Source organism: Nelumbo nucifera, chromosome 7 (genome assembly GCF_055504915.1).
Source record: "Nelumbo nucifera cultivar China Antique chromosome 7, China Antique-T2T, whole genome shotgun sequence".
NCBI lineage: Eukaryota > Viridiplantae > Streptophyta > Magnoliopsida > Proteales > Nelumbonaceae > Nelumbo > Nelumbo nucifera.
This window is the reverse complement of record NC_142655.1, coordinates 19,504,968-19,626,323: the sequence shown is the minus strand read 5'-3', so window position 1 is coordinate 19,626,323 and position 121,356 is coordinate 19,504,968. Positions and strand designations below refer to the sequence as shown.

The window sequence follows — 121,356 nt, the reverse complement described above, 5'->3', positions numbered from 1 at the left end:
GGCCAATTAACCGTTTAAACTGTTCGAACGGTTTTAATCATTTTTTAATTTTTTTGTCAGAACAGATCGAACAATCAAACTGTTCAAACCAGTAATCGGACCCCTGACCGGTTCGGTCACCGGTTCATTTTTAAAAACCATGGCTTTAAGGTTTCTTTTGGCATGCTCAAAGAAACAGGTAAGATAAGGACATGAGCAATATGAATGCATTGAAGGTAATGCTGGAACTGGACCCAAAAGACCCACTAAAAAAAAGGCTAATGCACACCACTTTGTTTGCAGTGCACATGGGGCCTGTTGCATATCCCATCCATGAGTCTGGATAGGCTACTAAGTTAAATGCAGCAGGCTATGGGACTTATCAAGAGGGAACATGTTCCATGCATACACACCTAAGGTATATACGAAACACTGAAGTGTTCATTCTTGATAAGTCCCATAGCCCATTGTACACAATTTTGTAGCTCATTCTCTCTCATGGGTGAATCTGGATGGACTGAATTATAAGACTTATCAAGAGTGAATAGGCCCCATGTATAAACATTGGGACGTCCATTTTTAATTGATTGGTTGATTGATAACTTATTTTACACGACTTATTTTTAATTGATAAATTATTTTACAAATTAATTGATTGACTGATTATGGATTGATTAGCCCATTAAAGGGACACCCATGGTACTCCTTGAGTGCCAACAAATTTGCAGTCATCATACTTAATTTGGAGTTTTGTGCAATCTTTAGAAAAATAAAAAATAAAAAAGTGTCACAGGCCTTATGATAACCAAGAGGAAATGCAGCTCAAGACATTTGTCCGCCTCCCATTGATTTGTTAGCCTAAATCTAAGTGTGACTATGACAACATTCTTCTCTAAATTCAAATGCAACCTTTGTAAATAATCTTCCCTAAAATCTAATTCCAGAGACATGGCGAATTTTCATGTAGGTTGTTTTAGTGCACCAGTATATCTAAGGCCCCAAATTGCAACTAATGGTCCTGTATCTCTCAGGAGCAGGATGTCCTTTAGGGTCATATGTGAATGTGGCAAGGGATTTTTCTTCAAACATGTGGCAAGCCTTCCACTAGAAAAAGAGATTCCGGATCTCCTGCCCACAAAAATTCTATTCATGTCTACTTATAACATGCTATTCCCATGTATTGGAAATATTTTCCTATATAGAATACTATGCAAAAGGATGAGATATTTTTCATGTGTGACTGTGACATTATATAAAGACATAGGCAGAATTCTTGTGGGCAAGAGATCTGGACTCAGAAAAAGGGTAATAATTTAGAATGGCATATGTCCCACTCTAGCCTGTTGGTAAAGACTTTGGCTGGTTGTGACGGAGACCTAGGATTGAGTCATACCTTCACTAGTGTTGCGGGAATTTTTCCACCCCACTGGTTGTGTAATATTTGGGTTGAATGGGATTGGATTACTTGATGCTTCAACTGGACCCAATCCAGCCCAAGTTTTAACCCAATTTGCATTACTTGGCTTTTGTCAAAATTTGAACGGGCCTGGAGTGAATCCAGAGCCCGATGCAGTGTGAATTCAGGCCCAAAACCCAGTCCATGAACAGGTCTAGCCAGTAGTAGGAAGAGGAAAGATGAAAACAAGAAAGCAAGATGTGTCCACAAGTATCATTCTCCACCTGTGAAAATACAACAAACGGGTTTTTGATAACCAACGTTTTGGCTTCCTTGAAGGAGCTTAACAGATATAATGTCGAATACTAAATAACATGAGAACTGTGGGTGAGTTGAGTAGCATGGCTTCCTTGAAGGAGCTTCCTCCGAGTTATGGTAGGGGAATGGATTTTGAATCCTCTCCAAAACTGAGCTCATTGACCCTATCAAATCCAAAACACAAGCAGGTTGCACCAGTCTCATCAAAACAGTCATTCAGCCTATACCAACATATACAATGACCACAACCATCCTTCATCATTGAGATCAAGAAGCAGAAAAGAGATTTATAGTGGTATGAAAGCGAGGACAAGACCACGATGTATACCTACCTGGTCAAAATTCTGTATTCCAGAAAGAAAGGAGGCTTGGACTTTAAAAATGGATTCCTAATTTAGAAGAGTATTACTATAAAAGTGGTGCATTGGATAAAAATAATGGAGATTTTCAATACACAGTGGAAAACATTATAAGAACTTGGGGAGCAATAGCAGTTTCTTCTTCAATGAACAGCCCAGTCCATGAAGAATGGAAACCCCTAATTAATAACAAGGTGAAGCTGAATTTTTTTGAAAGCTCTCAAGCTGAATTTTGATGAAACCCTGTTTTTGCACTCATCTTATTTGTTTGAAATGGTGTAAAGTGTGGGTCCATCATTAAATGCTCCAATTATCTTATGCTCCTATGCCTTAATTTTGGTCAAAAAGTTAATTATTAAATGAATACAAAATTATATATAAAAAAAATATAGTAATTCGCTCTTTTCAGAATACAAAAATGTCAGAAAATACATTTTTGATCTGATAATCATTACTTCTTTATATATCAAACAGATACTCGCAAACACAAAAAGGGGTACATAAAATACAACAGTTCGGCGTTTGTATCACAAACAAATGGAGCCTATTTGGAAGTGGGGTGCGATTAAGGAAGCAAAGGGTTTACTTATGGCTATAAATTATATTCTCAGGTCCTCTAGGGATTGGAGACGCTCCATTTGCAGAAATTATGGCATTATTTCATGGGATGAGAATGAGACTAAGTAAGCAATTAAAATGTCAGACTAGTGAAGGTAGAAAGGGAACTCAAAGCTGGTAATAAATATCTTGGTTGAAAAGGCAGAAATCAAGGAGTGTGGATGCCGATGCATAGACAAGTTTTTAAGGGAGATTAGAAGCATTGCCAGGGAAGTTGCAGCCACCTTTTTGCTTGAATTAAAAGATCTACAAATGGCTTGGTAGACTTTCCACTCAAGCAAGGGGTCTCCAGGGATAATTTGTTTTGGACTGCATTGTAATACATTTGGGGGTCTCGGGAAATACAGCCTGAGTGGTAATTATCCTATTATCCTAATTAATGAAATCTATTGATCAATAAAAGGCACTTAATGTTAAGCCCAAGAGAAGCTCTTCCATCTGGTGAAAATAATGAGAGGAAGTGGGTACGGCAAACCCAGAAAAATCGCTAGTACCATGCACCATAAGCTGCATTTGTTTCCATGTAAAATGGGTTTGATAAGAAAAGGTTAATATTTAAAAGGCAAAGATGTAACTGATCCATTTCGGGTTGAAAAATACTGTTTCTTCTATGGTGAAACAAATGGAGCAAAAGGAGAAAAAATATGTAATGCATCAAATGCTCAGCCTTTTTCTAGCAAAGGAACATTTATATCATTTCTTTGTAATTATGCCAAAAATAACTTTGTAACGATACACAAAGGGTATAACTTTTTAAGGATACAGTGGAACAAGAGATGGTAATTAAGCAAAACATTAAAAAAAAGAAAAAATTTACAACGAAATCGACCTTAGCTCTAAAAAATCTAAACAACGATTAGCTGATTAGGCATGTTTTAGTAAAAAAGATAACTCTCACGTCAACTGACTACAAACCCATTCACCATGATAAATTCCAAAATTGCACCCTGTGCTCTACCAGTTGAGACAGGAATCAGCCACTGCTGTTACATATATGCTTGCCAAGTAGTCAAGCAACGGCCAACATATCAAACGTCGAAGGGAAACAAGCTGTTGGGGTTACTGTTGACCTTGTTGTCTCTGTTGGAAATTAGGGTTTGCTGCTGCATTCTGAAGAGCTACCATATTAGGTTGCAGATTCTGAGCATTTGCTGGAATGTTTCCAAACCCACCTTGTACACCATGCTGCTGCTGCTGTTGCATTGGCATCATACTAGGATTGGTTGTACCCATGTTAAACACTGCAATGGATTATCACAAGTTGAGATTCAGACTCCGCTCTAATTGTAGACATTGAATCACCTAGATCAGGTGGCCCTCCCATTCGAAAGAACCAATAAATCATAAGAAAGGAAGTCTGTGCTATCTTTCACCATCTTTAGACTCATGAAAAACTTAAAAAATATAGGCTTAGAGAAAATTATAATTAATACATACTTGGATCACTCATCATTTGAGAAGCAGGATTCCGCTGATGGGCACCAGTTAAACCAAACTGAATGCAGAAAATATATTGTCAAATATAAATCAAGTTATAACAAAATAGTATCATTGTAATAATCTAAATCAAATCTATACTTAACATGCTATTGAAAAAGAATATATGCAGTATGCATATCTTAGTCAACCCATTAATGTCAAGATATGATGCCATAAAGAAAAAAATTTAAGACTTCAATCAACAGCAAGATGCAAGCCCTGATTGAAGCTTCATCCTGATTTCTCATTTTGTCAGACAATACAAGAGTCAGCTTTATCATAAATCAAAATGGGAAACACACCAATACCCATTATGGTGAACCCACATGGATAAAGCATGCATACTTGAGTCTTAATGAGATTTTCAAATTTCAACGACACCTAAAACATGATTATCAAGGCCTTGGCTGGGCACCCACCCAGGCAACAAAAATCACAAAGCACTACCTTATTGTAAATTATTCCAGACTAAATCTTATTAATATATGTGTTAATTTAAGAGGAAAAGAATTAAGAAAGATGTGGTTTTTTTAACACTCTCCCTCTTATGTTAACTAGAAAAAGGATTTCGCCCCTCATTCTTTTTCCCTTTCCATTACTCTCATTCTAAAACATTTCTATTAGTAAGTATAACCTTCTTCAGTTGCTAATGATAATTTTTAACTTGCAGTTGCTCTATTAAATACTTGCAATGACACAATGTTGTGTTTGAAATATTGAAATTAATTTATTTAAAATGTTAGTCTCTTTTTTTATAAATAAAATGATAGTCTTTTAAATCAATTATCATTTTATTTTGTTGAAAAATAAAATGATAATTGATTTAAAATTTATGAAAACATTGTGTATCTAAAATGTTAGTCTTTTAGATACACAATATTTTCATAAATTTTAATATACAGCTTAATATTATTAGAAAATATTATTTTTTCTCAATTTATATGCATGCTAATTGGCATGTAAAGTTAACGAACTAATCTAGAATTTAGTTTTATTTTTCTTTGTAAACTTCTATTGCCTAGGCAACACCTAGGTGACTAGGCAATCCACTGTCACCTAGAATTGCCTAGGTGCCTTGACAACTATGTCCTACAACATGGTCAACAATAATCAGGTCAAGTATTGCACCCTGGGACATAATTTGGCACCGTGGAAGGCCCAAATTCAGTTTTTTTTCCTGTTTGATAACATAAGACTATGTAACCTTATCTTGAAGCTTTTAGGTTAACTGGTTTTTTTTTTTTTTACTTTTTTTTTTTTTGCTCCAAGGGGCTACACAACGGGGGTAGCCCATCCCCCAAACCCATTAACCCCCACAACCCAGGTGCAGCTGGGATGCGAACCCAAGTCTCTGCTACAACCAGCAGGAGACCTAACCAACCAGCCAGTTGGCACCATGCAGGTTAACTGGTTTTCTTCCAAAGTTGGTGGAAGCTCTTAGTTGACAGTTAAAGTGTAGGCAGCAAAATGGAAGTAGTTTTAATATCTGTTACCATCACAACAATTTGGGCCACATGAACAGCTACATGGTCAATCTAAAGCTAAAGAATTAGAGAGCTTCCCTAAATGACCTCCTATATGTCTTCTAAGTATACAAATGTCAATTCAAAACACCAAGGTAGAGCATCCTATATTGGTAGCATTGGCATACTTTGGGCGAATGCAAAACCAAGCAGCTTACAAGGGACCTAGTAGTGGCATAGAACTGGATTTATAGAAAAATAAATGGTCTGGATGACTCGCTTGCTAGATGCCTAGACAAGGGATTAACAGGGAACAATTGTATTGGGGAGTTATTAACTGTATAATAGCTATCGGGGTTAGGTAGCAAAGCTAGTCTAACAAGTATACATACCTTATAGGGTTAAGATTCAAATTTTCACATAAGTTTAGAGAGGCTAATAGGGCTGCCAACTGGTTGGCAAAGAAGGCTAGAGTGGGTTCTTCTGTTGGTGGGATGGGTCCTCCCCCCCCTCCCCCCATCCCAATGCTTTGATGTTCCTGTCTTTCTGGGATTGATTGGGTCCTGTTGTTCCTCAGTTTGTGTAGTTTCTTTCCTTCTTACCAAAAAAAGTATACATACCTTATACTGTATCCAACATTCCTTTACTATAATCAATAAAGTTCATCATTACTTATCAAAACCACCACATCAGCCCTAATCACCTTGCATGGTAATTTTTCCAACTAATATTTGTCATTCAAAGTTTCTAATATTTAAAAAAAATAGCAATAAATGGGATTTTCCTTGAACTCATGATAAGGTATTTTATACAAAATTTGTTCCATCAAATATATGGTGGGGAGGGGAACAGCAGACATCCTTTAAACTTCTAGAACATACCAAACACTAACCTGCATACGTGGCAAATGTGACTGTGATGGCATTGCAGCTGACATGTTTGTCATATTTGAAAGCTGAAATAACATAAACCACCTGAAATTTAATGTAATGTAGATAATCTCCAAAATGGGAAAACTATTTACCAATATCAAAGAAGAATAATAAACTCCATGGAAATTAGAAAGGGTTTTCTCTAAATTACAGTGCATAATATATAACAACTCAAAGGTACTGTTCTCATTGACATACCCAAACCATGTTTAAATAGTTTACTCCAAGAAAAGAAACAAATCAAATGGGAAATAACCCAAACTTAGAAAGAAATCAAGAACATATCAACATATCCTACCAAAATGTCAAAAGTCGTCAAAACTAAGATTCTAATAACATATTTCCTAGCTATATTGCTACCTTTCCAAAGAAAGAACTCCCAAAAGTTCCATTTTAGTCATATCTCTTAACATGTCCTCTTCCTTATCCCAAAGAAGTGGGGCTAGCAGAATGTATTCTGCTCCTATTCCACTCTATCCAAGGGCATACCTTCTCAAAGGAACTATTTTTTTTTTCTCACAATTTCATGAGGCAAAATATGCTACCTACACTTCAAATGGTAACCATTTCTGAATACAAGAAACTATAAAAACAGCAAAAAGCTACCCCAGTACAGAACAATAATAAGCACCATGTATTTTCAGTATTTACATTCAAACTTTTATCTCCCTGGGTCCTCAAAAATGATTCTACTCCAAATACATTGAAAATATGTTGTCATACTCCAGTAAAGTAATCTTCTCTAAGAAATCAACAAATCATTCCTAACAACCTCATGAGCTGTAATATGTCACATTAATTGGAAGTATGCCACCACAATCCGGTACAGATTTTCATCTTGTACTTTTTGTGAATATATGATGCCTGTCATATTCAGTTAAGCTCAATCATATTCAGAAGTTTAAATTTCTACCACAGAGACCCACATTGACAAAATGATAAAAATTTAAGAATCTGTTAAGAACCTCTGATGATTTTGGAGCCCATTCTTAAGTAAGTGCCCTTGGAAACTTGCTCTGCACTCAAGAAAAAAAGGGTACATAGATCCCATTTCATGAAAATCAAATTTCCATTGGAGTCAAATGACAATATTTGACAGTACGATCTATAAAAAACGTAAACTTTACTTTTTTTATTCATAGTAATATAATTAATATCGTTCACTGAAATTTAGCTAGTTACAGCCCTAGGTGGTAAGGTTCTCTAAATAAATTTGAAAAATGACTGCAAAGCATTTAAACACTAAAGAAGTCACAAGAAACAACTCAACTATCCAAAATTTCTACCTAACATCCACTTATATTTTAGATCCCAAAAAAGGAAAGGAAGACATTGTCCAATATATTGAAATGTTGTCATATATCTAGAAAAGATATTTCTGAAGAGTTAAGACATTTGACCATTGTTAAGATTCATGATTTATGGAGAAAGTTCATCCTTGAGAAATTGTGCATAGGTTTATTCCTAAACCCATCTTGTAATGTAGGTTAAGATTCATGATTTATCAAAAAAAAGAAATGATGCTTTCATGCTAAATCCCCAAAATGGATGGAACTCTTCTTTGGTTCTCCATGGTTTTAGGATACCCTCCTAGATTTGTCTCTTGCCTATTGATGATTTGATGCTCTCTTGCAGCTCTAATCTTATTGTCATACCTAGAGAGAGTGTATTTTTTCCTTCTGATAGGTAAAAGTATAATTTGTATTCATATTAGTGTTAGAAAAGACAAAGAGGGAGAATCTTCCATACAAAAATAAAGAAAGACAATCCAGTCTTATACAAGTATGATACAACCTAGCATAAGAGAGACATATATTATACATTAAAAATGATAGAAAAGAAAACATAGTCAACCAGTAATATGTAAACAGGAAACTGAATCCCCTCAAAATAGAAGAGAATGAGAAAAGAGTAGCTATTAGCTAATACTGTCAGCTGCATCTCTCTTACACATAGGTCTTGTTACAACTAACTTCCATGTTTCTCTGTTTCCTTTTTTTTCTTTTATTGATTTCTCTCTTTACGAATTTTGTCCTTGGCTCAGAAGAACATCCAGGAGGCCACAACAAAGGAATTACCAAAAGAATGATTCTTTTTTTTTTGATGAATGAAAATAATTTATTAAATCAGAAATATGAGGCAATATAGGAGACCCAAGATGAGGCACGAGTTGTTACCTCATCTAACAAGTATTACATCAAATTAAAACAGAGTTGACCAGAATTAACCAGAACTAAAATTACAAAGCAGCCCAAAATAAATGTTCCCTTGAAGCCCCTTGCTTAGCTAACCCATCTGCTAAGGAATTTGCTAATCTTCCCACCCAAAGAAGGGTAACAGTCATGTTTCTTGTGATCTAGTTGACTTTTCTTAACATATCTCTATGTCGCCACATAGCTGAAGCTGGTTCTGTCAGCCATCCCACAACAATCTCAGAGTCCCCTTCAACTACCAAATTCTGAACTCATAATTGTTCTGCAATCTGAATACCTTGTACCACCGCTAACATCTCAGCTCTATTGGAGTCTCCTATTCCCACGGGGCCTGAAAACAATGCTAATATTTTGCTTTCATTATCTCTCAGCACCCCTCCTATCCCCAATGGGCCTGGATTTCCTTGGTTGCTTCCATCAAAATTCAGCTTTACCCATCCTTCAGGTGGAGGCATCCACACTACAGATTTCCTGTCCTTCCTTTTATGGCTGTTAGCCACCGCTATCCAGTTTCTCCAAAGATCATCAAAGGAAAATGTATGAAATAAGTTCATGGTTCTTAACCAATGAATGGCCCTAGTTAAGATACAGTCCTCAACAGCTTGAGTGCTTCTTTCCTCCTCCTTAAATACCCTTGCTTTCCTTTCTTCCCAGATTGTCCACAAGGCGGCTGTTCTAAGACATCTCCACATTATTTTTCCTTTTTTTGTAGGCCACACAAAAAAGGAAGGATCGAACAGTTGACTTAAATCTGTGGACAGCAGATTCCACCTGCACCCAAACAAAGAGAAAATCCAACTCCAAATAGCACTAGAAAAGGAACAAGATACAAGTGAGAGATATCCTCACCACTAGCCCTGTAAAGTATATACCAGTTAGGGAACAAACACAAAGAAGGCCTTTTCCTCTACAAACACACCGGCCTAGGCCATATCTCCTTGGTTGGAAAACCCCACTGTCCCTGGGAAGAGCAAAGGGATTTAAAAAAGGAAGCACAAGTGAAGTAGCCTTTTGGTGAGGGGACCATAATCTCACATCCAAACTAAGGGGGTCCAAAAAGACACAGCCAAGAAGGGACAACAGATCTGAAACACTGTTAAGTTCATCATCCCTCAAGCCTCTACGAAAGCCAAAGTCCCAACTTAAGGAGGGGGGTGAAATAGGAGATGGGAGAAAATGAGAGATAGCTTTTTCCTTGTAAAGGGAAATAGAATAGAGAGACGGGAATTGGTCCTTAAGGGCAACGTTACCCACCCAAATGTCTTCCCAAAATAAAACAGAGGTACTGGAATTGACATCATACCTGACAAGGTTGAGAAACTGGGGGAGGATACTCTGGATTGCTTTCCATGGGTAAGCCAACGTAGCTTGACGTGATACACCCGCATCCCATCCATTTTCCAGTCTACCATGTATATTAGCTATCACTTCGTGCCACAACCTCTCCCTTTCTCTAGGCCATCTCCACAACCACTTTCCTAAGAGAGCTTTATTCTTGAGAGTTAACCTTCCTAGTCCCAAGACACCTTCCTCTTTACTCCTACAAACTATTTCCCAGTTAACTAGGTGGTTTTTCTTTTCCTCCCCCGGCTCCCAAAGGAAATTTCTCATTAATCTCTCCAACTTCTTAGCTTCCCTATTAGGAATCTTGAAAGCGGAGAGAAAATAGACCGGTAGGTTACCTAGGGTAGCTCTCAATAAAGTCACTCTACCCCCTATAGAGATGTAGTTCTTTTTCCAAGAAGTTAATCTTTTCTCAAACTTTTCCAACACTGGGGTCCAAAAACTACTCTCTTATGAGTTAGCCCCTAGAGGGAGACCTAAGTACTGCAAAGGCCAAGTGGAGACAGAACAACCTAAACAATCTGCCACAGACTAAATAATCCCCTCATTCATATTAACACCTACCACACAACTCTTCTCCAGGTTTATTCTCAAATTTGATACCTCCTCAAAGTGTTGTATCAATGCTCTGAGATTCTTCACTTTTTGCCTGTCACCCCCTTTATTGAAGCACTCAAAAAAGGTAAGGGCATAAATATACTGGTTATAGCTTCCTAAAAGGTAAGGTGGGTCAGATAGAACTGAACTATTGGAATACTCTTCAGGTCATGTTCAACTACTGTTAGGGCCTTCAGTCAGCGACTAGTAATGCCAATTCCCTACAAGCCAAGGCAAGAGCCCTTCCAATGGGCACATGCGTAGAAAATTAACTCCATTCCTCCTTAGCCATGTAGGGAGATTAGGCTAATTCAATTAGATGAAGCCAAAGGGTGGGTAGTGGCCTTGCCCTCTTTTTAAATGAGATGACAGAAACAGTGATAAGTAGATAACTGCAGATATGATGGATCCCAAGGGATCTGAAATCTCTAGCAGATGGTCAAGCCAAACCTAGAGTCTGGAAGGTATTTTTGTATGGTGACAGCTCTTAACCAGATCTGGGTTGCTTGATCATATTACTTGGAATCTTTGTGCATCCTCTCATGTACAACCTTCGATTTTGTTATGTAATTTAATACATATTAGTTACCTTTTCACAAAAATAGAAAAAAAAAAAAAAGATCTTCTCTAGGTAAGTTGTCCAAATAAAGCAATGTAACCCTACTAGGGATATGGGGAAACCAAATTAAAGAAATGGAAAAGGGCTTCCCACATTGTTTTACATTTCTCCTGGAGAACACTTGTGTCTTGCTAGAGAGGGAAGCACTTATTTTTTAATGGTGTTCAGCAATCAAGATAAGAAGTGCTTCTAGCAAAGCTGGACTGCTGGAGTCACTTTCTTTCTTCAGATTCTGAAGGCCCAAAATTGGTACTCATGGCTTTTGACATCTACATGAAGTAGACAATTTAAACATGTGCTGAGATGTTAATAACTTAACATTAAGATTCCATGTCAATTTTCTAAACTACACCTACAATACTTCTAATAATTTAAGTGACTAATGCAGCTTATGTACAAAATCTGCTTCTGCGTAAAAAGAAACCACCAAAAAAACTATGGAGAATCCCTTCCATTTTATAGGTGCTTCCATAAAGTTCTTATCCAGAAAGGCATATGAAAACCAAGAGAAAGTTTAAAAACAACCTTAGTGTCCACGTGTTCTATTATACATGCAAACTGATGTTTTTACCACTTCAAAAACCAAATAAGAAGGTCCCTGCCTACCAGATAACAAACCAGTCAAAGGACTTCACTTTGCATGGCATCTTTACCTTGACAGTATTCTTACAATAAAGCACCTGAAAAGTAGGGGGTTTTGTTTGGCAAGACTGTGCATTATGTGTGGCAATCATGAAGACACATCCATTCAGAAATTGCAAAGTAGCAGACTTTATTTAGGGGTTCTTTGCTGAATTATTTGGTAGGACTAGACATTAACCTGATAATCCAAAAGAGATCTTTTCGAAATGACCAGATTTTTCTGGAAGAAGTCACAAATATATTGGAGTACAATTTTTGCATTCTGTTGAGGAACATGGAGAAAAAGAAAAAGAATTTATAAATGAAAATCTACAGACATTAGAAAAGTTGTGGCTGATATCAAGCCTCTCATTAAGGATTGGTTACTCACTCATCCTAATTTAGATATGCATCTTGATTTTCATTTGGAGCTGATTTATGATCAATACTGGAAATGGATGATGGTAGTTGTATTATTGTAAACTTATTGGTTTGTATTATTATGTATATTTTTTGAGAGCTTGGCTGAGATAGACCTCAGCATGGACCAGGTTGTAATCACTTTCATATTTTATTTTAATAAAAGTTTTTCTGTTTTCTTTACTTTAAAAAAAATAATAATAACTTCACCAAATGAAAACCATTAGGGTTCACCACCAACACTCATCTAGTTTTCATGTCATTTGAGGAAAAATCCTCCACCAAATGAGTCCACATCCCAATAGTTGAGACTTGAGATATCTCCAAAGGCTAGGAAAGAAATCAGCATTGTCTATCACCCATTTATTAAAATTCTTCGCCACCTCCTCTCTATACATGGTCAAGGATAAATATCATGGAGAGAGTGCACCAAACAACTCTATCCCAACCAAATGTCCTCCCAAAGTTGAATCTGATCTTCTCCAATTTCAAAAAAGATTAACCAATCAAACTCATCAAACATCCTTAATTCTCCACACACTAATTAGCTACCTTAAACTTCTTGACTCTCTCATCTTAATTGAGAGTTGCCATAATTACAATAAATGACTTCTATTCATAGGCAATCTAATCCTCTGTGTATCCACAAAACAACTTCCTAGAAAAGGCTTTACTGGATTGTAAACAATCCAATGCAAAATAACTTTAACAAAGCATTTCTAGTTTACTATCAGAAATACCACACACACACACACATACATATACAAAATAGACTTAAGAGTCTTAATAGGACTTTTTGGGTATCACACCCAAAACTATAAATCTCTCTTAGAGCAGTTGTGGCACACAATCAAGTATTGCAGCAGCAGCAGTAACTCTTAATCTATTCAACCTTACTTCAAAATTATAAAGATTAAAACTATTTATTGGTTATTAGAAGGGGGGTTGTGCAGCCAGCCTAATAAGGAAATTACAATTCTACTCCTGTATACAAAGTGCAAAAGAAATATTAATAAATCTTAGACTATAGATATGGTAGCAGGAAGCTATCAAAAATATTCTTGAGCCCAAAAAAAATTAAAGCAACAAAAGAAAGACATACTAGACCTTTGAACCCCCTTTGACTTCCTAAAACATCTTTCCCTTTTTCTTTTTTCTTTTTATTCTTGTTCTTTGAGAGAGGGAGAGGGGGGAGAGAGAGAAAGAGTGAATACTGATCATACTAAGAAATAAAACAAAAGATTTATACAGAAAGACCTACATTCTACAATGACATAATAATGAAAGGTATACAGTATACAGCCTGAAACCTATATCTTGCACTCACACACACACAAAGACCTTAAAGAAGACAGACATAGAGCTTCAACACCCAAAAGAAATGGAAAAAAAAAAAGAAAAAACAAAATACTATCTATGATCCATCCAGGATATTATGGTTTTAGAATCCCCTTACCAGTATATCAGTAAATCCAGAACAACTACCAATTTCAATCCTTGAATAACAGCTTCAAGATCTGCTTCAGTGGATTGCCAATTCCTATTAGCCCAGAGAATGCCATTTTGGCTTCCCCAATTAAATCTCTAAATGCATGTTATGGGCCCAAGCGTAGGATCGCGTCACGGGTCGTTCCACAGCAGGAACCTCTGATCTTCCCTTGCCCTTGGCCTTGCGCACAGACCCTATTTTGCCTATCTAGTGGGTGATTTGTCCAAGAGACCACCCGAACTCTCCCTTGGGGTGATTTGTCCAAGAGACCACCCAAACTCTCCTCACTCTTTTCTTGGCTGGAAAACTGAATAATGTTTTATTTCAATTCGTAGCTCCTTAAATAGGAGCTTACAGAAGGAAATTCCTAATTAAATTCAAACTCCAACTTGAACTCAAACTCCTAATTACCTACTCCTAATGGTAACTCACTCTTACTTAAGATAAGATAAGGATAAGATTAGATAAAGATAAGGGATAAGGGATAAGGTAAGCTGGTGGCGAGTTGGCATATTCAGATAAGGATGGGCCCACCCCTATGAGCTGTCGCGTGGGCCCCGCCCTGCTGCTGCTACCGGGTGCATGCGCGCGGCTCATGGTGCCCTGCCGCGCGTGTGGGCGTGCAGTGCTGCTGCAGCGCAGTGCGTGCGCGCGGCTCATGGTATCGCTGCCTTGCGGTGCCGGCGTGTGTGCGGTGCGTGCTGCCGTGCAGTGCGCGCTGCTGCCTGGCGGTGCGTGTCGCGCGCCATGGTGCTGCTGCCGTGTGGTGTCGGGCGTGTGCGTGCAGCGCCCTGTCGGGCGGTATGTGCCGCGTGCTGCCAGCCTGCTACGCGGCGCTGCCGGGCGGTGCGTGCCGCTAGGCGGCCCGCTGTGTGTGCTGCTGCCTATGGCTGTGCCGCCGTGCGTTGCCGGGTGGTGTGTTCATAACAATGCACCCCCTATGACTAAATCACCAGGATCCTCAAGAGCACAACCATCAAAGTTCATTTCTATCCTGTTCCACAGAGGAGGTGACCAAGGTATGCTAAGTGTAGCCCTTCCCAGTGAGGTTGATGCCACAATTGACCATCTTAGAAAATCATCCATAGCAAAGGAGCATTCTCTATTCCTATTAGTGCATCCAATGGTTGAGATTGATTCAACAAGACCCTAGCATTATATTAGTTACATTTTTAATGAATAAGGATATAATCATTGTTGATTAATCAGAAAAAATAGAGAAAGAAGAGGGAACAGAAGGAATGGAAGAGAAGTAGAAGAGGAATAAGAATAACAGTAGTGCAGTAAATCTATCTTAAATCATGCACCTATTTTATTTATTTATATAATGATGTATGAAAATTACAAGAAAGCTCCTAATGCTCCATGTAATTATGTAATTTGAAATAAAGTTTGCATGGCTAAAATACCCCTAGACTCTCAAGCTGAACATAGATATCATACATGCCTAGCTTGCTAGGATTTTTAACATGGACAGACATGCTTAGTCAAACAATCAGCTACTTGGTCTTTGGATCTCACCAAAGGTAGATATATTCTTCCATTTGCAACATGTCCTCTAATGAAGTGACTGCCCACTTTCATGTGTTTTGTTCTGTCATGTTAAACTGGATTTTGGGCCATGTTTATGGCAACTTGATTGTCACAATATAGATTCATGGGCTTTTCAAACTGAATGCCAATCTATGTCAAAAATGTTTCAACCATAGTAATTCAGAAACACCATGGGCCATGGTTATGTATACTAGAATGGGCCATTACAAACTATTTCTTACTTCTCCATGTAAAAATAAAGCATTTGCTGTATCCATCTATCTCTAATCCCTATCACTCTTAGTAACACATATCAGAAAAACTGAGGAACACTTTGTATGAGATACTAAATATAACATTGCACCATCTTAGCTTATCCAGTGCAAGAAAAACTAAATTTCCAAATGAAGATAATCCATCTCTCTAGCAAAGCATATGTAGTACATTTCTACCCCACTCTTACCTTTTCTGAACATCAGTATTAGATATTGACAAAAAAACTAATTTTCCAAATGATATCATGTACAAGAAAATTAAAAAGAAAAGAATACAAGTAGGAGAAAATATATCTGACCATCTGAGAATTCGGTGACGGCTGAGCAGCATTGAACAATGCACTATTAGCAGTTCCAGGAAACTGGCTCAAATGACTCCGAAGCTGATTTCCCTGGTTGAGCTGACTTTGCCCAATGCTATGCTGAACATGCCCAGGCAATTGCCGACTCTGGAATGATTGATGTGTCAATGGCTGAGAAAATTGCATCTGATGTTGCCCATGTACCTGGGGAAGATAGCAGTCTTAGAAAATGCTCTAAGCATTCATTAATGCTAGTGTTATCCACTAACAATGTAGCATTGATCAAAGGCCAAAGGAAGGTGAAAGAAAACTTGTAATCTTGGACTGTTGCCTTAACATCCAAGGGTTCCTAGAATAAGCAGAGCTAAGACGGTAATTTTTAATGCAACTCTAGTAACTGACAAAAGAAGGCTCTAATTGTAACAAGTTGATAGCAGAAGCCCCAAGTAAGAATTGCCACTATTTCATTCTACAATCTGTCAAAAAGAGATCAAAGAGGATTCCTTCACAAAAATAAGGCTATATGGCTGGAATGGAGCCTTCTAGATTATGTGACCATGATACAGTAGAATTAAGTCAAAATTTGGTCAGATGACAAATAAGAGCCATAATGTCTCATGGAGCAAACTGTCCAGCGACCGTGAACAATATGCAAATCGAATTAGAAAAGTTTAGCAAGAAAGGCATGCCTATAAATCAAAGCTTCATATTGTACCTGGAAAAAAAAACTATAAAGGCAGAATAAAAAATAATCACATTTAAAATAATCTGGAAGTGTACACAGGGAAATGTTGTGAGATGACAACAGGACCAACAATCTTTCGAGGAGAAATCTCCAGTTATCATGAAACAATAAGCACAAAGAATTAAAAAACATATGGATAGAATTAGCTTAGAGACAACCCCAAATAGATGGTTTTTTTCTTTATAATAGATGGGAATGAACTTAGCATCTTTGAATGGATCAAATAAAAAATAACCACAATGAGGAGAACCTCCAATAAGTGATATGCAACAAAGGGTATTAGTAGCACCAGTTAGGAGTTTCACCAAAGACTCCAAAAGAATGTTAGGCTAAAATATGCCAAGATCAAAGTAGTGAAAAAATTATTTAAAAACTTGTGATGAATGACAGTAAAACAGGATCAATATAGACAAATCCAGGCTACATCCAAATCCTTTACTAGACAAGAATTGGCTAATAGTAATACATGTGTATGAATGAAGTAACCTTGATTATTAAACAGAAACAGTCCATACAGAGGAGATAAGTGTGAGGTTACCGGCTGAAATTTCTGCTGTGTCTGACCTGGCAAATCATGCAGCTGTGGCAGCTGGGTCTACCAAAGATAAACAAGAGATATATTCAGTTTTTCTGTTTCAAATAGATGTAACATACAAATATTACACAAAAATAAGTCCACTCAAGTCAGTAATACAAAGAAAAAGAAGAGTACATCATAGTGCAATTTTCAATATTAACCAGAAGGACTACCAAAAAGGTTTTCCAGAAGAGCAGCTGATGCCGAAAATATTCCATGGATAACCCAGAAGCATTCTCTGAGCTTTCTGGAAGTCTCAGAACCTCACCAAAGCATTTCTTAAATATCAATGACCTCTCTTGACATATTGCCATTAGTACTGATTATATCCTCTCTGTTCACAACCCATTGTTTTTCTTTTATTTTTTATTTAGTAAGTAATATTATTTTAAGTGGAAATAGAAGCATAATTCTAGAAGTACTTCTATTTGGCTCTAACAAAATATTTAGCAAGTAATATCAATGACCTCTCTTGGACAAGATGTAGCACCCAAATCCCCTGGATCTATAGGCATTAGGGAGATTGAGAGCATTGCAAGGGAGTTGAACCTTTAAATGGGTGAGAAGAACAGAAAATGGGATGGCAGATACTCTAGCTAAACAAGAGGCTGTGAGACATTAAATGTTTTGGGCAAAGCTGTAAAGTTGTGATTGGGGGGAAGAACCTTCCCACCCTGTTGTAATCTTCTTATTTGGCTCTAATAAATAATTCTACCTTTTGATCAAAAAATAATTCTAGAAGTATTCTTAAGGACAATACTGCCTATAAATTGACACTGTCTAAGAAACAGCAAAGTTCTCCCTTTAATCATACTTCTCTCATAACAAAATTAACAAAGTGTTTTACTTAAGCAATCAACTAATCTAAGGAAGAATAGTTTTGAAAAAAAATGCCTATAAAATGACACCTATTGTTTTTTATCACTTAAGATTATTTTGATGTAACAAAATGTTATAAAATGTAAAGAGAGATCACTTGTACTTAAGAAAGGCTCATGGAGGTTTTAAAATTTTGCAAAACCTAGGATGGTTTCAGAAATTTATCCGAAGTTTTGGGTAGAGAAGTGCATTACTCTGAGAACTGAGGTTGAGAAATAAAAATCAAGGTCAGAACTGCGGGAATAAGGAATTCTAATCAAGATGCATGCTCCATAACATACAATAACTTTGATGAGGCACCACAAAAGCAAAGAAATAACTGGTATAGCACCATCTTGCAAGAAAGAGCATCAAGGTACCCAATATTCCAGGTGACACTTATAGTGTCACACATCAGGCAAAACAATCAGCATAAAGAATTAATACATCTAAAACATAGTTGAATCACGTTACATTGAGTGTATTATTGTCAGTTTGATATATGCATTGCAATCCAAATATTTTCCCTAATACTAAATAGTACCTGCCCTAAGCCTGATGCAGAAGATTGTCTAAACTGTTGTTGAGCGAGAAGCTGCTGCTGATGTGGGGATAGCTGTGAGATCAGCTTCTGCCTCTGTTGTTGCTGTTGTTGTTGTTGCTGTTGCTGTTGTTGTTGTTGCTGCTGCTGTGTTTGTTGTTGAGGAGAAGGTGTATTCATTATATTTGCTCCAGATCTTGGTGAATTGGCATATGACAGCGGTGATGCAGATGTAGCATCAAAGGAAGTGGCTCCAGCTGTACCAGATGGAGATGGAACTGACCTCCCTATAAGCTGTGCTCCAGTGCCCTGTTGAGAATTTTTGGCTATAAATAATTAAGGGAAAAGAGGAGCTAAAAGTATGGTGCATCTGTTATTCATAAAACTTCTTATAGAAACCACTAGCACCAAGGAGAAAAGAATTCCAATAGAACAAGTAAGGATCTGTTTGAAGCTACTTTTCCTTTAGGTCTTGCTTGTTTTCCAGGATTTATCAGGGATAGGTTGATCAAAGGGGTAAATTGACATCTTACCCACATTCATTTTCCGCTATACTGGGCCCCACGCTACCCAAGGGTATCAGTTACCCGATACCCTCCTTACCCACTTGCTGATTGAAGTTGGGAACAAGAAGATGCACATATTATGACCTGGTTTGGAATAGTATGGAACCTAAGATTTGTGTGAATTTTTATGTTCTTAGATACAGCCAAGAAGATTTTGGAAGAAGTTGCACTCTAGGCAAGACAATACTACTAGAGTGTATCAGCTTTATCAGGAGTACTTCAATCTGTAGCGGGGTAATCAAAGTCTTGAGGAATACTATGCTAGCATGAGGAATCTTCGTAATGAGTTGAATGTGTACCATCCCCTCACTTCTGATGTTAAGATTCAGCAACAACAGAGAGAGCAACTCAATGTAACCAGATTTTTAGTAGGGCTGAAACTTGAATATGAACCAGTGAGAGCATAGATACTAGGTAGGTCTGCTCTTCCCTCTCTAGAAGAGGTGTTTGCCCGTCTTCGAAGGATCTCTGTTGGACCTACAAAGAACTCTAATATCTCTTGATAGGTCTGCCTTTGCAGTGATGAGAGGGAGGAGGTCATGGAATCAGAGGTGGAGCTCGAGGAGTTCAGCCCGGTCGTGGTGGTAGTGGTGGACCCTTGTATAGTCATGGTGGTGGATCCGTGTATAGTCGTGGTGGTGGACATATTGGAGGCCGAGATTCAAGAGGAGCTCGTGGCAGAGGACATAGTAATGGCCCGAGGAGGTGTACACATTGTGGTTATGGAAAGACACTATCAATTTTTGTTATGATTTACATGGCCCACCTTCAATTTGGGCAAATCATGCAGTGGCTAGATATGATAGTTTAAGATAGGATATTCAGCAAACTGATTAGATGCCTTCTACATCTATGGATGCCTCTGGAAAGGAGATGATGAGTGTCCCACGTGATGAGTATGAGCGTTTATCTAGGCCACATCTCAACGGAATACAACTACCCTAGCACATTCAGGTATGGCTTGTCTAGCATCCAAACCCTCCCAATGGATTATCAACTCTGGAGTTTTCGATTATATGATTGGGACTCCAAGTGTGTTTTCCTCTCTTTCTCAGTGCTCCACATCATACTTTGTTACCCTTGCTAATGGTTCCACATCTTCCATATGTGGTGTTGATAATATTGACATAGATTCTTTATCCCCGTCCTCAGTTTTGTATGTTCCCAAATTTCCTTTTAATCTCATGTGTATTAGTAAGTTGACCAAGTCTCTTAATTGATCCATCACCTTTTACACTTATTCATGTGTTTTTTATCACAAGACGGGGATGAAGATTGGTGGAAGGCATGAAGCTAGTGGACTGTATTATCTTGATGGTGGTGGTGGTTCATCAACGGCTCTTCAAACATCTCTTTCTCCTTTTCAGTGGCATTGTAGACTTGGTCATCCATTGCTTAAAGCACTTAAGTTACTTGTTCCATCCTTGAGTTGTCTTTCTGTTTTGGATTGTGAGTCATGTCAGTTAGGGAAACATCATCATGTTCCCTTTAGTCCTAAGGTTGATAATTGTATATCGAGTCCTTTACTCATTTTTCTATAATTCAGTCAAACATTTGGGGTCCAAATAAAAATAGTGTCATACAATGGTTATAAATACTTAGCAATTTTTGTTGATGATTATTCAAGGATGATGGGCTTTATCTTATGAAGTAAAGGAGTGAATTGTTTTCCATTTTCAAAAAATTTTATGCTGAAACCCGCAATCAATTTGGTGTACACATTAAGATTCTTCGTTCTAAAAATGGTTCAAAATACTTTTATACACCATTTCAGGAGTATTTGGAACAACATGGCATTATCCATCAGACCTCATGTACCCACACCCCACAGCAAAATGGGGTGGCTGAGAGAAAGAACTACCATCTTTTGGAAACTACTTGGTCCCTTTTGCACCATATGAATGTACCAAAACGTTTTTGGAGTGATGTTGTGCTTACATCTTGCTTCCTTATTAACCAGATGCCCACACCCATCCTTGAAGGTCATTCTCCTTTCACCATTTTGTTTCCTACCTTGTCTCTGTATTCTCTTACTGCCTGGGTTTTTGGGTGTGTGCTTTGTCCATAATCTTGGGCCTAAAATGGACAAATTAGATACATGACCCACTAAGTGTATCTTCCTTGGCTATTCCCGGACCAAGAAAGGGTATAAGTGTTATAACCCCAATTCCAAACGTTCATTTGTGTGTCCTAATGTTACTTTCTTCGAGTATGTTCCATTTTTTTTTTCTGGGTCAGGTGATGTTTCTTCTTCTCAACCTCCTCTTCTAATTCCCGTTGAGGACCCCATTCTTCTTGTTCCAGTTGTGACTAAGTCTTCGCCTCCAATGCAGCTTCCTATTGAACGGTCACCCATCTACCAAGTGTATACACATCGACATGTACCAACTCCCTCCTCTAGCTTCTTCACCGTTGACAGATCCAGTAGTTCCAACGCCAGCCCCGCCCCCTGTTTCGAACCTTGATCTTCCTATTGCCTTGCAAAAAGGTAAATGCAGTTGCACACTTCATCCTATTTCAAATCATGTTTCTATATCTCACCTTTTCTACTTTCCATCGCCAGTTTGTTTCTATGTTGTCTTTTATTTCTACTCCTACGGATGTTTAGAAAGCCCTTGCCTCTCCAGGGTGGCGCCATGGAATGGAAGAAGAACTCTCAGCTTTGGCTCAACCATACGTGGGAGCTCACCACGTTCCCTCCTTCTAAGCATGTTGTAGGTTGTAAGTGGGTTTACACTGTTAAGTATTTACTTGATGGTAGTGTAGAGTGGTTGAAAGCTTGACCGGTTGCCAAAGGTTATTCCCAAATGTATGGTATTGACTACACCGAGACCTCTCTTGTTGCTAAAATTGGTTCAGTTCATGTCTTGATATCTCTAGCTGCTATGTATGATTGGCTCTATTTCAACTTGGCATCAAGAATACCTTTTTACATGGTGATCTCCTTGAGAAAGCCATTTATGAACTTAAATAGTCCCCTCATGCATGATTTGGTAGATTCAGTGAAGTGGTAAAGAAGTTTGGCAGGAAACCATGTTAAGTTGATCACTCAGTATTTAACTATGATTCAAGTGCTGGAAAGATTTTACCGATGGTATATGTAGATGACATTGTTATTACTGGTAGTGACAAGTTGGGGATTGATAGGCTAAAGACCTTTCTGCAGGATCACTTCTAAACAAAAGACCTTGGTAAATTGAAATATTTCTTGGGGATAGAAGTAGCAAGGTCTAAGCAAGGTATTAATCTATGTCAAAGGAAGTATGTCCTTGAATTATTGAAGGAGACAGGATTGTAAGGTGCCAAACCAGTTGAAACACCCATGGAACCAAATACCAAGTTGAGTAGTGGTGCAGGTTAGGTAAGTTAAACTACCTAACCATTACTCGGCCAGATATTTCATTGCATTTAGTGTGGTGAGTCAGTTTATGCAGAATCCTCGGGTTCCACATTGGGATGTAGTTCTAAGGATTGTACGGTATTTGAAGGGAGCTCTTGGTCGTGGGTCGTTATACAAGAGTGGAGGAAGTCTTGAAATAGAGGGATACATTGATGTTGATTGGGCCGATTCTGTATCTAACAGAAGGTCCTCTTATCCAATTACACCATTTATCCCTAAATCCACGTCTTCTTGACATCTCCAGCAGGAAACTCCAATCCACTAAGTCATAGGCTTTCTCCAAGTCCAGTTTGCAAACAAATCATTTCCTTCCCAATCTCCTTATCTCTTCCACACTCTCGTTTGCAATAAGGATCTGATCTGTAATTTGTCTATCCTGTATAAAGGCTCCTTGTGCTTGGCTAACGAGAGAGGGGAGAACTGCTTTGATCCTTCTAGAGAGCACTTTTGTCAGAATCTTATAGATGCTTGTCACTAAGCTAATTGGCCGAAAATTTTTGGGGTGTCTGGCATCATTCTTTTTGGAAATTAAGGCTATAAAGGTGGCATTGATTCCAAGACTCACAAAATGTTTATCCTCAAATTCTCTAAATACTCCAATTAAGTCTTCTTTGACTATGTCCCAACAGTCCTGATAAAATGCCATCGTAAATCCGTCAGGACCCGGTGCCTTAGCCCTATCCATAGAAAAAACAGCTTGTTTAATTTCCTCTTCCTCAATCATTCTTTCCAACCATCCCTTATCTGTTTGGTTCAAAGTTGGCCAATTCTCCTCCCCTACTATTAACTGATTCTCTAAGGGTCTTTGAAAGATGGATTTGAAGTGATCCACAATCCTACTGGCAATCTCCTCTTGAGAGGTTATCTCCACACCATCAACCTCAATCTTTAGTATCAAATTTTTCCTCCTTCTCCCATTAGCCAAAGCATGAAAGAATTTGGTATTCCCATCCCCTTCCTTGATCCACTTATGTCTGGATTTTTGTCTCCAAGAGATCTCCTCCCTCAACAAAGTCTCCTCTAACTCCTTTTTCAATTTCCTCCTCATTTCTCTGTCTTGCTCATCCATCATCCCTTGGGATTCTTTTGCATCTAACTCCTCAATCTGAACCAATAATCTAGTTTTTACCTCCTCCACTCTTCCAAATTGATCCTTATTCCATTCTTTTATTTTGCCTCTCAACCTTTTTAATTTTTTGTGGAATCTAACCCCATCCCATTTCACTTCTCTCATCTCTTCACTCCACCATTCCTTAGCCTTAGGCAAGAAGTCCGAGTGTGTCAGCCACATATTTTCAAACTTGAATGGTCTAGGTCCATTACCAAGAGGTTCTTGTCCTACTTCTATAGGGTAGTGATCAGAGGTTATCCTAGATAGAGCCTTAGCCACCAAACCTCTCTAGTGGCTCTCCCAACCCTCATTAAATAGGAATCTATCAAGCTTTGAGCAGGTTGGGTTTTCTTGGAAGTTGGACCAAGTGTAGGTAGCCTGTAGTAAAGGAAGCTCTCGTAGCTCACAGGAATTTATGAAGATCTGCATTAAGAGCCTCCTAATTCGATTAGGAGTGGTTATCCTTAAGGCTAAGAAAAAAGAGGAGATCGAAATCTGCTTCAGATCACTCTACTCTTGTTGCCCCAGAAACCCTAGTTCATTCTCCACCTTGTAGCTAATCTTGATCAGTCTTGATTTCTGATTTTTTGCAAGAAAACATCAGAAAATTTCATGCTCACCTCCCTTGTTCGATCCAAGGTGTTGGATCACAGTTTTGCTAAAACCTGTGTTGTTGAACCGGCTTCAATTCAAGTTGTGCCATCTTCAGTGGAAGCTGGTTTTGGTATTCTCTTTGGGCATGAACTACCACTTTGGGAGCTACACTTGTGGATTCCGTATCAGGTATTTCTCTCCCTTTCTGTTGGTTTCAAATCTGGTCCAATTTCGGTGCAAGAACAATCCTAGAAAAAGCAATTTTTCTAAAACTGGGAATACGATTCCCGGAAGGGTAAAAAGAAAATTTTTGAAATTTCGCCCAGCCATCTGGCATGGTTCGGCCATCCATATGATGGATTTCACCTTCCTTCAGTTATTAACCATGGTTGGTCCCCACCAACTCACAACTTCATTAAGCTGAACTTTGATGGAAGTAGTGCAAGCAACCCAAGTCCCTCAGGTATTGGTGGTTCTTCAGGAACAAGATGGGCAACATCATTGGTCTATTCTTAGGGCCAATTGATGTTGGGGATTCATTGAGGGATGAGATGTTGGGTTTGATGGAAGGAGTACAAAGAGCAAAGGAGATGAACATCAACAAGTTGATTATTGAAGGATATTCAAAATTGGTGGTGGGTTAGCTACAAAAGGAAGAAGCCGGATTATTGAGTTATAGTAATGAAAGGAAGAAAGTTAAATGGTTGATACGAAGCATGGATGTGAGATTTAATTGGGTCAAAAGAACAGCTAATGGCTTTGCCAATGTCTTGGCAAAACAAGGGGTGGGAAGAAATCAGTTATTTTGGGCTCAATTGTAACTTCTTCATTAAATTTGGGCAGAGTTAAGAGATTTTATCTCTCCCTCTTTGTATTCTATTTTCTGGTTTAATGAAATCTGTAGTTATTGATCAAAAAAATTACTTTTGCTATCAACACAGATTTTGGAAACTGGTAAAAAGTAAATAGGTAAGATAAGATGGATTTGATTAGGTTAATTCCGCATCTTAAACAGATAGTTCCTTCCCAAGTGGTAAGCTTCTTACTTTCTTAGTTACCCTTCCCACCACTGGATTTCAAAAGCACCATCATGATCTTTCATAAATGTGAAGAAAATCAGGGTACTCATGCTCATTTATTCCACAGTGAACACAATGAAGATAGCCCTAGATTTTAACATGAGAATCAAATAGGCAGTTAGACCCAATAAAATCGAAGGTAAAATCAACAAACAGAACCTTTTACATCAAAAGTCCACTCATAACTTCAAAATGGAAGCCAACTATGTTCACCATTGTGGAGTGTGGACTAATGAAAATGGACAATGACGTTCTTACTTTATATATAACTAGAGCAGGTTTCTGGAATGGAACACTTTTTGTAACATCAATTATGGATAACAAAAAAGTCAATATCAGAAAAAGGGAGGATAAAAAGAACTGACTGCTGAGAAAAATGCATCTGTATGGTAGGAACAGAAACATTAAAATCCACTTACACAGAAACCAGAAGCAGATGAGCTAAAAGAGGATTAGTAATTAAGTGTATAAACCATGGCATAGAACCAGTACATTGAATTTTTTTCATCTATGCTAAAACAACCACACACATTCCTATGCTAAAACAACCACACACATTAGATTCAAGTCATATCAACACTCTAACCTGTGGTACAGCTCCCTGAATGCCAACAGTGTTCGATGACAAGGGGGGCGTGTTCTTTTGATACATTCCTGCAAAAGAAATGCACACCACAAAAGCAACAAAGTTACACTAGAATTATAGAAAATATTCAGAAATTTGTAACAACAGGAAGATAGAAACTGCTTACCAGAAGCATCAGCGAAACCCTGTGTACCATCTCCAGCAGTAAGCACATCTACAAGATGTAAGGGAAGGGCAGAAGAAATGTGCCTCTGATCTCCAGGTATTCGTAATCCTGAATGTGTAAGATCCTTTAAGATTAGTAATACGGTTATCAATCAGAAAAAATATTACTATGCACTTTGCATTTTGTGACAATGTTTAGCCCTTCAAGCAGTAGAAGTGACTTCTATTGGAACTGAATTATTTGAACTCAGTTCCATTGCTTTCAAGGTTTGTAAAGTTGTTTAGAGGGAAATGGTTAAACCATAGGCCTCAATAAGTTGAGGTCTATACAAGGTTGAAAAGGGAGGTTTGGCTTTGATGGTGAAAAGTGGAGGCATTAAAGAAAGGGTGGTAAAGGAGGAGAGAACTCATAAAATGGTGAAAACTTTTCATTGAAGAGAACTAGGGCAGAAGCTGAGTAAGAAGGAAGAAATGATTGGTTGCAGGTGAGAGATAGCTGGAGTAGTTACATTCTTTGATCTTTTTGTTGCTTCTTCATCTTGTTAGTTTGCCTTAGGTTGTTTATTTCATTTTCTCTGGATGGGCTTGTATTATGCATACAAGAACATATAGGGACTATTTTGCAAATTGGCTTGTATAGTTGGTTGGATTTAGGTTTAGGTATAAATGTCTAATCACCCCATTAGTTCCACTCTCAGTGAGTCTCCTTGTATAGTTGGTTTGTCCATGGTTGTTTATTTCATTTTCTTTTGGAAGCGAAAGATTCTCATGCAGCTAGCTAGGACTGAATCTGGGACAAGGACAGCCTCCATAGCACAAAAAGTATGATCATATGATCTCTGCCACTCCACAATGACTGAATAAGTGCCACACATCTTTACATCTTTTTTACATGAAAAACAAACTTGCCATGTAAAAACATCTAAACTTTAGGAGATAAATTGTCAAAAAACTATCGAATTCCACTCTTTAGAGAGATTTCATTTCCTCATACTCCTTCGACTTGAAACTGCTCCACCCAAAAGGGCCATTACCGAACATTGTTCACAGCCATCCAGGGTCTTGGGAGGGGTGGACTAGATACAAACCAAACCTTGCATTTTTTTTTGTTTTTTTGCAAAAAGTGGCCACTCAAGACTAAAACCCCTTTTTAACTATAACTGAAACTTTCATTAATTAAAGTGATAAAGAAAGAGTACAATACAAATGGAGATAAAAACGGCTAATCTCCAAAATTGAAAATCTTTACAATTGATCTGAAAACAACTGATTTCTCCCAGCCCCTTGTTTTGCCAAGTAGCCAGCCATGCTGTTAGCTGCCCTTTGGACCGACTGGAATCTCACATCCATATCCCTAGAAAGTCTTTTAATTTTCTTTAGTTAATTATGATACTTCCAAGGCCATTCTGTTTACTTTGTAGCCAATTGATCACCAATTGAGAATCACCTTCTACAACTAGCCTGTGCAGACCCAATTCCTTTGCTTTGACTACCCCTTCCACAACTGCAATTAATTCTGCCCTCAAGGAATCCCCATCACCAACCAGACCCAAGAAAAGTGCCACCACATGACCAAGATCATTCCTACAGCATAGTTGTCAAGGCGACGCTTAGGAGACAAGGCACCCTTGGGGTCTCGCCTCACCTAATCGCCAAGCAGTTTTCTATAGTGTATTATAACAAACTTTTATAGTCCTACTTTTTTGAGGTTATAATTATAAAATAGACATTTTTAAACTAAAATACTCATTTTGTGTGTGTGTGTGTATATACTAATTTCTTTTTGTTATTTTCTAATTTGTTAAGGTTTAATCAACACTAACATTGCTAAATGCTGTATTGAACCCTCAAAGACTTCAAAACCTGAACTAATAAGTAAGAAAGAACATAAAATGTTGTCCAATCAACACATTTTCTTCTTTTTCTTTACTAATTTTGTGTTTTTATACTTCTTTTCCTATAACAGAAATAGGGGTTCAGCCCCTACATTTTTTTAATTTTCTTTTCTTTCTTCTTTTTCTTCCCATGAATATGTTGGAATATGTTGATTTTCTATACTTAAAAATGAAATTTATACTTTTCTTATGAAAATTATGGATATTTATTAAGAAAATATGATTATGGAACCTTGGGAAGTACCCCAGGATACACCCCCCCTGCTGCCATCAAAATTCAATTTTGTGAATCCCTCAGTCAGTGGTTTCCAGGACACACCACTTCTAGGTTTCACTGCTGAAGAGCTAGCCGCCCCCAACCACTTTCTAAGTAGGTCTTCCACCAAAAAGTCTGAGAACAACTCTAGAGGCTTCAGCCAGTGAATGACTCTGATGGTTATGACTTATGCATTCTATTAAGACATCCTTACTTCTCTCTTTCTCAAGAAATATTCTTGCATTTCTCTCCTCCCAAATAGTCCAAGTTACAGCAGCTCTAAGGCTTCTCTGTATGATTCTATGCCTCCTTTTCAAACAGACAAATGAATTGGAAGCAATGGACACTTGAAATGTTGGAACTTGGAAGGAAGAACCCACCTACTCAAACCCATTTTCAAACACTTGTCACCTAAGATTTTACCATTGCACCAAGCAACACCTTTGAAACTGCTCCACCTGATTTCTAATAATTACATCATAAAACAACTTTTAACAGTAAACCACCTATCTAGGCATTGATTCCACCATCTAGGACCCAATGAATAATGGATATTTGTTGGCTACAGCATACTAAGAAGATTAATGTATTCCTCCAATTCTATATCAAACAAAGGTATTCTAGAAATTGGACACCATACAACATGCTTACCTCATATTTCTAGACATTGACTAGCCATAATGGTCTTGTAGAACGGTGGGAATGAGTGGAGAGCATCCACAGAATTGGCAAAGTGCACTCAAGGAATGGAATCAAGGAGTATCCCGATGAAACCAGTGACTCCAATAATATGTGGGATGTTCCAAAATTTGAACCCTGGTCACCCAGGTTGCAATAGAGCAACCCAGTAGATAGATAGATAGATAGTTTTGCCATCAAGAGAGAAAGGACAACTGAATTCATAAACTCCAAGAATTGCAAAAAAAATCAATTTCATATAAACTTCATTCTTTCATTAATTTCAATAAAAGAACATAATCATTTATAGGGACAAGAAACCCTGATCTTACATGCCACTAAAGTTACCTAATAAAAATAAATAAATAGTAGAAAATATCTTCTAGCGTATTCTTATTCTTCTGGTACCTCTTCTGATACTAAGATTGGGCTCAAATAGACTAAATTAAGAGGCATATTGGCCTTAAATGAGGGAAATGGCTCCAAAAGTGAGAGCTTAGGGACCAAGAGAAATGGCTGGGTCTATTCATTTGGTTTGGGCTTGGAATGAAGAGATTGGGAAAGAAAGGTTGGGTTTGCAAACTTGGATTAGGAAAAGCATAATGTTGGGAGTTTTTGGATTGGATAAGAGTAATTTTGGTAAGAGATGGAGGTGGGTTAACAGTTGTGTGGGATCTGTGAACTATTCACTTTTAGTTAGTGCAACTCCAAAGGAGTTATTCCCCAATGTTGTAACAAGAATATGAATCTCAGGGAGGGTTAAGAGATTTTACCCCTCCCTCATTTCTATTGTACTTTCTGCTTTTTACTTTTAATAAAATTTCTGTTAATTATCCCAAAAGAAAAGATTTATTCCTACTAGGTGAGAAATTAGACAAGGTGACATACTTTCTCCTTTTCAATTTATCCTATTAGCAGATGTGCCAAGCCACCTCATATCCAAAGCAAATTCTAGGAGTCTCCTTAGAAGTTTTAGGGTGTGGAGAGAACAAGTTAGAGCTTCCCATCTACAGTTTGCTATTGACATTATTGTTCTTTGTGAAAACTCTAGTGATGGTGCAATGGGGAACCTCGAGAAATTGTAATATGGAGTGGAAAAAAACAACCCAAACATCCAACAAGTTTGGAAGAAGGGAACCAATACAATAGAAGAGCCAAAGGCTGACAAAACTTGTACTCTGTTATTCAAAACAGAGATACAGCTTCAATCCCATAACTGGCATCCCCCAAGCCAACTCCTCTCTATTCATCCAAGCCCTTTCTAAAGAATCAGCAAGGTTTTTGGTATAATACACAGCTTACTTGTATTTATTGTTTTTTTATCAACATACTTGTATTTATTCTTTCTCATTTTCTTTCTAGAAGTTTAAGAATTTTGATGTACTTCCGTTTTTCTCATAATGGAGTGCATCACATATGACTTCGCTTAGCTCCTAGAAGTCCATGCCATCTCAAGTGTTTCTCACTGTTAACTTCATGTACTAAAGTATAAATTTTGGGAATAATGGAAATCAAAGAACTGATAAAATCCTCCTCATGACAGCAGGTATAGCAACTCAATGATTAACAGCAGAATAAAACCAATTACTAAACAGCACACGACTTTGACCAGGCTCAGTTGTAAGTGTTATCTTGTTGTGTTGTGAGAGGCTGCATCTTGCACCTCTCCAAGGGATGCATGTGATGCTTGGTTATTCCAGATCTTAATAAAACCATTAACTAATCAAAAAATACAGCACATGATTTTGACTTGAATCTTCTTGTAATGACAAAGAAAACAAAACACTAAAGGCTGACTTGATATGAAGATGAAAATATTGATTGAGTAGGAACTAAATGAACGAACAGTGAGAGAAACACCTTCACCATAATTTACAGCAGCACGAAGTAAAGACTCTTGCTCTTGAATTTTTGCAGCTTGAACTTTGTCTAAAGTTGGAACAATTGTGGGCCCTTGACGAGTGCCCAGACCATAGGCTTTGCGAGTATCAGCAATGACCTTTTCAGCACTTTCACAGGCTGCTCCAATCATGTCAATTCTCTTCTGTAAAATAGAAGAAAGAACATGGCTGAGATAAACAAAGAAAAAGAAACTTGGGGTTTTAACATGACTTCAAAACACCTTTAGCGTTTCAATTTGTGTGGGTATTGGAAGGTTTTGCATCCCATGTAGTAATTGCTCTCTCTTGGAGTTGTCCTCTGCTTCCATCTCAGGCAATAGCTTTGATGACAACATCACGGGAAGAACTGTAACCAAAATATTCCATTATAAAAAACTTGTAAGAATCTGTATTTAATGAATGTATTTTTGTTACCTATAAAAAACTAGTAAGATGTTACTAAAAACACTACATGTAATTGACAAAAACAGAATTAGGAACTTCCTAGCAAACCTAAGAAAATCACTTTCACATGACAAAATAAACAATAAATGAGGAACTATAACATAGATGGTCTGAGCGATTTATAAAAAGAATCTGGGAAAGGTCAATCACACCCTCAGGCATTTGTACACAATAAAAAAAATGAATAAATAGTCCTAAATTATGTAGAAGAATGAGAATTTGTGTGTCAATGGAAGAATTGCACTCAACAACACCACAACCATAATTACAGTGTTCAAAGCCCCAACCTTGAGCTTAGAAATTAGTACAATTTGACAGTTTATTCATCTTTTTGTACTTCATTCTTATTTGTTTACTAATATCGGCATATATGTATTAATCCACACAAAACAAGTGAAAAAATAACAGAAAAAAAAAAACAAATCCTACATCAATGGGAGAGGAAATCAATCCGTGATTGGGAAACAAATCAGAAAAGGATACAACCCTTAAACATAGTTGTCAACGTGACGCCTAGCAAGAAGGCACCCATGGAGAGTTTATATACTAGTTTCTTTTTACTATTTTCCAATTTTTTTGGGTTCAATCAAGATACATGTTGGTTCATGCTGTCTTGAACCCTCAAAGACTTAAACCTGAACCAATAAGAAAGGAAGAACTTAAAAATTGGTCCAATCAAAATATTCTTCTTTCACCTTTTCTTTTCTTCTTTTCTATGACAAAAACTGGGGCTCAGCCCCTATATTTCTGGAGCTTCATTTCTTTCTTCTTTTTCTTCTCATGAATATCTTCATTTTCTAGTGAAATATGGTTGCTAGGAACCTACGCTAGGATTCATGGTTTGTGTTAAAAAAAGGCGTAGGTACCTCCTATCGCCTAGCCTCGCTTTGGCACCTAGAAAACCATGCCCTTGAAGCACTGGCCTCTCTCACTCTCTCTCAACCATAAATTCGACAGTGTTTTAAAAGCACAAGGAGTGATTTGCACCCAAGGTGCAAGGCGCAAGGTGAGGCGCACGCCTTTTTTGAAGCAAGGGGCAAAAACACAAAAACAAATGCCAAAAAATATTAAACATAATATTAATAAAAAATATAAACTTAAGTTTCAAAACAAATGTTTTGAAAAACCTATTATCTAAAATTAAAATACATAAACATAACATGTAAAGCATATTAGAATGAAAATTTAAAAATAAAATCAAACATATAACACATTTTCAAGCATTTATCCCACAATCTCTTTTTTTTCCTCAATTGCATTACTTCAAGAAGCTAATGTGATGTAAACCATATTGCTTTCCTAATTCTACAAGCCGCCTTTGTACCAAGCCCCTCAAGGCAAGCCCAAACAAGTCCATGTTAGGGCTTAAATAAGAAGACACAACCATCCCAAAATTACAAATAGACCACTTTTACTTTCATAAATACAGAAAAGTCCCCATATCTTTAACAATATTACAAAAACACCTCTATAACCCCCAATATCCTCCCTCAAAGAAAACTGAAGAATATAATCCTATCTTCCACACCCTCCCTCAAACTCAAGATGGGAAACCAATCTTGAATTTTCCAAGTTGAATGTTGAAGCAGACTCCTTGAAAGGAAGCATTTTGGAGGAAGATTGGGGGAGCGGTGCAGGATGTGGATGAAGGGTTGCTTAAGCTCAGTGCAGTACACAATCATGATTAATGGTGTGGCTAAAGATTACTTTCCAATGAAAAGAGGTTTGAACAAGGGGATCCCCTTTCTCCCTTCCTTTTCACTTTAATTGTTGATGTTCTAAGTAAGATGATCTTGGAGGCTGACTAGAGCAACCTATTTAGAGGATGGAGGATAGGAAGACCTGAGGTGACAGCCACACATTTGCGGATTGCAAATGGCATCATGTTATTCTATGAGGGAGGTAATCAAGAGAACATAAGAAGTCTGTGAGAGCTCATTAATTCCTTTGAATCGGTCTCCAAACTGAAGACAAATTGGGGAAAGAGTTGTATAGCAGGGATTAACACGGAAGATGAAAGTATGAGAGAGCTAGTTGAGATTCTGGGGTGTGAAGTTAAACAATGGCCATTGGAGCATTTAGGTCTACCATTGGGAGGGAATCCAAGGTCAGAAGTTTTTTGGAAGCCAATGGTGGAAAGGTTTATAAAGAAGTTGGCCCTGTGGAAGAGGAATTACTTATCTATAGGTGTGAGAATAACCCTGACTAGAGCAACCTTAGCAAAACCTACCAATCTACTTACTGTCCACCTTTAGAATTCTAGCTAGGGTGGAGATAAGGAACTCTAAAAACATACAGCTAATGAACTAAATGAGGGAGAAACCAGTATTATGGTGAAGGTGGAACATTGGGTGAAGTCACTGAATTTATTCTCAGACTTTACCCATGATGATATATAGGGAGTGGGGCACAGTTGCAGCCTCATCATTTCAAGAATCTGGGACCCACCTGAGAATGGCTTCCTTAAACTTAACTTTGATGGCAGCAGCTTTGGTAATTCAGGTCCTTCTGGAATAGGAGGGTTAATAAGGGATCAAAATGGGGTAATATTGGGCTTGTTTTCAGGGCTGCTTGAGGTAGGGGATTCAACAACAGGTCTTTCCTTTTAAGGAAATTTGGTTCAGGCCAATTCCCCCAAAGGTTATGGCCTTCTGCTGGGAAGTGTACTATGGGAAAGTAAACACTTCAGAAAGCCTGCAAAAGAGAAGACCCTTCCTTTGTATTTCTCCCAACTGGTGTTAGCCTCTATAGAGCTCACGGGAGGACTGTTACCATCTATTCATTTCCTGTCCACTCTCTACAGAATTGTGGGTTTGGCTTCTCTCTTTGTTTGGGTGTAGTTGGAGCTTGCTAGCAGAAGTACAGTTGATCTTTGAACAATCTACCTTCAGCTGGCCTACAAAAGGAGGAAGATCAATGTAGAGATGTGCTAGAACAGCCTTGATTTGGACAATATGCAAAGAAAGGAATGATAGAATATTTCAAGAGAAGGAAAGAAATAACCAGAAATTAAAAGGATGTGTATTGACCAAGGCAAAACAATGGTTGAAGACTTTGGACCTGTTCCATCAGTTCTCCTTTAATGACTTTTGGAGAACTGGTTGGCAATAGCGAGGTGATCTTCCATCAAGAACAGGGTAGTCCCAAGGTGGTGTCCTCCGGCTGAAGGCTTACTGAAACTGAAACTTCGATGGTAGCAGCTTGGGCAATCCAGGGCCATCTGGAATGGGGGGGTGAGGAACGAGCTTGGAGAGGTTGTTCTATTGTAGTCGGGTCCTTTAGGACTTGGTGACTCTGTTAGGGCAGAAAAGCTAGCTGCTGTACAAGGGGTGCAGTTTGCAAACCAAATGGGGGTACAGCAACTAATTATTGAGGGGGACTCAAAGGTGGCGGTGGGCTGGTTAAGGAAACCTGATGAGACTGGTGCTATAAGAATGAAGTTAAGAAGATTAAATGGCTAACAAGGAATATGTCAGTGTCTATAAAGTGGGTGGGAAGATATCTGGCCTGAGTAAGAAAGGGAAGCTGGTCTGGAAAACAATTCCTGCAGTCATCCTAGTTTCTCTGTGGTCTGAAAGGAATAGCCAAGTGTTCTATAACAAAGCCATAGCTCCTGAAGATCTGTTAAAGATTGCAGTCAACAGACTTGCTTCCTGGTTATCTGTTGTTTCAGATTTTAAAAACCAGAATGTGTTCCTGCTTCTTGAATCTCACTCTATTTGGGTTCTGTAAGTTGTTTGTCTTCCCAGTGTTTTCTACTGGGTTGCTGTTGTAACTCTTTCCTCTTTATCAATAAAATTTTTACCTTACCTTTTCAAAAAAAAAGTGGGTGGTAAGATCAGCAAATGCTTTGGCTGATGTGTTAGCCAAGCAAAGGGAAAATAGGGAAGAATTGTTTTGGGCTCAGATGTGATTCCAGTAATCTTTTCCTAATTTCTTTGTATTATGTCAGGAAAGGCTGCAGCTTGCGCCTCCCTAAGGGATCTTGTATGAGATTGTAATCCTGAATCAGTTTCTGTTTTAATAAAATTCCATTATTGTTCATCAAAAAAAAAAACAACAGCTGAATTGAAGGCAGTGATTATTGATCAAAAAAAGAGAATTGAAGGCAGTGATTTTGGGGGTACAAAAGGCCAAGGAATTAGGTATGAATAAGTTGATAGTTGAAGGAGATTCAAAAGTAACTGTAAGCTGGCTGAAACAAAATGAAAAGACTCCATGGAGCTTCAGGAATGAAATCAAAAAGTTTAGGAGACTTTCAAGGGATATACAATTGGTTTTTCAATGGACCCCAAGGTCAGCCAACAGTCTAACAGATCACTTAGCAAAGCAAGGGGTTAGCAGAGAGCAGTGTTTTTTGGGCTAAGTTTTAAAGTTCAAAAGATAAAGTTTTTTTCTGTTCTTTCTGCTTTTTGTTAAGTTTGTTTGGAGGGTAGCCAAGGCTACCTAAAAGTTGTAATGTTCCTCTCTTAATTAAAATTTTTCTGTTGTGGATAAAAAAAATGAAGGAGAAACCAGTTTGGTAGTCTTGGGGCTATTGCTGTAATCTTTCAGAAGTTTTTTAGTCAATAATAGTTTTCCTAATTACACTGATTTTTTTTCCTAATGGCTTAAGAGTTATGTTAGTGAGTCAAAATTATATTACTAAGCTAGAATTTTAGTCATAAAGCAAGCAGAATTTCCCTTCTTCCTAGTATTAAGTTAATTAGGATCTGTCTTACGCCAAAGTCCTCTTCACTTACCACTATTCCTAATTAGTTCTCGGTGGTACTTTTTTTCTTTTTTATCAATAACATCAACTTCATTAAATTAAGAGAATAGAGGGAAAAGAATACAAATGGAGATAAAATAACTTAGCTCCCCAAAATTAAAAACTAGCCCAAAAAACAGCCTCCCTATTCACTCCTTGCTTGGCCAACCCATCCGCAAATGAGTTGGCACTCCTCTTCACCCAGCTGTACTGAATCTCAATGTCCCTACCCAGCCATAAGAACTGTTTTTTCTCATTGTTAAAGTTCCACAAACCACTGTCCTCTGTCTTCAACCAATTAACCACCACCTTTGAGTCACCTTCCAGAATCAAACGGCTAATATTTAGATCTTTTGCTCTTCGAATTCCTTCAAGCGCTGCAAGGATCTCAGCCCTAAGAGAGTCACCTTCTCCAATAGGGCCAGAGAATAAAGCAATAACAATCCCTTCCTCATTCCTGAAGACTCCTCCAATCCCAGAGGGCCCTAGATTCCTTACACTGCTGCCATCAAAATTCAGCTTTATAAAGCCCGAGGGGGGAGGGGACCAGGACGGACAAAGAGTCCTCTTGCATCTAGCAGTGAAAGCAATCTCTTTCCAGTTTCTTAGTAAGTCATCCATAGGACTTGCGTTCTCGGTGGTACTTCTTGGTTTTTAAGTAGGAAAACTAGGGAAAAGTCTTACCAACCATCCCCTCTTTGCCTACAAACATATGTAAAGCCCTCTCTTTTTAACATCAAATAATAAAATGTGAGTTTTCTACTTCAAATGTCAGAGTAATTCTAATTTTCATGATGGTTGTAAATCCTTCCGGAAGCCATTAGGTGTTGATTCCTAGGTTATCTTCTTTCCCTATTTGCAGGTCCATTTTGCATCAGTTTGTTAATAAAGTTATTAATCCTGCATCACAGTCTAACCCCTTGCCACAAAGGATGAGTATCTGATTCAACCAAAATACCTGAATAAGGCAAACATGGTAAAATATTATCAAATCCATATCATTAGATCATCTATGATGAACCTTCCCATTTCTCTCTGCTGCTACAGTGCTTGGATCTCCATTAGTGTAGTTCATGTGAAGAAAGATTCAGGTGATTATGTGTCATTATAGTGAGAAGGATGCGAAAAACATACTTGTTGCATTCTCTGCATTTATATTCTTTGGATGTACAACAAATGCCTTGGACACTTTCTTTATATCTTCAACAATGTTGTAAAGTTCAAGATTGACCATAGAAAATTGACCCAGAATATCTTGCCTGATGCACAAAACAAGATACATATTTAAACAAAGTTTTCTTCCAACAATAAAAGCGCATTGAATCTTCAAATTACACTGAATCAGGTAACAATACAAGTAATCTACTGGATATTCAACAAAACCATCCATATGTTCTTAGTCATCTGCAATCCAACAAAATAATACTCATTGACCTACACAGATGTATAGAAACCTCTCCACTTAGTTGATTGTGTGATCCTTGCTACACAACTTTCAGTAATGTAATGCGCTTCTTTTGGTATTTACTAATAAAATGAGAATAAATGGAGAATGTGTTCTGTGAGTTTTTATAACTTTGCAAAATTCAATTACAAACTAGCTTGGGCATTGAAGTTTATTCAAGTGAGAAAAAGCATATGTCATGTGAGATCAAATCTTATTTCTAGGACCAAGGATTGATAAAGAAAAAGGATGCAATAGGATCAGTTGAATTTTGAAATGGAGGTTCATCTCCATGGAAGGGTTATATGAAACTGATGCACACTGCATTCCCCCTATCAGATGAGTGGTCAACTTAAGAAGGTAGTTTTCGAATTGTGGAGATAACAAACATTGGAAAATGATGAAACCATTTGAATTCCTGGACAGATGTTTGATTGGAAGGTATTCAGGAATGAACCAACAAGAAGACTTTGTTGCGGATTGGATTTCACAAGAATGGCGTCTGGGGTATGATATCATGTTCAGGTAAAGGCAATTCGTCATCATCAAATCCTTATCCCAACTCTATGAGGTCAGCTACATGATTGCTGTTTGGTCATTCTGTTCTGTTTAGTGCCATATCCATTGTTAAATTATGAGCACTTAAATCCTTTCTCACTACTTCAACCTATGTCCTTTTTTTATCTCCCCCTAGCCCTTCTAGATATTTGTTTTTTCTTTCTTAGCAAAAGAGGATGCTTCATTTGTCCTTGATTGGGAATGGACTTGTCAGTGTCTTCCAAAGCTTCAGCTTAATAGGCAGTTGCCATCAGCGGGATGAATCAGAATGATAAGATTTCAAGGATGGTTTGGATATCTTTGCAGCAATCACCCTCCATGCTTCTTGCAATCAAACATTTAGAGAAACTGTCAATGCTTGTGGGCACTTCATACAAGCAGACAGTGAGAATATCAGTTGGAAATTCATTAAATATGCAAGGATACTGATAGAGATAGTTGAAATGAACTTTATTCAAATTACTGTCAATCTGATGTTTGCTGGGGAGAAGTATGAGTTAAGAACTATGGTTGAAGGTAAATAATCTTACCAGGTGGAACAAAGAGAAGATGAACAAACAGAAAAGCTGAATGTTGAACGTGACCAATGGAGTACAAACAGAACGTTTTTGTATTTCAAACTCAAAAGTGGGACATGCGGAGACTAATAAATTTAGGAATGCAGATAGAAGCTTTGGAAGAGTTAGAGATGTTGCTAGTGGCTAGAGAAAGGAAGTGGGCCTTATAAAGTGACAAAGTCTTATGCTGTTTCTCGAGAAGATGGATATAACTTTTTAGGCAGGATAAAAGGTCAGGTTCCAATTGGAGGATCGAGCTGGAAGATATATAAAAGACAAAAGGATGTAGCATAAAAGAGTTGAGTGAAGTGGCCGTGGGTTGGGAATTGAGTTAAGCAGATCAGGTCAATTGGGGAAAGTGATATATTGAAGGACAGGGGGATTGGAATTAGTTTATAGAAGAAGGCTTTATAGGAGAAGAGATATCCACAACAAGTCAGATGGCTTGTCTTATTTGATTGAGAAAATATAAAAGTAACTTTCGAAAGATGAAATCATGTTAGATTTGGGTTCTTACAAGATGGAGGATAACAATGTCTGGCTTGGGATTGGGGGGGCGGGTGGCACATGGAGATGAGATCTGCTTCAACAAGGGCAAGATTTCTTATGGGTTTGTAGAGAAAGGTGAATCAGATTCTAGACCTGAATTTCTGAATTATGACAAGGGAGGCAAGAATGTGATTTCTAAGACAAGGGATAAATTTCATGAAGAAGTACCGAGGACTCCAATGAACAGCATGTTAGAGGTTGATAGTACGGATTACAGCAATCAGTTGGCTGGAGAATCTGGCTGCAAATTAATAATACAGATGCTTAAAGAAGTGGTTCCATTTTTTGGTAGTAATCGAGAGAAGTACACACACAAAGGAACCAATCTTATGCTACTTCCTCGTGAAGAACCTTCCATCCAAAGCTGATGAAATTGGCATCCTAGCTTTGATGAAATGCTCCTCCCTTTTTTTTTCTTTTGATGATTAACAGTGAAAACACTTCATTAATATAAACAGTAGTGTACAAGGATTATGAGGGGTAATATCAATGTTTTCGAACTGCTGTTGACCCGGATGGTCAGACCATTCAGCCCGGGAACCGTCCAGGCAACCGGTTCCGTTTTACCCCAAACCTAGTCCCTGTCCAAAAACCGTTGAATTGGTCAACAACCCATTGGCCCGGGCAGTCGAACCGTCAACCTGCTCAACAGTTTTTGGCCATTTTTTATTTTTATTTTTTATTTTTTTGTTGGAACAGGCCATCCATTCGAACCGGATAGTCGAACCTTCAACCCAGAAACCGGTGGCCATAACAGTTCTGGTTTTGGGTCGGTTTTTAAAACCTTGGGTAATATCAATACTTTCGAACTGTCGTTGACCCGGAAGGTCAGACCGTTTGACCCGAGAACTGTCCAGGCAATTCGATCCGTTTTACCCCAAACCCGGTCCCTAGCCAAAAACCGTTGAACCGGTCAACAACCTGTTGACCTGGGCAGTCGAACCATCGCCCCGTTCAACGGTTTTTGTCTTTTTTTATTTTTTTATTTTCTGTTGGAACGGGCCATCCATTCAAACCGTCAAACCGTCGACCCGGGAACTAGTGGCCAGGACAATTCCGGTTCTGGGTTGGTTTTTAAAACCTTGGGTAATATTACCCCAAATAATACAAAATCACAGTTGAGCCCAAAACAGATGTTCCCTATCAACCCCTTGCCTAGCTAGAGAATTTGCTAGCCCATTTGCTTCCCTTGGAGCCCATTGACATATCACTATTTTTTTATAGATACATTGACAGATCACTATTATTCCCTTATTATCTTTTCTTACATGAGTTAATCAAATATTGTTAAAATCGGACCATAAGAATCAAATATTCTACACACCAATTTCCTGTATTGGTCCTTTCCTGATTGTATAAAGAGGTCCTCCTTTAGTCAAGGAGTTTCAGTGTTAATATGGAAAATGGAATAGTAGGTCCTTTACCCATCTACTGTAGGATTTTATCTCAGATTTGGTATTCAGAAAAGATATGAAGGGTTATAGAGGGTGGATCTAAAGATAATAGCAATAGGGGGAAGTCCAGAATAGAGAAATTCTATGAAGTCTCAGTCAGAAGACAAGTTGGGACATAAAGATGTCATTGCCCAAGGGGATGCTCAGTGCTTGACAATTACAGACAACAGGTTTAAAGTTTAAACCACAAAAGGAGTAATGAGAATGGATAAGAATTTAAGACCTGGGAGAAGAAGTAATGGGTAGAAGAATCATAATTCACTACATATTACAAAAGTTTTTTTCCCAATTGAGTGGTAACCTCTGTGTGGCTGATCATTGTACAAAGTTTAGGAGGGTTTACAAAAGAAAGGTATTGAAGGAGAACAATCAACTGGATAAAGTTGCTGAGGAGCTATACAAAGATTAGATTATTTCTCTTTCTAGTATCCCTTCAACCATCAATGTTGAAAGGGATAATTTAATCTTGTGAAGTTTGCTCAAGGATGGATAGAATTATGGTAAAAAACAAGGCATTGCTATGCAACCTTTTGTTCTTGTTACAAAATATTTGGAGATAATTCTTCAAAGCTGTCAGTAAGGATTTGCACTCAGGGATCAAAATATTGATTATCGAACATGACCTAACAGATGCATTTGGTAATGCATGGAAGAGATGCAGGATAAGGTCATGGACACAATTGGGGGGGGGAAGGTTGAAGATGATTTAGTAGTAGTAGACCAGGTGTTTAAAATAACAAGAAATTGGATCTTGATAGTGGTTGATGAATGTAGAGAACGCTGATGTAGTCCCCACTGCATTCGTATGACTGTAGTTAGCAGTTAGTCATTTTCAGTTTGTTAGTTGGTAGTTTATTTCAATTATAGTTATTAGTTTTCTTTTATTATTTTGCCATGTAAGCAGTAAGGATAATTCAGCCCTTTTACTTTCATTCGAATATTAATATAAATTGTAAGAGTGGGGCGGCTGTTGAAAGCTCTCTCTCTCTCTCTCTCTCTCTCTCTCTCTTTTGAATTCCCTTCTTTGAGTTCTTCTTCTCCTCTTCTCTTCTCTTTTTCAATCTTTGTTTGTTAATTTCTCATTAAACCTAGGACAGATTGTAGTCCTATTCGACTACTTGGTATCAGAGCCAACCTAGGAGTTCTTATGCTAGTCTAATCAGGCTGACTACATGATAACCTCCTAGGTTTGGAAGTTTCAGCAGAAAGAAAGTCATTGGCTGATTCCTGGAGGTTGCTGGTAGTGCGAGGCTGCTACTAAAGAGATTCTAGAGTCTTGGAGAGATCCAGTGATCTGGAAGAATCAGAAGCAGGTTCGAATCCTCAAGATTAGGGTTCAGATATCAGTTTGAAGGTGGTGGCCAGAGTTTTTTCATGAAGTTGTTTTTCTTGAGATCAAGCTAAAAAAAGATTATTTTTGCTTATTCTGAAAGGTGTGGTTGGGAAATCTCCTCTCTTATCCTGAGTTTTTAGGGTTTTAAGAGAAAACCCTAAAACTCAAGACTGCTGTTAATTCTGGGCAGTAGTTGGACCTTTTTTTATTCCGAACTGAGTGTTCTTGTTCTCTGGAGAGCTAGTAAAGCTGTTTATTGTTTCTGGGCAGTTGCCAAACCCAATTCATCCTCCTAGGTCGGCTGTTATCAATTTCTGGGTGCAATTTCTCTTATCACAGTGATAATAAATTGTTTTTTAATTAACATCTTAACCAAGAATGGAGTTTAAGAACCAAGGGGAAGGTGTTTTGGGGGCTGGTGGTTCTGGTAACATGTCTGAGAACACCTTTCAGATTACAACTGTTAAGTTTGATGGATCAAATTACTTAGAATGGGCCCAATCAGCCATGATGGCCATTGGGGGTAGAGGAAAACTGAATTATTTGATGGGGGATGTGAAGGAACCAACTAAGGAGGATCAAACTTATGCCAAATGGGTTCAGGAGAACTATTTGGTTATGACATGGCTACGCAACTCCATGCAGCCACATATCAGCCGAAACTACTTGTGAGCAAAAACAGCTAAGGAAATTTGGGACATCATGAAAGAGACCTACTCCCAACCCCTTAATGTTGCTAGGGCTTATGAGCTGAAATGTGAGGTTAATAATCTTAAGCAAGGAGAGAAACCAGTCTAGGTTTACTTCTCAACCTTGAAATCCTTGTGGCATGAAATTGACCACCTAGAAACAATTGAGTGGAAAAGTCAAAAGGATGCACAGACTTACAGAAAGCGGGTTGAAACTAATAGGGTTTTTGAGTTCCTAGCCGGTCTGAATTCTGAATATGATATTGTGAGACAACAACTACTAACGAGAGATAGTGTGATCCTATCTCAAGCCTACTCCTTAGTACACAGTGAAGAGAGTAGGACAAAAGTTATGTTGCAGCATCAACCCTTTGAATCAGCCTTGGTAGCAGTTAAACCTAAGTCTGGGGTGATAAGGAGAGGGGTATGAAAAAGAGGGACAAGAGGGACCTAGTAATGTGAACATTGAAAGAAACCTAAGCATACTAAAGACACCTGTTGGAAGTTGCATCCCCATCTCAGCAAAACTCAGAAACAAAAAGAGAAATGTCAATGTGACTGTTACTACTGATTGTGCAACCTCATCGGGCACAAGAGGCACATCACTCGACACTCTATCTGCTGTCTGGGCTGCTCTAACTCAGTTGGAGAGTGAAGTTGGTAATTCAGCACCATCATCTCAGCCGTCAGCACTGTCATCAGCTCCTCCCACCTCAGCTTTTGCTCATTCAGGTACATGGGCCTCAGTTTATCATGCTTCAGCTCCAGGTAACACTGAACACCGTTGGGTGATAGAATCAGGTGCATCTGATCATATGATTGGCTTGCCCTCACTGTTTACTACCTATCACTTATCTTCTGGCAGAGACAAAGTGTTTATTGTTGATGGCTCTCTTGTTCCCATTTCTGGCAAAGGAGACATCAAGTTGTCTAATTCCATTTCCTTGTCTTGAGTTTTGCATATTCTTAAATTTAGTACTAATTTGCTTTCAATTAATAGCATTACTAAAAACCAAAATTGTTTAGTGAATTTTTTCCCTGATTGAATGTGTTTTTCAGGATTTGAAGACAAGGAAGGTGATTGGGATTGGCCGTGAGACGAATGGAATCTATCTGCTTGGAGGGAGCTCTCACTGGGAAGATAGTGAAACTAGGAGGTCTTTTGTTTCTCAGTCTATTAGTCAGGTTGGGCCATATATCTTTAGGTCTTTGAAAAGTTTGTTTCCTAGTTTGTTTGAGTTTGTCCAGATGTCCAATTTGAGATGTGAAAGTTGTGAGCTTGCAAAACATTGTAGAACAACCTATTCATTGAGTAATAAAAGTAGTATTCTTTTTGACATTGTGCATACCGATGTTTGGGGACCTTATCACATCACTGCTATGGGGGGTACAGATATTTCTTGTTGTTTGTTGATGACTATACCCGCTTTTCTTGGGTTTACCTTATGCGTTCTCGAGATGAGGTTCCTACCTTGACCCGAATCTTTCATCAGATGATTTTAACCCAATTTGGGGTCAAAATCAAAATTTTTAGATCCGATAATGTAAAAGAGTACTTTGCAAAACCATTAGCCTCTTATTTGCTTGACCATGGGATTATCCATCAGAGTACTTGTCCTCATACACCTCAACATAATGGGGTTGCTGAGAGAAAGAATAGGCACATATTAGAGGTGGTTAGAAGCATCATGTTTAACTCCAATGTGCCTATACGTTTCTGGGGAGATGCCATTCTTACAGCGGTATATCTCATTAACCAAATTCCTTCATGGGTTCTTGACATGAAACCTCCATTCATTCTTTTATATCCTGATAAAGAGTTGTTTATCGTTCCCCTTAAAACCTTTGGTTGTACTTGCTTTGTTCAGACTCTTGGCCCTCATTGTTCCAAATGTGACCCTAAAGCCTCAAAATGTATTTTCCTTGGTTATGCACAAACTCAAAAGGGATATTGCTGCTATGAACCCACTTCTGGGAGGAGATTTGTCTCTATGGATGTCACTTTCTTTGAGGATGTACCCTATTATCCTAGGATCTCTCCTCAGAGGGAGATTAGTGAGGTTGGGGTTAACTCATCAGAAGTTCCTTTACCTGTCCCATTGAGTGAAGAGGGATGTAATGGGGAGGGTTGTCAGAGGTGTCGGGATTTGAGAGTCTACCAAAGACGATGGAGGTAGGTTGATTTCAATTATCAGCACTCCAGGCCAACCCCAATTCCTTATGCAAATCTAGATCCAAGTACCACAGTTCCTTTATCTGATATTACTGATGAGATACCTTCTACTGTTGAGCCTTAACCACCTTTTGTTGATCCCTCACCTCCATTGGATGACCTTGACCTCCCCATTGCGGTCTGTAAAGGCTAACGCCATTACACCACATCCACAGCCCACTGCATTTCCCAGTTCTTGTCTTATGACTATCTGTCTCCCTCTTACAAGTCCTTTCTTGCATCAATTGCTGATATTCCCATTTCTAGAACAATGCAGGAAGCCTTGTCAGTTCTTGAGTGGAAGGATGCAATGAAGGTAGAAATGGATGCCCTTCTGAGAAACAATACATGGGAGCTAGTTGATCAACCTAAAGGGAAGAAACCAATTGGATGTAGATGGATGTTTACTGTGAAGCATAATGCTGATGGTTCCATTGAAAGGTATAAGACCTGATTCGTTGCAAAGGGATTTACTCAGACATAAGGTATAGACTACTTGGAGACTTTTGCACCAATAGTAAAGATGACCACTATCAGAGTTTTATTATCTCTTGCAACCAGTTACTCCTGGCCTTTGTTTCAGATGGATCTTAAAAATTCCTTCCTCAACGGAGACTTGCAAGAAGTTTACATGCAGTTGCCTCCTGGATTTTATAGTGCAGAAACAAGAAATAAGGTATGTCGGCTGAACAAAGCCTTGTATGGACTTAAACAATCCCTCGGAAGTTTGGTTGTAGGCTCAATTAGATCACACTTTGTTTATTAAGAAAGTCTTCCTTAGCGCTGCTTGTTGTATATGTGGATGATATTGTAGTGACAGGGAGTGATAACAGTGAGATTGAGTCTCTTAAGCAACTCCTTCATCAAGAGTTTGAGATAAAAGATCTAGGAGAGCTACGATACTTCTTGGGTATTGAGGTAGCTAGGTCCAAGCATAGGATTTTTGTTTCTCAAAGAAAGTATGTTCTTGATTTGTTGGATGAAACTAGAAAGTTGGGTGTTAAGCCTGCTAACACACCTATTGAACAGAATCACTAGATCAGTGCAGAGGGTGGAGAGCCCCTTGAAGATAAAGCTATGTTCCAATGGTTAGTTGGAAAACTCCTCTATCTTTGTCTCACACAACCGGACATCAGTTATGCAGTCAATGTTGTTAGTCAGTATATACACTCTCCTAGAACTACTCACCTACTTGCAGTTGGGAGGATATTGGCATATTTGAAGAGGTGTCTAGGCAGAGGTGTGCTATTCAAGGGTAATGGTCACATGAAGATGGAAGTTTACACAGATGCTAGCTGGGCTAGGTGTGTTGATGATAGAAGGTCTACCTCTGGATATTGTGCTTTTGTAGGAGGTTATCTTGTCTCTTGGAAGAGTAAGAAACAAAATGTTGTTTCTCGTTCCAGTGCTAAAGCTGAATATAATAGGTCCATGGCAAATGGTGTGGCTAAAATACTATGGTTGAAATCACTACTTGAGGAGTTGGGTATTGCTTATGAGAAGCCCTTAATGCTGTATTGTGATAATCAGGCTGCTATTAATATAGCTCATAATCCGATACAACATGATAGAACTAAGCATATTGAAGTGGACTGGCATTTTATTAGAGAAAGGGTTGCATCTCAAGAAGTGTCTCTTCCATACATCACCTCCAACATGCAACTTGCAGATCTTCTCACCAAAGTTGTTTCAAAGAAGAAGTTAGAGGCAGATCTATGCAAGTTGGGAATGACAAACATCTATTCCCAACTTGAGGGGGAGTGTAGAGAACACTGATGTGGTCCCCACAAATAGCCGAATAGGACTACAATCTGTCCTAGGTTTAATGAGAAATTAACAAACAATAATTGAAAAAGAGAAGAGGAGAAGATAAGAGAATAGGAGAAGAATAACTCAAAGAAGGGAATTCAAAAGAGAGAGAGAGAGAGAGCTTTCAACAGCTACCCCACTCTTACAATTTATATTAATATTCAAATGAAAGTAAAAGGGCTGAATTACCCTTAATGCTTACATGGCAAAATAATAAAAGAAAACTAATAACTATAATTGAAATAAACTACCAACTAACAAACTGAAAATAACTAACTGCTAATTAGAGTCATACGAATGCAGTGGGAACCACATCAGTGTTCTCTACAATGAAGAAATAGAGATGGGAAGAAAATAAGTTAAATCAGATTCTACAAAGCCCAAACATCATCATCATCCATGCCTTATACCAACTATATGGGATTGGCTACATGAATCCTTTTATACATTCAATTGCCATATCCACTGTTAAATTATTAGTGCTTAAATCATTTCTTACAACTTCTACCCATGTTCTTTTTGGTCTACCCCGAGTTCTTCTAGCCCCTTCAATGTGTAACAAATCACTTCTTCTAACTGGCGCAATTGGTGGTCTTCTACGCACATACCCAATTGATAGAGCTGGAATTCTTCTACAGGTGAAATGGAGAATGAGTAGAATTTATTTAAGTTACTAAGTGGTGTTTTCCAAGATGTTGCAATGAGGAAGTATGAGTGGTATATAGAAAACGCTTTGGGATGATTTAGCAATTTTGTATGAGAGTGAGTGATGGGTTTTATGGATGTGCCGTAGGTGGATATGGATCTTTGTTAATAAGGGATTACTTTGTTTTTGCTGGGTCATGGATCGTAATGAGAGGAATTCGTTAATTTCTGTATTGTTGGAGCTGGGAGTTATATTATTTGGGTATGTCTCGGTGATGCCTTATTACCCGAGGTTGTATCTTTCTTCCATTTCTTCTTATGAAATTTTATTTACTGTCAAAAAAATAGCTATAAATCTATACTAGGTGGAAAATTGAAGCAAACCAATCACAGACAAATGAAGAATAACAGAATACAGCAATATTCAGAAAAACAAAAAAAACAAAAAAAAAAAACTAAGATTCAGGCTAGTAGGATTGGCACACACAAGAAACGCTCAGTTGTAAGAACAGTTGCAATGCCAAAACATATTCTCCAATTCTTTATGCAGTGTAGTTTAACAAATTTAAACTGGGACCAGTCAAATTGAAAATATCATATGTTAGTTCTTCAAAGAGGTCGAGGGCGCGAATGGTCGAGGATGGGAATGAAATCGTACCATTTGGGGACGGAATTGGTGCGAGCAATGGCGTCTATGTCTTCGAGGATTCTAGAAATGGCCTTGAAGAGACCGATGGCTCGAGTCTTTACGGATTCTAAGTTGAGCTGCTGCTGCACCGCCGCATTTAGCTTCTCCACCTTCTGTTGTTGCTGCTGCTGAACTTGAGAAGGATCCTGAGCCTGAGCTCCGATTACTCCTTCCATGGCAGCCATGAATCAGATAGAAAGAGACTCCGAGACCGGAATGAAATAAACTGGTTCACTCTGTTATGAGAAGAGGGTACCCAATTTCCCCAAATAAACACCCGAAATAAATAAAAAATTACAGTGCGTTGGCTACTCTGCTAGCTTTACCGTTGCCGTTAAAATCCTGTGCTGACCACCCAATAGGTGTTTTACACGTAGGATAGTAGTCCAAACAAACAAACTATTTGTTACGTTTTCTTTTTGGAATATTATAAAAACCTCCCCTTGGCCTTATTACAATCTTATAGACCTCCATTATGTTTTGATCATAACAAAAACTCTCCATTTAATTTTGAGAAAGATGCATCATGCAAATACCTCACTTCTATTGGTTTTTTAGGCTTAAAGTAATCAAAATGCCCTTATCATCATTAGGGCATTATTAACAAATTGGGATCACATCTATTTATCAAAAAAAAAAAAAAAAAAAAACAAATTGAGTTCACAACTTCACATAAGCCCCCCACAATATCCCACAACACATCCCAACCATGTATTGGAAACATCTCCCGATGATAGTATATGAAATGATGAGCCATTATCGGGAGATGTTCTCAATATACAGTCGGGATGTGTTGTGGGACGTTGTGGGGCACATTCTTGTGGGGAGCTGATTTGAACTCTTACAAATTTAAGTTTTCAAGCTACCCTTCACTACTTTATTTGACAGTTCTCCCTCTACTCTTTTCATCGAATAGAGTAAGGTAAAAAGGCTGAGTGAATGAAAAGTGTATCTACTTCTTTGGTTTTTTTTTTCATTTCATGGGTCTACAATAGATGTAATGAGCTCACCATTTTTCCTTATTTTTCTGGTTTTGTTTGGTACAAATGCTGTAAAACTGTTTTCATCACTGATCTATATTATCCAATATTCAAGATGATGTCACATCATTATACCACTGGCAGCAATGGGTTATTTTCTGAGAAAACATTGAATTTGGTGTTTCTTCATACCACACTTTCCCGATTTTCAATGCATGGTTTGGAACAATGTTTTTTTTCTATAACAACATTACCAAATAAAGAGGTGGTTTTCTGAAAACATCGCTTTTTTCTGACATGGTGCCTATGTGGCACCGTTTTATTAGAAAACGACATCGATGCCAAACACTGCCTTGATCTTCACTACAAAGAGCCAAAGAACCTACAGATTGAGTCACCATATATTCTTTTGGTTCATTTTAGTAAAGGGACATCAAAATGAATTTAGTAAAGAATAAATATAGTATTTAAAGAAAACTAATGCATTACATCAGCATTTTTCATAATTCCATTCATGAAGTTAATGGAAGGGTTATATTTGCATCTTTGTAAAGTTATAGGGAGTTTTTCAAAGTTAAAACGTAGGAGAAGTTTATAGGATCGTTATAAACATAGGGGACGGTTTTATAATTCACCCCTTTTTATTAATTATTACTAGTGTGTGTGGTTGTGGTACAATTTTAAGGGTCAGAATTGTAGGAGAAATTTATAGGATCATTATAAAACCTAGGAGAGGGTTTTATAATTTACCCTTCTTTTTTATTTGTGTGTGATTGTGGTACAAACCTATGGGAGGGTTTTATAATTTCTGATTAGTACCCTGTACTTTGGGCCTAGTGCCACTTTGGTCCCCGAACTTTAAAACGTGTCAATTTAGTTAATACCTAAACTTTCAAAGACGTGACCCCAACTTTCTTGAATAGAAGAGGCAAGGATTTGTGATTGTTCATTTTTTTATCAATGTTTGGATGGTTGATAAAGAAAATTAGATGACACTTGAAGGGCATTTGTGTCTTTTCAAATGCCACTTAACAGTTAGTTAACGGTAGGTAATGGATTTGGCACATTTTGAAAGTTTAGGTACTGACTGAATTGTCACATTTTAAAGTTTGGGGACCGAAGTGGCACTAGGCCCAAAGTACAAGGTGGGAATTTTCCCTAAAATAAAGTAACCTCCACTTTAAATGAAAAAGGAATGGGGTCAAGTGGAAGGTTATTGTCTACGACTAAGATAAGATGCATGATGTGGTCCCCACTTTATATGAAGAAAGAATTGAGCTAGGATGAAGGTGGTGTAAATTTTGCATTTGTTTTTGGGATGCAAATTTTGCACTTGTTAACGTGTGCAAACGTGGCAAGAAGAGACAATTAGAGAGAGAGGGGGGGGGGGGGAGAGAGGGAGGTAGGTAGGGAGAGATGCGAAGGAGTACTCTCACCTCTAATGGCATGTTCGTTTGCTCTGAAATCTGACATCCGAAAGTACAATAATTACACTAAGAGGTATATTGGTATTGATGAACTTTTATTTTCTCTGGACTCTAAATGCAGAGAATGTTGTTCTAAATTCTGAATTCTGAATTTTGAAAATTATCAAATATCCATTTTGACCTCATATATGAAAATTTTTGTTTGTCTTTTTGGAGGTATCATTGAAAAACAAAAAGTTATATGATACACTTTAAAAAGTAAGAGATAAGAGGAAATGAACAACTGTTTTTCTTTTAAAATAAAAATATTCCTATTAAGAGATAAAAGTTAAGAGGAAACGAACATGCCCTAAGTTTGTTCTCTTCAACTAGTTTAACTGAAACCAATCCTCTCTTTGTTTTTTCCACTATGAATGAATCCTTGGACGGGTGACAGTGGGTTCTATGGGAATCGCTTAATAAAATCCTTGTACACTAGTGATGGTCCAAGAGAGAACTCTAGCATGGTTTTGTGTATATTTTTAATAGTCTAGGTGGTTCTTCTTCCACCTCAAGCATTGTTTATAAAATTGAAATGGATGGCTGATTAGACTGATGTTAACCAAAGAACTAGAGAATTAATCCATTTCACTACATATGTACATTGCCTTGTTACTATTAATCCATTTCACTATATATGTTTATGCCTCCTTAATGCATATATTGTTTTAATCCACATGTATTTTAAAGGAAATGTAAGTGGATAGGCTTGAACCTAGTTATCTACCTTGTAAACTAAGGAACTAGCATATATCCGCTACATTCAAATATTATATTATCTGTAAAATATATTATATATAGTGTTTACATGACATGAAAAATATATATGTATGTCATGTCATCATGGTTTGACCTTCCATTGATTATGGTTGAACTTCTAACCACTGAAACTTTCCATTTTAAGATTCTATGTTAGGCTTGGTTCTTTGAACATTGGGCTCAATTTGGGCAGTTATATCTTAAAGTAGGGAGACCTCAAGTGGTGGTTTTGTCCATGTTTTTTTTCCCCAATTTGAGCATCAATGGGCCCATGCCTTGCATGAGGGGATTGATGAGCATCAATGGCAAGGTTGTTAAAAACGAACTGTTCAGGGATCTGGTTCTTGGGTCAAATGATCCAATCGTTCAAACTGAATGAATGGCCCGTTCTGACAAAAAAAATAACAATAATAAATGACAAAAAACCACTATACGGTTCAAACGGTTTGGCTGCCCGGGTCAACGGTTTGTTAATCAAATCAACAGTTTTTTGGCCAAAAGACAGTTATGGGGTAAAACGGAACCAGCCAGGTGACCAATTCCTTTCCCCCCTGATCCGACCGTCTGATCGGGTCCAGTTTTGAAAACATTGGTCAATGGGATCATTATATTCAATTTCTCAATTAGTCCCTCAATATCATAAAATACATCAATGATGGACAAACTTATATTGGATCTGGATATTGGTAAAGTAAGGCATCTCAAATGTTGGTAATACTACCTTTACGTTTCTTATAATAGTGAACGACTCTTGATCCGTAATCTAAAACAATATTTATGGAATTTTGAACGACTCTTCACACCAACTTGTTTCCTCAAAACCGATCAATCTCGGATATTTGGAAGTATCACATCTATTAAAGATGCTATATCCAACTCATAATCTATATTACCATTAATTAAAGGTGTGAATGAGAGTGTGAAACTTTTGTTTGACTAAAACATCTAAAGTTTTAAATTTGTCCCTTCTAATTGTAATAATAGAAATATAGTTTGAACAATCACTTTTCTCCTCATTCAAATCCCTCTCGTTATGTATTGTATTTAAGGTATTAACTTTTGTTAACGTTCATTGAATCCTATTATTGACTAGAATACCCCAATCTTTTAATTTTGTCCCTCTTTAATTGTGAGGGTATAAAATGTAATTTAAACTACTACATTCATCTTCATTCAATTCTCATTCATGTTCTTATATTTTAAGGTATTAACTTATATTCCTATATTAATTAACCATAATAGGGTAAAATAAGTGTGATAAATAATAGTTGTTTTTATTGATGATAGAAATAAAATATAATTTTAAAACTAACCCCCAAAGAGTTATTTTTCTATTTGGCAGGGAGTCAACAATTAAACCTTTTGGGCAAATGTGTAAACATTTAATGACACGTTAAATAATAATAATAATAGTAGTAGTAGTTGTAATAATAATAATAATAATAATAATAATAATAATAATAATAATAATAATAATAATAATAATAATAATAATAATAATAATAATAATAATAATAATAATAATAATAATAATAATAATAATTAAAAAGAATAAAAAACACAAATGTATGGCATACAAAAAAAAATGTAAAAGCACTTGAGCACATTTCTAATACCGTATATTCATCATATTAAACAAAATAAGTGTAACAAATAAGAATAATTCTTATAATTATAGAAATATAAAAAAATAAAAAAATGTTGAAAACATATTATTTAATATTACCATCATTATAAAAAGTTGTAAAGTGCAAAGCATGTGCACGTTTACTCGTATAATAAAACAACAAGACAAAGAATGACCGAAATCATTAATGGTATCTCCCATACAATGACTTGGCAAATTTGTGATGAAAAGAAACAACTTCCTCCAACATGATCTGGATTATAGCTAAAGTGTCTCTTTCAAGTATGATCCAACAAAAACTACTTGAGATAGTTATAACTTATAAGAAACCTTTTATCACTTTCCATCCCACTACATATAAGTGAGGTGACTCAGGTTACATGGTGTTTTAAGTTACTAACATCTCAAATTAAATAGCAACATAGGAATGGGGAAAGTGAGATGCTTTGGCACATGAAACACTTCACAATAACTTATTATAGGCAGTGTTACTCCACTTAAATGCCATATATGCATGCAATAACTTCAATATATGAAAATCATATTTGGTTTAAGCAAATGTAACTTTAAAGGATACTTTTTACATTAAGGGCCCATTCATTTGCTAGTAAGTTGGGGGGGGGGGTCAACATGGAATTTGATCAACTTCTTTGCATTCTTTTTGTCAGGAAAGAAGTATAAAGCCCATGAAAAATGCTTTCTTTGATAAATGTTTGGACCACTTTATTAGGTAAGTTTTGCCCTTCTCCGAGGTGGGTAAATCATTTTACCCATGGAAGAGGAAAAGTGTACAAATTATTGTGGAACTAAAATACTCCTGTCAGTACATAAAAGTTAAGGATCTTTGGAGAAATTGTCTCATTTGCCTAGCTGTCATTTTCCGTGGAAAAATCATAGGTAAATGCATCTATCCAACCGGGTAAACAAGTTCTTAACAAACAAACAACTCATAAGTTTTGTAATGGATGTTTGGGAAAAATATAAATGACGGGTTTCTAATATTCAAGGGGCACTTTTGCTCAAGTGTATGGTACCTATGTGCATAAAATTTATAACCATGGTTTTAAAAACTGATTCGGAAATGGAACCACTTTGACTACCAGCTCCTGTGTCAAATGGTTTGACCGTCCAAAAAGACAAAGATGCTGTCTTGATTGAGTATACCATTGCCATTGTGTTGCCTCTAACAATGAGTAATGGGATAAGATTAACAATCAAGAGGAAATAAAGAATATAATCATGGATAAGCTGATCCAGGGAGACAATGATGCTGTCTTGATTGACAAAAAAAAAAAAATCCAGTATTAGAATGATTTCATACATAAAATGGTTTCTATGTGCATTATTCACTTATTAGTAAACTTTAGAATTTTATAGGAGTGCTGGTTAGAGCTATCTATTGATCCGGTCTACTTAATAGAACCGAACCGACCAAACTGATTATATTGGTTATGGTAATGTGACTGCACTGATATTTGTCCTAATTAATAATTGGGTTGGGACTGGCTTGTACTGCGTGAATTAGGACTGTTAATGGAATGGATATTGGTCCAATCTAATCCGATCAAATATGAGTCCATTATGGATGAATCTGGTCCAATCCAATCCAATGAATGCTTTAAAATATTCTGGACTGGTCCAATTCAATGTCTAAACTGTCCAAACTGTTTAATTTAGTTTTGATTTAGATGGGCTCCAACCTAAACCTGGTTCATTAATACTTGTACTCTTATATCAATGGACCAGATATTGGTTTAATTCAGCACAGTCTAATATAAATGCAATCCAATCCAATAAATACTTTTGACTATTTAATTTGGACTGATCCAATTAATGTCCTACTGATTCGTTCAATCTGTTTAAATTGATTTTGATTCAGACATGTCCAATCTAAATTCGGTCCATTGACACCCCTAATTCGGATCATAAAACTTGAACCGATTAGATAGTTAATAATATAGAGCGTCTCCCAATTTTCTTGTCATTTTTGTTATATTATTTATGTTTAAAAGGTGAATTTCATAGGCGGTATATAATTGTGGTTTACTATTTAATGGGTAGTCACAAAATAGGTATAATCGGGTTAATTGGGTCAAACCCGATTAATATTTGGTTCGATTTTGGATATAAGTAGAACCGATTAAATCGGTCTAGTACCTATCCACCGTAACCCGAACCCGAATCAGACTTGGACCGATTAACATTTTCCTTCCGACATTTGCTGATTTTTACCACATGACAATCCAATTGGCAAAATGGTAGTCTAATTTGTCGGATTTCAAAACCAAGGGGGCTGTCAAGCAGTCGGGTTTGATCGAGGTTAGGATAACCCTTGCAAAGTCCGATCCGGGATGGTCAAGCCTCACTTAAAACCCGTTTCATTCCCACTCTTCCCGCACTGGCACTTCTTTTGGCTGCGGCTGGCCACGACGGCGGATTCCGGTGACGGAGAAACACGCAAGGTGAGTTTCCATTTATCCCCAGCTGCAGTTTCTTCATGTTCGCCATCATTGTCATCTTCACCATCTTCTTATTTTTCTTGTCCGGCGACTCAACCCCGGCAATTGCCAGTGGTCAAGTAGTTCTGATATAGAAAAGGGTTCTCTTATTCCTTTGTGGCTGTCCCCCTGAAACCACATAGGCGTCGGTTCGGGAGGGGTTGGTGGTATCAGACGGTCGGTGCTGAACAAAGATTTATTTTGTTTCTTCTCCTGCTTGAAGGCTGCTTCATTCCAGCTTCTAACTATAATTCACCTCTATCTCACTCTCTTTCCTGATCAATTCCACAATTAGTTTGGGTGGTTCTAAATTTTGGCCTTAAGCCAAGAAACACATTTGACGATATATACCATGTCGTTGTTAATGACTATAGAGGGGTTTGCTCTTGTGGTTCCCCGCCCCCCTCTTCTCCGGTGTGATTGTTTTGTCCGAGGTTGCATCATGTGAAAGGACTAGTATCTCTGTTAGGTGTTGAACACAACATTGCCTAACAACACTACATTGACATGAGATATTAATGGACCTTACATTAGTTCACTTCCATGACTAAATACAGCAGTTCACAACTCCACTAAACCTAGCTTGCTGATTTCTATATCCACCCATTCTAGATTATAGTTGACACAAAAATGGTGGAAAAACAAACAACTCTAGAATTTAGATAGAAATTTTATGCTATAATTGAACATGTCAAATAACTATGTAGTTTCACATGTAACAGCCAATTAGTGAAGCAATGATCAACTTTCTGAGTGTAGATGCTTTTATATTTCTTTCAATGGCATTTATGATCATTAGTTGGAGCTGCTGAAAGAATTCTAGTTCTGTTTTCTTAGAATGTAAATTTGTATGGATTCCTTCAGAACATTTGAAGTTCTGCTTATGATGACTAATAAGGATTTTCTAAGCTTGGTGACTTGATTTATCTCTTGATTAGACAAGTTATGAGAAACATGGTTGATCCGGAGTAACCAAAAATATTGGAATTTATTTATTTTTTGATAAATGAAGAAATTTATTAATCACAGAACATAAGAGATACAAGTGACCCAAGAAGAGGCACGAGGTGTGACGTATTCAGAAAAGCCAAAAGAAGATTCTTAAAAATATTTTGAAAAAGTTACAAGGTAGTCCAAAACAGACTGTCTGAGGAACCCCTTGTTTGGCTAGTGAATCAGCTATAGCATTTGCTGATCTGCTCACCCATTGGACACTAACAGTCATGTTGCTAGTCAGCCAATTCACTTTTAAGGAGGTCTCTATAACTCCACATGACAGAATCTGGGTTCAGGAGCCATCCCACCACCACCTGTGAGTCACCTTCAATTAAAAGATGCTCCACCCCAATCTGGTTAGCAATCTGAATCCCTTGTACAGCAGCTAGTATCTCTGCTCTCGTGGAGTCACCACTCTCACTGGTCCTGAATATAAGGAAATAATGTTGCTATCCTTATTTCTTAGGACCCCTCCTATACCCGAAGGTCCTGGATTACCCTGACTACTCCCATCAAAGTTCAGCTTAATGATACCCTCTGAAGGAGGTGTCCATTCTACCACTCTTCTAAGCCTCCTAGAAGAAGTATTAGCAACTGTTAGCCAATTCCTCCGAATATCATCAAAGGAAAAATCAACAAAGAAGTATGAAGTTTTCAGCCAATGGATTGCCCTTGTCAATATGCAATCCTGCACTTTAGGGAGATTCCTTTCCTTTTATAGTAATATTCTAGCATTCCTTTCTTCCCAAATAGTCCACACAAGAGCTGCTCTGATACATTTCCACATAATTCTCCCTCTTTGTGTGCGCCACCTGAAATAAGAAGGATTAAACAACAATTACATCGGATGGCAGGTTCAACCTACATTCAAACAAGCCAAAAATCCAATTCCATAAAGCTACAACAAAAGGACAAGATATCAGTAAGAAAATTGGAATTTATTTTGCTTGTTGTAATCATACCTTTTTGTTTCTTGTATGAGTTTTACTTTACAAATTTTTCGAAACTGATTTTTCTTAGAGCATGCCATTCATTGAGTGGAATAGTCAAACAGGTTTTGTGTAACTAGCCTCATATAACTGGGATAATCTTCAGAACTTGTAAGATGTGATCTGTTAAAAGTTCTTTTGAAGAGCTAGGGTAGACCAAAAAAGGACATGAGTTGAAGTAGTGTAAATGACTTAAGGGCTCATAATTTAACAATAGATATGGCATTTGAACAGAATGGAATGGCAAGACAGGATTCATGTAGCCAACCCTATATGGTTGGGAGTCTTGGGACAAGGTTTGGATGATGATGGGGTTCTTTTACTTGAGTTGAATTGAATACTTTTTCTTAAAATATTTTTACTTACCCAAAGAAAATCAGTTACAAACAAAGTTTTGCTTATAAACACTCTCCTGCATTTCTTATAATTGTTCTACCAAACCCCATGTTAAACTAAGGTAGTTGGAACCGCAAACGCAATGATGCCTTGTTGGTAATGGCCAAGTTAAGTAAAGCTTCAATTTGTTTGATCAATTCCCCTGATTTTATTTTCATTAGTTGATGTCAACTCCCAACTCAGCTCATTTCAACTAAGCCTTGTCCTAACTGTATAGGGTTGGCTACATGAATCCTGTTCTTTTCAGTGCCATATCCCAGTTTTTCAAGAGAAAAAAAGAGTTGTGATTAAAGCATGTCTTATTTTTATAAAAGGAGGGAGCACATCCCTAGTTACCATATCAAAAGTGATGTTTTGAAAGGACAGGCACCCCTATGCACCTGTATCATGTGGCAGCTTAAATTTTAGTTGCATGGCAGCCTGACTTTTGACTTTTTGATTGCAGGAATTGAGCAGTTTGGTTTCTATTTGTGGTCAGAATTTGGACTGATTGACCACTTGATCGGGGTTGTTTGACAACTTGCATTAAGCTTTTTTACACTGTCAGTCTCAACTCCATTGGGCTGTTGAATCAGTTGTATTGTCTGCCTATGAGTTATACTTATCAAATGTTGGAATATGACTAATTTAATACCCTTGGACCTACTGGCCCATTTGGATAATAAGCTCATGGATTTGACATTCCATGAGTAAGTAATATGACCTGCATAAGTTGTATATATTAATAATGCCTTGGTGTGAAATCCAACTTCACAGTTTTATCCAAATAGTAAGATTAGAATTCATGTGCATAGTTGTCAAGTTCAGAGTTTTATCCAAGGTACATGTTAACAATATACCTTGGTGTGAAATCCAAATTCAGAGTTACTAATACCTTAATAATTGGATTTGGTGTAATTATCAAAAAAAAAAAAGGATTTGGTGTGCTTGGTTAGATTTAATGCATATTTAATGAAATTAGTGATATATATATTTTTTTTGAACATGGTGCATGTTACTCCAACTAGGAAAATAATATAGGGATTTCAGTTTTTTTCTTATTTTCATTGTTTAGGTGATGCCTAGGCAGGTACTTAACTGGCAACAAAGTGCTCCTATCCTTGCCTATGTTCATTGACAACCATGATTCGTGTGTGGACTCCGATAATCTTGTTTATCATTTTGACAATTAACTTTTTATACTAAAAGAGTTCTATTGTAAGCTTTCCAATACCCATGCATCCGGGTTTGCCCATGAATTCCAATTGAAATGATTCAAATGCACCTTGTGATGTAGGACTGATGTGATCTAAGGCTGGACTGGTAACAGATTTATGGGAAACTGGAAAGTAAATTATAATGGTAAAGGGTTAGGTCCAAGGTTCGGGGTCAAGGGGCTAGAGTTAGGTTCTTACTTTATTTAGGGTAATATGGCTGTATGATGTGATTAGATATGCAGAAACTTCTAGAGAGAGTAAACAAAAAAACAAGCAATATCTCAAGATTGGAATATAATTTTTTTAGGTTGTTTCAGAAGAAGGTTTATGTAAGTGAAACAAAGAAGGGAGTTGAATTTGGAAGGGTTTTGAGAACGTCTGGCACAAAAAGATGGGGGTTCTCAAAATTAGAAACTTTTTGGGAACTAGGATTTTGGAGGGAATTTTTGAAAACTGTTTTAAGGGGATAAAAAAGAACATTAGATATAGGGGGGGAGGGGTGTGGCTAAAATGTGGTTTTTATCAAGGTTTGGTAAGGAATGGAGTGGAGACTTACCTGGGATCAAGCTCAGTCCTTTAATGATATTGAATGATGGTTTCTGATTGCCATTTCACAGCTATTTGATTGCTATAAGTGTCTGAACTTAAACTTTGAGACCATCTGGGAACCCTAAGAATGATTTCTAGGCTTTACACAGAGACGCACACACACACACACGTAGGCTATCTAGGGTTGGCCAAACTACTTTCTAAACTAGGAAACCTCAAAAGTACAATTCTGCCATTCATAAACCAATTTAAAGAAAATAACTATTAAACCGATCATTTTGAAAACTTAAATAATTAAACTATGACTAGACAAATCAAACTAATAGGCTGGACCTAACAAACACATGCTAAAATGACCAAAATTCTCCCACTGTCCAAAAATACAGATATACATAAAAAACCTGAAAAATTCAAATATTGACTCTTTTGCTCCTGCATCACCTTGTGTTCATAGTTGTCAAGGCAATGCCTAGGCGACAAGGCGCCCTTGGAGGCTCGCCTTGCCTAGTTGCCAAGCAGTTTTGTATACTGTCTTATAAAATACTTTTATATTATTTTTTTGAGATTATAATTATAAAATAGACATTATTAAACAAAGATATTCATTTTTTGTGTTTATAAACTAAATTCTTTTTATTATTTTCTTATTTGCTAGGGTTTAATCAACACAAACATTGCTAACTGCTGTATTGAACCCTCAAAGACTTCAAAATCTGAACCAATAAGTAAGGGAATAACTTAAAATTTTGTCTAATCAACACATTTCTTCTTCCACATCTTCTTCTTCTTCTTCCACCTTTTCCTTTATTCTTTTCCTATAACAAAAACAGGGGTTCAACCCCTATATTTTTTTGAATTTTCTTTTGTTTCTTCTTTTTCTTCTCATACATATGTTGATTTTCTAGACTTAAACAGGAAGCTTATAATTTTCTTATGAAAATTATGGATAGTTATTAAGGAAAGATGGTTATGGAACCTAGGGAACTACCCTAGGATATGTGGTTTTTACTTAAAAAATCCATTGCCTAGGCGATGCCTAGGTGCTCCCCTGTTGCCTAGCCTTGCCTTGGCGCTTGAAAACTATGCTTGTGTTGCATGGACACCTTGTAATAGATATGTGCCATTTTTAAACCTGGGTAATATGCATAGTTCATTCTTCTATTTTCATTATTTAACACATTTTAAGGGTATTTTGTCTTGGAGGAATCTAATATGGCATGATTGTTAGATTATAAAACCCCTTGCAAGATGTTTTGCATTTGATGAGAAACATAGTTTTATTGTTTTATTACTTTGGTTTGAGGTCAATAGTTAATTAAAAATGGTTCAGGCTTATCTCAAATGGTATGCTAAAAGTTCCTGTATTTTTTTTTTAATTTTTATTGATTTCCAGATATATCAAAGCATTTGGTGAAGTGGATAAAGAAGAAAGAAATCAATATCTAAAATGGTTGTTAGACTTCGGTTATCAAGGTTTGGATGCAAAAACAAGCCATTTTATCGAATTATGGCTGCTGATAGTAGGTCTCCTAGAGATGGGAAACATTTGGAAGTCTTAGGTTATTACAATCCATTGCCAGGTAATCTTGTGTACAGTAGCTTACTTCATCCATTCCAATCGGTATTTACCAATTTCACTTCTTTGGTTTTTTACTTTTGATAATGTGGTCTTACTCAATGCCACTTTTTTGATGTTGATTTTTTTTGTCTTTCATCTGTTTCTTCACTTGATGTAAGGTTGAATTTGATATTTTTCCTTGTATTTGTCTTGTTTATTTGTTAAAATCTCTATTTCATAAATGTAGATGTTTCCCTTCTTTAAAGGTTTGATTTTTTTGGTGGATAAAGGATTGTCATCCAAGAGGAACAAAATGAGGATGGGGGTGACCCTCTTGATCCTCTTGCAGTACATGTTTTACCTATACATGGTTAGGTTGTGCTTGATAGGAATCGATCAGCACCCTTGAAGACTTATTCTAGAAAGAAGAAGGCCTCTTACAACAGGTCCTGATATGGCATAGTGATGGTACTTGGGATTTGGATTGAACTGAACACCAAGGGTATTTTTTCCATTTTATAATTTTCTGTAGGGTCCAATGATAGGGTTTTATCGTCTGGTAATAGTTTGTTTATATTTAAAATTTCAGAGTCATTGCATAAGTAGGATTAGAGTTATTGAGTCTTCTTTGAATTGAAATAGGACATGACAACTTAGTTTGAGTCCTACTAGGAGTATTGAGTCTAATAGTTTGACTGCTAAGACTATTATGAGTCTAATAGTTTGACTCCTAGGATTATTATGAGTTTAGAGTCTATAAATATGTATGGATGTTTTACACAAAGGAAATGAAGTTTATTGAGTTTTCTTCAACTTATGCTAGCTATGGTGAGTGATTCCTATGCCCTAGAGTGATTCTAGGCACCTTGTGAGTGATTCTAGGTATTTTCTCTCTTCTTTCTCTCCTTATTTTATATCTTATTCCTTCAAGAAGCCATTACAGCCATCAACAACCTTAAAAATCTGATCAAGAAGACCATTCAACATTCTCTAAGGACTAAAACTGAGATGGTCCTACATCAATTGGTATCAGAACTAAGGTTATAGGCTGTTATTATCATGGCTACATGTAGTGGCAAGCAGTACAGGGGTTGGCTGACTGATACACAAAGAGATTCATTGATTTCTACCCTTTGTAAGAGAGTTGAAACCCTTGAAGCACAAGTAAAAGAACTTCAAGAAGCTAAAGAAGAAGAAATCCAACAAGAAGCACCCCTAATCAACGAAAGGGATGGAGGACAAAACAACGGAGCTGTCCATGAAGATGAAAGTGATAAAAAAAAGATAATGGTGAAGATGAAGGATTTGCTAATCTTAGAGGACGACACAGAGCTGCAAACTGCACAAGGGTACCACCTACACAAGCTAATCGAGCCCGAAATACTCATCAAAGGATTGATCAAGAAGCATTACTCACAGATCTATTTGATGAGATGATGGAACAAGCTGAACATGGTGGTTATGTAGATGATATAAGGTGGATGTTTCTAATTTCAATGGAGATTTAGATCCTCAATCTTTTTCAGATTGGTTGGCTGCACTAGAGGAATATTTTGACTGGTATAACATGACTGATGATCGAAGGATCAGATTTGCACGTATGAAACTTGGTGGTCGTGCTAAAGAATGGTGGAGAAGCATGGAGCGACGATTGGAGAATAGAGGTGATGGTCCTATTTCTACATGGTCAGAAATGAAGAAACATTTGAGGGACAAGTACCTCCAAATGGACTTCTAAGATGAGTTAAATGAGGAATTGACTAATTTCAAGCAAGGTACGTTATCTGTAGTTGAATACATGCGTAAATTTGATGAATTATCTATCAGATGTGATACTATTGAAAGTGAGAGGTAAAAGTTGGCTCAGTTCAAGAATGGACTAAGGGCTGAAATCAAGAAAGAGATGGTAACTGCTACTAATGAGAGACTTTCTTTGGGAATCAGGAGTGGAGAAGAAGGATCATAGGGTCAGATGGGTAGTGGTATGTGGATGTAAGAAGGATGGGGGTTTGGGAATTTGGAATATAAGGGTTAGGAATTTAGCACTGTTGGGGAAATGGCTGTGGAGATTCTCATTGGAGAAAGAAAGACTGTGGGTTAAGATAGTGGGAAGTATACATGGGCTGGCAGGCAATGGATGGGACTCTGGGATCTTAGCAAGGACTACAAGAGCTTCTCCTTGGAAAGCTATTCAAGCCATCTTGCCCTTGTTCTATCCATGGGTCAGGTATGACTTACACTCAGGTAACCTCATTAAATTTTGGGAACATGTGTGGGTTGTGAACTCCTCTTTGAAAGATCAATTTCCAGGCCTCTTTGCTATCTCTACCCTTAAAAATGAGCCAATTTCCTCCTTTCTTGTTCTTTCTAATTCACCTTCTGGGTTTGGTTGGAATTTGAACTTGAGAAGAGATGTCAAGGACATAGAGTTAGCATGCATTTCAGCCTTATTATCCATTCTTGATGGGGTCTTCATTGAGCCATCGAAGTCAGATAGTAGAATTTGGACACTCACTCCCTCGGGTTCCTATTCCTGTGCCTCTTTCTTCAAAGCCCTTTTATCCCCCTCTCTTGTTGGACTGTCTTTTTCTGTTAACTAAGTGTGGTGACGACCTATTCCTCCAAAGGTTGGGTGCTTCTGTTGGGAAGCCTTTATGGAAAGAGTTAATATAGGGGATCTACTTCAAAGAAAAAGGCCCAATAGTTGCTTGTCTCCTCATTGGTGTGTTCTTTGTAAATCTGATGGTGAGTCTGGATATCACTTTTTAATTTCTTGCCAGTTTGTTAAAGTCATTTGGGAATGGTTTACTTCTTTGTTTGGTTGCAGGTGGACTCCCCCTTCGGATGTGCAAAGCTTATTTACTTCCATGCCCAACTGGTTAACCAAAAGGGCCAAGATCATGTGGAGATGTGGTAGAGCTGTAATGTGCTGGACTATCTGTGAGGAGAGAAATTTTAAGGGTATTTTCTGATAAGGAGAGAAGCTTGGAAGTAATCCCGAAAGCTATCCACATTAGGGTGATTCACTAGTTAAAAACCTTGGAGTTGTTTGCAGTGTTCTCAGTTGATGAGATGGTCAGAAAGTGGAAGGAGATTGCGGAGTTAGGCTCAATCAAGAAAACCTCAAATTCCTACTAGACACCACCTCAGGGGTTTACCAAATTGAATTTTGATGGCAGTAGCATGGGTAATCCAAGGCCCTTCGGAGTTGGGGGAGTCATACGGGATGAAAATGGGAACCTGTTAGCTATGTACTCTGGCCCAATTGGGGTGGGAGATTCCTTAAGGGCTGAGATCCTAGGAGCTCTTGAAGGGATTCAGAGGGCCAAGGAAACGAATTTTAAAAATTGATCATAGAAGGTGATTCAGAAATTGTAGCAAATTGGCTAAAAGAGGACAACTCTTCGCTCTGGAAATACAACAATGAAAAGAGGAAATTCAAGTGGCTCACCAAGGATATTGAAATCTGTTGTACATGGATAGCGAGAAGCGCTAATGCACTGGTAGATGGTCTAGCTAGGCAAGGGGTGAACAGAAGCTCAATGTTTTGGGCTGTTTTGTAATTGTTTCATGAATTCGAGTTTATAGGGTATTTGGGAGTTAAGATTTTTTAGCTCCTTCTTTGTAATTCAGCTTTTCCATCTTATTAATAAAATTCATTGTTATTGATAAAAAAAAAAGAGATGATAACTGCTCGAGTCTTTGACTTAGAGGATGCCTACCAAGTTGCTATCAAAATTGAGAAGAGTTTAAAGCAAACAAATACAAGGCAATTTGTTGTATCACAAGCTGGGGAGTATGCAACTTGTAAGCAAGCTGATGGGGTAAAGACTTCTAGGCCAGTGGTGTTACTTAGAAAAAAAAAGGCTAATACTAGTTGCTTTAGATGTGGAGGAAAGGGCCATATGGCTTACCGATGTCCTACCAAAAGCCTTAATATCATTTATGAGGAAGGCATTGAAGCGGTAGGTGACCCAGATGATGACTTAGCTAAAGAAGAGGATTTTTCCTTCATTGATGATGATGCTTTAGATGAAGACAACAACAATGTTGGTGTAGTTCGGCGTATTCTTGCATCCCCAAATGAGGAAATCAAGGAAGATTGGCTTCGTACAACAATATTTCAAACTATAGTAAAGAGTGGAGACAAGTATTGTAAGCTTATCATAGATGGTGGCAGTAGTATGAATGTAATTTCTGAAGGCACTATGGATTGGCTAAAGTTAACACCACAACCATACAAGATTCGTTGGGTTGATAAGACAACAATTCCGGTAACTAAATGAGCCCTTGTTACTATTTCTTATGGTATTCTGATTCTATTTGGTGAGACATTGTTCCCATGAATGTTACACACATATTGCTTGGAAGGCCTTGGTTGTATGATCCCTCTACCATTGTGGAAGGGAGAACACTTTCATTTCCTATTTAATGGGAAGCAAGTTATCATGAAGCCAATGCCACCGGAAGTTATTAAAAATGCATGCCAAGCCACCTCAAAAGGAGACTACAGCCCAAGAGCCTGTTGCTGAATCTAAGAAAAAATCATTGCATTTGCTCTCCTAAAAAGAGTTTGAAGTAGAAAGCAAGGAGGCAGGAGTTGTATATATTGTAATATCCAAGGAGGTAAAGCAACCAGATGTTGTTCCACTTACTAAAATGCCTAAAGAAGTGGTCCAAGTGTTGGATGAGTTTTCAGATTTGGCACCAAAAGAGCCACCTAATGAGTTACTTCCCATGAGAGACATTCAACATGCTATTGACTTGCAGCCAGGGTCACAATTGCCCAACTTATCAGTTTATTGTATGAATCCTATACAGCAGGCTGAACTTAAACGACAAGTTGATGACCTCCTAAAGAAAGGTTTTATGAGAGAAAGCCTTAGTCCATGTGTTGTTCCAACTCTTCTCACTCCAAAGAAAGATGGTTCTTGGCGTATGTGTGTTGATAGTAGAGCAATCAACAAGATTACTATCAAGTATAGGTTCCCAATTCCTAGGCTTGATGACATGCTTGATATGATGACTGAAGTGACCATTTTTTCTAAGATCGATCCAAAGAGTGGCTATCATCACATACAGATTAAGCCTAGTGATGAGTGGAAGACAACATTTAAGACAAAAGATGGCTTATACGAGTGGTTAGTTATGCCATTTGGACTAACCAATGCCCCTAGTACTTTCATGAGGATGATGACCTAGGTACTTTGATCCTTCCTTGGTTGTTTTCTAATTGTTTATTTTGATGAGAGTTTTACGCCAAGAGAAACTCTACATCAACTTAAAGACATGCTCTTTCATGTCACCTAGAGTAATATTTTTGGGGTTTGTTGTTTCTACTGAAGGCATAAGTGTTGATCTTGAGAAAGTAAAGTCTATCTTAGAATGGTCCCTCCCTACCGATCTTCAAGAGGTTAGAAGCTTCCACGGCCTAGCAACTTTTTATAGAAGATTTATTAAGGGGTTCAACACTATTGTGGCTCCAATTATTGATGCAATGAAAAGAGGTGAATTTAATTGGACCAAGGCAGCAACAAAGGCATTTGAGACTATCAAGAAGAAAATGACAGAGACACCTATTTTACAACTTCCAGACTTCTCTAAAGTCTTTGAAGTGGCATGTGATGCCTTTAGTGTAGGAATTGTAGGGGTTCTCATGCAAGAAGGCCATCCCATTGCATTTCATAGTGAGAAACTAAATGAAGGCAAGCAAAAATATTCAACTTCCGACAAGGAGTTATATGTAGTAGTGCAAGTTCTACGACATTGACGACACTACTTAATATCCAAGGAGTTTGTGCTATATTAAGATCATGAAGCTTTAAAGTACTTGAATTCCCAAAAGAAACTAAACTATAGGCATGGGAAGTGGGTTTCATTCCTACAAGAATATATACCTTTGTTCTTAAGCACCAAGTTGGAAATGAGAATACAGTGGTAGATGTGCTAAGTCGGATGGCTTACATACTGTAATTGCGGTGGTAAGGCGACGGAGGTTGGTCAAGTCTCCGAAGGTTCGGAGAGGACGACAAGAAAGAGAGAATGTGGGGAGGAATACTGATTGTAGAGGATGGTGGGAGAAGATGAGAGAGAGAGAGAGAACTCCTCTGAGAAGCCCTAGGTCAGGGTTACATGGTCTTGTCTGACGTGGGGGAGAGTTATTCCCTTTTTATAGCGAGGACCCCAAGGCTATAAGGAGAAGGATCTAAATGGAGATCTTTCCTATTAGGAAAGGGGATCTTTATCTTTATGTCGGCTATTAAGGGAGCATCATTGGGATTTTGCCTTGTGTTCAACGAGATCCTTTAAGGACAAAATTTCCCTTCTCCTAAGGGTTCTCGCACGGTGCATGTAGGCTACATCCCCTTATGGGTTTCCCTATAGTAGAAATCTGCTGAATTAAAAACTATGAAAGAAAAGAATGTTTTCTTGAAGAAGAGAAGAAAGAGAGAAGAAGAAGAGAAGAAGAGAACTTGAGAAAGAAAGAGAGCAATCAGACTTTCCGCCCCCTTCACTTAATATTTATATTAGAAATATAAGAAGAGTACAAAGACTACTATGTCCTTATAGGGCAGCAAACACTAAAAAGCACATAAAAGACTCAAATAAATAATAAATACTGGACCCAACATAATTGCTATGGTCCCCACTTCCTATCTAACAATGAACATAAAACAACTACTCCTAAAACAACACAAAACTGACTAAATCTTCAATACTCCCCCTCAAGTTGGGAGTAAATGTCACACATTCCCAACTTGCGTAAATCATGTTCAAGCTTGTTCTTTGCAACCCTTTTAGTGAGGACATCGACCAACTGCAACTTTGACGAGACATAAGGCAAGCAAACTTCTCCTATTGTTACCCTTTCTCTTATGAAGTGCCTATCAACTTCAATGTGTTTTGTTCATGCTGAATTGGATTGTGGGCAATATTGATTGCAGCTTGATTGTCACAGTATAGCATCATAGGTTACTCTGCTTTTACCCCAATCTCGCTCAATAGGGATCTAACCAAAGTAGTTCTGAGACACCATGAGCCATGGATCTATATTCAGCGTCTGCACTTGACCTAGCCATAACTGCCTGTTTTTTACACTTCCATGAGGTCATGTTTCCACCTACAAAGGTACATACTCCTGATGTAGATCTCCTGCCATCTAAACAACCTGCCCAGTCTGCATCTGTATAGGATTCTAGCTTCAGATTTTCATCATCTGAGAAAAGGATACCTCTGTCGGGGTGCTTTTTTAGGTATGCAAAAATTCTCTCAATAGCTTCGCAGTGCTGAACCCGAGGTGCATGCATGTACTGACTCACAACATTGACGACATAGGAAATATCTGGTTGTGCCATACACAAATATAACAGTCGGCCCACCATTCTTTGGTATCTCCCCACATCTTTTACCAATTCACTATCCACAACATTAATTCTATGATTTGGATCAATAGGAGTGTCAGCTGGTTTGGTTCCCAACTTCCTAGTCTCTCGCAGTAGGTCTAGTACATACTTTCTCTGAGAAATGAAGATCCCATGCTTGGGTCTTGTAACCTCAATCCCTAGGAAGTATTTAAGCTCACCAAAATCTTTGATCTCAAATTCTTGTTGCAACGGTTTTTTAAGAGCATCAATCTCCTTCAGATCATTTTCTGTAACCACTATATCATCCACATACACAATCAGAATTGACACAAGGGCATCTCTCTTCTTCACAAAGAGGGTGTGATCAGACTGGGTTTGTGTATCCAAAACGAGTAAGTGCCCCTCTGAACCTGCAAACCAAGCCCTAGGTGACTGTTTCAGGCCATACAATGATTTTCTCAGCTTACAAACCTTTCCTTTACCAACATTTTCATTAAAACCTGCTAGAATGTCCATATATACCTCCTCCTGCAAATGACCATTGAGGAATGCATTTTTAACATCAAGCTGAAATAGGGGCCATGAATAGGTGGCTGCTAGAGACAAGAGGATACTGACTGAACTCATCTTAGCAGCCGGTGCAAAGGTTCCCAGATAATCAATGCCATAGGTCTGAGTATACCCTTTTGCAACCAACCTTGCCTTGTACCTCTCTATTATGCCATCGGCCCTGTACTTCACAGTGAACACCCATCTACATCCGACTGTCTCCTTGTCTGGAGGAAGGTCAACAACTATTTTCCAAGTTTGATTTTTAACCAAGGCTTCCATCTCTTCTTGCATGGTTGTTTTCCACTCAGGTTTGGCGAGAGATGGTGTGAAATGCAATGGGCTGTACGCTTTCTCTTCCCTTTGCGAAGTGCAATGGGAAGATCAAGGTCAATGGGATCAGCTGCAACAATAGTGTTAGGTATAGGAACATTATCATCAGAAAAAATAACAGGCTCAGGCTCAAGGGGAATACCTGGAATTGTATCTATTGAATCTAGAGCCTCAGAATGAGTAATGGAGAGTGGTGCGGGTTGAGCATGTGTGGAGTCAACCATCGTCTGGTGGCACTGATAGTGCTGTGAGGCTGCCTATAGTGGCTTAGGTAATAGAACTGATGGAGGTGCTGATGGTAAAACTAGGGGCACAAGGGAAACGGGAAGAGGAACAGACTGTGAGTTCTCCTCCTCAAGACTCTCCTCCTGAGGAGAACCACCCTAGAAAAAGAAGGTAGACTCAAAAAAGGTAACATCCATAGTGACAAATCTGCTCATCGACACAGGGTCATAACAACAATACCCTTTTTGGTTTTGAGCATACCCAAGGAAAACACATTTCTTTGCCTTAGGATCTAATTTCTTGCGGTGGGGGCCAAGAATGTGACCAAAGAAAACACACCTAAAAACCCTCAGAGGTATGTGATACATTTCCCCATCCGGAAAAAAGAAGACTGAATGGTGCCTTAGATCCCAAAGTACGTAAATGAACACGATTAATCAAGTGTATGGCTGTAAGAATTGCATCTCCCCATAAATGAATAGGAACTGAAGCACACACCATAAAACTTCTTGCCACGTCCACAATGTGCCTATTTTTTCTCTCTGCTATTCCATTCTGTTGCGGTGTATATGCACAATTACTTTGATGAATTTTACTATGTTCCAAAAGATATGTGGTCAAATCCTTCTCAAAATATTCTCTGGCATTGTTTGATCTGAAGGCCTTAGTTCTCACACCAAATTGTGTGAGAACCATCTGGTGGAACTGTCGTACCAAGTTAGGAACCTCATCACGGGATCTCATCAAATATGTCCAAAAATACTGAGTATAATCATCCACAAACAAGAGAAAATAACGGTAGCCACCCATGGAAGGAATATGATATGGTCTCCATACATCAGTGTGAACAACATCAAAAGCAAAAGCACTTATTTTATTACTTGGTTTAGAAGAATGTCTACAATGTTTTCCCAACTGACAACTCTCACACTCTAAGGTAGATAACTGAGCAGACTCAAACAACTTTGGAAAAAGGAATTTTAATCAACTAAAAGAAAGATGACCCAATCGATTATGCTAGAGCATAATCTGGCTCACTGACTCCGATCCACTACTACTGCTGTTGCTAACATGGTGACTCTGATGTCTTGGGATCTCATCTAGAAGGTAGACTCCATTCACCTCACGACCACTCCCAATCATCTTCTTTGTCTCTAGGTCCAAGTCACTGAACAATTCAAATTTTTTGTCAAAGAGCTAACAGAAAGAAGGTTGGTATGAAGTCAAGGGACATGTAAGGCAGAAGATAAAGTAATGTCATTAGTCACTCTAGCTGTCCCCTAATGGGAATATGTGAACCATTTGCTATAGAGACTTTGTCTCTACCAGAGCACAATTGATAAGAATTGAAAATGGTAGGGATATTAGTCATGTGCTTAGATGCTTCTGAGTCTATAATAGGTCCCTCCTTACTTGAAGTGGATGCAAAATTTGCAGTTGCATATGAACTACCTGTATGAGCAAAAGAGGTGGTGTAGTTGGTTCTTGCACTCTGTTGTCCATCTAAAAGGCTAGAACTAGTTGCACCTTTTTTACTCATAAGCTGTCCAAACCTCTCTAATTCTGTTCTAACTGCTGCTACTACAATGGACTCCCAATCAGTTTGGGAAAGGGGGGCCGAAGAGTCTCCTGTAGTGGCCACATTTCCATTTCCCTTCTTATTCTTGATTCGAGCAGGCATGAGATGTAGATGGAGCTTCCAACAAGTGTCTCTGGTATGCTTAGGCTTCTTACAATAATCACACACCAAGTCCTTCTTATCCTCCCTCCTAGTCTCACTACTCCCCCTGTCTCCATTTGGCTTAGGTTTGGTTGTACTAACCATAGCAGACTAGTCAATCCTAGGCTGTCTCAGCATGACATTCCTCCTGCTTTCCTCTCCAGAAACAAAGGCATAGGCTTGAGAGAGTGTCACACTCACTCTAGAAAGGATATGTTGCCTAGCAATGTTGAATACAGGGTTTAGCCTTGCCAAGAACTCAAAAACCCTATTTTTCTCTACCAGTTCTTGATAGGTTGCTGCATCATTCGCACTTTCCTACACCACAGTTTCTAAGTGATCTATCTCTTGCCAAAGGGTTTTAAACATGGAGAAATACATGGCAAGGGGTTTATCTCCCTGTTTTATACTAAACACCTGATTCCTTAACTGATAGTCTCTAGCTACATTCTACTTCTGAGAATAGGTTTCAATCATTCCATCCCAAATCTCCTTTGCAATATTAGCCCATAGAAAATTTTTGCCAATGTGAGGTAACATAGAATTACACAGCCAGGACATCACCATGTAATTCTCCTGTACCCATTGAGAAGAATCTGTATTAGGTTTTTTCTCCTCCCCAATGATGTACCCTAATTTTTCACGGGCACCAATAGCCATCTTGTCTGATTGTGCCCATTTTAAATAGTTTGTATCATCAAGCTTTACTGTAGTAATGATTCCAGACCAAAAAATATCACTACTACCTCCAATGCCCAATCCCATGGTACCAATGGATTTCAGCTCGGTACTCCAACTCTCCATCTTACTTCAAACAGTTCAACAGTGAGAAAGAAATAGGTTGAGAGCCTCCAAGAGCAATTCGAACTCTCACACATAGGAACAAACCCTTTCGGAAGAAGAAAACCCTATTTGGAGTGAAATCTCTCTCCTCCCACGGTTTCCCACCAGAGAGGAGTGAATTGGCCACTCCAGGAGGCCCAGAAAACTCCAGAAACCTAATCACCCCTACAGAAAATCAAAAGAAATCTAACGATACCTGAGCGCCCAAGATCAAATAAAAAATCAAGAGTCTAGCTTTTCTAGGACTCTTTCCCGTACTCTAGTTCTTCCTGATTTTGATGCCGAAATGTAGATCACCTTCCTGGTGACTAAATCCCACCAAAAAATCCAAGAACTGGGCAATCTGTAGTAGATCGATCAGCCCTTTATTACTTCATGCAGTCGTTCGATCTAGGGCTGCATGGGAATACTCCAAGAAGCCTAGCCGAAGCTCTGATACCAAGTAGAAATCTGCTGAATTAAAAACTATGAAAGAAAAGAGTGTTTTCTTGAAGAAGAGGAGAAAGAGAGAAGAAGAGAACTTGAGAAAGAAAGAGAGCATTCAGACTTGCCGCCCCCTTCACTTAATATCTATATTATAAATATAAGAGTACAAAGACTACTATGCCCTTATAGGGTGACAAACACTAAAAAGCACATAAAAGACTCAAATAAATAATAAATACTGAACCCAACATAACTACTGTGGTCCCCACTTCCTATCTAACAATTAACATAAAACAACTACTCCTAAAACAACACAAAACTGACTAAATCTTCAACACCTGTGGACACGTGTAAAGGGCAAGACCTGGATCTGACTGGTGTGCTTGGGTGTTCTGCCTATGAGGTGCCTTGTCACAACTGGCTATGAACAGAAGGAATGCCAATTTCCTGTAGGCGGGTGTTGCTGTCTATCCTTCATTAGTTACAGCGGAGTTGCCATTTCATGCTCATCTTAGACTTGTTATATCATTTTATGTTCACAAGTTTCAGGTGACGCTGATTGCTTATCACAGGTCCGTGGAGGTGTTTTATGTTCATTGCAGGTCTCGGATGGCGCTTCATGCTCATCGCAAGTGTGTGGTACATTACTTTGATAAAATGTTGTTGTGCCATCACAGAGGTGTCCCAGTTGGGATTTCTCCGTTTTTCTTTTAACATCCCCACCGTAGTCTCGGTGATAGTGAACTGCATGTACTTACACATACTTCATTCCATGAATGTCCAAGTCATTGATTTTGATCAACTAAAAAAAAATTATGCTAGTTGTAAGGATTTCAGCATCATCTATATTGTCTTACACGATGGGAAGCAAGATGAGTATCCTTCCTTTTCACTATATAATGGTTATCTGTTTTATGATACTTGCTTATGTCTACCAAATACCTCTTTACGGGACTTTGTTATTTTGGAGTTACATGCTGGAGGTGTAGCAGATCATTTTGGTAGAGATAAGACCGTTGCTATGGTGGAAGATAGGTTTTATTGGCCTAGTTTGAAGAATGATGTTGCTCGTATAGTAAAGCAATGTAGGACATGCCAACTTGCCAAAGGACGGAAGCAGAACACTGGGCTATATACACCCCTACCTATTCCTCATGAACCGTGGCAAGATATATCCATGGATTTTGTGCTTGGATTGCCCAAGACTGCTAGGGGTCACGATACAGTCTATGTTGTGGTGGATTGTGTCTCCAAGATGGCTCATTTCAACTTTGCAACAAAACACATGATGCTTCACATATTGCTACTATATTTTTCAAAGAAGTGGTTCAACATCATGGAGTACCTTCTACTATTGTATTAGATCGGGACACCAAGTTTATGAGTTATTTTGGAAGACACTTTGGAAACTACCCAATACTCTGCTGAAATTCTCTACATCGTTTCACCCCCAAACAGATGGTCAAACTGAGGTAGTAAGGAGAAGCTTGGGAGATCTTTTACGGTGTCTAGTTGGTGATCATACTTCTAGATGGGATCTAGTGCTTCCAATAACTGAGTTTGCTTATAACAGCTCAATAAATAGATCCATAGGAAGAAGTCCATTTGAAGTGGTGACTGATATTCAGCCTAAGCAGCCAATTGACTTAGTTACCATACCACCGGATATACATACTAGCATTGAAGCAGAAGCATTTATTAGGCACATAAGAGAGATACATGATGATGTTACGAGAAAAATTGCATTGAGCAATGATTTATACAAGGCTAGCGCTGATATTCATCGACGGTTGGCAAATTATCAAGAGGGAGACATGGTTATGGTACGTATACGACCAGAGTGTCTTCCTAAAGGTGTGCACAAGATGCTCCACTCAAAGAGTGCCAGTCCTTACAAAATCATCAAGAAGATAAGTTCTAATGCCTATGTTCTAGAGTTTCCAGATGACATGGGAATTAGTCCTTTCTTCAATGTTGAAAACTTGACTCCTTACCATGGACATGTGGATTCTTTTAAGACTCCTATACCTAAATTGCCAACTATTGCAGCTCCAAATGACATTCCAGATGATGTTTTAGATGAGGAAATAATATGTAATTATCTACTGCTACAGGAGTGTATCAGAAATTCCTTGTCAAGTGGAAAGGCAAGCCTATGTCTGAGAGTTCTTGGATCCCTGCTGAAGACTTTCATCATCTTAACCCAGATCTTTATGAAAGGTACCATGCTTTTAACTTGCCAGGGTCGAGTTTTTTCAAGCCAGGGAGAGATGATAGGAATCGATCAGCACCCTTGAAGACTTATTCTAGAAAGAAGGCCTTACAACATGTCCTGATATGGCATAGTGATGGTACTTGGGATTTGGATTGAATTAAACACCAAGGGTATTTTTGCCACCTTATCATTTTCTGTAGGGTCCAATAATAGGGTTTGATTGTCCGTCTAGTTATAGTTCGTTTTTATTTAAAATTTCAGAGATTGCACAAGTAGGATTAGAGTTATTGAGTCTTCTTTGAATTGAAATAGGATATGACAGCTTAGTTTGAGTCCTATTAGGAGTATTGAGTCTAATAGATTGACTGCTAAGACTGTTATGAGTCTAATAGTTTGACTCCTAGGATTATTATGAGTTTAGAGTCTATAAATATGTATGGACGTTTTGCACAAAGGAAATGAAGTTTATTGAGTTTTCTTCAACTTATGCTAGCTATGGTGAGTGATTCCCATGCCCTAGAGTGATTCTAGGCACCCTGTGAGTGACTCCAAGTATTTTCTCTCTTCTTTCTCTCCCTATTTTCTCTCTTATTCCTTCAAGAAGCCATTACATCCATCAACAATCATAAAACTCTGATCAATGAGACCATTCAACATTCTCTAAGGACTACATCAGTGCTCCTATGTCTTGTCAGGCCAGATGATCCAACTGACACGTTAGCCTGCCTATATAATGTAAACATATGTAATCCAACATCATAATCATCAACCAAGTTTGTAATGTTCTACCAAAGTTATGTTTTTGTGACAGCGCCAACTTTATCAACATTCATTGCAGGTCTCTGAATTTTTTTTAGTAATAAATAAAAAGAAAATTCATTAAAAATTCAAAAAATCCATTACAAGATGACAGGAGATGAGAGATCATCCAACAACAAGAAGAAAAGCATCAATGCAGTTAACTTCTCCCATCTTCCAAATCTATAATTGACCAAAAACCCAAGCCAAAACTCTTTTACAACTCCTAGAAGTTATGGTAAGAGCAAAATCCAATCCAGAAATTGCCAGTCTCTGAATGTTGAGTTGGTTAGCTGAACCTATTCCATCCTGAAGAATCCAAGCTTCTGCAGCAATGCTGAACCTCTTGCAAATAGATTTTGATAGAGCCAGCATGGATAACCGATCAGCCCACACGGCCCAGGCCCATCATGAATGAGACCCAACCCAGGGAATCCCTCAGATCAGCCGTTCGAGACCACATCTGAAAATTTGTTTACACATGCCGTCCATGTCAGGAGAGCTGAACGTGAAACTGTTGGCAGCCACTATCTATTAGCTACGTGTAAGTATAAATATCTTATAATAAGCATGAAGAGGATATGAATGAGAAACCCTATTTTCTATCCCTCTCTTCTCCTTCTCTTCTTCTTCTTCTTCTTCTTCTTCTTCTTCTTCTTCTCTTCTACTTTTCTCTTCTCTTACCATTTCAGGAGGGTGAGCTCTCTTGAACCAGCTCGTTGCATTATCATTCAGCTTGAGAGATCGAGTACCTAACAATTTCTCAAAGCTCCTAAACATTTACCACTTTTGTTGTGGACTAACCAATGCATACATAGGTTTTCCAATAGCAAATCTCACAAAATTAAGTTTGATCTGGAGTCTTTGTGGAGGCATGCATTGAATGCATCACATAATTTCTTTGTGTCATGAGGTAGGCACCACTTCAGCATCAATAAGTTGTATACATCTCTGGATTACCTTCCTGACCATAGAAGATGGTGTATATGAACTTTCTTTCTGAAAAAGTTCATTCTTTATTAAAGCAAATACACTAGACCAAACATAGCAGTTTTTTTTTTTTTTGAATAACTGTCAATAGTATTATTATTAATGATAAAGAAAAGTAAAGTGATAATTTGTACACCCCTATGAGGTAGCTAGCCTTGGCTAACTCCCTCAACAGAATATACACTCATTTTACATCACTTCATCCCGGTACATTTATTCCAGACAGTCCCTTGTTTTTCCAAAACATCTTCCAAACTATTGACAGATCAAGATATCCATGTTTCATTTGCTCTCAGCTCCTCTAGCATCTTTTTTCAGAGCAATTCATCAAGCCACAATTCCTTCTTTTCTTTTTTTGGTTGTTTTTTTGCTCATCTTCCCAAAGGTTAAAGTCTTCTGTTTGGAGGTTGCATTACAAATTATCATAACTTTTATGAGATGCTTCAAAAGTGAAGTAAGCATTGGATTGCACCTTAAGTACAGAACTACTTTATCTCTCTCTTTGGGGTACTTACACACTACCATCAAAATGTAAGTGATCTCTTTTTGGTCCTGTTAGTGTTTCGTGGCAATAGAAAAACAAGAATTAATTTGGTACTGCACAAGAATACTGTGAGGTCTATGGGGTGAAAGAGATGTGTAGAGCAAGGAATCTTATTTACATCAGTTTATAGAACTCATCATCATTGTTCACTGGTTATTATCAAGTGGTGAGTTCAAAGGGATTTCCATGGACAAGAATTGTGACAGCAAAGAATTGTGACATGGAGGCCTCTGGAGCAAGGTTGGAAGAAATTCAGCTTTAATGCTTACAGTCTAGGCAACCCAGGAATGTTGGAAATTGGAATGCTTAGAGATGATATAGGAAATATTTTGCTTAGTTTCTTAGGAGTTGTAGGCAATGTTGATTCTTTGAGAAACGAACTTCTAGCTTTACTACAATTGCTGCCTAAGGTTAACAGTAAGGAATGGTTGGATAAACCCACAAGTGGAAGGGCACTGTCAAGTTGTGATTAAATGAAAGACACTAGGGAATAAACACCAAGGTTGCCAAGGTTTCTACTTTTTCTTCAATGAAATCAGAGAAATCACAGACACTATAAGATTCTGTTTTAGATGAGTTCCTAGAGAGCTTAATTGTATAGCCAATGGCTTGGCTAAAGCTGGGGCGGGAAGGGATTACTTGTATAGCAGGAATACTTTACCAATGTAAATTCTGGAGGGCTTCTTTTTTATGTGTTTTTGGTTTTTTGGTTTGTACATCCCCCCTCTTTGTTTTTAATGGAAGTTACCTTTTCTCAAAAAAAAAAGGTGCTAAGGTGTCTGATTAGAGAAGCAATGACCTTGGCCATAAATTTGAACTGCTTGTTCAAAGGGGTTCTAAGAGATTCAAATTCCCTAGAAGAATCATCAGCAAGATAGGAAGTTACAAGGGATAATATTATGGGTATATCTAGGGCTTGGGGATGAGCTGTAAAATCATTACTGTTTTCTGTCATCTAGGTTTTCTTTTTTTATCTTCCAGTTAACGGGGTTGAATAGCTATATGATATTTTCCTTGCACCCTGTTCCCCATGATCTAGGAATCATTCCTAGATGTAGTTGCATAAAAGAACTAAGGCTTGCAGCAACAAACAATCCAAATTCATTCATTAACCCCCAGCAGTTTGATGTTGACAACTATTTATATGCCAACATAATAGTGGGTAGGTTACTCTTATAGATTAAATGAACCAAAATACCCTTGTAATTAAGAATTGAAAAAATGACAAATATATGATTTAGACTAAGTGGGCTACAGCTGGGTGTTTCCTGAGCAAGTTTTGGATTTTCTACGACAGTGGCATGGCAAAGGACTAGGAAGCAGAGGTAAGCTGTACTGGAGTACGGTGACCCATGCAGTGTTGTGGGGTGTTTGGGAAGAAAGAAACAACAGGACCTTTGAAAGCAAAACCAGAAACATCGAAGATCTGATCTTTCATATTACTTTTTTATGCAACATTTGGGCTCTTAATTCTGAAGTTTTTAAAGGTATTTCTTTAAATGATCTTCAGAGAAATTTAGTAGATGTCCTCTATTCCTCTCCTGGGAGTGGTTTAACTCAAAGACTTTGTATTAGGGAGGAGGGACTGATAACTCTAAATTTGATGGGAGTGTTCAAGGATTCACAGGTCAAGCGGGAATTGGAAGAGTAATCCGTGGGAGAGGGGGAACATCTATTGGGCTTTTAGTGGTCCCATTGGGAGAGCTGACGCTACCAAGGCAGAGATCTTAGCTGCTCTCACAGGTCTTCGTTATGTCAAAATGTTAGGCCTATCCTCTCTAACCATTGAAGGTGATTCTGCTAATATGATAAAATGGCTAAGGGAGAAGAACAGAGGGCCTATGAGGCTTTCTCATCTACTGACTGAGGCTAGAGATATTTTGGATTCTCTGAGTGCAAAGCTGGTTTAGATTCCTAGAGAACTAAACTCCATAGCTGACAACCTAGCCAAATCTTGAGCTCATAGGGGGTTTATGTTTACTGATACATCTTTGCCTGTGTAACTCTGTGTCTGCCTCTGTAAGGCTTCTGTACATCTTCTCATGTTACCTGTTCTTTAAATAAAATTCTCAGTTAACTTTTCTCAAAAAAAAAAAAAAGATTTAGACTAACCTCTTACGTAAGAGATTCAAAACCAACGACAAAGAAAGCTCAAAGGTCACCTGGAGAATACTCCATCATAGTTAGGTTCATACAAAAGGGTAAAATCTACCTTTTAGACTAACCTCTTATAATTGCTTATGATCCCCACATTTATGGTAAAAATATTTCTTTGTACTTTATGCCAAAGTGAATAAATTATTTCCCTGTTCTATTGATTATCTTGAGTGATCAAATCATCACTCTTATTTTTTTAATCTCTGTTGTTGTAGACTTTTGGTATTTGAATAACCCAGATCTGAGTGATTCTAGAGCAGTTTGCTAATTTTTCATTACCTACCATCCAGCAGGAGTCAACATGCAAAATTTCTGTGTTGTATCCAGAATCATATTTCCTACCATCAGAGTAGTATAGGCTTCCAGATTCATGCCCTCCACCAGTGATTTAAAAGGCACACCTCGAGCGCCCAAATGAGGTGCATTTTAAGGTTTGCACCTCGTGTAGGCCCCAGAGCAGCCCCTTTGAAAAAAGGTACATGCCTATTGCTGCCTAGTGCACCTGGTGCGCCTTGTGCCTCAGCCCAAGTGTGCACTGTTTTGTTTTTTGATCAATAACAGAACACAATTTTATTAATGAACATTAAAAGGGTACAAGCCTATTGCTGCCTAGTGCACCTGGTGCGCCTTGTGCCTCAGCCCAAGTGTGCACTGTTTTGTTTTTTGATCAATAACAGAACACAATTTTATTAATGAACATTAAAAGGGTACAAGATGACACAATAAACAAGGGAAGAGGTAAACTCCCTTAACCTTCCCCAACGAAATTGTTTATTCAGGATTACAACAGTGCCCAAAACAAGCCATCTCTTTCCACCCTTGCTTAGCAAGTGTATCAGCAAAGGAATTAGTGCTTCTCTTCACCTACTGCAGTTTTATTTCCATACCCTGGGTTAGCGATTTAAACTTCTTTTTTTCATTAGCATAGTACCAAAACCCAGTTTCCTCCTTTTGCAGCCAGCTTATCACCAATTTTGAATCACCTTTAATAATTAACTTTCTAATGTTTAGCTCCTTTGCCTTTTGTACGTCCCCAGGCGTGCACCTTTGTTAAATTTTGTACTTTTCTGTTCTTTTTTAAGTACAGTGGCTGGGCCAGGGGCTCCGCTCCTCCCAGACCCTTGAGGCAAGCTCAAACAAGTCCATGTTAGGGTGTTAAATTCTTTCAAGACCCCTATAGCTACTGACTTAGACATAAGACATAAAGCAGAAAACACTTATCTAAAGCCAAGTCCTTTAAAAGAGATTGGATTGATCACCTTTCTCTGCCCCATTGTATGACCTCTATTGTTGTGATTTGAAACACCCTAAAGGAAAGGAAGCTACTATTGGGTGGATTACTTCTTGGAGTCACTGAGATGACTGACTTTATCAAAGACTCAAAGTTAGGCATAAGAGCTGCTGTTGTTTTATCCTGTCAAATATTAGTTGCAGGTCAGCCTTCTTTGTTTCTTAGAGAAGAAAGGATACTGAGATATTTATTTGACTTGTCTCTTCATCTCAAACGATTCAATCGGGCTAGAGTTTTATTGAATATTTTAGGAAGGTTTTGACTTGAAAATGGATAGAGACTTAAAATTGGCTAATTCTCTTTTGTCTTTTTCTTTTTTTGGTAGGCAACAAAAAATTCATTAATTCATTAAAATAAACCGTATGTACAAGAAAAATACAAAATGTTGAGAGCATAAGAACTATCTCCCCCCTCTTCTGTTCAATCTATTTGTTAATCAAATTTGTACTTTTCTATTAACATTTACTAGCTTTCTGTTAAATGTTTAGTGATTTTATGATTGTAAGCAATTAATTTTTCATTTATTTCCTTCTCATTTTTATAGGACAAGATGGTGGTAAACGAATGGGTCTGAATTTTGATCGAGTGAAGTAAGTTACCATTCTTTTGCAGCCATCTATTCTTTGGGTGTAGATATGCTCCCTATTTTATTTTTGTTTTTTCATTGTTCTGATTGAGATAAGCTATGTTGATCAAGTTGTAGCAGTTCTTTCACAAACAGAAATCATGGAATTATCAAAAGAAAAATGGACAATAATAAGTAAAATGAACTTCTAATCAGAAGTTAAATCATAAAAGATGTTGAAAAACAATTGAATTGAAAAGAAGTTTTTTTTCTTCTTTTTTTGAAGAAAAGGTAAAGTATGATGTATTAACTTGAAGAAAAGGTCCACTGTACAAACGGTATCTGTACAAGTGAATCAAAAGAAGTTTCAAACAACTGTCAGAAGAAGATAATGAGAGAAGTGTAAATATGCAGTTCAAGAAGGTTATAATGTGTTAAGAGATCAACTGGAGGCAGAATTTTAGAAGTAGATGTATTAAGTAACGGGATGGGAACTTTAAATACTTACACAACCTAGCAAATTAAAGAAAAATAGAAAAAAATTATCTCTAAGCTAGTAATGGAGGATGAAGAGTTGACCACTCGAGATCTAGCACTTGTAGCCCCCCTCCCACACACACACACACACACATACTCACTTTTCAGTGGAAGGCCTATCCTGGTTTAGGATTCTAGATAATGTAACCAAGAGTTTAGAGCAATCCTTTGATGTGGAGAAAGAAAAAAGGTGCTTTTGGAATGGGCAAGGTACCCAGCCTAGATGGTTATATCTTATATGATAGGGTTTTATTAATCTCATTGGGAAGTCATAAAGACTTGATAGTTGATAGCTGTTTTTGAGAAAATTTTGTCAGGGACATAATCATTAAGGGTGTTAATATAGCTTTCATCACCCTGATCCCAAAGGAAAAAGGAGGTTCTTCACCCTAGATACTTCAGATCAATTAGTTTGGTAGGAAACTTATCGAAGGTTATACTTGAAGTGCTGGCCTATAGAATTAAAGATTTCATGGGTCATTCAATATTTCCTCAAGAAGGTGTTTTTGTTGACTGGTCTATTTTTTGATATGGTTATGAAGTGGTTTGGGTTTGGGGAAAACTGGAGGAAATGGATGGGGTGCCTTCACTCATCACACTTTCTCTTTGATGGATAACTTTAAAATTTTATTGAAATTGAATAAAAGAAATAGCATTTAAAATATGCCTACCACCCCCTTTCTTGCATCCTTTTTGCATTTAGTAGTCCCCAGAAAAACTGTTCCCTATGTACTTGTTTTGGCGAAAGTGTCAGCCAATCTGTAAGCTGATCTTTGCATCCATGTGAATGTGATATCCCCCCTCCTTTAATATCTACCAATACTGCCAGTGTTGTTGTCCTTGTTATCATAGCCAACCCACTGCTACTCTTGAATCACCCTCCACTTGCATGTTGCTGTAATTTAAGGTTCTTGCCAATCTCAACCTTGCAAGGCTGCACTTGTTTCAGCCTCAATGGAGTTTCCTAAGCCCATAGGACCAAAATACATTGCTTGGATGGTTCTACACTTATCCCTGATAACTCCTCCAATGCTTGAAGGGCCTAGATTATCCAAGCTACACCCATCCTGCTGCCACCTGCTGCCATGAAGATTTGAATAAACTCTCCATATCATCAGGAGGGATTTACCTGCAACCAAAGAGAGAAAAGCCAATCCTAAATACTAGTGACAAATGGACAGGAAATTAGCAAATGATAAGTAGTCTCTCCATTTGTCATGCAAAAAGAGTAAATATGTGGGGATAAGTACCAATAGCATCCCCTTTTTTTGAAGAACATCATAGGTATTTATTTTCATATGATAGACTTCCCATGTGAAAGCTCTAATCTTTGGTGTCACTGGCTAGCACCAAATCTCCTAAAACAGAAAAGACTGAGAAAAGGGCAAAGTTGGGAGGGCTTTAAAAAAAGAAGCAACAGAACATTCCCAAAGACCCAAGTGACAAAATTCTCCCATTAGGGGAGGAAGGATCAAGGGACTATCATTCAAGGAGTTGAATAATTCAAGGACCATTGGAGTTTCAAAATTCCTCGCACCTTTTCTAGTGCCAAGGTCCCAAGACAAAGCACCCATAGCATAGTTAGCAAAGAGAGACATTTATTCTTATAGGTGGTTAAAGAGTATAGAGAAGGAAAACAGTCCTTTAAAAGAAGGCGTTGGAGGACCATAGTGTTGGTCTATCATCTTCCCCACAAGTGCTGCTTTCATGTGAAGACCAAAAAGTTTCAGACGAACAGAATCCCTTGAGGGGAAGCTTTCGTTGGGTTCCAGTTGCCAATTCTAAAGAAGTGGATCAGGATAAAATGGGAGAATATAGGCCAAACCCAAGATATTCAAGGGTTAGGAGAGAGGATTTTGAAGGGGAAGATAACGGGTGGGTAAGCTGCGATTCTTTGGAGGATGACTTTGAAACAGGGTCGAAAGCAGAGAACCACAGTCTAGGGGAGAATGCAGATCATAAAGGGGAGTTGGAAGACACTTTCAGTACAACCATTCTCTTTTCTGAGGAAGCTGAAGATGTTACCTCTGTACTGAAACCCTCCACTGATTGTGGGATGTTAAAGGATGCCGAGCTCTCCTTGGATGCTAGTGGGGAAACCAAACCTTGGGTAGAAAAAAAACCAAGCCAGAAAATGGACAATGGGCAGGGGACCTGTGAGAAGATAGCGACTGATCACCAGTCTTCAAACATGGTTATTTCAGCTGGGGATGAACGACAGAGCCTTGGAAGTTCTCACAAGGGTGAATTAAGTCTAGGTTGTGCCCTGGAAAACCCTATTCTGTTGTGAAATCCAACTGGCTGTTGAATGTCCTCCTTTCTCAGATCCAGATATGTTTGTTTTTTTGGGTTTTGATACTAACTCTTGCTCTGCCCCTGTTGATTGTCTTCCAGATTCCAGACCTGCCTACTTGCCGATTGCCCATGGTTTGGAAATTGACAGAGTTGGTGGTTTAGGGGAGATTCAGGAGGTGAGAGGGAGGAGAGGGTGTGGAACTTAATAATCTGACTAGGGTGGAATTAGAGAAGGAGAAGGTGATTGAGAGTAAGGATAGTGGGTCTAAAGTAGTCGAAGAAGAGATGGTGGAGCAGGAGAGGATGGGTGAGAGGCCTGAAGAAGGCAGAAGAGGAAAGAATGAAAAGGGAGAAGGAAAAGAAGATTCTCTAGCTGAATTTGTAGAAAAGCTAGGTTGCAAGTTAAAAAATCCGAATGAGCTGAAAGTTTATTTGAGGAATAAAAAAGGGGAAAGGAAGATGAGAAAAAGGAAGTTAGAGGTTGAAATTGGATGTGGAGGGGGACAAAGAATTCAGTGAGAGGAAGGGTAGGGGAAGGAAAGGAGGATCTTAGGGAGGAAGGTTAGGGGTGGGGGTAGATTAAGTTGGAATAATGAAGATTGTGAGATGGAATGCGAGAGGCTTGGGGAATGTAAGAAAGAGAGCTTTAATAAAGGAGGTCCTAAGGAAAGAAAACCCAGACTTCTTTCTAATCCAGGAATCTAAACTCATGACCTTTGACAAGAATGGCCTTAGTTGGGTAATGAGCCCTTCTTGGGGTTCATCTGGAGGGTTACTCACTTTGTGGAAGGATGAAGTTGTGAAGGGAGTTGAAGAATTATATGGAGGATTCTCAGTTTCTGTCAAATTCAAGCAAGTGGAAGATGGGTACGAATGGGTCTTAACTAATGTTTATGGCCCTAATAGCTATGTACAAAGGAATGAATTATGGGAAGAACTAGGAGATATTAGAGGTTTGTGGGAACGACCTTGGTGTCTAGGAGGGGATTTCAATGTGATTAGGTTTAGTGAGGAGTGCAATAAGGTGCGAATTGTGCGACAAAGGAATACTACCAATATGAGGAAGTTTAATGAGTTTATTAATGCTTTTGAACTCAAGGAACTGGACCTCTTACATAACAGTTTCACTTGGTCTAATCTCCAAGCTGAACCAATTTGTTCCAAAATGGACAGATTCCTATTTACTACAGATAGGGAAGAACATTAGGGAGACCTGGTATCAAGGGCTTTACCTAGAGTTACTTCTAACCATTGGCCAATTCTGCTAAGTAAGTTTGAGACTGGAACCAGTGGACCCTCCCCTTTCAGATTTGAGAATATGTGGTTGCATCACCCGGGCTTTAAGGAGAAAGTGAAGGAGTGGTGGAATGAAAGCAATCCGAGGATAAATTGGGCAGGAATGGAATTTCATTGGAAGTTAAAAGAGCTGAAAGTCAAAATCAAGGAGTTCTTCACTTTGGGAGGTTAGAAGAAAGTAAGCAGCAATTGATTAACCAAATTGAGGAATTAAATGCAAAGGAAAATCTAGGTTGCTTTGGGGAAAGGGACAAAGAGTTGAGAAAAAATATGGAGGACACTTTTTAAGGAAGAAATTAGTTGGAAGCAAAAATCTAGACACAAATGGGTGAAGGAGGGAGACAGGAACACAAAATTTTTTCCGTGCCATAGCGAATGGCAGAAGGAAGAGGAACTTTATTTCTAAGTTGGTGGTTGATGGTACAACTCTAACCCAACAGAATGAGATTGCAGGGGCTTTATGGAACATTTCAAATCCATTTTCAGAAGGCCCCTAAATAACAGATTACAGATTGAAGGTTTAGATTGGCCTAGGCTCCCTGAAGAGTTGATTGAGTGGTTGGAAAGAATGCTCGAGTTGAGAGAAATAAGGGAAGCCATCTTTTCTATGGATAGAGCTAAAGCTCTAGGTCCTGATGGTTTCACAATGGCTTTTTATCAAGACTGTTAGGAGATAATTAAGGATGACATCCAAAGTGTGTTCTCAGAATTCTTTGAAAGAGGGGTGATTTATCCATGTATGAATTCTGCATTTATTGCCTTAATCCCAAAAAAGGAGGGAGTTTGTCACCCTAAAGAGTTCAGACCCATCAGTTTGGTTAATAGCCTCTATAAGATCATTGCTAAGGTTTTATTCAAAGAATTAGAGAGGTGCTTCCCACAATCATTCCCCTAATCAAGGTGCCTTTGTGAAGAATAGACAAATTGTGGTTTAAATCTTAATAGCAAATGAGAGTGTGGAAGGTCTAAAAAGAAGAGGGAAGGGATGGTGTGCAAATTGGATCTAGAAAAGGCTTATGATTTGGTTGATTGGTCTCTCTTGTTGGAAGTCCTAGAGTCCTTTGGTTTTGGGCAGAGGTGGTGTAATTGGATAAAAGGGTGTATCAGGACTTGCCACTACTCCATATTGGTGAAAGGCCGGGTGGTAGACCACTTCCCATCTTCTAGAGGTATCAGGTAAGGGGATCCCTTTCCCCCTTCCTTTTTACCCTGATTGCTAAAGTTTTAGGGAGGCTTATTGAGAAGGCAGATTCTAGAAGCTTGGTTAGTGGTTGGAGAATTGGGAGGGACAGGGTTCCGGTCACTCACTTACAATTTGCAGATGACACAATTTTGTTTTGTGGTGGAGAGGAGATTAGGTGGATTAGGAATTTAAAAAAGGTGATTAATGTGTTTGAACAAGTGACTAACCTCAAAGTCAACTTTGATAAGAATTGTATGGTCGACATTAACATGAGTGTTGGAGAGGTGGAAGTTAGGGCTCAAATTTTGGGTTATGAGATTGCTCAGTGGCCATTGAAATATCCAGGGCTTCCACGAGGGGATAATCCTAGCAAAAGGAGTTTTTGGAATCCGGTGATTGATATATTCACAAAAAGGTTAGCCTCTTGGAAGAAAAGCTACCTCTCTTTGGGTGGTAGGATAACTTTGATTAAGTCAACCTTGGCTAACCTTCCTGTTTACTTTCTGTGTGTGTTTAAAATTCCTAAGGGAGTGTGTAGGGTTTTGGAAAACTAATGAGGGATTTCTTGTGGGAACCAAGGGAGGAGAAAAGGGACCATAAAGTTAGGTGGGATTTGGTTACAAGAGCTAAAAGTGATGGTGGACTTGGTTTGGGAAACTTATAGAAAAAGAATGAAGCTCTTCTAGGGAAATGGTTATGAAGACTGACAAAGGAGGATAAGCTGTGGGCTCAAGTAAACGTAAGTGCTCATGGGCAAGAGGCAGATGGCTGGTATACGGGAGTCTCATCTAGGGATACAAGAGCTTCTCCTTGGAAGTCCATCCATGCGATCCATCCTTACTTCCTCTCATCAGGTATGACCTTTGCTCTGGTAATACTGTGAAATTTTGGGAACATATTTAGGTAGGAGACACTCCTTTGAAAGAGCAGTTCCCTTCCTTGTTTTCCCTCTCAAGTTTTAAAAATGATCTAGTAGCCACCTTCCTAACCTCCTCTAACTCTGCTCTCGTTTGGAAGCTGGGATTTAGAAGGGACCTTATAGATTCTGAATCGGACTCCATTGTAAATTTGCTTAAGATCCTAGATGAGGTAGTTATTGACCCCTCTAGATTGGATAGTAGGATTTGGGTTCCCTCTCCCTCGAGTATCTTCTCTTGTTCTTCTTTTTTCAAAGAATTAACCCAATCCCCTCTGGCCCTTGGTTATCCTTTCCCAGTCTTCGAAGTTTAGGGTAGACCAATTCCTCCCAAAGTAGGTGCTTTCTGTTGGAAAGCTATCTTAGAAAAGTGTAACACTTGTGACTTTCTTCAAAAGAAAAGGTCTAATTGGAGTTTATCCCCGCACCATTGCATCCTATGTAAGGAGAATGGCGAGAGCTGCTATCACTTATCAGTTTCCTGTCCTTTCGTATAAGAAATCTGGTGTTGGTTTTTCTCTTCTTTTGGATGCAGGTGGCCCTCCCCTCCAAATGTGCAAAGCTTGTTTAACTCTACTTCAGTGAGGGGTTTAAAAAGAGAGGTAAAATTTTGTGGAGATATGTAAGAACATCTGTATGCTGGACGGTGTGGGAGGAAAGAAATCAAAGAACTTTCCAGGAAAAAGAAAGAAACAAGAAATCCATCATTGAATTAATCTCTGTGAGGGTGGTACATTGGGTCAAGACTATGAAGCTCTTTGAAGGTTACTCAGCAGGAGATATCATTAGAAATTGGAAAGTGACTTGGTCTGCTCCCTTGAATACTTCCCCTATTCCAGCTTGGACTCCTCCAACTATGGGGTTCATTAAATTGAACTTTGATGGCAGCAGTGAAGGAAACCCAGGCCCTTCAGGTATAGGTGGAGTGTTCAGGGATGAAGAAGGTCGAATTATTGGCATGTTTTCAGGACCTATAAGTTGGGGGGATTCTCTGAGAGCTGAAACTTTGGCAGTTTTGGAAGGCATTAAAAGAGCCCAGCAGCTGAATATTAAAAAACTGCTGGTGGAAGGCGACTCTAGGCTGGTTGGCTGTTGGCTGCAGAAGGAAGACTTCAGTCTATGGAAGTTCTTAAATGAGAAAAAGAAAATTAACCAGCTAACTCAGAACATGGAAATTCAGGTTCAGTGGTCCAAGAGGAGTGCTAATTCTATGGAAGATTCTTTGGCTAAACAAGGGGTGGGAAGAGCTAATCTCTTTTGGGCATTGTTGTAGTCTGTTTTATACTTTTAGGGAGGGTTAAGTGATTTTACCCCTCCCTGTTGTAACTTTCTCTTTTCTATTCCTCTTAATAAAAGTTTCTATTATTGATAAAAAAGGAACCTTTCCTAACCAAATAACTTCCCTAAAATGTGTCTTGCCACCAAAGCAAATATCAAAACGAGTGAGTTGTAGAAACTGAGTATAACATGAATTGCTTTCCATGGGGAGGTGAGAGTGACATGAATTGCCAGACCTGCATCCTAGCTGTTAGCTGTAAATCATGAATACTTGTAATCACCTTATGCCATAATTTGTATGTGTCGACTGGAAATTTCCATAGGGCTCAGTTTGAAAGGAGTACAAATACAAATATGTAGAGTGCAAAACCTTGTATTTTGTAAGTATTTGCACTATACATATTTGTATTTGTACTCTTTCCAAACTCAACCTAGATGTTTTCCCAACAAGGCCTTATTCTTCAACCCCAACTTACCTAGTCCTAAACCTCCATATTCTTTCTCCTAGAAATTATTTCCCATTATATTATTGACTCATCACACTTTACAATCCTAGTAAATGGGAATTAATAGAATGCTATCAGCTAAGAGCTAACTTAGACAGGGGGGTCCACTATCTCTCTTTCTTTTCTCTCATTGCTTCAAGGCTTGAAGATATGTTGTATGGTTTTGTATATGAAAAGCTCCTTGTCTTTTAGGCATATTTTATGGGACATTGCTAACTTCCAATGTGAATATCAATCTTTCTCAGATACCCAAAGTTTCCTGTTTTCAGTTGCAAATGGATGTTTTTTTCAGACAACAAAATAAACAACTCTGGCCACACCCTAGTTTTGTGCCACCTGTTCTCAACACATGGAATTTTTTAAAAAGCAATGCACATAAGTGCATGTTTCTCATTGTCGAGGATAGGGCGGTGATGTGCCTAATGTTTAGTTACTAGCAGATCTGTACTCGTCTGAAAAGGTTTTATGCCACTGGCTTCCTTGCAGGCAAGTATAGGAGCAAGGGCCTTGGGAGAGATCATTTCTTTAGGGCTACAAGATTAAACAGAGATTCCTAAATGCCCTGGATACATTTTTGTTGGTAGTTCCATTCTAGATGGTTCTCGTTTATGTTCTGTTATTCATATTTCAGAATGTTGTATCCTTTTCTAAGATGGTGGTTGGTTTCTTCTAAACTTTCCAAGTTATTGTAATGTATTCTTGTTAGTAGATGTTGAGTCCTAATTATATTCTTTTCTTGAAATGAATAACATGGATTATACTTGTATTTGATTTCATCGTTTACTTGTTCTGCCCTTGATATATTTTTCTTTCTTCCCCAGGTATTGGTTATCTGTAGGTGCCCAACCTTCAGAACCTGTTCAACGTATTCTCTTTAGGGCAGGGCTTCTACCACCACCACCAATGCTTGCAATGGGCCACAAAGGTGGACCCCGTGATACCCGTCCAGTTGATCCTTTAAGTGGACGCTTTGTGACCCCTGCAAAGCCTGCTGATGGTGATCAGGTCAAAGAAGTAGACAGTGAAGGGAGCGATGTAGAAGATGACAAGTCTTGACTCATGATGGACCCGGCTATTCTTGGATCTATGTTGTCTCGGGGGGTGGGTGGGAGGGTTGTTTCAGCTTCTTTATTTCCTAATCTCACACTAAGGATGGGCTTAATTTTGCAACCTTGTGAGAACTACTATAAGCCAAAGCACATCTTAGTTCTATAAAAGATGATATTTTGAAGGATTTTTTTTTTCTGCCTGCTAGTAAGAGTTTGGCGGCTTGGTAGAGAATTTGATACTTCCAATCCAGGGGGATTATGGTAGTTCAGCTTTTTAGATCTTGATTCTAAAATCGTCCTTATCTATGCAGAAGAGACTTCAGGTTTCCTATTCCTTACACGATCCATTCTTTTCCTTTTGATAAGAAGGAATATCTTTCATTATCTATGTTGCCACACTGTGAAGTTATTATACATAATGCATCATCGTAGGGCAGTTAATGACCTGCCAACATCCAACGATCTTACCTCCCATTGCTTTTGTATCAGACGGTTTACATGTATTTGTATTGTTATTTTGCTATATTCGACCTTATTAAACTGCAGATGCTATGGATTCAATGCTTTGGAATCATGGGGTAGGACATATGGTTGCGGGTTTAAGATTCAGTATGGAGATTGGGTCGGTCGAGACTTGTGCAATAGGAATTGGGGTATACGTGCAACCCCTGATCATTATAAAATAAAGGGTTTTTTATAGTTCAGTCCACCCTTAGGGGAGCTAGGATTTCTAGGCGTGGATTGAATCCTGCCCGTGGATTGATGCTAAATTCACGGGCATGATGTGGTTTATAGGGGGGGGGGAGCTACTAGTAGACTAGGAGGGTGCTGTAATTCAGATTTCTGAGGTGGATTACAGTTCACTTATCCCTAAAATCAAAAGAAAAAAAAATCTATTGGCCTTATCGAAACATACTTATACCTATTAGACCTTGGTTATTGCATGCAATGGATTCAGTCACCATTTCCCACTTTTAATTTGGCTTTGTTATCAGAATTAGCATAGCTGTTTTACACAACTAAACTTGAAAAGGCATATAATTACGGGGCTTTTCTGATTGGAATATTTGAAGTCTACTTTGCAGTTTGCACCCAATGTTTAAAGGATTAATAAGTATCAGTCCATGTAAGCCATGCTTGCCGTTATATATGTAGGCTTATGGAATGACCAAAATTTCATTCCATTCCACATATATCTATGGTATCAGTTTATAGTATTGGTATGCATCAGCTGATTCAGACCTGATTTGTAAGGTTCAAACGTAGAGTGTTGAAAAAGCAAATTTAAGAGACGTATTAGGATATGCTTTAGATATGGTTGGAAAAAATAGGATACACATGTATACCCTAGGGAAACTCCAATAAATCTCAAAAGAATACATCAATAACACTTGGTCCAAAGTCTTTAGATGATTACAAATGGAGTATATACAAGATTCAAAATAAACACAATGTGTGCAATACAGCTTGTATTTTATCAGTATCCAAAGGCATGGGCACATGGAATAGTGGAACATCACATACTGTTTATGGACCTATTGTAGTGGTCATACCACTTCTAAAAGTTCATAACTCAATTAACTTCTTTTTATCATTCATCCAAACTTCTTGACATTTTTCATAGGCTGTCATGGTAGTTGGTCGGCCAACATATAACCAAATACACCTTGCAGTCCAACATTGTTAATTTGTTAGATCTATGGATTTTCTCCAAAAATTGAAAAAATCTAAAAATTATAAAAAATATTTTTTTTTATATGTTTTAAATGATTTTCATAGCAGGAAAGAACCATAAGATGGATCTATAAATGACATTAAACTCATTGATCTAATGATATTTTATGCCAAAATTTGTCTTGTTTTTTAGAAAAACCTAAAAATATATTTTTTATGTATTCTAAATGACTTTGTGATAAGGAAAAACCAACGTTCAAAATATCGATACGCCCGATACACCATCGGGCGAATCGATACACATTTTGGTCCCTTTTTTATTTTTTTTTGCAACCGGTTCAGGGGGGCTGGTTTAGGTATTCTCTACCCCCTGAACCGGTCAGACCTCCGATACACCCACTGTAGGGGCGTATCGGAGGGGTCCCGGAACGATACGTATCGGCCAATACGTGTCAATACTTTGAACCTTGGGAAAAACTATAAGATAGATCTATTAATGATCCATGAAACTCATTGATCTGACAACAATTTAATATGTTTTGTAATGATTTTTTAGAAGATTGGAAGCTCAAACATTGTTTGATATATGTAAAGCTATTATATCTTATATGATATTCACATGTTCTAAATTACCGTATTGTTTCTTGTAATATATTACTTCATATAAACTATTAAGTGTGAATTTCTTATATACGCTTTATTCATAGTTATTTCAACCCAGGGGTGGAGCCAGGGGAGCCATGCCCCCCCCCCCCCCCCCCCCACCACCAAATCCACGGCCCCCCTCAAGAAAAGTTTTTACCTCTGCCGCTATTTCAACCTTAGATTTATTATTATTGATGTATTTGTGGTATCTGTAATAATTTTTCCATCCACATCTTTCCACCATATTCATGCATATCAAAAGTGTATTGTGATATATATTTATATTTTATATCTAAGCTTACCGATATAATACATGATGAACCACAGGGGTGTAGGCTGGGTAAGAAGGTGCCCTCTCTTTGTTCTTAATGATAATAGATTGCTATTTCAAGACCTAAATTTTATGCAAAGATTCAGAGGTTATAAATGAAGTATAAAATTAACATTTTTATGCGTGTTTGACCTTTTGAGACATGACGGAAATTCTCCAATTAAAGAACACTCATTATAAATTTTAATAATCAATTATTTTTTTTTAATTTTTTTAATGCACTAAGAAGAGAAATAACTAAATGATAAATCTTAAACAAATAAAATTGTAAGTAGGTATGACCTATTGGTATTATTTGCAACTTATTGATGGTTCAAATCTTCTTATTTGTCATATCTATTCTCTTTTTTTTCCCGAGTAAATGTTTCTCTCAATCCATCTTTGCAGATCTTGGAATCTTTAAATGAAAATGAAAGAACTTGAAGAGAAATGTATTTTGTTGGCAGGTGATCCAAACGCCAAAATGGAGTTGTCAATGCGTCAGGTCAGGGTGGACCAATCTTGAACCAATTATTAATTGCTTCTTTTAGATAGACCTAGCCAGAACCAAACCAATTATTAATCAGAATAATAAGGTCTAATAATGGTGAGTTTGTTGGTGAGTTACTAGGGATCTAGTGCTTATTTGGTTTTGTGATGCTTGGAGACATACTACCCCATCTTATGTAGCCCATTTCAGTCTATGAAGAATAATTGGGTCTGATCCAATTGTGCTTGACATTTATATTTAGCAATGAAAAATGACTAACTTAGAAATTCATTTTATAATATAACCCAGTGCTTTCAACCCATTACCCAATCGGTTGAACCTCTCAAACTATCATCCCATCAAGATTTTAGGTCCGATTTGAGTAAAACCCAAAGTGAGGTAAAAAATTGTTGACTATCTAAAACCGTATGACTCAAGCGGTTGGACCATTGACCCATTCAACCCAATGACTGGGTCACGAATTGCACACTAATGTATATTTAAATTTCGAGAAGCCATAACTTTGCACTCAAATGTTTGATTAAGGTGATTTTTTTTTCATTTTCATTAAATTTTTTAGATCTATGCATCCTAAGGCACCAAAGGCGCCTTGCTCAGCTATTTTTGCCAAAAAAACACTTTTTTTTTGCCTCAAATTGCAATTTTTATTATTGTTTTACAAGTAAAAAAATTAAAATTAAATATAGGATAATATATATTACATGTAGAATATAATTATATATATTATTTATTGATAAAATATATGTTTATCAATATACATCCATCTTGCTGACATAGCACAGTCCAACTTGTTCAACCCAGACAATCGAAATGGTAACCCATGACCTTAAGGCAAAAATGATTTGGCCTCCAGGTTGGTTTTTGGAACATTGATATAACCTTAATAAAAATGCAGTAAAATAGTAAGCAGTTTATATGCTGATAAAACAAGTTTAACCAAAATTTTCTTATAATATTATTATATATCTGTAAAATTTATCCTTTTAGACAAATTATAATAAAAATTACAAAAAAAAGGAAAAAAAACAGGAGACCTCTATGTATTATTAACCATATAATCAATTTAGAACAAGAACCAGTCCAACTCAATCATTAATCAGGCCACAAGCTACAGAACCGGAACCAATATAATTGGTATAATTGGTTTGGTCGACTCGGTTCTATCGGGTAGATCCAACCCATTGACAGCTCTAGATGGAAAGCAGCACTACCCAAACTAGAATGTAACATTCTGGGTCAGCCGGAAGAGTTGGGCTCCCTTAACTGACTAATTGTCTCATTTTTCAGAGGAACTGGACGAACCATTAAGGATCCCATCCAAGAGATAATGAACTTGCTGATATGAAACGGCACCCTTGTACAGATACCTAGATATTTCATCCCATCAAAGAAGCAACCATGCTGTGGTCATCTAAACATGGGGTATACAGCTAGCTATTGAACACCAGACAAGTACAACAACAGCTCCATTGGTATAATATATAACAAGATGGCCTGCTTCATCAATCCCTAATTCCCTATGTAAAATTACAGTTTCTTTTGGCCAATGAATGCAATGCTACTTATTTTTTGGCACTTTTTGCCTTCTTTGGAGCTTGAGCTTTCCTTTTTCCTTTTTTTGGAGGCTTTCCTGCAGCTTTACCTTTCTTTCTGACCCCCTGCATCCAGATTACATCCTATTAGCATACATGCATATTAAAATTTCACAGTTGGGTTTTATCATTTATGGAGAAGTGATGGCTCATGGCATACCAATGTCTTATCAACCTTTCCCTTGGTCTTTCCAGTGGTCTGTTGTTCTTCAGCTTCATCGTTTTGATCAGTCTGACAAGCAACAGCTGTAGGTATCTTGTCTGTCTCCTCCTCCGAATCAAAAGAGAATCCATCAAGCGTTCCTATACAAAGAAAATGGTGATATATGTTTGTTATGGGTAATAGAAATTAGAAACCGTGTTAAAAACATCAACTATACTAGTCTGCCAATTAAGTGAATAGCAAAGGAAAGTGATCTGAAAAATAGAATAACCAAACCCTGAGACAACCGACTTTGTAAACTAATACAAAGTTCTTCAGTCTAGCTTGCCTCATGAAAAAGAAAATGAATAAAAAAGGAAAAAAACAATCTTGCGGCACAGTTGGTTGGTCAGCCTCATCTTGATCATGAGATCATCATATTCCCAAATCCAGGTTATTCACCATCCAACTTCAAGGCTCCATCTCTGGCTAAATGGGTTGGCAACCACATTGCAATAAAAGATATATGTCCCAGTCCAGGCAACCAAAATAAAAAAATAAAAAAAAAAGATAAAAAGTGTTAGAATGTTAGAGTTATGTTCGGCTGATAAGTGTTCTTATTAACCCATTCTTATGTTTAACTTATCTTGTAACTGGGCTTGTGTTAATGGGCCTAATCCTGTTTAATGATTTAAGTCATCTGGGTGTCCCATCACTAATCAGGGGCATCCCAGTAATTTCTTGTACCTTGTACTATATTCATCTATAAATAAAGAACTGGTCGACTGGCTAGTACAGTTCGACATTCTATTCTTTTCTGTCATTCTCTTTTCTTTCTTGCTACTTCAAGTATAGCACTTCAGATTACATGGTATCAGAGCATTAGCTCCTTCCTGGTTTCAGCAGGCGCACTCTCTTCTCTTGCTGTCTTTTCATCTTCTCTCTTCCTTTTCTGGGTTGTTGCAGTGAAGACCTAGGAGTGTAAGAGAGTAAAGCAAGTTCGAACCTAGGGTTTCTCTTGGTTGTAGGACTCAAGAGAAGTAAGACCCAGAAGTAGATGTCCTACTAGATTATCTCCAGCAAAGAGTAGCTATTGGGCTACTAAGAGAGGTCTGTATAGGACAGACCTAGTTGAGGACTGATTTCAGCAGTCCTAGCACTAGCCGAAAGAGGGAGAGCTTCCTCTACAGTTGCAGCTTCGTGCTCCAGCAAGACTTGCGCAGAACAAGTGGTAAAGACTTAGCCTTCTCTACAGTTGCAGCTTCGTGCCCCAGCAAGACTTGGGCAGAACTGTGGTAACTTCAGTTACAGATTCTCTTCAGGTTGGTTATCAGTCCTACTTTGTGAACTTCAGTTACTGCACTGCACAGTTACTTCAAGTTGCACAACAAGCCCTAACTGAAGTAACTTCAGTTACTAGCACTGTGAACTGGTTCAGCTACAGCCCTGTACTTGCTACTTCGGCCAGTCCTAAACAGCACTGTGAACTGGTTCAGTTAGCAGCCCTGTACTTGCTACTTTGGTTATCAGTACTGAACTGGTTCAGTACCCGAACTATGAACACTTCTACCAGCACGGTGAACACTGTAACCACTTCGGCCAGTCCTAAACAGAATCAACTACAGCACTGTGAACAACTCCTGGACTGAAGTCAAGATGTCCTCACTATCCGGTGAAGTTTCCTCTAGAGATAACAGACCTGTTACAAGGTCCTCAAACCTGGAAAACCCTAATCTGCACAGCTTGCAGATTACAAGTGTGCTGCTAGATGAGTATAACTTCAGAGAGTGGTCTGTCTCAACAATGCTGTTCATTACCTCTCGTGACCTCACAGGCTATTTGGATGGAGACAAGAAACAACCAGAAATTGGCAGTCCTGAATACACCGTGTGGCGTAAGGAAAATGCCACAGTCATGTCTTGGTTGCTGGCCTCTATGACTCCTAGGGTGGCCAGAACTGTTCATCACTTCCCCACAGCTGCTAAAATTTGGGAGAAAGTATCTAAGACATATGACCAGAAAAAGAACAATGCTAGAATTTACAGGCTGAACCAAGACATTGCAGCCCTAAGGCAAGGAGACATGTCCGTGGCAACCTACTTTGCAACATTGGAAGGCCTCTGGGAAGAGCTTGACCACCATTTGATTTTGGATTGGGAAAATGCTAATGATAAGGAGAGGCATGATAAGCAGATTGAGGAGGGCAGAGCCTTCAAGTTTCTGGCGGGTCTTGACCCTGTATATGAAGGTATAAGGTCACAGATTCTAGGGAGAGATGAATTACCTGAGCTTCACCATGTCTACTACCTGGTGAGGAATGAAGAAGTAAGGAGAAAGGAGATGCAAGTTGACTCCCAGACACAGTCAACAGAACAACCTGGAGAACATTCAGCCTTAGTCTCCACTAAGGGGAATAGATTTTCAGACAAGAAGTCCCTCAAGTGTACACATTGTGGTGGTGAGAAACACACAAAGGAGAAATGTTGGGTCCTGTACCCTCATCTGAAGCCAGCTGCTCTGAGAAAGGACAAAAGGCAACAGAAGGGCCACACAGCAAGTGGGAATCTTGCCACCAACAACAGTAGTGACAACTCACAGAGTATTCAGACAGTGTCATCTTCCACCGCAAAGCAGGCTGCCGACTCCTCTGGACCAAGTACTTTGGGCTTCACAGCTAGTGAGGTAGAGGTTCTCAGTCGGGCATTAGCCCGTCTGAAGAACAATTCTTTAGCTTCCACCTCTCTTGCCAAATCAGGTACAGCCTCTGCATTTAGTGCATCTAGTTCTATTAATTCTACCTCTTGGGTGATTGATTCCGGAGCCACTGACCATATGACACATATGTCCTCCTTATTCTCCACATATCATTTGTTGTCTGGCCAGGATAAGATGAGAGTAGCTGATGGGTCCCTCTCCACCATCTCTGGAAAGGGGGTGGTTGACCTAAGCAAGGATCTCTCTTAAATCAGTCCTACATGTTCCTAGTCTTACCTCAAATCTGTTGTCTGTTTCAAAGCTTACAAAAAACTTGAACTGCAGTATAACTTTCTTTCCTTCTCATTGTGTCTTCCAGGACAGATTGACGAGGAAAACGATTGGGAGTGGTCATGAGTATGGGGGCCTCTACTACTTTGATGAAGATGTCAGCTCAGCCATGCAAGCTTCTACTACTAGTCCGGAGAGTGTGGAGTCAATAGCTAGGCTGCACTTGTGGCATGCTAGGCTAGGTCATTTGTCCTTTTCTTCCTTAGCAATGTTGTTTCCCGAATTATGTAAGGGCATTTCGAGTCAGAGTTTAATTTGTGATGTGTGTCAAATGTCAAAACAATGTAGATCAATGTATCCAATTTCTAGTAATGAAATTCAAGCCCCTTTTGACTTGGCTCATTCTGATGTTTGGGGTCCTTCACCCATTGTTTCCATTGATGGCTTCCGTTACTTCATCAGTTTTATTGACCGTTATTCTCGGTGCACTTGGATTTATCTGTTGAAAGGACGTGAAAAAGTTCCCCGGATAACTATGATGTTTTGCAAGATGGTTGAAACACAATTTGATAAAAAGATCAAGCAATTCCGTTCAGACAATGCAGCTGAATACTTTGAAAGATCCCTGAACTCATTCATGGAAGATGCAGGCATGTTACATCAATCATCGTGTGCTTACACCCCTCCGCAAAATGGAGTCGCTGAGCGCAAGAACAGACATCTATTGGAGACAGCTCGAGCCCTTCTTTTCCAGCACAATGTGCCCAAGCAATATTGGTCTCAAGCTGTTCTCACTGCATCATACCTGATAAATCGGATGCCATCTAAGGTACTGGGTATGAAGACCCCTTTCTCTGTTTTGTGTCCCACTCTTCCAGAATTTCCTCTTCCCCCGCGGGTTTTTGGTTGTACATGCTTCATACATGTGAAAGATCCAAAGAAGACCAAGCTGAATCCTAAGGCTACAAAGGGAATATTTTTGGGGTACTCTCCTACGCAGAAGGGGTATAAGTGTTATGATCCTGTCTCCAAGAAAAAATATGTCACCAGGGATGTAGCCTTTTTTGAGTCTCAATCCTATTTCGGGTCTTCTCAGAATCCTCTTTAGGGGGAGAGTAGTGGGTTGGAAGAGGATTCTCATTCTCCCTTCTTTTTTGTTCCCATTTCAGCACCTTCCACTACTACCTACTAGCTATAACATTCCGGGTCAACCTAGTGAGACTTCCACTGTGCCAGTTGCTTCTCCAGATTCGGCTGATACTTCTGAAGGTTCCAGTAAACAAGAGAAAGAGATACTTACATACAGTAGAAGGAAGAAGGCCCCTCAACCTCATGATTGCAACCAGTTGAACTCAGATCAATCTGTCTCTGCAATCCAAGGTAATTCTGATTCACTCAATTCAGATTTGGATCTTCCTATTGCTCTCCGTAAGCCTGTTCGTTCTTGTACCACTCGGCATCCCATAGCCGATTATGTTTTTTACTCACACTTATCCCCTGCCTATCATTCCTTTGTGTCTGCTCTTTCCTCTGTATGTGTCCCTTCCAGGTATTCAAAGGCGGTATCTGATCCAAGGTGGAAAGAAGCCATGAATGAGGAGATGAAAGCCCTAATGAAAGCAAGGACATGAGAATTGGTGGACCTGCCAGAAGGGAAAGGCACTGTTGGGTGCAAGTGGGTATTCACAGTAAAGCACAGGGAAGATGGGTCAGTTGAGAGGTACAAGGCCAGACTCGTGGCAAAGGGGTTTACACAAAAGGAAGGAATTGACTACAAGGAAACCTTTGCCCCAGTAGCAAAGCTCAACACAATCAGGGTTCTATTGTCACTAGCAGCAAAATTCTCTTGGGAACTTCATCAGCTGGATGTGAAGAATGCCTTCCTAAATGGTGATATTCATGAAGAGGTGTTCATGGAACCCCCACCTGGATATGATGTTGGAAAGAAGGTATGTAAACTAAGGAAAGCATTATATGGTTTGAAGCAATTTCCCCAGGCATGGTTTGAGAGACTTTGTTTGGCCATGAAGAAAGTAGGGTACACTCAGAGCAGTGCAGATCATACATTGTTTACAAGGAGACAGGATGACAAATTTACAGCACTCATTGTGTATGTGGATGATATGGTGATTACTGGAAATGATGTGAGAGAGATGAAGAGGCTGAAGGAGTTCTTAGCTTCAGAATTTGAGATCAAAGACCTGGGAAATCTGAGATACTTTCTTGGAATTGAAGTTGCTAGATCAAGAGAAGGAATCTACATATGTCAAAGAAAGTATGTGCTAGATCTCCTAGAGGAAACAGGCATGATGGGGTGCAAGCCAGCAGACACTCCAATAGAACCAAGCCATGGATTACAAGAATCAATGGGTGAGGAATACTGTGATAAGGAAAGGTACCAAAAATTGGTAGGAAAACTGATATACTTATCCCTTACTCAGCCAGACATTGCCTATGCAGTACATGTTGTCAGTCAATTCATGCACTCACCAAAGACCCCTCATATGAGAACAGTGGAAAGAATCTTCAGATACTTGAAGACTTGCCCAGGGAAAGGAATTTTATTCAGAAAAAACAGCATACTTGAAATTGAAGCCTACACTGATGCTGATTGGGCTGGGTCTGTTGGAGACAGAAAATCAACCTCAGGTTACTGTACATTCTTGGGAGGAAACCTAGTCACATGGCGCAGTAAGAAGCAGAATGTTGTGGCTAGATCAAGTGCAGAAGCAGAATACCGAGCTATGGCACACGGGGTTGCTGAACTCTTATGGCTCAGGACTCTCCTTAATGAGCTTGGTATCAAGACAGATAGTCCTCTCAAGCTGTACTGTGATAATAAAGCTGCTATCAACATTGCCAACAATCCTGTGCAGTATGACAGGACAAAACATATTGAAATTGATCGACACTTTGTCAGAGAGAGAATTATTTCAGGAGAACTCTGTGTGCCTTATACTCCATCAAAGATGCAGATTGCAGATGTATTAACTAAAAGGCTGGCATCAACGAAGTTCAGGGACATACTTGGCAAGCTAAACATGATTGATATCTATGCTTAGCTTGAGGGGGAGTGTTAGAATGTTAGAGTTATGTTCGGCTGATAAGTGTTCTTATTAGCCCATTCTTATGTTTAACTTATCTTGTAACTGGGCTTGTGTTAATGGGCCTAATCCTGTTTAATGATTTAAGTCATCTGGGTGTCCCATCACTAATCAGGGGCATCTCAGTAATTTCTTGTACCTTGTACTATATTCATCTATAAATAAAGAACTAGTCGACTGGCTAGTACAGTTCGACATTCTATTCTTTTCTGTCATTCTCTTTTCTTTCTTGCTACTTCGAGTATAGCACTTCAGATTACAAAAAGCAAAAGCATAGGGTAGAAGAAGACTTAACCTTCAATCATTGTTTCAGCCTCATAAACATTAGATTGTGGCTTCAGCTGAATAAAGTCATTCATCACGGCTTCTATCTGATTAAGAAAGATAACATGTCAAAAAAAAGTATGTGTTTTCAGGATTAAGTACCACTCCTAAACCACGGATTAAAACTTTGGTGGTTATCGTTGAAAACTGTCTTAGCAAAGTCATAGATGATGTACAAAGTTCAGACCAACGCCACAACTTTCACTTATTATGTGCTATAAGGTGCTTGAAGTTCTACCTTTTTACAGGCTTTAACAAGTGTTCCCAAAATGTAACTAATTCAATGTATTATGCTTGAAATATATAATTATTTGCTTTCTGGGGATGAACTGGAAATTAAATGTCTTTTAAACCTGGCATTCAGAGTCCTTGTTCTCTAAAAGAGGTTTATTTCCAATGGGATTTGTCAGAACAAACAGATCAAACTGGCAGAACAATCCAAAATAGAACTAGTGATGCTACAGTAGGAAAGTAACTACAAGGATTGCCAAACTAAATTCCATCAAGATGATTATAATGTCTTGGAAACTTTGTTTTATTCCCTAAAATTCACAGCCAATTTCTTATCATTCGTATAGTCTTAGCAATAGAATACAAATAAACAACAAAATAATTTCTTCTGTTTTTTATTGGTAACTAGATGAAAGAGATTTTATTTAAAATTAAAGGTGGCAACCCTTCTCAAAAGTCTGTGGTAGAAAAAGAGATTTTATTAAGAAAAGAAATGAAATGTAGGCAAAAGGAAAAACATTTCAAACTATATTTATTTTTTGGATTAATATATTTCAAACTAGAATTTGCTTTCTATGTATCAGGTGACTTGAAACTAAATCTCTTTGTATCAGTAAAAGGAATACATTGATCAGGAAGAAAATGAGGAGGTTGAGACCAGTGCATCCTATTAGTTTTGAAATTGGAAATGTATAAATTGGGGAAGGCTTGGAGGAGTTTCAGACCAGGTAATTCATTGACACACCTTTGCTTCAGCCTGACCAAAGCTAACCTGAACAAGGAGAGTTCAGTGTAAATTGTTAGCAATATAATCATTTTCTAAACACAGACAATTCATGTAAGCTTTTCTTAATATATAAGTAATAAAAATTTTGAGAGTACAAATGGCTGATTTGAATAGTTGAAATGGAAATGGATGACATACAACGCAAAATGTTCGGCATGGAAGTATGGTTGTTTTGTATATGGTTCCTGAAAATTAACACAAATACATCCAAATACTCAGATGATGCAAAAATACATTCGAACCAGAACTGATGGCTAACAAGTAAAACTAATTGAAATGGACTGTATTTTAATAAGGGGTCCCTCCCACTCATGAACTCTTTTTTAACATCAGGTTAGAATCTCTATAATGCCCATACCCAACTATGTATTTCCATATGTAATCTGACAGAAATTTTGAGGCAAAAAGCTTCCTTTCATGTGAGAGGAAACTTATTAAATTATGACAAATTGTAAATAGGTCTTCCAGTGATGATATTAGGGCAAAATCATCATCACCATCAAGACCTTATTCCCGATTCTGGCTTCAGCAAATGAATCCTGATCTGCTACTGTCTAGAATGGTTTCAAACAACAAATCAAGATTCATCAAATAACATCACCAATAAAATGGATACTCGAGGACGAGCTAAAGTTTCTAGGATAGCTTTGATATACTAAAGGAAATGCCAAAATCAAAACATCCCATACCTTTTAAATCTAAAAGCATTTCATGATTTTTGGATTGTGTTTCTGATATTATTACTCGACCAACAGCACCAACATCACCACTCATATCTATGGATTCTCCTTCGCACTCAACAAGTGCCTGAATATAATACAAACATTTTTAAAAAGAGTGACAGATCCAATGGCATGGAACCATGGGTTCAGTTTCATGTAATAGGTACTACAGTTGCATTGCTGTCGTAAGTACAACTAATCTGCATCATCCAACTATATTTAGTTGGATGGTGCACAATGAAATTCAGAAATGCAACAATTATAGTCAGAAAGCACTGAAAATCTACAAAATCCAATCAAGCATTGTATTAACCATTCAGGTTTGAAATTATGGTTCAATCAGATGCTGCTGATTTAGAAAATCTGTGATGCCGGAAAGATATGATACCAGAAAGGTTTGAAATTATTGGTTACCACTTTTATGATGCTGGTTGGTTTGGTTGTAAGCTTTTCTGGTATCATGTCTTTCTGGCATCATAGTCAAACCCTACTTTTAATTCTGGAGTTCTCTCAGTTAAATAAAAAGTTAAATGCATTTCATTCAAAGAAGATCCCTTCAGATCATGATCCATTTACAGCCCTATATTATAAAAATTTTTATACCATATCAATGCCAACCCTCCATGGTTGGAGTTGGACAGCCCTATATTATAGCAATCATTAAAATCATATTTAGAAGGGAGCACCTTGTTGTGTATGCGCCTGGGAGCCCACCTAGGTCATGGATTTAAGAAATTAAGTCCAGTGTGCAGGACATTTTTCCATGGCATGTTTCCACTTTAATATTATTTTATATAGAAAACAATAATTAAAATGAGCCAACGAGCTTAATCCATAATCCTAACTAACAATATACTACACCAATGATTCAGCATGCAATCAATCACTGGGCAAATCTACCATTTCTGATGCATTTCAATAATTGGGATAAATCCCTTCTTCCAAAACTTGACAAAGCAATAAGAAGAAGGTCAAGAAGAATGAAGCAGAACCCCTACTTTGCCATGAAACACCAAGAATGAGGTGAATGTATATCAAACACTTTATACCCTTTTCTCAACCCACATGTCCCTCTCTATCATGTTGAGGAGTTCATGCAAGGTGACCCTAGGAAAGCACCTTGTTGCTTGGGCATCATCTAGGAAACCCCCTAGGTGATGCCTTGACAACTGTGCTTCTACCAAGAATTTCTCTTCAATTCTTGCATCTTTTGGTCTGTTGTCATTCTCTGTGTATTTGTATGAATGCTATTACTAAGAGCAATAAATCCTCATAGCAAATAGAAGAGTTCCCATCATTGTTTGACTTTGATTCCAAGTAAGATCTTTAAGAGAAAGAAATCACAAAGTTTCCCAATTTCTTGTTTGATCATTTCTGATATGTGATATGACAAATATAATTAAGGAACAGATCTTCTAGTTAGGTTGCTCAGATAAGAAGTCTACATTATTCAACCCTCCCCCACTCCACCCCCCCACCCCCCCCAAAAAAAAAAAAAGGTACAAGTTTAAATGACCCACAATTTCCAGCCCAAAAACCCTTGATAGGTCTCTATAATAAACCCTTTTAGTGTCATTCATTTCAACTATAAATGGGAACATTTGAACAGCTAATGTCACCCCAGGGAGAACCCAATATAGGGTTGACATGGACTGCAGAGTGAAAATGGCCAATCTAGAAGTTCCCATCTAAGATGTTTGGTCTGGATTGTCAACATGATAAATCCAAGAATCCCAAATGGCAGAAATAGGTAGGTTCATCCCAGTAAGACTACCATTGTAAATGTGTTTACATTAGCATATGATAACTGAAATCAGAAGATGGGTCTACCTTCGAACGTTGGACTTTATCAGAACACAACAGAGGTAACCTTGAAGTAGAGACCTGCAAGTTATATACAAAGCAACATGTGGTTAATTCAGACAATCCATGACGACATTATATATTTTACGTAGCTTGGCTCCCCAAGGAGAACTAGTGAACTGATATAAATTGAGTTGTATGTGTAGTAACCATTGCAGCATCTTACATGAGGTTCAACATGCTTCCTCTCCAATACTTCTTCCTCCATGGCTTCACCTTTACCCTCATTCCCTGTATCACTACTGGGTTATCACATAAAATATAGCTTAAAAAGGGTTACATAAACTAGAAGATGAAACAAGAAAACTCAGACCAAGACAAAGTGACAAACCCAATCTTTCATTTATATTTTGGTAGAATCTGTATATCTTGCTTATCTAATTAAAGTTGTCTTTTAAACATTGTCATCCCTCCATCTACATACCTTCTATTTGGTTTTGATTTTCCACTTTCTTCTTCTTGGTTGGTTTTTTATTTTCTACTTTTTCCTGGGACTTTGGATACTTTTGTTTCACCTGGGACTTTGGGGACTTTACTTTTGGAGTCTTAGTCATTGGAGATTCTCCTCCACTGTCAATAAGAATCGTATCTTGATTCTGATCTCCTTCTGACAACTGAGGTGTTTTATGAATAGATTGTTCTTTGTGATCAACATCATCCTCTCTTACTCTGCTACCATCTAGAGAAGGCTCAGAGTCTGATGACAACGTCACAAGTGACTGTTGTGGTGCCTGCTCAACAAAGAAAATCCTTACGATTAGTATTGGGAAAAGAAAGATATTTTAGTAGATTGTTTCTATTACACAATGTCACAAGTGACTTTTTTTGTGCCTGCTCAACAAAGTAATCTCTTGCAACTAGTATTGGAAGAAACAAGATATTCTTGAGATCTTTTGTGACAGTTTTGAGGGGGCAGTTTTTGGGACATGTTAAGATTTTATTTTATTTCATTTTATTTTTGGATGAATTTGGAACATGTTAAGATTAATAAAGCCTAAAAAAAATTTGGCAGTGCCATAATACTATAAGACCTATTCTCCCCATCAATTAGAGTACACTCTGGTCTAGTAGCAGAATATGCATTATGAGGATGCTGAAGGCCAAAAAGAATGATCATCCTGAAAATATGACCTTTCATATGTTTTTAACTGGTAAAAATATACACTTATCTAGAAGAATTATAAAGATTAAATTTGACACCACATGGTTAGATCGTTTTTATTTATTTATTTATTTATTTACTTTGGATGGTGACAGATTAATAATAATTTGTTAAAATGAACAAAATGCAGATAGAATATGAAACACCCATTACAGGAGAATTGAATTACTAATACAAAGCCACTACTCCACCCTCAGATGGTAAATCCCACATCATATTGCCATTCACTTTACTTCATCCAACAATAAATTTAACAAGGTTCAGAGTATTGAATTGTGACAATAACGACACTATCTATCGGTACATTGTACTTTGTAGCACGCCCTTCCCTTTTTTTAGCTTTTTTTTTCTCAAAAATAGGGTAGAGGGGAGGGACTTAGGCCTACCTACCCCCTAAAATGGGTCAAACCCCCCAAAGATGTATATTTTCTGTATCGGTGACACACTGATACGATACATATCGGCTAATACGACCCAATACGTAACGAAATTGTGAACCTTGAAATTTAAGTACTTGAAGTTGAACAACTCTTATGTACAAGATTTGTAGACCAACAACCTCCAAAATAAAAATGCACATGTGCACACATAGACACACACACAAAAGGCCTCTAATAACCAAAAAAATTATGCCGATGCCATAATTCAGAATATTTGCACTCCAATGTTTTGTCCGACATCAATTCAGAACTGTTGAATATCAATGATTGCAACACCTTTATTAGCCCTTTGGTCATCTCATTGATATATAGCCTCAAACCAGTACGATTGAGATTGATCTTCCAATTAAATGCTATAAGATTATCCAATACTTGTTCAGAAGAAGGGGATTTCCCCACTATATCTACATAGGAATGTCTATGAGCACAAAGCTCCACAATGATATGTAGTTACATAATTGAAGGGATGAGAGATCCATCATATGGATGGCCAAACCCTGTAGGAAGGTTGGGCGAAATTTCAAAAATTTCTTTACTCCCATTCGGGAATCCTATTCCCAATTTAGAAAACTGCATTTTCAAGATTTGTTCTTGTAACCAAACCAGACCAAATCTGAAACCAAATTAAGGGAGGGATATACCTGATACGGAATCCACGCAAGAATGCTCCTCCCAACATAGGTGTTCACGCCCAAAGAGTGTACCAAATCCTCCCTCCACTGAAGATGACACAGCTAAGGATGAGGTAGGATCAGCAAGTAGTTCTTCACCAAGAACTAGTGATTCTTTAGCAAGAATCAAATAGGACAATGAGCACAACTTCTAAATTGTTTTTTCTGACAAGAAACAATATCAAGATCCAATATTGATCCAATCCAAGAACTGGAGATCGAACAGGGTAGAGCGGCAAGAGCAGGAAGAAAAAGAGTAGAAGGCAAGAGCAGTCTAATTGTGTTGTCTTCTCTCTATATTCACCGAATGTGTCTTTGGAGGTTCGCCCTACTCTCTTATTTATAGCCTTAAATGGAAAATCTCCTAATCCCATTAGGAGTTTCCTAATCCAAATCTTATATTTGGATCTGGACTTTTAAGTGATAACGATAATCCCTTATCTTATCTGCAGATAAAGATTAACCTTCCTAATCAAATTAAGAGTTCCTTTGATCCAAATTTTTATTTGGATATAGACTCTTTAAGTGGATAAGGATAATCCCTTATCTTATCTGTTGATCCAAATCCCAGATCCGCCCCTATTTAATTAATTTAATTAACCCAGTTCGAAATGAGATTTTAGGCCCATTAAGCTTTCAGGCTCACTTCCACTTTAATGCTGGCTAGCTTGGCCTTCTTTCTATGGCGTGGGACCCTATCATTGATCTATACATCAGCCACATGGGTTCAGCCTAGCCTCTGTTACAAGGCCTGTCCGAATTCTCTACTGAATACAGTGAACCCCTAAGTCCATCACTATGGACTCTTAACGGGCCCAACATTTACACTAAATGGTCATTGGATCCAATCATCTTATGAAGACCCAAGGACTATGGGCAAATGCAAGATTAGCCCATTAGGTATAATCCTCAATGGTCTTACACTTAATCTCTCAACCCATAATAACTAAACACTGTCCAACAAGAGATGACCTCTCCCTCGGCTGCAAGGTGCAGTGCTGCACTCTCTACTCACATGGATCCTGGGAATTAAAACATTTTGCAAACATTTTGAAACCATAATATATATATATATATATATGTGTGTGTGTGTGTGTGTGTGTGTGTGTGTATCTCTATATAAATATATTTTGCAAAACAAATTTCAATGATTGAAATCAACTGCCGACAGTTTAAGTTTCTATCAGAGAGAGTGCATCCCCGATCATTCACTTTGTCCGACAAAGGGGCTGATCCTATTACTATGATCACCCACTCAAATGAATTCTTGGACTGTCCCAACATACCCAGGTTTTGACCCCCTCTAAAGATCTTACTGATTGGCATATCAAAGGCAGTCTAATCTGACACCTAGTGTAGTATCATAATCGAGTCTAGGGGTCAGGTGTAACATTCCAGTTTTACCCATCTATCTCCAAGGTCCAGGGCAATACTGGAATTTTGGTCTGATTTAGGATTTCAAGAAAACCCACACTACATGTACCTCAGGTCTCACCCAGGCAGCTGAGACAAGCCACCCCAACCAACTTGGTGGTACATTAGTATCAACCTTGGTAGAATAAATCTCCCTAGATCTATCCAACAGTTGTGAAGATTCTAAACTAACACGAGTCTCATATATGTCTAGTTTAAGGGTATTACACAGAAACACACCATAGTAACATGAATCAAATATATATTTTATTCATTTACAATAAATGTCATAATGTACATCATGCTGATTGGAGTTAAGGGCATACACTGTCTAACAATAATTTGGGTAACTATCACATAGGCAAGGGCTTTTTTTTTCATGTCTTTGCTTGTAAAAGGAGGCAAGTTGTAGATTCAAGATGTATCGGTGAAGCATAAAACTCCAAATTAACCTAAATATGTTCTTAGTCAATGCAATCAGAGAATACACAACATTTTTTTCTTCAAATAAGGTTCTCAAGTATCCTTTGGCAGTATCTACCTAGTTCAACTACAAGAGAACTTCAAATCAAAATCGTCCAGGACAAGATTAAATGGCTAAATAAGAGCTTCCAAGGGTAATGATCTTGCCATCTACAAGGATGGTAGTTCCCACGTTTGAATGGCATCCTCTATTTAAGTTGAACGATTACATAAAGTTTCCCAAAACGAGCAGCTCATGTTGCAGAATACTACCAAAAATATATCCAGCGAAAGAACCATATGGGGTCAATTTTCCTCATTCAACTTCATTTGTACTCTTACGACATGCTTTTCGCTTCACTCAGCATAAGAGACACAATGTACGACCAAAATAAAACATTAAGCAGATACAACTCTTCAAACGTAGATCATGTAGACAAAATCAATCAGGCCATGGGCGAACTTTCATATCACTCACCTTCTTAAATCTATCTTCCAATTGTTTAATTAGGTGGTGGACTTCTTAGAAGTTAGGGTTCTCCATCAGGATTCTGATTTGGATGACAATGAAGACTTGGGCGGACTAAAATCAAGAGTAGATTCACAATGTGTGCTACTCTGATAGATATAAACGAAAAATACGCATCTGTTTATAGCTGAAAAGTTAAAACACTCTTTCGAACTTTGAATTTACAGTAGAAAATAAATACAAGAGACTTCTGCACTCGAGATAGTAAAACACTAAAATCACCACTACAGAGAAAGACGGAAGGGAACAGCAATTGGAGTGAAGAAAATGATAACCCAGTTTTCAGATTCAATGATTGGTTCAGCTACAATAAGATATGAAGAAACAAAGCTACCATTCAAGTAGAAATGAAGAAATAAAGATGAAGAACATCAACCGTATGAGTGTTAAAGAGAGACAAACAACTGAACCAGTAAACATAATCGAGTGAAGGTCACTGTAATTAGTAGTTTCACCTGGAAACAACGCAACCAGTCAGGGGATCCTTCGCGTGAGCTGCTCATCATTTGTCTACTCTGAAAGTGTAACCTGGTCAAGAAAACCGCGCGCCCCTTTTGTTTCTACAATTACTAGCAGAAAGTCCGTGAGGTGCACGGGAAGTTAATTTGAAAGATAAAAAAGAAGACAAGGTCCTACCGGGAGTCGAACCCAGGTCGCTGGATTCAAAGTCCAGAGTGCTAACCACTACACCATAGAACCTATTTGATTGCATCATGTAATTATTTTCTTATTAAGATAGCACGTTTGCAAAAGCGTTGCCCATAAACGTTGGGAATCTATGATGCAGAAAGAGGCTTTGATCAATCAAAACCTTATGAATTCGGGGATGGCAATTTCTACCTATCCATCCTGTTTTTTTTTTGTTTGAAAAATGAATTTTGGGGGTAGGAATAGGTTTTGGGATTTTACTATCCATACATGTACATGTAGGGTATGGTATTTGACTAAACTCGACTTATATGCCCTTCCTTATAATTAAATTGTTGTTGTAAGGCATATTAACGTGTGTATTATCAATCAAGTGTAGAATTTAATAATGTTTTGAATCTTATGTAAAGGATAATTGATAGTTTATGAGTTTTTTACATGTTTCAATTAAATAATCGGAAATAAATGTAAGTTCTGGACCCAACCTACCCCACACTCAAATGCAAGAAGGGTAGGGGTGAGAAAGGTTTTGCATTTTCATGTATGAGAAGGGTTGAGCTCTAAAAATCCAATCCAATGTAAGATTTGAGAAAGTATGAATTAAGAGGTTTAGGGAGGCAAGGAGAGCTTAGAATTCACAAAACCCTCCCCGAACCCATCTTTTTGTCATCCCTAATCGACCTTGCATCATTGTAATGAGTTTAGGTGGACTCCCCATCGTGTTCGTGCACCCACATGCACCCTACAACACATCACCCATCGTGCACTAGAGTAACAAGTTCAGATGGGTTCCCAACACAATGTCTGTGCACCACACATCTCCCCCATTCCAAAGATGTTCCTATTGCACGGGGGTGATGTGATGTGGGGCATGCTATATGGGGAGCCCATCTCAATTATAGAGTAATGGTGATATCATGCAAGGTGAGGCCCACCATGAAGATCCTAATACTTTTACATATGAGTCCAGATTTGCTCCTCATAGAGCGTCCTCACACCAACCTCATGACGCCTCTCAGCCGCACATCAAGAACATCTACCGTACTTCGTGTTGTTATTCATGGGGAGATGTTCCCAATAAACTGTGGGATGGGATTGCGGGGTCATTGTGAGGTGTTCTCTGTGGGGATCAAATCTCGATTCTCTACATACCTGATAATTGGATATGTGTTGCTATGACATCCACGTCACTCATATGCTCTCCAACTAAGTATATTTTTATTGGGCCCAACTATATGGGACCCATCAATGAAATATGCCAATCCTTGAACATCAGACATGTTGCAATTTCTTTATGTGACTTTCCATTCAGGCCCCATTTGCTTTTTGGTAAGTTGCTTACTCAGGTAAATGCATTTACTTACCCATATTCTTTTATTTCCTAAGTAAATAAGGCAATGACCATTTTAACCATAAAAATCCATTATTAAAAGGAGCATTTTTATCCCATTTAAGTGTTGGCAACTTCCCCCAAATGGGAAAGTTATTTACAGGAGATGGGTATCACTTCCGCGAGTAAGTGAAATCCAAGAAAATAAATTTTCTCTAGTCCCCACATAAATCTAAAAAAACATGGGTTTTTTGGTCAATGGGAACCAAAATCTCATTAACGAAAATTTCCCCTCTCAAAATCCAAAAAAAGAACGCACTCTCAAAGCAAACCAGCTCAACTTAGCCATCATGATCCACCTGGCGATGGCCCAAAATGGAAGTAACAAATGGTTGAACCATATTATAGTGGAAATGGGTAGGATTAAAAGAGTGGCCACTTTTGTGGAGAGGACCCAAATAATTACATCTGAGTAAAGATATTCGGTACCATTGTTCCTATGATTGCACAAACTTTACTCTTTTCGAGCCTAAAACCCCTATAGCATGCATCCACTCAAGAATCAAAATATAGTATCACATATCATATCAATAAGCTTTGAAATGGATATGTAATGGCAAAATTTTAAATTAAAGAGAAAGTAATGAGAAAATTTGGAAAACCTTGATTAATGGGTGTAAATGGTGGAACTAGAATTAAATAATAGATATGATAGAAATGAGGATTGGATAGCTTGTATAAAAAAATTGAAAGAAAACTTCCTAGCTCAGCAAGAGCTATTTTGGCAATAAAAAATCAAGACAACTTTGATTGAGGCAAGGTGATTTAAACACTTCTTTCATTAAAATCCGACAAGTGAGAATGGAAGCCAGATCATGAGGATATTGCTGCAATTTTGGTGAAGGCTTTTACAGATTAATTTACATCTTGTAGAAAAACACCATTTGAACCAATTGAGGGTCTTTTGGAGTAGGTGATTTCAGAGAAGGACAATGAGATGTTCATAACCATCCACACAATGGAGGAGATTAGAGAGTTAGTATTGTCAATATGCCCTCTAAAGGCACCTAGCTATGATGTACCAAAGATTTTGGGAAGCTTTAGAAAAATATATTTATGGATTTGTGGTGGACATTTTCAAAAATAATAAGTTTGTGGGAAGGATAAATCGAAGTTTTATAACTTTAATTTTCAAGATTATGAATCCTAGCATGGTGAAACATTTCAGACCAATTAGCCTTAGCAATGTTCTATAAATTTCAACATGGCTAATAAGTTGAAACTCCTCCTCTATAAATGTGCCATTCTTCCAAATTGTGTTTATTCTAGATAGACAACTTCAAGACAATGTTGTAGTGGTTCAGGAAGTAATTCATTTCATGAAGACAAGGAGAGGGGGAGATGGCCTAATGGCAATGAAATTGGATATTTTAAAGGCTTATGACTCTCTTGAATGGGATTTTTTGTGGTGGGTTCTGAAATCTTTGGGATTCTTTGAGAATTGGTGTCATAGAATTAGAGCTTGTGTTTTAATTGTTAAGTTTTCTATGTTAATCAATGGCACTCTAAAAGGACAATCAGAGGTTTGGAGCCGATTAAGGCAAGGGGATCCAATTTCACCATATTTATTTGTCTTGGCTATGAAAGGTCTAACTAGATTGATCTATAAATAATGAAGAGAATAAATTCAAAGGAATTAAAATAGTTCAAAATGCCCTAGTTGTTTCTCATTTGCTTTTTATTAATGATGTGCGCGTGTTTGAAAAGGCTACTCGAGAGGAGGTTGCGGTTCTTGTTGAGTCGATAAATACTTGAAAAAAATTATCTAGTTTAATTGTCAATTCTCAAAGTTTTGAAATTTATTTTAATAAAAGAACTCCTCTCAAAGGCTCTAGAATGATTAGATGTCAATTAAAGATGCCCCAGTTTGGGGTGGATTTGAGTCGAGTCGAGCTAAATAGTACGAGGCTCAAGCTCGGCTCACCAAGGTAGTACAAGGCTCGAGCTCGAGCTCGAGCTCGGTTTGATCTTGGTTTGAGCTAGAACCTTGAGCTCAAGCTTGATTCGAGTCAAAAACTCATAAACTCGAGTTCGATTTGAGAAAAATGTTTTATACAAATAAAAAAATTATATACAAAAAATATTTTTTATTTGATATTTAAAAAATTAAGAATTATAGTAAATTTATTTTATATATATATATATATATATTCGAGCTCGACTCGTATATTAATCGAACCTGTAAATTGGGCTCGAGCTTAGCTCGAATCTCGTTTGAAACTGATCCAAGCTGAGCTCAAGTAGCTCGTGAAGAGATCGACTCATGGCCACCCCTAGCCCAACTAGTTCTAATGCCAAATACTTGGGGGTGCATCTCTTTTGGAGAATTGATAAATCAAAATCCCTTGAATTCATCTTAGAAAGACTGAGATCAAAACTAAGCAATTGGAAATCTATTGCATTATCTTTTGCTAGCAAGCAGGTTTTAGTGCAATCAGTTCTCCAAACTATCCCAATGCAGTTACAATGTGTCTACTTCACTAATTTGGAAAGCCATAGCAAAGCAGTTACAATGTATGTTCCCTTCTATTAGAGTCTAGGTGCCCATAAGTTCTGAACTAAATATTTGGAATGTAGCTTAGGTTCTGTCTGATCCGGGTTTTAGATGCCTAATGGGCCCTGAACCTAGAGCTTAGCGAAATGTTACAAATTAAGAACCTTTTTAATGAAAATGTAAGAGAATGAAATGCTAATCAGTTGCATATCTTTGTGGATGAAAATGTTGAGAATATCTTGTCCACACATCTCTTTAACAAAAGGATGGATAGAATGGCTTGGACTGGTAATCCAAAAGGACTGTTCTCTATCTAAAATCAAGATATGAACAAATTGACCCCCAAAATGGGGCTTTATAATCTCAAGGAGCAAATGTTTAATTGGGGAATGTTTGGACTGATAATCCTTTTATGAGAGCTTTATTTTTTACTAGTCCTTGGGCTTTTACCTTTCAACCTAATTTGTTCAATGATGTTAACCAGTTTTTTGAGTTTTTGTCTAATTTAGGTCCATCAAGTGCTGATTTTAAAAATCTATTATCTTGGATTGTTGTTCTTTAGTTTTTTTATGGCAAGCTTGCAATGAAAAAAAAAATTGTAATATAAATAGGTCTTGTAGTTGGATTCTTCGTTCTGTCCAAAGAATTCTATACCTATGTTTCTGAGTGGATACCCCTCCCATCAAACTAAACTCCTCTCTGAATCAAAATGTTGTTGGCATGGGAAATAATATTTTTTCCTTTTTGTGATGGAGGAGTTGATAAGTTTCCTTTTGCAACTTTTGGAGTTTGTGCCTTTTCTTACAAGCTTAAATGTTTAATGACCATAGGTAGGAGATTAGAAAAGATTCTGGATCATTTTGAAGTAGAATGTGCTGCTATTTGGGAAGCTCTATGCATGGCAAAATCTCTAAATTGGTCATTAATTTGCATTATTTTAGACTCTAAAATCTTTAATGGAGGGTTGTAATGGATATCTGAATGGCATTTCTTGTCATTTTTTTTGTTGGGTCAATCAAATTTTGAAGTTGGTAGATTATTTTGAGTCAATTAAGTTTTTGTATAAAAACATATCTCAAATAGTTTGTGCTCAAACACTGGTTGAGAAGGCCAAGTTATTTAGGTCTAGGTCAATTTGGTGAGGATTATTGGTTGGAACCTTATACTTATTTTTCCTTCTTAGTTAATGTTATATCTCATTATAAAAAAAAGGTGGAAACCACAATCAATATGGGACATCAGTTTAAATTTTGAATTTTAGAATTGCCAAATTTATACTAGTTGATTATGATATTCACCTTTGTATAGGGCAACATCGATGTACAAAACAAAATGGGGAATGACATTAATATTATACCATTCCACCCATGCCATGTGCTTTTTACCTTGGAAATCCTGTATTGGGCATATCGCATCTGTATCAATGTACCCAAATACACTTGGATACATCAATACACAAACTTTTTAAAATATAAAAGTTCTCAGACCTCCTCCCCAACCCCCTAATTATATAAAATAAAAAAATCAAAATAATTAAAAAACATGGATATCGGGTCATAATGGTTCAAACATCACCCATGCCATGTGCTACACAACGATGTTAGCCCATCCCCAAATCCATAACCTGCCTAACTGTGTTGAAAGTGGGATTCGATCCAACTCTCCACTACAATCACCTGGAGAGACCTTATCAACTAAATCAGCACCTTCCCTTACATCAGAGCTTGATGCAAAACTCAACTAAGGCTAACCTGATAGTTGGGTCAATGTGGTATATTAAACCAACCCACTAACATCCCTATATAGGGTGTTGGGTATATTAAACCAACCCACCCATGCAACTATGCAAGTGGCATGGAGGTTTCCCTACCACCTATGCTTATGTGGAGCTATTTCTTACTATCATTCCAATTACATTGTTCCTACTATTAATATTGGTAGGAGATTGAAGTGATATAGTGAAATAATTCATTGAGTGGTGAAACTAAGAATAATTTTAATTCCCTTTCATTTTATCTTTAATCCCTTGAAGCTAGGTATTTTAGTATTTTATATGTTTGAACCATTATGATTTTGGAGAAAGAGTAGGAAAATTAAAAAATATATATTTTTTTAACATTTTTAATATCAGACTCATGGCTTGGGTGGATGATCCATGTAACTTTTGCAACAAGGGATGGGGGTTTTGAAATCCATTCTCAATCCAATATCTTATAAAAATGTAGTTTCTCTTTGGATGATGATTGATTAGAAACAAATGAATAAGGGTTATTATCTGAAACTCCCTTTACTTTTCTAACATTCTCTTAAATTTACACCAACTTTTCAATACCTCCAGACACCCCTCCTATTGGACCCTTTTATTTTTAACATTTTTTGGTAGAATTTTATTTTTAACATACATTTACCCTTCAACAAGTTAACATCGGTAACCATAAGATAGAAGTGATCCATGTATATCATTATTAAAACTAACTTTGACCAAATCCTTTTCTCCACTATGTCACCATTGTTTTATGTTTACTCGTCTCACAACCCACCAATGGTATTTTTTTAACAATAGGTAAAGTAAACTTTATTATAGAAAGAAAACATTTTTTGACACCATTGTTTCATGTTTACAACAAGAAGTGTACATAGGGATTTACAAAACATTGTCCAAACAACCCTATACCCTCTAGCTTTGATTTACAAAAAGATTTTCAATAAAAAGAGAATTGTAATTTCTACCCCTAAACAGTTTGTTTATAGAAAACCAAGAACAGTTTTTTCTACAATTTTTTGGAAAATTGATTTTGAAGAACTTTGTTTTAGCTTGAAGGTTCTTGTATTTCTCTCCTGCTAGATGCACCAAAACATTATTGTAGGGGTTAGGTTCCAAGCAAGCTTTCCTTTCTTAGATAATCCCCTAAGGCTATGTTTGGTTTGAAAGAAAAGGTAGAAAAAGGAAGGGAAAGACAAAAAAAACAATACAAGGTTTTGTAAAGGTTTCCCTACCTTTCTCTACATTTTCCTTCAAATCAAACATGGCCTTAAATACCGACAATTCACAAAATTTGGTAGTGATTATGGGCAACAACCTTTCACCTCAAAAAGGTTCCAAACTTCGGACTACGCCTCAAATGAAAACTTATAATGAAACATCAAGTCACTCATAAATTCCTCATGCTCCTCACAAAACACACAGTTAGTGGAGGCCAACTGCTTGGCTTTCCTCACCAAATTGTCCTTGGTTAGGATCTTATTCAAATAGATAGTTCGCATAAAGAAAGAACTTTGTGGGCACATTTTTGCACAAAACAATCTTGATTGTAATTTTCCAATCCTCTAAACTGGATAAATAATTGTAAAAGGATTTAACTAAAAGGTTTCTAGATTTGTCCCAAACATAAAGCCTTCTATCATCTCTTCTCAAGTCCACTTGGATGCTATACAACCTCTATAGCAAATCAACCATTGCTTCTACTTCCCATCATTCAAATGTCTCTTGAATTGAGGGTGCATGCCACTTCTCCATTCTATACTTGTATATTCTCGGTCATGCTTACTTCTTTCTTTAAAGATTCCTCATAAAGAGAACTATAAACTTCCTTCAAAGGTATATCTCCATGCCACACATCTTCCCCAAATTTTACTCTAAATCCATCTCCAGTTTTGAACTTTACCCCTTTTGAGAAAAGGTGTCATACTTTCTCAACTCCTTTCTACACTAAGCACCCATAATTTTGATTTGAAGTTCCTAGTTCCCACAATGAACTACTAGAGCCATACTTTGCCTCCACCACTCTACTCCAAAGTCCTCCCTAATTATTACCAATCTCTAGAACCACTTGCCCAAGAGGGCTGTATTGACACCTTTCACCCTATGCACACCTAAACCTCCTTGTAGTTTGGATTTGCACACCTTAATCCAATTAATTAGATTATATTTTTTTTTCCTTCTCATCCTACCATCCTCTCCACTAAAAATCTCTCATTTTCTTCTCTATACAATTTGTCGCACTAGTTGGAATTGGGTACAAAGATAATAAGTATAATGGTAAAGAAGAAAGCACACTTTTTAGCAAAGTTATGTTGCCTCCATATAATAGATACTAGCTTTGCAAAACGCCAAACTCTTTTATATTTTCTCCACAATGGGCTCCCATATTGCCTTGGAGTAACATCTTGTTCCTAGCGGCACTTACAGACACATAAATGGAAGCCTCCCCACTTTTCAACTCCATTCCCCTACCTAACTTTCCAACTCCAAAACTTCACCTACAACCACTAGTTCACTTTTATGAATGTTCAAATGAAGACCTGATACTACCTCAAACCATTTGAGTGTCATTATGTAGCCAATCCGATATCTAGATGCATCACCATAGATCAAAGTATCATAAACAAACTGTAATAAAGGAACCTCCACCCTTTCACTCCCTACTACAAAGGCTTCAACAAAACCTCTCGAGACAACCCTTCTCATCATTCTATTCGAGGCTTTTGTTAAACAAATAAACAAGAAAGGGGAAACAGGGTCCCTTTGCCTTAGTCCCCTCGAACTTTTGAATCTCCCACAAGATGTTCCATTCACCAAAACTGAAAAAGTGCTAATGGTAATGCAATCCTTGATTTAGTTTCTACATTTTGTACCAAAATTGAATCTTTTAAGAACATAGTTCAAGAAGTGCCAATTTACATGATAGCAGGCCTTCTAAAAATCGACTTCACATGATAAGTCAATCCTTTGACTCCTTAGCTTAGAGTTAATTAACTTGTTTGCTACCAAACACCACATCCACCATAAGTTGTCCTTTTACGAAAGCTACTTAATCATACGAAATTATGCTCTGCAACATCGATTTTAGTCCCCTTCTTAAAACTTTTGCAAGTATTTTGTAAATACTACCTGTCAAGCTTATTGGCCTATAATCCTTGAGCTCTTCAACCCCTTTCTTTTTTGGAATGAGAATGATAAAAGTTGAACTCAGGCTTTTTGAAGTGTTGTTGAATGATGAAATTCCTCTAATACTCGCAAGATGTCTCCCTTTGTGAAATTTTAGCATTGTTTAAAAAAAGATACAGTGAAGCCATCCAGACCCGAAGTCTTGTCTCCTTCCATCTCTTTAATTGCATCCCATACCTCCTCTTCCTTGAAATCCCTCTCTAAACCTCTAGCTTGCTCCTTTGAAATGGTATCAAAATCAAGCTCACCAAATAAATTGGGTTTGTCTACCTAGTCCATATAGATTTTCATAAAAGCTCAAAATATGATCCTTGACCTTGCTCTTGACCACTTCCCTATTCACTATCAACCTCTTGATTATTGGTCATTTTGTAGAACTTCGTGTTTCTATCTCCTTCCTTCAGCCAGAAACACTTCAAGCATTGCCTCCACTAAATTGTCTCTTGAAAAGCAATTTTTATCAAACTCCAACTTTGCATCCAATCTTATCCTCTTCTCCTCTTGTGAAAGTTGCCTTTCTTCCTATACTTTGTCAATTTTTAAAATTGTTTCTAGACAAAACTTTTTCTTATGGTTTACCCCTTTAAATGTTTCTTTTTGTTCCCAGATTTTTATTTGCCCCTTTAAGCATTTCAACGTTTTACTGATCACATGGCTGGATGGCCCTTTCACATGCAAATCTTCCCACCACCTTAACTGATCCACAAAGCCTTTCTCTTTCAACTACAAATTTTCAAACCTAAAGGGTGAAATCTTAGGTTATAAACTACTGCAGTCTAGTCAAATGAGGGTGTGATCAGATAAAGGTCTTAACAAAGCCTCAAGAGAAAGGTCGAGGAACTTCTCTTCCCATTGTATAGACACCATAAACAGGTCCTATTTTATCAGGGTTGCTCCCTCTTGATTGTTTGTCCAAGTGTATTTCGCACCCAACAAAGGTAGATCCACCAATTTGCACCTTCCCATAAAACCTACAAAACCCCTAATTCCTCTACTTGTTCTGTTACCTCCTTTTTTTCTCATAATTGAAGCGAACAATATTGAAATCTCTTTCTATCACCCACAGTTTGTCTTAGTCCTCTTTTGTTGCATCTAGTTCAACCCAAAAAATCAGCCCTACACCTATTATCATTTGGACCATAAACTAAGGATAAAACAAACTCCCAACCTTTTTCCAAGGTTTGAAACAAAATTAAGACTAAGAACTACCCCACCTTCTTACCCTTTGCCTCTACTAAATTTACGTCCCAAATCACCACCATGCCTCTTGTTGTGCTAATAATTGGAAGAAACTCCCAGTCACAATCACATCTCCCTAGACATCCCTTATTGTCTAAACTTCCATTACCTCCATTTGGGCTTCTTGAAGATAAAGAATATCCAGATTCCATGAATTTAAATATGATCCCACCACTACACTCCTTTGGCATGAATTTAGCCTCTAGTATTCCAAGATACTTAACTTTATTTAAAAAGATAAAGGTTTTGGTGTGCTGCCCTAGCCCTTTCTTCACCCCCATTGTCATTGAGGCCTCAAGAGAGCCTCAACAATTCCCTCTCTATTATCCTCCCCTTTCTTCCTCTCTCTTCTAACACCCTATTCTCAACCTCCATTAGTACACCTTTGTTAACCCCTCCATACTTTTTAAAGATACCCTCAAGAAAGCCCCAAACTCCATAAAGATTTAAGAAAACCCAAGTAGAAGGTTCCTTAACATAGCTTCTACCCTCAAGTGATATCGTTGGCCCTTCAACCGTACCTATTTTCCTCAGAGTTGAGATAGAGACCTCACTAACCATCACCTATTCCTCTACCGATAAAAAAGGCAATAAGGCTCACATCCGGTAACTCCTCTAAAGCTTCCAATGAACCTTTGTCATTCCCTTGCACAACCACCACCATTTCTGATTCGTGAGAGCCATCCCAACTTCTCCATCTATTAAGTCTCCTGGTCATCTAACCTTTTTTTATCACACCTAGTTAAAGGGCATTCAATGGCCTCAATAAGATCCACCGACTACATTTGAAGTTGTCCTTCCTCTTGAAGCCCAACTCAAGATCCCTTTCGACTAAGGAAACATTTGGTGACGTGAGGAGTTCAACTAGAGGTTTTAAGGCAGACTTTATTGAACCCATTTTCTCCTAGGTCTGGCTGGGTTCAAAAAAGGCTCAA

The 121,356-nt window shown here is 37.9% G+C and overlaps 3 protein-coding genes and 1 non-coding gene across 7 annotated transcripts; 1 reads left to right on the top strand and 3 right to left on the bottom strand.

The window, feature by feature from the left end:
- Positions 1-3,338: 3,338 nt before the first annotated feature.
- On the bottom strand, positions 3,339-48,295 carry MED8 (mediator subunit 8). The gene is made up of 12 exons (XM_010246144.3): positions 48,012-48,295; positions 37,238-37,362; positions 31,131-31,255; positions 30,869-31,052; positions 26,181-26,288; positions 26,015-26,082; positions 18,682-18,987; positions 17,241-17,297; positions 15,955-16,161; positions 6,505-6,567; positions 4,108-4,165; positions 3,339-3,911 (listed from the first exon to the last, which is right to left on the bottom strand). The coding sequence occupies exons 1-12, from the start codon at positions 48,224-48,226 to the stop codon at positions 3,730-3,732; spliced, it is 1,698 nt and encodes a 565-aa protein (XP_010244446.1). The 5' UTR covers positions 48,227-48,295; the 3' UTR covers positions 3,339-3,729.
- A 6,883-nt stretch (positions 48,296-55,178) lies between these two features.
- On the top strand, positions 55,179-90,680 carry LOC104588281 (small ribosomal subunit protein bS16m/bS16c-like). Of its 3 annotated transcripts, XM_010246141.3 has the most exons (5): positions 55,223-55,335; positions 58,198-58,294; positions 60,891-61,077; positions 81,055-81,100; positions 89,908-90,680. In XM_010246141.3, exons 3-5 carry the CDS (start codon positions 60,945-60,947, stop codon positions 90,140-90,142), a joined length of 414 nt encoding a protein of 137 aa, XP_010244443.1. In that variant the 5' UTR covers positions 55,223-55,335; positions 58,198-58,294; positions 60,891-60,944; the 3' UTR covers positions 90,143-90,680. The 3 variants fall into 3 exon arrangements, with proteins under 3 accessions (XP_010244444.1, XP_010244443.1, XP_088748217.1); XM_010246142.3 differs by lacking the exon at positions 58,198-58,294 and having other exon boundaries at positions 55,179-55,335; XM_088892091.1 differs by lacking the exons at positions 55,223-55,335; positions 58,198-58,294; positions 60,891-61,077 and adding an exon at positions 79,551-79,694.
- A 3,606-nt stretch (positions 90,681-94,286) lies between these two features.
- Positions 94,287-110,293, bottom strand: BIN4 (double-stranded DNA binding protein). 2 transcript variants are annotated; one of them, XM_010246140.3, is made up of 10 exons: positions 110,158-110,293; positions 105,450-105,756; positions 105,192-105,256; positions 104,993-105,046; positions 103,130-103,247; positions 102,579-102,625; positions 102,399-102,425; positions 101,394-101,469; positions 95,028-95,170; positions 94,287-94,933 (listed from the first exon to the last, which is right to left on the bottom strand). In XM_010246140.3, exons 1-10 carry the CDS (start codon positions 110,206-110,208, stop codon positions 94,838-94,840), a joined length of 984 nt encoding a protein of 327 aa, XP_010244442.1. In that variant the 5' UTR covers positions 110,209-110,293; the 3' UTR covers positions 94,287-94,837. The 2 variants fall into 2 exon arrangements, with proteins under 2 accessions (XP_010244442.1, XP_088748283.1); XM_088892157.1 differs by lacking the exon at positions 101,394-101,469.
- Positions 110,294-110,329: 36 nt separating this feature from the next.
- TRNAQ-UUG (transfer RNA glutamine (anticodon UUG)) lies at positions 110,330-110,401 on the bottom strand. Its single transcript has one exon. It is a non-coding gene; the product is annotated as a tRNA-Gln (tRNA).
- Between the last annotated feature and the right edge of the window lie 10,955 nt (positions 110,402-121,356).

Coding starts and splice junctions, on each gene's coding strand:
- MED8 (XM_010246144.3), bottom strand. CDS start 48,226: ATGGCTGCCATGGAAGGAGTAATCGGAGCTCAGGCTCAGGATCCTTCT. Junction 31,053..31,130: donor CACAAATTGAAACGCTAAAG/GTGTTTTGAAGT, acceptor TCTATTTTACAG/AAGAGAATTGACATGATTGG. Junction 4,166..6,504: donor CACATTTGCCACGTATGCAG/GTTAGTGTTTGG, acceptor TTCTGCATTCAG/TTTGGTTTAACTGGTGCCCA.
- LOC104588281 (XM_010246142.3), top strand. CDS start 60,945: ATGGTTGTTAGACTTCGGTTATCAAGGTTTGGATGCAAAAACAAGCCA. Junction 61,078..81,054: donor TTATTACAATCCATTGCCAG/GTAATCTTGTGT, acceptor TCATTTTTATAG/GACAAGATGGTGGTAAACGA. Junction 81,101..89,907: donor CTGAATTTTGATCGAGTGAA/GTAAGTTACCAT, acceptor TTTCTTCCCCAG/GTATTGGTTATCTGTAGGTG.
- BIN4 (XM_010246140.3), bottom strand. CDS start 110,208: ATGATGAGCAGCTCACGCGAAGGATCCCCTGACTGGTTGCGTTGTTTC. Junction 105,757..110,157: donor ACTGGTTGCGTTGTTTCCAG/GTGAAACTACTA, acceptor TTTGTTGAGCAG/GCACCACAACAGTCACTTGT. Junction 105,047..105,191: donor GGAAGCATGTTGAACCTCAT/GTAAGATGCTGC, acceptor TATAACTTGCAG/GTCTCTACTTCAAGGTTACC.